General features: G+C 45.0%; 1 protein-coding gene across 1 annotated transcript; it reads right to left on the bottom strand.

Moving 5' to 3' along the window:
• Window positions 1–19,438: 19,438 nt before the first annotated feature.
• Window positions 19,439–112,403, bottom strand: LOC309808926 (forkhead-associated domain-containing protein 1-like; the record flags this gene model as incomplete). The annotated part of the gene is made up of 16 exons (XM_082629493.1): window positions 19,439–19,555; window positions 27,672–27,837; window positions 28,375–28,595; window positions 29,019–29,114; window positions 32,026–32,150; window positions 32,837–32,960; window positions 34,842–34,943; window positions 38,646–38,750; window positions 39,778–39,867; window positions 42,118–42,248; window positions 46,138–46,246; window positions 58,635–58,871; window positions 61,956–62,065; window positions 71,538–71,808; window positions 94,465–94,671; window positions 112,311–112,403. 16 exons carry the CDS (start codon window positions 112,401–112,403, stop codon window positions 19,439–19,441), a joined length of 2,304 nt encoding a protein of 767 aa, XP_082485619.1.
• Between the last annotated feature and the right edge of the window lie 24,462 nt (window positions 112,404–136,865).

Genomic DNA, 136,865 nt, shown 5'->3' with positions numbered 1-136,865 from the left:
CCAAGTAGAGAGGCTCTTTGACACTAGGGTTCTCTGTGAGTGAACTTCTCACATTCAGCTTGCTTTTGGAATTGCCCATCACTAGGTCCAGGCCAGTTTTATCCTTGGATTTGTCCAGCAACCTAAACAGTATAATTGCACAAGGCCAAGGCAGTACTTTTACTCTAGGAAGCCTTCCCAACTCTCTGTTTAGCAGTTCCAAAATTAGGAGGTAGTGTAGCAAACAGTTTCAATAAGGCTCAGTAAGAATTCTTGACCCTAGAATGGGGGCTTTTTAAAAACTGGAACAACCTAATTCATCTCTCTGTGTTTCACTTTCATAAAATTAGACCTCACCAAAGAGCAGGGGATTCTTAATATGTATCAAAGTGTATGTGGAATCTGGATGGGAATATTACATCTTTAATTTCACTAACCTCTAACTGCAATTTAGTATTTAGCATGTCCTTTAAATCTAAATGCAGACAACAAACCACAATAATATTAGGAGTACCTGTGCCTATATCCCCAGCAGATATCACAGACAATTTCCTAAGGCAGTTTTATAGATATCTCAAAGTATCACTACTCTGATGTCACAATCAAATCATCATTACCTTTTTTGTTTTATCTAATAGACTATATCTATTTTAGAATGGTTTTAGATATACAGAAAAATTAAGGGGATAATACAGAGTTCTTATATATCTCATTCCCAATTTCCTCTATTATTGACACCGTACACTAGTGTGGTACCTTTTTTACAATTAATGAGCCAATATTAATAAAATAATATTAACCAGAGTCTGTACTTTATTCAGATTTCCTTGGCTTTTGCCTAGTGTCCTTAATTCCATTTCAGGCTTCCATCCAGGACACCACATTACATTTAGTTATCAAGCCCTCTTAGGCTCCTCTGGGCTGTGGTAGTTTCTCAGGCTGTTCTTGTTTTTGATAACCTTGACACTTTTTTTTTTTTTTTTTTTAAATTTATTTATTTATTTATTTATTTATTTATGGCTGTGTTGGGTGTTCGTTGCTGCGCGCGGGCTTTCTCTAGTTGCGGAGAGCGGGGGTTACTCTTCGTTGCAGTGCACCGGCCTCTGATTGAAGTGGCCTCTCTCGTTGTGGAGCACGGGCTGTAGGTGCCTGGGCCTCCGTAGTTGCAGCACATGGGCTCAGTAGTTGTGGCTCACGGGCTTAGTTGCTCCCTGGCATGTGGGATCTTCCCAGGCCAGTGCTCGAACCCGTGTCCCCTGCATTGGCAGGTGGACTCTCAACCACTGCGCCACCAGGGAAGCCCCAACCTTGACGGTTTTGAGGAGCAGTGATCAAGTGTTTTGTAGCATACCTCACTAATGTAAACTGTCCAATGCTTTTCTCATGGTAAGGCTGGGATTATGGTTTATTGGGAGGACAACCAGATAAAGTGCCTTTTTTATAACATCTTATCAAGGGTCCATGCTATCCACGTGATTTGACTGTTGATGTTGACCTTGATAACCTGGCTGAGGTCGTGTCTCAGATTTCTCCACTGGAAAGTCACTCCTCCACCCCTTCCACACTACACTTGTTGGAAGGAAGTCACTATGTGAAGCACAAACCCAAAGAGTGGAGAGTTATGATCCACCTCCTTGAGGACAGAGTACGTACATAAAGTATTTGGAATTCTTCCACACAGAGTTGTCTATTTCCCCCCAAATATTAATTTATTCAATTATTGATATTTATTTATATCAGTATAGACTCGTGGATATCTATTTTATCCTTTGGGTTATAATCCAATACTACTTTATTTTGTTGTTTGAATTGTTCCAGCTTTGGCCATTGGGAGCTTTTGCTTTTGGCGCCTGTGCTCCTTTGACATACTCCCCTTGGGGTGTGTGAGTTTGTGTGTGTCTGTGTATCTGTGTGTATATGTGTTTAGCATGCATGTGTGTGTGTGTGTTTAACACTTCCTGACTTTCTGGTACCACAAGGTGCTCCAGGCTCATTTTGTGTATTTCCTGCCCCAGTCCTAGAATCAGTCATTTCTCTGAGGAGCCCTGATTCCTTCTATTGGAGAGTAGTAACAGAAACCAAGAGCTGGGCTCTAGATGTGCTGTTGCTAATGGGGTATTATTTGATTAGGCTCTCTTAACTGAGAGAACAAAGAAATAGATATGTATAGTAACCCATGTATATACACATATCAGTAAACATGTCTATATATAACTATCTATATCTGTATTGAGCTGAGTGTATACTGATGTCTGCAACTATAATCCATTAATGCTGAGATTAGTTTAGCTTTCTCCTCGTTTATCTGTAAATTCATACTTCAATATTGAGAAATGTGGCTACCACCATCCACCATCTATTTATTTAATTGTTCAATTTCAGTACACATGTATCAGAATTGTTAACCCATCACCCCAACATCACTATTTTTAAGTATAGTAGTTAGTAGAGTCTCTGTTATAGCTTGCTATTTAATGAGTTTAAATACCCATTCGTTTCTATATCACAAATTTGCTTTTTAAAATATTCTAATGACTGCATTTAAAACATAGTAACTAGTTTCTTTTGAGATTCTATGTATTATATTTTATGAATTTAAAAGTGTTATTTTAAGACTATTTAAATGGGCTACTCCATATTGTCAAAGGATCCACAGTAAAAAGAAGGTGAGGATCTCAACCTCACAAAGATTATTGTCAGTTTATAAGGAGATGATGTGAAATTGTCTGGTGCAAATGTTGGGAGCTCATGCGTGATAGGTGTTAGCTTTGTCCACTTGGGCAGGCTTCTTTCTCCTTTAAAGTTCTAAATACCTTGGAAGAGAGAACATGCTAAACCTTATGGTTAATAATTTATAATGTAGTGGAAGGATTTGCTAGGTATCAGTGTTGGAGGTAAAGGTCCATATAAGGTTGACAGAGGATGAGAAGAAGACAAGGATGACCCTGAAGGTCAGGGGTTTTGTAGTTGAACAGACTGGGGATTGGATCCTTCCATTCACAGCCTGACTTTGTCTCATTTTTGAAATAAGGAGAACAATGGCTATTACATAGGCTTGTCCTTAAGAGTGAAAGTAGAGGTTTAATCTTTTCTTTCAATTTGTTTGAGACAGTGGGGATTAAGTGTGGCGATTTGGGACAGTTACATAACATATTGGATTGTCCTTCCTTGTATAGTTTTCACTCTGTGAAGCCAGACTCACTGGAGGTACAGATAGTTTCTCATGATAATTCAGGCTCCTTCATCCATGAAAGTACTCTTGCCAGGTGCTTTTTACTCATAGAAGACAATCAATGTTGATGGTGCTTGGGATAAAACAAAAATTAAAGATATTAAATGGCAGGAATTAACTGCTTCAGATGCTATACCATGGCGAGAGACATAGGGGAAAGAGAAAGAAAAGAAATGAAATGAGAAATGTCTTACGTCAACATGTACGGTTTGAATCTATCTGCTTGGAACTTGACATACACCAGTATGCCAGATAATTTAATTGAATGAATAGTGGCTAGGGTGAGGTGAAATAGATCAGTTTTTTAATCTATGACTTTTCATTGAAGAACCCTTTTTTAAAAAACAATCTTCGGATCATGACTTTGAGGTCTGCAGTAATTCCTTTCTGATATTCTGGAATTACAGATCAAATGGCCTCATGATATCATGCGTCTCCGCAAAGGACAATATGAAAACCTGAGCCAGAGGCCCTGGGTGCCTGAAGCTGTCAGCATTAGAACCACTCCTTTGGTTTAAGGAGTCCTTCCAGAAAGGACTCATTTAAATGCAAATATACTATCAAGAGGGGTAACCATGTATCCAGTATCTGATTAGCAGCCATTAACAATTTAGCAGAGATTAGCTTCTCAGATTTATTATGGAGAGGAGTTGTCAGGGTGATTTGGCCCAGGCATCTGTCATCCACTGACTGCCAGGTCTCCTGCCCTCTTCACTACATAGGGATCTGCCTAAAGCTGGTAATTTAGTTTACTAGGAAAGAATTGGGCACTCACTGCATGAAAATCAATATTGTTTTACATAATTTTGACTTATGAGAAAGGGTAGGAGGAGAATTTCTATAATAATAGTACCTTTGTGTGTGTGTGTGTGTGTGTGTGTGTGTGTGTGTGTGTGTGGTAGCTGCTCAGCTTAGGTTGATTAATCATACTCTACAGAAATCTTAAAATTTTATGATAATCATCTACCCTTTCAATGAGGCCAGAAATTATATCATGTAAAATATGCACAAATGTAGTCTAGGGATGGCAAAGCTATAGTAATAGAAATAGAATTGCGTTCAAGTAATTATAGCTGGACTAAAAATTTCCTGCATTAATATGAAAGCACGGATACAAGAGTACAAGAAAATGATCATTCATATGAAGATTGATATTTCATATTGAATATCTGTAACAGAAATAGGAAAATGGAAGAAGGGAAATGACTACAAACAGAACAGTAACTGTTTCTTTAGACATCGCTAAGAATTCACCTTGTTTATACTGGCAAGGAGTTCACATATAATACCAGACCTATATAATACAGGTAGTATTCTATAATTGGAAGCCTAGATTTAATTGAGAAATGTATGTGTACTTAAGTGAGATGCTTGGTAAATGGCATATGATACATTCAATAGTGTGGTGTAAGTAATTCTCAAATAAACCCTTTTAAAAATAAATCATCATGTAGAAGTCATGAAATAAAACAATGTACTTAGGCATTGCTCTTTAAATTTTTTAACCTTAAGTTTTTAAAGAATCTAAGAAAACCAAAAAATCCCTTCTGGAGAAAGGTATACTTTGAATAAAACTTTTGCATTGTAATGAATAGATTATTAAATAGTATTTATAAAGAATTATGTCTCTATAATTATTCATTTTTTAATAAAAATGAATATTCAACTTTTCAAATCAAATTTAAGCTTATAAGAAGAGGAAATTGAAATTTGATTAAAAAGTAAGTTTCAATGAACTGTGTTTGGTCATCAGGCAAGTGGATGTTCATCCATTTAGCAGATATTGATGGAGTGTCTAATATGTGCTGCTGTTCTAGGCACTAGAGCAGTAGGCTCTAGGAGTGAACAAATAAATCTCTTCTTTATGGATCTTATGTTCCAGTGGAAGGAGACCACCATAAATACATAAATATAGCATGTTAGTTAGTGGAAGGACCATGAAGGAGCAGCGTAATGATGCAAGGTTTAGGGCAAGTATATAGGGTGGTCAGGGAACATTTGAGCAGAGATTTGAAAGAAGTACGGGAGCAAACCGTATGAATACACTGAAAGAGAGGCTTGGTGTATGCAGGTGGGTGGGCTTATACTTTATGTGTTCCAAAGACTAGGAGGTTAGTTGGTTTGTAGTGAAATGATCAAAGGGGAAATTGTTAGAAGATAAGGTTAGAAAGCTAGGTTAGCGAAAAATCACTTAGGGTCTTTTAGGCGATGGTCAAGAGAGAACTTTAGAGGATTAAGAATTTGTTTTTGGACATACTAAATTTGTGATGGCATGTGTGGACATGTGAAGTAGACAACTGGATATACTAGTCTGAATTTCAGCAGCAAGAGATTATCATGGCTGTAGATGAAAACTGGTAAATCATCATGGTATTTAAAGTCTCTAGATTTAAAGATGAAATCACTTTATAAGTAGGCATAGGCAGAGAATACATGATGTTGAAGGACTGAGCCAGGAGACACTCCATCCTCTAGAGGATTCGGCAAAGGATTTAAGAAGTGAGCAGGGAGATAAGACGAACTGTCTCATGAGCCAAGTGGTAGGTGTTAGAAGGAAGAGGGAGTTATTATTAATCCTACTGGTAGATTAAGATGAGAACTGATCACTTAATATAGGACTTGGCAACATATAATAGATATCACTAATAACCTTAAGAAGAGTAGTTTCTGTGTAGTGGAGAGGACAAAAATAGGTAAGTGGGAGATAAGGAAATGAAACGTTAAGTAGAGCTGTGTTGTTTGAGTCGTTTTGCTCTAAAGAGGAGCAGAGCAATGGGGCAATGGTTAGAATTGGACATGGGAAGAAAGAAAGCATTTTTCCCTTTAAGATGAGAGGTATTAGACCTTTGCATGCTAATGAAAGCATCTGGTAGAGAGCAAATAATGGAAGATACAGGGAAGAGGAGACATAGTAGAAGAGACATCCCTGATTTAGCCAGAAGGGAGGTAAACAGTGCAGAGTAGAGGGTTCGGCCTTAGAACAGAGGACAAACACTTCTTCTGCCAAAGGAAGAAGGAAGGCAGAACACGTGGTTTCAGATAGATCCAGGTAGGATGGTAGACTTGGTGTTTGGAGTTCACGGATATTCTATTTTGATCCCTCCTGTATTCTCAGTGAATTAGGAAGCAGCTGAGAATTTAGAGGAAGACATGTTATAGACGTAAAGAAAGAGGAGTTATGAAATTGTTCTCTAGGACAGAAGAAAAGAGAATTGATTCAGCAATCAGTTTTCTAGTAAGTACTAAGAGTTCACATGGGGTAAAATGATTATGAATTTAAATGAGGCAAATTAGAAAGGTTGCTCGTTTTTTTCTCCAGCCATGTTTAGTTGTTTGGCCCAGATGCTGAATTGGCATAAGTTCTATTTCACTAGGGCTGGCATTTTGCACTGTCAATATGACTAAGAGTGAGGGCCAAGGGACTTCACAGTGTCTCTGCAAAAGAGTGATTCTAATGACAGACCATGGGCTCTAATCAGGGTAAGCAGAGAACTGAGGAATTACGCCTTGAGCGCTACACTTGATTTTAACTGCAGGTTGGAACACAAAACTGAAAATCTTGACTGATAATGGTATGGTAAGGGCAAACACAGCTAGAACCTCCACATTTCACTCTGTTACACAGGAATTCTCCATGTTTCTTTCAGCTGAATTCCTGTCTCTCATTTCTTGATTCTTAATTCAGTGACATTATCTGAGGGGAGGTATGCATTTTTGATAAAGACTTTCAGAAATGCATTTTACAAGACTGCTTTTAATTTTAAAGTTGTTAGACTAGAAATAAGTTTAACAGAGCTTGCAATGTTTTCAAGTGCTTTTCTTTTCTCTAAAGAGACATTTGTTTGACTATTACACCGAGCACCATCCTTCAGGTGTTCTTCCTCTGGCATTGAAAATATGAGTGAAATGTAAAAATTAAACAAACATCTTATCTTCAAACAGATATGGATCACTGTTTTCTTTCTAATATGGGTCAAATCTTGCTACTGACACCATGTCCATTTTTTCCCCAGTGTAACTAGTTGATTACTAGTTTTCCCTTCATTGTGTGTATGAGACATGTTTGCCCCCTCATGGATGAATCTGGAACTGTCACCGTGAACTTTTTCTTGTTTTTATAGGGAAAAATAGACTGAAAGTATAGATATTGTGGTCAATGGGAATTATTTTTGAAGGAAATGTTGAGGCTGACCAAAAGAGGTTGAAATCACTAGATGTTTAACCTTCAATTAGTTTCAGAACTTGGGATTATGTTAAGAACCACACTTTAAGTGAATCTGGAAGAAGATGATAGACAAAAAAGTTTAAATTTTGACATCCTTTAAAAATATGAGAACACAGAATTGTGAAGAAAGCTAGTCTCACTCTTATTTAAATATTAAAATGCTTAATGTTTGTAACTTAACTCAGAAGGATGAGATGGCTTTTCTTAAATTAGTTTAAGATTATATAAATATAAATGAAGGAAAACCTGCCATTGATTAATCTTCACTTGCTACATATAGAATTATACAAGTTATGAGAAAGTCCATTCTTAGGACTGTGGGAACAACAATGAATCTGACTTTCCCTTAAGTGTTTTCCCTAACATTCTAGAAAAAATAACTTCAATGTGCCAATTTACACATTTATGACTTATTTGCTTGTCACTGTTTCCGTTTCTAGGAATAAGACCCAGTTTCTTTCCTCAAAAGAGTTGCAAGTTGATATAGAGCCAAAAATTGCAATAAAGTGTAATCAATTCCACTGCAGAAGTTTGTACTTGATATAAATTAATAGAAGTGCAAGCAATGTATTTTAAGTTCATTCTAGAGGAGTAGTTCAGAATAGCTTCATAGAGGAGAAGACCTGAGCTATCTTGGGAGATGTTTAAACAGATGAGGAGTGGAGCCGGAGTTGGGAAGGCAAAGGCAGTGTAGCCTTAGAATGCAAATGTTCACAGACATGATCTTGTGGCTTATTCACCATTCTTACCGACCTAAGAAGGGCACCTGCTGGTAGCTTCATCATCATCATCATCACCATCATGTTAATAAAGAATGGATATTTTTGTCAGGTAGTCAAACAAGCTCTTTACAGGTAGCACCTAGATGTTTTCTACGATCCACCTTATGAGTTCAATCATTGTAATTATTCTCATTTTTCACATACAAAAATGAAGACTTAGAGAGATTAAGTAATTTGTTCAAATCTTGGTGTGTGCCCTTTCAACTCCATGCTCTGTACCTCTGTGCTTAACAGGCTAGGATGATTTGCCCATATTAAGGGCTCAGATATTGGTTGATAAGTATAATAATCTCATAAAAGGTAAAGTGAAGTAATCTGCTTTGATGTTTATGATGCAGTTTGGTGAATGCACTTAAGTGCCAATAGATGAATAATAAAAGTTAGAAACACACAAAACATAGAGAATAAAAATTCATATATGTATGTCTGTTGGGAACAAAAAATCCTCTTGAATGTCTAACTTCTTAGTAAATATCAGGATATCACATACACATCATTAGGCAGCATCAATGGAGTATCCTCTGTACCCTGCAAGAGGGCACTGTTACAGATGCACAGAAAGAAAATTCATATTTCCTGCACATTATAAATAAGGACATACTATGATCACTCTTTAAGAATGAAGTAATTTGAATTTTTAACTTTTCCTTATCAATTGGTGTATATGAATCATGTTAGGTGAAGAATTATTGGTTGATTGGACATTTTATGTTTTAATTCTTTTCAGAAAACAGTAAACAAATCCCTTTAGGATCAAAATATCACATTCAGCAAATGAGCTATTATACTGAAGAAAGTGATGAATTCAGTAAAGTGTCTGGAATCTAAAATATTATTATATAAGAAGTAATTGAAGGAACTGGGAGTAGATGACATGAAGCAAGACCAGGAGAGAAGTAGGTGGTCGCTCTAAACTATTTTAGGAGTTGTCCTATGAAAAAGGGTTTAGACTGTCCCACACTGAAGATTTTAGACCAAGTAAACAGGTTTAGGTTGATAAAAGGATGAATATTTTGACAAGTAGAACCTTTCATCTCTAAAATGGACCGACTGCATTTTAAACTCAAGAACTCCCTGTTACTGAAGTGCTTTAACAGAGGTTGAAGTTAAGCAGTTGGAAAAGGAAGAGCCTTTACAGTGAGAAAATTCTATGATTCTATGGTTTTCAACTCATAAATTTGTGTAGTTCATCCATTTTATTCATTGTATACACTTAAGTATATTGTTCCTTGAAATGGCCATTCAAAGTTGTTTCCTGTGCCACACACTATGAATGCTAGGGTTGGTCCTGTGTAAATCTTACCCCCATTGAATTAGTATTAACGCTAAACAAGCAGCTTTCTTCCATAAGGAAACAAGAAAAGAGGTTCAGAAATGTCCAAACTAAGTTTTGATAAAACGGTGTTATCGAATCTTATTTATCAAAAAACTTCAAACAGGGGCTTCCCTGGTGGCGCAGTGGTTGAAAGTCCACCTGCCGATGCAGGGGACACGGGTTCGTGCCCCGGTCCGGGAAGATCCCACATGCCGCGTAGCGGCTAGGCCTGTGAGCCATGGCCGCTGAGCCTGCACGTCCGGAGCTTGTGCTCCACAACGGAAGAGGCCACAACAGTGAGAGGCCCGCGTACAGCAAAAAAAAAAAAAAAAAAAAAAGGGAAGATGCAGACCTGTATGCTTCAGGATTTTCTCACCAAAACCCCACACAATTTCTTTACTATTCCAGCCAAGTATGGCCTAGCCCTACCCTCATCCCTGTTTTTTTTGGTTTAGTAATAAAGAAAGAGATGGAAATAAAGAAGAGATATTAGGTAGAAAGATATAAAATAGTGGGGAAAATAATATAAGTGAAGTCATGTACCACCACCATTTACTAGAAGTGAACTTTCAGCACCAACATTAATATTTTTTCCTGTTATATCTGTAAATGATAATAACTAATATGTGCATAACAATTTTCAATTTAATCAAATCTTATTTTTATAACTAACTACTTCGCAACAAGTAACACGCTAAGGCAACATCAATAGATGAAAAAAGGTAGTCCCTGGCCCCAAGGAATGTTTCCCAGGAGAAGACAGATATATGTAAAAAATACAATTATAATACAGTGTAGCGAGTGCAACAACCAGGCATGCAGAAGTGCAAGGGTAGCAAAAAGGAGCGTGTGATCACAACACTCAAAAGAAGACTGCACAAAAGACATAATATGTAAACTGAGGTTTGAAAAATGAAGTGGGTTGCCCAGGTACCCCATACGGAGAAAGGAATTCTTGGAGGAGGGAAAAGCATAAATGAAGACAGTGAATTGTTCATATAATCCAGAAGTGAAGTAGGCAATGGCAGGAGAAATGATTGGACACAGGCGTCATGAATACTTGCAGGTCTGCATTTTAGCAAGTCCATTCTAAAGGAAACTTTGAGGATCAACTCGGGGGTGGGGGCCCGCGGTGGGGACAGAACTAGTCATCCCTGCAAGAAACACTGGAACCAGTTTCTACCAACCCACGAAAAGAACGACTTCAAAGGCAACATGGTATCACAGAAAGGGTTTGTTTTTTTGTTTGTTTGTTTTTAGTTCATTAGGCCTCACTTAAAATTCTGATTCCACAATGCACTTGCTTTGGGATCTTGAACAACACTCATAACCCCTGCAAGTCTCAGTGTAGTAAGTTTATGTGATTACCTTCATCTGTAATATCTCTGCGATGCAATTTTAATGGAAACTCAAGTTCAGATCAAAGACAAGTTTCTCTGTGACTTCTCCTCCGAATTGCTTCAAAAGCCGTCTCTCCCGTCCTCATTTGGCTTCTCTTATGGAATCTCATAAAAACTTCTAAGACCTCTTTGGTTTTTTTTGTTGTTGTTGTCTGTTTGTTTGTTTTTTAATTTAAGTATAGTTGATTTACAATGTTGTGTTACTTTCAGGTGTACAGCACAGTGATTCCTTTTTCACATTCTTTTCCCTTATAAGTTATCACAAAATATTGAGTAGAGTTCCCTGTGCCATAGAGGAGATCCTTGTTGTATCTATTCTATGCCTTCTTTGAATGACCGTAGCACTTGTTGTCTGTATCAGTTTTATGTCTCTGGTTGCTTTGTGACTGAAAATGAAAAATTTCTATTTGTTCATGTCCTGGCCCTTCCTTAAAAATCTGTTCATTTATGTATTTCATATTTATTGACTACGTCTTAGACACCGTGTTAACTGCTGGTTCTAGATGTTAGTAAAATATAGACCTTCCTGCTCAAAAGGTCGCAGTATTTGTGGGAAAACAAAAAAATGAACAACCTATGTCTCAAAGAGCTTTGTACTTCCCAAAGAGAACACACCTAGTAGGTACAATAAATACATGTATCATACATAAATGTATAAATAGTTAATGGGATTAAAAACTAGAGATAACTGCTTTTCGATTCTGAGGAAATGATTATATTTCACCAGGAGCTCAATACCACTCTGAGAATGAGGGCTTAACCCCCGTCCTGACTCACTGCATCGCGTTTCTGTATAAAAACACACAAGTCTGTACATACGCTCTAGAAAAAGGCTTATCTGGCATGAATTTCAGATAGCAAGAAGAAAACTTCAAGAGGTTCAGAGAAGCATCCGGAAGCTCACGTGATTATCTGGCACTAATACAACTTGCTTGACAGGAAAATAGAGCTGTAAATCTCACAAAATTAGATCATCTTTGAAGAATTTCAAAACCTCCTGCTATTAATTGGAAATCCTAGAAGAACCGCTTCTTTTAAAGCATACTGATAATATGCTTTACAGCTTAATATTCAGAAGCCTATGTTTTGGCTAAGTGAGCTTCAGGAAAGAAGGAAGCTTGAGGTTCAGTTCCGTCTACTCTGGAACCTCTGGTCAAGACATCTACTTCTGTGCTCAGCCATCTTATCACCTGTAAAATGGAGGCAACTCTAAGAACACATAGTTACACAGATGCTGCACAGTTTCACGTGTCATTGTCCTCATTTGTTTCAGAAAAACCAGTAACATCTAAGCTACGACTGCAAAGAGTGCAGTGTTCCTTGGGGTCATCTAGTGCAGCTCTGTCAAAGGAAAGAAAAGGAAAGGGGCCTAGAATAACTATAATTTTCCCAAGAGGACACTATTATTTTACGGTAAATCTGAGTCAAGAACGCTGATCTCTTTGATGACATTCCATTGTTCTTTCGTTGGGTTCTGAACAACCCAGAGAAAGAAAGAGAAATAAAACTCCTATGTGCTGTGTCACTGGTACAGGACGTGACAAGATTGGAATTGGAGAACTATATATTAACAGGTATTTGGGAAATTCTTCAAACTAATTAAGATATATACCAGGTCCATAAAAAACAGTATGTTTTCTCAAGATGATTCTGTAGAATGAACAGAACTGGTAACTGAAGGTGTCTGTGTGCTGCAGTTCCAAACAGGATGGGTGAATGCTTGTTTTCTGGCACCTTGAAGACTCCACCCCAACATACACATTAAAATAAAATTAACATTTCACCTGGGTCATATTTAATTCTGCATGTTCTTGTAAGTCAGCAAAATATTTCATATATCATTTAAGTTGTCACTCAGTTTTTTTTTTTTGTGGTACGCAGGCCTCTCAGTGTTGTGGCCTCTCCCGCTGTGGAGCACAGGCTCCGGACATGCAGGCTCAGTGGCCATGGCTCACTGGCCTAGCCGCTCCGTGGCATGTGGGATCTTCCCGGACCGGGGCACGAACCCGTGTCCCCTGCATCGGCAGGCAGACTCTCAACCACTGCGCCACCAGGGAAGCCCCTATCCATTCATCTCTTGATGACACTTAGGTTGCTTCCATATCTGGGTAATTGTAAATAATGACGCTCTGAACATTGGGGTGCATGTATCTTTTCAAATACATGTTTTTGAAAACACGTGTTTTTGTTTTTTTCGGATTTATACCCAGGAGTTGAGTTTCGAGGTCATATGGTAGTTCTATTTTTAGTTTTCTGAGAACCCTCCATACTGTTTTCCACAGTGGCTGTGCCAGTTTACATTCCTACCAACACTGTACCAGGGTTCCATTTTCTCTAAAAATTGTAAACTTTCTTCCTAGGGGTAATTGAGATGGTAGTTCAATAATAACATAAGATCAGGTGATGTCTAAAGAAATTTTAGAAAACCTGGATAAAGTAAGAAAACATCTGTTCGCTGGCATCTGAATGTTAGAGAGACACCAAGACATGTGGGCCAAGTTCTGGAGAGAAGGGAAACACAGACGCAAGCTTGACATTTGGTGCAGCTTTTCTCCTTGGGGCATTTGCAGATTCAAATCTTACAGCCTAGGAGCTGAAAAGCCAAGGAGTTCAAAAGACTCTAACCACAGAAGCTGCTGGCATCCCTTGACTTGTAGGTGCAGCACTCTAGTCCTGCCTCTGTGGTCACTGCCTCCGCCTCTTCTTTGTATATAATCTCCTCCTGTCTCTCACTTATAAGTACACTTACAGATGGCACTTAGGGCGAGGATAGTCTCAACTCAAAATCCTTATATCCGCAAAACTTTACCTTGTAAGGTAACATTCTCAGGTCCCAGGGATTAGAGCCTGAGATCTTTGGGGCCACCAGTCAGCCCACTGTAAGCCCTAAACGTCTTCTCTCCTGAGGAAGGTCTAGGCTGGGCAGTAACCCCGACAGACATCTACCACAGGCCAGATTGAGAGCCCTTTTAGAAGGTCATTTCTCAGCTCATTTGGAACCTTGCTATTGCCCTTTTTTTTTTTTCTTTTCTTTTCGGTACGTGGGTCTCTCACTGTTGCGGCCTCTACCGCTGCGGAGCACAGGCTCTGGACGCACAGGCTCAGCAGCCATGGCTCACGGGCCCAGCCGCTCGGTGGCATGTGGGATCCTCCCGGACTGGAGCACGAACCCGTGTCCCCTGCACTGGCAGGCGGACTCTCAACCACTGCGCCACCAAGGAAGCCCTGCCCTTTCTTTTTTCCTCCTGTTTGTCCTCAACAGGGGGAAGCATTAAGAGTAAATGAGGGGCTTCCCTGGTGGTGCAGTGGTTAAGAATCCGCCTGCCAATGCAGGGGACACAGGCTCGAGCCCTGGTCCAGGAAGATCCCACATGCTGCGGAGCAACTAAGCCCGTGCGCCACAACTACTGAGCCTGCGTTCTTGAGCCTGCGAGCCACAACTACTGAAGCCTCCATGCCTAGAGCCTGTGCTCCGCAACAAGAGAAGGCCATGGAATGAGAAGCCCGCGCAACGCAACAAACAGTAGCCCCTGCTCGACACAACTAGAGAAAGCCCGGGCGCAGCAACGAAGACCCAATGCAGCCATAAATTTAAAAAATAATAATAATAATAATAAAATAAATGCATTAGCAGATTTTGGGTTTCCTCTCATTGTTAGTGTATTGCTTTCATTCCTAAGACGCTAAAAAATTGGAAACCACTCCACTTACCAGGAACACACTTTGCAACACGGATCCAGGGGAAGCTGTTTTCTTCCGTAGACACTTCATGACCCCGGTTTCCACAACAGCAGGCACTGCTGGCTCTGCCAAGTTGCTGGAGAAGGGCACCTTATCTGCAAAGCCACGAATCCAAATGGGCCCCCATTGGCAAGGGTGGAAGGAAGTTGTTTGGCTTAGCTTCTTGGGGGATCAGAAGATTGGGAGTTCTGGTGGGGGGACTGCAGGTACCTTGCTGTCCCTTGGTACAACGTCAGGGGAAAGAAAGGTCGCTGGTAGCTTCTCAGAGCTACCAGTTGGGGCTGTGCAGAGCGTCTTAGTAAATGCCATTTTGGTTGCAAATAACAGAAACTCAAACCGGCTGAAGCAAAAAAGGGGACATCTACGGGGAAGAAAAGATGGCTCCTGCCTGTCCAGACTCCTCAGCTTTGCTTGCCCGTTGATTCTCTAACCTTCCGCATTTCCTTTCAGTAAACTCCTTTTCTGTTTAAGTTAGCCACAGGAGATTTCTGTTGGTTGCAACCAGAGAATCTTGAGTGATACAAAAAGTCCTAGAGGAACCCAAGGGCAGGCATTAGAATGGGCCTTTCCAAGGAAAGAAACCAAGAACCAGAAAGTCATCAGGAATCAGGGCAACTTTCTGCATCAGTTGGAATGCCTTCAGCTTTTTTTTTTTTTTTTCCTTCATGGAGCTCATAATCCATTCATTTATTCAATAAGCAATTATTGAGTGTCTACCCTGTGCCAGGCACCCTGCTAGGTCTTAGAGTTCCATACAGGTGTAAAATATGCCAAGACCCCTGCCCTCAAGTAGCTCACATTCTAGTGAAGATAAGACATGTGAGCACATAGAGTATATTCACAACACAGAATAAGAAGAGCTATGCCATGGACACATATACACCAGCAAACATAAAATAGATAGCTAGTGGGAAGCAGCCGCACAGCACAGGGAGATCAGCTCGGCGCCCCGCGACCACCTAGAGGTTTGGGACAGGGAGGGCGGGAGGGAGGGAGACGCAAGAGGGAAGAGACATGGGAACACATGCACATGCATAACTGATTCACCCTGCCACAAAGCAGAAACCGACACACCATTGTAAAGCAACTACACTCCAACAAAGATGCAAAAAAAAAAAAAAAAAAACAAGAGCTATGCCAGAGGGATGAAGCATGACTATCTTCATAGACCTAGAAAGCACAGATGCAATTATCCTGGTAGAGAGGGCCTGGGCAGAGAATCGCAGGTAGGTGAACCTGTGTGCACAGAGAACATGGTGTGTATGAGAAGCTGCAAGTTTGCAACATCCGTGGAGCAAAAGAGTTCTTGCAAAAGTAGTGGGAGACATGGCTGAAGAAATTGGTTGAGGATGAAGCATAAAAAACCCACTGAAGTGTGATCTTTTTTTCCTGAGGAGGCATGGGGGAGCCATGGAAGACTTTTAAGCTGTTTGAGGACATGGTCCATTCTCTGGGTTTCAGAAAAGTCCCTCTGGAGTCTGGAATGTGGTGAAAGCTGGGCTGGACCTTTCACCACCGGTCATGCTCAGTCGCTCAGGAAAGGTTTTTGCTCTGCCTTGGGAAATTTTTCACGCCGCTCTGGCAGCGGAGCTCGCCCCGCCCACGGCTTCTCCTCACTGGATTGGTTGAACTCAGGGAGGCTACCAGGAGGCCCAGTTGACCTCCCAACTCCACACCCCCGCCCCCGCCCGTTAACGCTCTGGGCGCGCGCTGCCTTCAGCTTTAAATAACAGAAACCTGGATGTGGGTAGATGGTAAAAATTTGGAGCCCCTCCCAAATGAACTCTAGCCATGTGGCTTGCTTTGTCTGATGAGATGTTGGCAAACACATGGCAGGTGGAGACTTGAAAAGTGTGCTTTGGGGCTTTCTCTCTCCTCTTGCTCTTGGAAACCTGTACTCACCACACGTGGCCTGGTCTGGCCTGCTGGGTGATGAGGGACCACACCAGGCAGAATCAGACGTCCCAGATGAGGCCTTTCTAGACCAGGGTTTCTCATTCTCGGTACTATTGACATATTGGATCAAATAAGTCTTGGTTGTGGGCAGCTGTTCTGTGCACTGCAGGATGTTTAGCAGCATCCCTGGCCTCTACCCCGAGATGATAGTATCACCCCCACCCCAGTTTAACAACCAAAGTGTGTCCAGACATTGCCAAATGCCCCCTGGGAGGCAAAATGCCCCCAGTTGAGAACCACTGTCCTAACCCAGCTTGCCTGGCAATGACCAGGCAGGCATGTACGAAGCCACCCTAAACGAGCCCCAGCCAAACCAACCAGACCAGTACAAGTGGCCAGCTTGACGCCTGGAATCATGAGAACTAATAGTCGCCATTTTAAGTCACTAACTTTTGAGTGATTTGCTCCACAGCACAAACAGGTACATCTGACTACAGTGGCTGAAACTGATAGGATTGATTTATTTCTACAACAGGATGTACAGAGGTAGGCAGTTCAGGTACAGTGCAGAGCACAGTGATGCCACTAGGCTCCCACCCAGGCTTTTCATGTCTTTCCACTCCATTGTCCTTTGAGGTGGGCTTTGGTCTCTGGCTTGTTACCTGGTGATCCCCAACATGGCTGCTCCAGCTCCAAGTCCGAGCTCCAGGAGAGGAAAAGGAGACAAGGCAAAGGGACAAAGAGAAAAACTTTCTCCTAGCAAAGCCTTGCCTTTAATTCCAGAAGGGAAGCCCTGCCCAGGGCCTTCACCTGCATGTCACTGGCCAGAACTGAACAACACAGCCAGGTCTAGCTGCAAGGGAGGCTGGGAAATGAGGGCATTTCGCGTGCTGCTTATACAGTAGAGGGAGGCAATGACTAAGGGGCTTGTAGTGTCTGCTGCACTGTCTCACTGGGGGTCGTCTTGGTTTCTTCTTCTTTTTTTTTTTTTTTTGCCACACGGTGTAGCTTATGGGATCCTAGCTCCCTGACCAGGGATTGAGTCCGGGCTCTTGGCAGTGAAAGCGCAGGGTGGACTGCCAGGGAATTCCCTGGGTCTTGGTTTCTTGTCTCTACCTGTTGCTTATCTATCCTGGCCATCTCTTTCTAAGACTGGCTTTGTTTCTCCAAACACAGTGGGAGAAATGGCCACCCCAGCTGGGAACTGCATCAAGACTTTCAGCTCCGGGCCATTAATGACCTGTGTGGTAACTCCATGTCCCACTTCCAAATATCAAGGGCACAGGTGCTGATTGGCCCAGCTTGGGTTAGAAGAGAAACCTGATTGGTCTGGCTTGGGTAGACTATCTACTGATCAGCCAGTCAGGTGTGGCCAAGAGAGCAGCAGTAGGTAGGGTAAAGCTGGTTGGGGAATGTGCATTCTCAGAGAAAGCGGTGTGTGGCTGAGGAGACACCTAAAGAACCATCTAGTTCAAGGAGTGAAGAAAGGACATTGCCATTGTGGGTTGCAATGTTGATATGATAAAGATTAACACGTCCTTTGAAAGACCTCAAATACAGTGGAGCCACATAGGCATTACATTTAACTTATGCAAATTCAAATATTTGTATTCAACCAAAGTGTTTTTTTCCCACACAATTTGGCTTCCAAACATGAGCCAGCTACTTAACTACTGCCTGACCAAGTGATCTTTTCTGGTGCTGGAGATTGCTGTTTTGGATTTGGGGGATATGGTACAGTATAAGTAATATGTTCTTTATGGAAAACTGCTGGGATTTTCAAGATTATTTTTAAGGTCAGGTGATGCTCCCCCTTCTCACTGTGTAAGAAGTACCTTTAGTGGAAGATCATGCCAATCATTTTTCCCATTTCCTTCTAGTTTTAATCAGTATAAAGAATGCATTTGGTTTTAAAATATCAAAATACTTTTATTGTGGCTTTTTAAAAATAAAAAATAAATGATATTCATGGCTTCTGGCTCTTCCTCCTGTTTTGTTTGGTGGTCTCTGGCCGTACAAGAAAGGCAGGGAGAGAACAGATGGCTGGAGAGAAGGCAAAAATGAGGGTCTCTTCAAACACCACGGGAAAGGGGTGTGTCCACCTGGGCAGTGTGTGTTCTTTGATGACTGGGTACTTGGTCTGTCCTGATGGCCTGGGACTTGACCTACTGGGCTGTCTTGGTGCGGCAGAATGGGCAGCGTGAGATGGAGTTAGAAACCTGGGTTCCAGCCCCAATTCTTCAATTTACTAGCTGTGTGACTTTAGACGGGCCATTTAACCTCTCTGGGCCTCAGCTTCCTCATTTGTAAAATGGGGAACATAATGCTATTTACCTCCCAGGGCTTGAGAGAGGATTAGACGAGAAGTGTTTTGAACACCGCAGAGCGCCATATAAACATGACTCACTGTTATGGAAGCGATAAAACTGGTTGCTGTTCACATTTATTATAATCAATTCAGATATAAATGCACTATACCATGGCCCCAACAGCCCTGAGGTTACCATTCTGTCCTGTGGCCCCAGTACACGCCCTGGGTTTTCTCCACTGCGGGCTTCTCAGAGCTCCTTGGAGGTGTGACATTTGGGTTTGTCACTACCCAAACACATAATTGCATCTACCAGGCCTAGGAGTCTGAATTTCAAACTTATTCTTCATATGCCTGTGTATGTTTACATTCATAATATCTGTGAAAAGAACCCCTCTCCTCACACACTCCAAAATACAGTATTGTGCAAAATACCAGTCTAGGAAGCAACACACTAGGGTAGCAAACTTTAATGTCCTAAAAAAGCATCTTAGTAGTTGGACGCAGAAGAGTTACACTGAGTCACGGAGGATCACGCGAGGCCCAGCGGGACGACGTTTCTAGTTCCTTCCACCAGGTTTAGAAAGCAGAAGGCTCTGGCTGGATTTGCTGGACATTTCTCTCTTCAGCATCTCCCTTCCTTGGTCCATCTTTGGGGTGCCTTTTCTGGCTCCAACCTACAACAAGCAAGAGCAACAAATGCCCAAACTCTATAATTGTAGGGAGATCCCCAAATATTTCTCAAATGGCATTTTTTTTTTTTACTGAAAATAAAATCTTTGTTGTAAAAAATATTTATATATACACATAGACGTGAGCAAAACGAAGGTAAAATGATCCACCATTATCACACTACCCACAGGTAACCTTATTCACATTTTGGTGTACACTCTTCCAGATACACAGATAACGTTTTCTTCTGACATTTGCATCTTTTTTTGAACCAGGAGTTTCTGATGATAGGCAATTTCATTGGGATGGACTTTCTCTCGAAAAGCTGTTACTGAACTGAATGCCTTATGTCTCTGATGTCTTAGGAGGGTAAAATGCAGCATACTCTAGGGGGTCTGTCTAACCCTTTTCTGAGCACTACTCCTGGATCCAGGCAGCCATGTGTGTGACTCTGTCCCTGGTCATAGCTGATCGGGCACTTGGCACGGGCTGGGCTTTTAAGATGGTCACTCCCAGGATTTGGGTTATGGGTTCTAAGATGCTACTTGCTTCCTGGGCTGGTCCTTTGAACTGGGGGACCATGAGGTCATTCCTTCCTGTCACATGACTGGAGAGAGCAGAGATCAGGGGAGCCACACAGAGACACAGAGAGGAGATACGGCCTATGTGTGCGTGTGCGCACGCTTGTGTGTGCATAAAAGAGATGATGCCTGAGATCTGATGGCTTACCAGTTCTATTTCGAGGCCAGTCTCTCTTTCAGCTCCCAGTTTTTATGAGGCACTCACCCCTATATCCTTAAAAAAGCCCCCTCCACCCCCTTTTTTTTTTTTGCGGTACACGGGCCTCTCAGTGTTGTGGCCTCTCCCGTTGCGGAGCACAGGCTCGGGACGCGCAGGCTCAGCGGCCATGGCTCACAGGCCCAGCCGCTCCGCGGCATGTGGGATCTTCCCAGACCGGGGCATGAACCCGTGTCCCCTGCATCGGCAGGCGGACTCTCAAACACTGCGCCACCAGGGAAGCCCAAGGCCCACTCTTGGGGATGGAGTCGCCCAAGGTACACTTGGCAAGGAACCTGGAGGAAACCTTTCTGTACTGAGGAGATCCTAGACACCAAACTTCAAGCTCAGGCTGGAGGGCAGGGAGAATGGGAAGCTGGCTCTTTGCTCTTAGCCGAAGCACTATCTGCCCCGCTTCTGTTAAAGCCAGAGGCAGCGTGAAGTTCCAGGGCGTCTCACATCTCAGAGAAGCACAATGTTCCCACAACATCCGGGGCCCATCCCAATATCTCCTCTGCCATTTCACATCCGCAGGTGGTCCTCAGACAAAACCTAGATGTAGGGCAGTTTCTGCCTCCTCCCAGCTCAGTCATATATGTGAGTGAATAAGTAACAAACTTCCAGTCGTTTCCACTTTGCAGGGTGGCAAACGTCTCAGATCAAGTGGGGCCCTCAGGATGCTCTCTATCCTCTTAACATCCTGCTCTGGGGAGTAACCACCTTCTGGTCTTTGCACAAGGATGCTGGTTGAGAAGCTTCTATTTTTCAAATATATCCCTCACCTAGAATATCTTCGTTTCTTCCCATGATAATTTGGTTGCCTCAGCATGACTGTGGCCTTTTATCAAACTTGAATGTCTCCTCTCTCATATTCAACCAAAATGTGTTTGGCTTTCTAGCTTCCTGAGAGCTCGCCTCTACTGTCTGCAAAGTGGGAACGTGGACTGGCTTAATTCCAGTTCCAGGGCTGATTTGTCAATGGCAATGTTTCAACATGTTCAAGATTTCATAGTCTTAATTCTCAACTTTGAAGAGAATTCTAGAGGATGCTTCCTTGAAATTTAAGAGAAATACCACTGGAAATGTATCAGGTTTATTACCTGGAGGTTTCTAACCTAAAGGAGGAAAAGCTAGCACTCACCTGGGTGTCAGATCTGCACTGATTCCCAGCTCTCCTACTGAGCTGTGTGGCTCTGGACAAAGAAAGTCTCTGAGCCTCAGACACCTCATCTGTAAATTGGGTATAATAACAACACCCACCCCATAGGGTTGTTGTGAAGCTTAAAAGAGATGCTGCACGTCGAGTGTTTGGCTCTGTGCCCGGCACATGTCAAATGCTCAATACATAATAGATGTGGGATAACTGTCCACTGGGCTTCCTGCTGACGTTCTAGGGTTTTCTCTCTTCTCTCTTCTGGCTCACCTGGAAATGTGAGTTCTGCATCTTTGAGTTCTTCATCAGCTCTCCAAACATTCGTCTCTTTAACACAGAAAGAATATTGACAAAATTTAGCTTATGTTCTTCTTTGCCTTTTGCATCAGAGAAAAATGGATTTTTCTCAACTTTCAGATGCTACCCATTTGGATGGAATGTTGAGCCTTCCTAGGTGAGGAGGTGAGGATAGAGGTCTGCAGAAGGGGGTGTGGCTTTGGGGCAACGCTACACTGTCCTGCTGCACCTTTTAGGGAATCTCTGTTCCAGATTCCAGCAGAGAAGGAGGTGGTCAACCAAGAAGGCTATGAAGGATACTGTATTCTTCTTGGAGGACAGATCTGCTTTAGCTGGAAGCAGAGCCTCCTAGATCAGTGGAAGAGGCTGTAGATGTCCAGTGGCTTTCCACCCAGTGGAAATGTTGAAAGCCCCAGTGGCTAACCTCCCTGGCAGGGACTACAGGGGCCTGTTGGGAAGCCAGCATCACTGAAAACCTGGAGCTTGCCGCTCCCCTGGGGTTTGATTACTATTGCTGACCCTGATCTGCTCAAGACCCTGCACCTCAGGGGCAGCTCATCAAAGAAAGAGCATCCCCTAGGCACTGGAGACACAAAAGTGAGAGGGAACTGGGGTCTCCCTTGCAGACTGACACTCCGCAGGTGAATGTGCAGTGGTGTCAGGAAGGAGACGTTCTCCTAGAGCCCTGAGCATCCACTGGGGTCGCCAACCTGATTCCTACAGCGGCCAGGAAAGGAAAAGAAGTGGGTGAAGTGAGCTGGGGTGGTGGTGGACAGCAGCAAACACACGAGCCCAGGGCCTTTCTAAGGGGCCTGGAAGATGGAGGCTTGTGATGGTGGCTTGTGGGTCTGTGGGCCTAGGGTCGCCAGATCTTCCAAGTTTCCCAGAGAAGCTGGAAATCCAGAGTATTCCAGGAAACTGCCCTATTTTGAAATGTAACTTAAAAAAAAATCCCATGAGCCAAATGGAATATATCTGTGGGCTGCCATCTTGCGACACCTGCTTCAGAACCTCCCTGCTTGGTGTCTAGTTGGTGCTCAGTAAATGTTGGAGGGGTTGCCAGATAAAATACAGGATGCCCAGTTAAATCTGAATTTCAGAATGAAGCCAACAAATTTGTGAGTGTGAATATGCCCCGTGTAATAGTTAGGACATTTATACTGAATAGCTTTTGTTGTTTATCTGAAATTAAAATTTAACTGGGCATCGTGTTTTTGGTTTGTTTGTTTTCCCCTAAATCTGGCAACCCTACCGGGTAGTCACAAAACTCAGGGAGGAAATAAGGCTGTCTTTTGGGACAGGGCATAGGTGCTTACAAGACTCTTCCATTCTCCCAGAAGGATGCTAACTCTACCCTCAGAGGACTGTCTGTGAAGGCTGATGGGCCCGTATTGAACTGACAGTTGCCCTCCAGGCATTTTCCGTGGAGAAGGCCTCGAGCCTGCAGCCACTTAGTATTTATCACAAACTCAGTTGAGACAATCACTATCCAAATTCCCAGATATTATAAAGCAGGGGTTAGTTTTAAACCAACAGCCTTCTTCTCTCCCACCCCATTCCCCGCCTTTTTTTTGGCAGAACCGTATATCCAAGCAAAATCCCATGAGGAACTTGGGGTATAAGATAATGGAGAGCTTCTCTGGCGGGAGAAAGGTGTGTGTGCTTTGAGAGTCACACCTTTCCATGGCACCCAAAGGCTCCAGGGAACCCCAGTTTGAACATTGCTGCAAAATTCCTTCCTGGATTAAGTTCCGTCAGTGGGCAACTGGGCACTGAAGGGCAGAGCCTGGCCCCTGTGCACCTGCTTTTCATGAACTTTACTGAACACACTGGGATGTGATGAAGGGGGTGCGGGAGGGTCTTTTTCTTTAGCCTTCTTCTATCCGTATGCTGCATAGGCCTGGCCACATGGTTCTACTTCATCATTGTGGGCGGAAGAGTACCACCCCAAGCCCCTCCCATCCCACGCTCCTCCTACACAACATCTACCAATTGTGGGGCTTCCCTGGTGGCGCAGAGGTTGAGAGTCCGCCTGCCGACGCAGGGCACACGGGTTCGTGTCCCGGTCAAGGAGGATCCCACATGCCGCGGAGCGGCTGGGCCCGTGAGCCATGGCCGCTGAGCCTGCGCGTCTGGAGCCTGTGCTCCGCAACGGGAGAGGCCACAAGAGTGAGAGGCCTGCGTACCGCAAAAACAAACAAACAAACAAAACACACAAGTGGCACGGAGGAAGCCAGAATCTTGAGAATACCTGGGCCCAAGGAAATCTTGGAAGATAGTGAGTTAAAGAGAATAGTGAGGGTAATGACGATGGTAGGAGAGGGTGAATGCTTTGTGGTCCTATGTGCTAAGGCTTTTGTATACAAGCTCCCATTGGGAAGGCTACGAGCTAGGTGCCATTTTTATTCTCATCTTAAAGAAGAGGGATCTGAGCTAATTAAGCAGAGGGAAGGTTAGGGGCTTTTCCTGGCTGAGACCACAAGGCAAAGCGGTGGTCACGCCCCCTAGCCAGGACTTGATTGGCTGGAGATTTGATTGGCAGGAGAGCTGAGCGGCTTCTCCTGCCAGAAGCAGCCGGTGCCCTTCAGCCTTTCTTACACTTCAAGCCCTAAGAAAGGGCTTGCGTGCTTCCCAAGTGGCAACTTCTGTGCATTTAAAAATTTCCTCTTGAAAATCCCAGCCTTAGCCCATTCACAAAAGGTATCTGGGTCCTTTCTTGGCCGTGGCCTAGTCGTATTCACCAAAGAGAAGAGCGCGTCCCATAAGAGCTGGCGGCTTTGGGAGGACCGGGGAAGGCGTCAGCTGGCAGGAAGCTCCCTGAAAGAAATAGAGGAATCCCCACCCATCCATGAGCTGCCTATTCTTCACCCTTAGAAACGGGGCTTGTGATGTGCCAGGCACTGCAGGCATTTTGCCATTTAACCCTCCTGCTGCCCCACGGAGTAGGCCCCTTGCTAACAGTTTTGGTTGCTTTTGTTGAGGAACCTGGGATACAGAGGTCAAGCCACTTACTCAGGGTCATTCGGGGCAGCGGTGGGGCTTGACCCCTATTTGTTTGACTCCAAATCTGGCCTCTGAACTCTGAGAGACACTGCCGGCTTCTTGAGTGATGTGGGAAGTGGATTCGAGTGAGCACGGCCTGGGCAGCGGTTCCCGTCCCTCTGCCACATGGACAGAGCCACAGACCCAGTTCGCTGTGAAGGCCCAGCATCTTATACCAAGTCTCATTTTCACAGCCAGAGATATTAGTGTGGAAATAGGACTTTTGATTCTTGAAAGGTCTGCTTGGTGAAGAGATGGTCAAAAATTAAAACTACAAACTCCATTTTTTTTGGGGGGGTGGGCAATTCTGAGGCTAAAGATGTGTAATTTCATCTCAGTGCTTCAACACTGCCACCTCTGTGAACGGGTGAAGAGTTTCAAAGTTTCATACAGGAGGCTAAAAAACTAAGGCTCCTTGTGAAAATACTAAGTGTAAAACTTAGAAAAGAGGAATTCTACTTTCTGTTCATTTCTGCTTAAAGACAACGAAGATATACTCCCTGGAAGGAACGGATGCCAAGACAGATATATACAAGTGCCCTTTAGGATCCAGCAAAACTTTAAGATGTATTATTGTTTTCTTCCTGACAAACAGGCTGGCCTGTCCCTTGCACTGTGTATGAATGAGGCAGCCCATGAATAATGCATGTGAAGCCTGATTATGTAAATCCTCAGGTTTTCAGTACATGACAATGGCTTTTTTTGGGCCCTTCTCTGTCCCATTCTGTGGTCTGGTGTCTCTGCTTTGGGACCTAGTCTGCCAAGCCCTGGGGGCGGGGGCGGCATTTCGGGGAGGGGTGAGCTCTCCAGAGGGCACATCAAAGGGAAAGTCACAACTCTGTCACTGGCCCAGCTCTCCCTGGCATTGCTTGGTGTGAAAGGAAACTGTCCTCTGCCTGAGGCAGCTCGATGACACATGCAGACTAAGGCCTGTGATGTTTAATTCACAGCAGTGAGCACTGGAAACACCGCATCCAGGCTCCCTCAGAGCAGGACAGCCACTTTTCATTTCTGGGGCTCTAAGCCAGAGAGCCTGCTGTCTGGAAACCTATTGCCTAGAAGGTTCTCAGGATGGAGGGCAGGCTTCTGCAAGGAACTATCTGACCATCACCTCCTGGTTGAGGAGAAGGGCACCCTTCTATGACCTTGGCCTCCTTAGAGCTCATGCAGGCAACAAACACACACATGCAAATACACACACATGCAAACACACAGCACATACTCACATGTACACACATACACGCAAGCATGCGTGTACAAATACACAGCCCCAAGTCAGAAAGACTGGAGTACTATTCTGGCTACTCAGAATAGCAAACCCAAATCTTTATTCTCAGAGAGCTTATTCCTCGGTGTATCCCTGGCACCTGGCAGAACAATGAAAATCAGAAGCGCCGCCTTTAAAAACACTCGGGCTGTTCACTCAACTGATTGTGGTCATCATTTCAGGAGGCAGGGAAGTCAGATCATGATGCTGGACACCCTTAAGCTCAGTACAGTGCTGTGTGTCAATTATGTCTCAATAAAACTGGTAGAAAAAATAGTTATCTGGATAGAAAAAACAAGATAAAATACACGAATTATCAAAAGTTAAAAAAATACAGACGAGCTAGACTATGAGTCTCAGAAAGCACTGTTCACAACAGCCAGGACATGGAAGCAGCCTAAATGTCGATGGAGGAGTGGATAAAGAAGATGTGGTACAAATATACAGTGGAATACTACTCAGCCATAAAAAAGAATGAAGTAATGCCATTTGCAGCAACATGGATGGACCTAGAGACTATCATACTATGTGAAGTAAGTCAGACAAAGACAAATATCATATTATATCACTTATATGTGGAATCTAAAAAAAATGATACAAATGAGCTTAGTTACAAAACAGAAAGAGACTCACAGACTTTGAAAACAAACTTATGGTTACCAAAGTGGAAATGTGGTGGGGAGGGATAAATTAAGAGTTTGGGATTAACATATACACACTATTATATATAAAATATATAATCAACAAGGACCTACTGTATAGCACAGGGAACTCTACTCAATATTCTGTAATAACTTATATGGGAAAAGAATCTGAAAAAGAATAGATATATGTGTATGTATAACTGAATCACTTTGCTATACACCTGAAACTAACACAACTCTGTAAATCAACTATACTCCAATATAAAATAAAAATTAAATTAAAAAAAAAGAAAGTTAAAAAAAATAGAGGCAAGCTAGACTGAGTCTCAGAGAGGTTAAGCTAACACATATATATGGAATCTAAAAAAAAAAAAAAAAAAGAAGGTTCTGATGAACCTAGGGGCAGCCCGGAATAAAGACACAGATGTAGAGAATGGACTTGAGGAAATGGGGAGGGGGAAGGGTAAGCTGTGATGAAGTGAGAGAGTGGCATGGACATATATACACTACCAAATGTAAAATAGAAAGCTAGTGGGAAGCAGCTGCATAGCACAGGGAGATCAGCTCATTGCTTTGCGACCACCTAGAGGGGTGGGATAAGGAGGGTGGGAGGGAGACGCAAGAGGGAGGGATCTGAGGATATACATATGCATATAGCTGATTCACTTTGTTACACAGCAGAAATGAACACAACACTGTAAAGCAATTATACTCCAATAAAGATGTTAAAAAAATAAAAAGCTGCCTGAAGTCACACAGTAAATGGCAGAACAAGAGTCTAAACCTATGTCTGCCTAATGCTAAAGCTATTCTGCCACCTTCCTTTGCAATGAGCGAATGCATTCTGTGCTGCCTGGATCCCACTGGGACCTCAGTTGGCTGTTTCTAAAGGGAGCTGAGGGGCAGCCTCAGAGGCTCTGCTCCGAGCAGGGACCTCTCACCTTCTGCTGCCTGATCGCCCTGGTGACCCTCTTCTCCTGGTGCAGCCGCTCTTCCATGTGCGCCAGGGCCTCCTTCAGCAACGCCTTTTCTTCGGCCTCTTTGCAGATGTCGTCCTTCAGCTTTGCCACCTGTGACTGGTACATCTGAACCGACACTTTGCTCTGCCTGAGCACAGAGGAGAGACAAAGTCTCTTTTCTCCTCAGCTTTCTCACTCACCACCAATGCTCCCGACCTGGGAGATCCTCAGAACACTTCCATATATGCCTGGCTTCGCGGTTTCCTTACAAGTGGGGGGAAGGCTGAAGATGTGGGGACTAGAGGGAAGAATAAATAGCCCATTGGCTGTGGACGTGCAGCATGAAGGGGGCAACGGTTATGCTACCAGCCCCTCCCAATTTTCCAGAGAGGGTGGGGGAACGGATACTACTGAAAATAGGATGGAATTATGAAAAGCACACACATGGTGAAACATCAGACACATTTATAAAAGGTGCACCTTATTCCTTAATAGTAGGGTACTTTAACTGCTGCTTTCTTGCCCAGAGACTTGGGTCCATCAGGCCCTGAGTCACCATCCCGCCTGCCCCCCTCCACACCCAGGCCTCTGTCCTCTTGTCCTGGTCCCTACGGGTCTGCAGCTGCACCGAGGTTTAGCCTGGAGAATGGAGGCCTGGGCCTTTTGCCGGAGACATGAGCCATATTTGAGCTGTTCAATGTCCTTCTCGTATCGTCTCAAAAGCTCCTCTTTTCTCTGCAGCTGGTTCTTGAGTAGGGTGATCTTATCAAACACCAGGTACAGGTCTCTTTGTCGAAGCTGGTAGACTCTCTCCCTCTCTTTTGGGGAGAGGTGTTTCATGGACACGTGACCTGACATACCTTTGATGTTCATCAAAGTCCCGAGGGTTTTGCTCATGTCCATGTACTACGAGAAAGCGTTTCACAGGTAAGAGGCCTGGCCCAAGACCGCTGGTGGCCCCTTTGAGGAGGCAAACGTCTAATTCTGTTTCATTCATTTTCTGCAGTTGCAGAGAAGAAACACATGCTTTGCAAATGAGTGCATTTGGGGCTTTTAGTACGACTTTCTTTTTCCCCCGCATCCATTTACACTATGCCTTTTTGAGAATTGGGGGGAGGGGTGGAGGGGGAATGACAACAGACATAAACATTCATTCTTACTACCCAGTCTCCCAAGGAATTGGGCTCTGCAATTTCCAGCCCATGCTGGGATAGGAGATGGGTCTCGTGGAGCTACTGTAACAACTAAACATGTATGTGGCGTTGGTTTTAAACTATCTGCAGGGCACGCAGGTTTGGACAGGAGGGGACTGATGCTGGGTATACCTACCAGCTTTTCACTAAGATCTAAAGCCTCAGCCACATCCGTTTTCCCTATCTTCTCAGAGACCATGATGGACCCTGGGCTGGAAAGGCCATTTTGAGGCTGAAATTAAAAAAAAGAAGAAAAACTCTCTTGGCATTCCATTATGATTTTCTACATCCAGAAGAATAACCCAAAGAATAATGGAAGAACTGGAAAGAATAATTCGAGAGAGTTGATTTTTTATATTATCTTTATTGGAGTATAATTGCTATACAATGGTGTATGTTCGTTTCTGCTGTATCAAAAAGTGAATCAGCTATACGTATCCATATATCCCCATATCCCCTGCCTCTTGCGTCTCCCTCCCACCCTCCCTATCCCACCCCTCTAGGTAGACACACAGCACCGACCTGCTCTCCCTGTGCGATGCAGCTGCTTCCCACGAGCTATCTATTTTACCTTTGGTAGCGTGTGTGTGTATATATGTCCACGCCAAGAGAGTTGGTTTTAAATCCATTCTGACTCTGTGAACTGCTTTCTTTATGACTGTGTTCCTACCCCTTCAGAGCACGACTGCCTTTGAAATGATGCATCACTTGTGCCGTCCTTTGGCCACCGTCTCGTCTGTCTTCCCTTTAGGCCAGTGGTTCTCAACCGGGGGTGACTCTGGCCACCATACCCCCTCCAGGACATTTAGCAATGCCTGGGCACATTTGTGGTTGTCATAATTGCTGCTGGCATCTAGTGGGTAGAGGACAAGGATGCTGCTAGACACCCCACGATGCATAGGGCAGTCTCCTAAACAAAGAGTTACCTGGCTCAAAAAATCAGTACCGCTGATGTTGAGAAGACAAGCTCCAGAAAAATGGGGACCATGCGGCTTTTGCTCACTATCTCCCTCCTTGTGCCCAGCATGGCACCTGGCACCGAGTGGTGCATAGTGGGCATGTTTCTGGAATGAAGGAATGAAGGTTAAGTGGAAAATAGCCTCCCTCCTTTTTATTAAAGGAATCTCATTTCTGTGCAGCAGAAACCATACCCTCACAAAATTTGGCCCAACCTTCTCCTAGCTCTGGAACCTGGTGGGTGGGCATCACTTCAGACCCTTTCGGGAGACAATGCAGATAGTGTTTGCAGCTGCATCTCCCTAAGACCCCAACCAGCCAGCTGGCTGCTGGAAACCCAAATGACTGCATGGAATGGCCACCAGTCTGAATAGGTTACCCGATCTGAACGACTACAAATAACCCTAATAAGCCTCCTTAAAAAATAAATTGGCTTTTAATGCTTGCCATGAGCATCTCTTAGCCCTAGCATTTGTTGGCACTACCCTGAAAACCTCTGAGCTTAAAAACAAAACAACTAAAAAACTATAATGGCCCCCAAAGTGACTGTGATAGATAAGAGTGGACATATTTGTCTATGTATCTATGGAGATGAGAATAAAAGAGGGTATCTGAAGATGACAATAAACCGGGCAGATCTGCTGCAAAAAGAACCTGAGATGCTGCTCAGTGTCTTCAGCTACCCTGAGCTGCATCCTCTGTACCTCTCCAGACGCCCCCTCTTTTCCTGAGGGGAGGGTCACTAAGGAAGAGCCTGGGCTACAGGATCCAAGCACACAGTCCCCACCCGGTCTCTGCAGGCTAGCAGACACACCACCAGGGACACACCCCTGGTGTGTCTTCAATCATTATTCTGTGACCTTGGGTGAGTTACTTGACCTCCTGAAGCCTTAACTTTTCTTATCTGTTAAATGGGGACAATAATAGTAACTATGACACAAGGCTGCTACGATCGTTCAATGACATAAGGCATGGAGCCGGCTGAGCTCAACGCCTGGCACACACTAAGCAGTTCATAGATGTCAGCTATTCTTCCTCCTGCTCTTTCATTTAATTACTGCCAACCTTGGAGGATTGAGAGTTAGGAGGTTTCCTGCTCTGTGGTGTCAGTGGTGGGATGAGGGCTTGTTGCCAAGGAGAAGGTCTTGGAAGCAGGACCATCAGGACGTGAGATCCAGCTGAGCTCCCCACCTGGAGATGGTCACTCTACTCCCAACCTCAGAGAAGGAAGGTTCGATTTTATCATGAAGACCAACAAGTTTCTGAAGACTCACATCTCTAGACGTGTGAGCAAATGTCTAGAAAAATTGTAGGAGAAAATGCTGGTACAGAGAGGATGGCTTTATTATGTTTTCCAAAAGCTGGTTTAGACCAGCTGCCGCAGCAAGCCACGCTGGCCTGAGCTGTCCATTGTCATGTGTCAGTCAAACACCCGATCAAACATCCATTTAGGATACAGGGCACTTTCAACCTAACAATCAAAGTACTTCTGAAAATCCTGGAAAACACAAACTATGCTCCCTAAGAAAGGAAGGTTTTCTTGGATAATACTCTTTAAATACTGTTTGACAATAATAACTATCATCTATTAAAGTGCTCGCTATGAACTAGGCACTGGGATAAGCACTTTACATAATGATCTCCTTTAATTTTTCCATCATCATTTTACGGCTGGGAAATTGAAGTCCCAGAAAGGTTAGGAGCCTGCCCAAGGTCACAGAGCTTGCAGAGCTGGGATTAGGACACAGGTCTCTGATTCTAGAACTTGTGTCTTCTTAATCATCATGGCTCCCTTCTGCTGCCCTTTATGTGTTCATGTTTTTCAGTTTATAGCAAAAAGCAAATGTTAGGCAAGCTCATGGCATAATGTTGTACATTAGCTTGTTGAATCTTTTCTGCAGAATACAACATGTGATGTGAAAAGGAGGGCCCAGAGATTGTCCGGGCCAGCATCAGTGCAATGTTATATCATGCTGTACACGATGGGAAGCCGCCTTTCTATTCAAACATTGGATCACTGGTACGGCCAGGCACCAACCAGTCCATACAGGTGTTAGCCCATCAGGGAGGACCTGGCCTCGAACCAATGATGTATACAGTGGTGCCAGGGCACACGGCTCGTGTCTGTCCTCATGCCCACCCTCCCCACGTGTCAGTCAATGCAGATACAAAGTTTCTTTGGTTACCGTTCGGATCTCTACTCTTGAAAAAGTTGGCAAGTCAGGTTTTGCATCCAATATTTTCCGAACATTTTTTTCCATCCCGAGGGTCTTTAAGTCTAGAAATGATTCATCCATGTGGTCCTTGTGATCTATAAAAGAAATAATTTACACTCAAAACAAAGGCTCAGGAAGAAGTTACTGCATGTAAAAGTCACAGCTGCTATTTACTGGACACTTACCACAGGCCAGTACTAATTAGCTCACCATCCTCCCTTGGCAGGTGAGGCATCGAGGCCCAGAGAGGTGACATGACTTGTCCAAGGCCACACAGCTCATATGAGGCTGCAGCCTCCCAGGGCGGGGGCACTGAGGGGGAACCTTCGGCCACAGGTGTGAGGATGGACTTGAACCCAGGCTTCTGTGTCCTAGCCCAGGGCTCCACCCAGCAGCAAGCTTGGTTTCTTGAAAGCCCTATTCCCTCTAAACAGGGTATTTATCCTGGGAAGTTCCCCAAGGTTGGTCCTTGCACAGCATGCGTCTATGAAAAAGTTTCCACTGGGCCACAGTGAAATAAGAAAAAGAAGGACAAGGTTCTGAGTTTTTCATGAAATCCTGTTTATTTAATATCAAGGCCTGCTCTTGACTCTGAGCTCATGCCTACACATCTATTTTTTTTCCTGCCCATCTTTTTTTTATAACTATGTTTTTTTAGTTATGAAATGATGGGGATAGAAGATGGTGGTCCTGGCAAATTGGTTAGTCCCTAAAGTGAACCCTCAAGTCTGGGGCCCATGGTTCTCAGCACAGAGGGGTGACTAGGCAGGAGGAAACTTACTTGACAAGCTGGCCTTCTCAAGTTCTTTAATTCGCGCACGAAGCTCAGATAAGGCCTTTTTCTGACACTGAATGACTTCCTCATGTCGGGACCCTTTGCACTTGGCTCCTAGATCACTGAAGGACTGCTCCTGTGGCCAGAATGGTGAGGACAGCAGCTTTATCAGTGATCACAACTCCCTCTCTTGTATTTGAAGAAACATGAACAAATCATGGATTAGCAGAAACCCTGTCACTTACTTAGTACCTTGGAAAATATCATTACAGGGCTTCAGCAGAGAAGGAATTTAAAAATTTCATTTCGAATACAAAGTCACATCTAGGAAGATTTCCAACTTTCCTACCTACTTAGCATCATTATAAATAAGAGATCCCCCCTATGTTCCCTCCCCATGTTTTATTTCTTTTTTTCTTCTAATGTTCTTCTAAGCTTGGGTTTCCACTTGTTGTCATTCTGGTCTCATCTCTGAATAATCACACCAAATTTGGTCCTGGAGGGGCTTTTTTTTTTTTTGCCTGCACCATGCGGCATGCGGGATCTTAGTTCCCTGACCGGGGATCGAAACCGCGCCCCCTGCAGCGGAAGCACAGAGTCTTAACAACTGGAACACCAGGGAAGTCCCTGGAGGGGCTTTTATTTATTTATTTTTTTTCTGCGTTACGTGGGCCTCTCACTCTTGTGGCCTCTCCGGTTGAGGAGCACAGGCTCCGGACACGCAGGCTCAGTGGCCATGGCTCACGGGCCCAGCCGCTCCGTGGCATGTGGGATCTTCCCAGACCAGGGCACGAACCCGTGTCCCCTGTATCGGCAGGCAGACTGTCAACCACTGCGCCACCAGGGAAGCCCCAGGTGGTTCTTATCGGCCAACTTGGGGAAAACCTTCTTCTAAGACTTTGTGGCTGAAAATGTAGTCTGCAGAGCTGTGCTATCGGTACCAGCTGGGAGCTGTTCAGAAATGCAGAATCCCAGGCTCCCCCCACCCGAGACCTGCTGAGTCACAATCTGCATTTCAACAACATCCCCATATGATCCGTGGACACCTTTGAGTTGAGAGGTGCCACTGTAAAGTATCCTCTAATTGGCTGGTTTCTGGAAAAGTAAGTAGCAGTTTGGGCCATGTGTTTCCCCTGATATGCATGAAGAGAAAGACTGAAATACTATTGGTTGGTCTTGCACTCACTGAGACACAAACCAGGACCCGCAGTAACGACTGGGATTTGTATCAATAAAATCAGCTGCGGTATATAAACAAAGTACCATTTCTAGACATTTCAATAACCTTGCCTCTTCAAGTTGATCTTCAAGTTGATCTCTGAGTTTTAGGATTCAAGCTTCATGTTAATTCCTCCTACATCATTCACCCTCTTTAATTAATTTAGTTCCCAACAAGGAGTTGCTGAGATTCCTCCATCTAAGTACGTGCCCTCTGTTTCTCATAGGAAAGCCCATTTCATCAGTTTCCAGTAGTAAAGAGAAGGACGGGGACCACCTTACCGATTTCTCTGCCATTAGCCGCTTGACTCTGGCTTTCAGCTTCTCCTCTTGCTGTAGCCTTTCCTCGGTTAGCTTCTCCTTCTCTGCCAGATGCTGCCGTAACTCTTCTTGCAGCAAACACTGCTGAGATTCCCGAGAACTGTTGATCTTCATCTGAAATGAGGGGAAGGGGAACTGCAGCTGATGGGGGACAGGACTAACACAGGAGTCATTTCCACTACCTTTGGGGGCGGGACAAAGGTTCACGAAACTTTCTTCAAAACACAGAAAAATGATGCTTAGCTTAGTAACTAATAGCGAAGTAGTAGAGCATCGTGGTTAAGAGCTCAGGCTCTAGATCTAGATAGAATCTCAGCTCTAGTTCTTTCTAGACACTTCTTCGTATAGAAAATAAGCGGGTGAACTAAGGCAGGCCGTCTTCCTCCTCATTCATCCCTGCCGGCCGCTTGGGTGTGGGATTCCGTGGAGAGCACGGGCCCGTGAAGGGGCTCTGCAGCACGCCTACCTGACCTACTGCCCTTTCCAAATTGGCTTTAATGAGGTTTGCTCTGTTCCTCATTTCTTGCAGCTGAAGCAATTTCCTTCTGGAATCCTCCCGAAGCTTCTCTTCAACCTGAAAGGATGATGAAACCGAGGGCTTGCTGCTAATGTGATCATCATGCCCTCTGGGGAAACCCTTCTGGGGGGGCTAATGGCAGTGGGGGAGTCCCTGAGGGGTAGGGACAGCTGCAGCCCAGCAGCAGGGGTCACAGGCATGCACAGGGTGGAGGCAAACTCACAGGGAGTTGCCCCCTACGGGAAAGGGCCGAGCTCTGCACCCGGGGCTCAACTATGTTCTACCGCACACTCCCATCCCAGCTCGGTCCCTAACAAGCCGTACGACACTCGGAAAGTTACTTCACTGCTCCGTGACTCAGTGTCCTCATCTGTCCAATGGGGATGATGATACTAGTATCACTGCATAGAGTCATTGTGGGGATTCGATGTTTGGAATAGTGCTTAAGGGCTCTGTGAGAGGGTTAAGTACTGTTGTAACCTATGAAAGGGGGACGGGAATGTCCGCCGTACAGTCTCGTTCTAATAACTCGTGATGGGTACTTGAAAATGTTATGATTGGGTTTATTATCATAAATGTTTGTCGTTACCACTTTGAGCACACTCACTGGTGGTAACCTCTCTGGAGGCTTGCCAAAGCAATGTCTATTAAGAATTGCAGCCTGCCAAGGAAGGCATTTAAAGTGGAGAAGCTTGCCTACTTTTTCCCCCTTGCTTGGGTAACAGTCAACACACGGTAAGCTTGGGCGTGCTCCACGCTACCCTTGGCTGGCCAGTGTAGGCCTCACAGCTGCTCAGTTCTTGGATGCACCTGCTGAGCCCTGGGCCCTGGCACTAACAGGAAATGAGGCAAACTCTCGTAAATAAATGGAAAGTTTTTGTGCTGAAACAAATTCACAGGCTGTGTTTTTAGGGATCTGAAGAGGGGGATCACAGGGATGTAATAAAAGACCCAGAAAAGCCCTTAAGAGCTTTCTTCTGAGTAGTGTGGTCCAGTGGAAGAGCCTCTACCCAGCTCCGTTACCTTGGAAAAGTCATCTAAGCTCTCTGGGCCTTAGTTTTCTCCCAGGTCTAAACATGCTCTGACTTCTATGTCAGCAGCCTTTTTCATGTGCTGCAAAAGCCAAGTCCAGCCTTGGACTCTGCCCTTATCTGTGTTCTGCATGAACAGCCCCCGTTCCCGTCCCCAAGCCTCAGAGTCACCTTCAGCGGCCGCCCTGCTCCCTCTCTCACACTCGGGGGTCTCATGCCTGTCCTCCAACCCCTCTCACATTCTAGCTGGACTGTGACAAGTGGCCTCCTCGCCTCGAGTTTAGTTTCTTCCAGTGCAATCTTAACGGTACTGTGAGAGTTACCCAGCTGTAAGGCAGCTCTGCACAACAGAACTATCTGCAACGATACATGTACTCTGAGCGAGGCTGTGTTGTCTAATACGGCAGCCACCAGGCACATCTGGGGATCGAGCACTCGAAATGGGGATGGTGTGACAGAGGAACTGAACTAAAAATTTTAGTTAATTTTCATTAATTTCAGTGTAAACAGTAGCATGTGGCTGTTTGCTACGCCAGGGTCACTGAAGTCAGCCGAACCTGGAGTCAGACAAAACCGACTGTGCCATTGGGCTAGTTACTTTACTAGTAACTAGTAGCCTTGACTTTCTCATCTGTAAAATGGAGAGGATGATTTCTAGATCACAGCGCTGTTGTGAAGATGAAGAGATGAAATGTTCAAGGTAACTCCTAGTACGTGAGAAATTGTAACTATCATTTTCACCCTGATTACTGTCCACGAATGTCATTGCATCAGTCACTTGTTCAGAAGCCTTAGTAGCTCCCCACTGCCTGTGTGGTACAGAGCCCAAGCACCTGAACTAAGGCAAAACACCAAGCCAGGGATTCAAGAAGCCCCTACGAACTCTGAACAAGGTAAATAAAACTGAATCCACACCTAGATAAACCATAATAAAACTGCTGGAAACCAAGGGAAAAGACAATCTTAAAAGCAACTGGAGAAAAAGAAATAATAGGAGCCACAAGACAATAGTGACATATCTAATGCTGTATCTAATGTGCTGAAAGAAAAGAATTGCCATTGTAGAATTCAATACGCAGTCAAATGTGTTTTAAGAATGAAGGTTAAATATACATCTCCAGACAGACACACAGGCACATTTGAGAATTTGTCATCAGCAGAGCCACAATGAGGGAAAACATTAAAGGCTATTCTTCAGACACAAGAAAAATGAACCCAGGTGGGTGATCAGAGATGCAGAAAAGACAAGCAACAGTAAGGGTAATGTGTGGATATGATACTGACTATATAAAAACACTAATAATGTCTTGTGGGGTTTTAACTATCAAGAGGAGTTTAGAAAATGACAGCAATGGCTTATAAATCTGGAGGGGGTAAGTGAAGTTAAGGTGTTTGAAACTCATTGCACTGTCAAGGAGAAGGGCATCATTATCAACTACTATTGCCTCTTGGTAAGTTAAGAATGCAGGGCTTCCCTGGTGGCGCAGTGGTTGAGAGTCCGCCTGCTGATGCAGGGGACATGGGTTCGTGTTCCAGTCCGGGAGGATCCCACATGCCACGGAGCGGCTGGGCCCGTGAGCCATGGCCGCTGAGCCTGTGCATCCAGAGCCTGTGCTCCACTACGGGAGAGGCCACAACAGTGAGAGGCCCGTGTACCGCAAAAAAAAAAAAAAAAAAAAAAAAAAAAAAAGAATGCATATTGTAGTCTTCAGGATGACTACTAAGAGAATAGTAGAAGAGTGAAAAACTTAATTAATGTGTGATTTTGGTGAGTCAAGGATGAATGCTATTGTCTTACTATTACTAAAAGAATAGTAAAAAAGTGAAATATTTCCAAGCTAATAGAGGGGGAAAGTGGAATAAGAGAAAACCATCCACTCAGAAGGAGGCAAGAAAGGAGAGAAAAAGGAACATACCACAGATGGTACAAGTGGTATTGAGCAAGAAGGTAGATTTAAACCCCAGGACACGAGTCATTACATGATATAAATGGACTAAAAGTCAAGATTGTCAAACTGGATTTTGTAAAAATGATACGCTATTTGAAGGCATATGTCTAAACCTTAAGACAAAAATTGACAGAGAACATATGAAAAAGATATGGTATGAAAACTCTAACCAACAGAAAGCCAGTGATGAAGCTAAAAGACAAAGGAGACGTTAAGGGAGAAACACTACTAGAGATGAAAAGGGACATTTCATGATGATCTAAAGTTTTGCTCTACAGGAAGTGTTAGGATTCTAAATTTATATGCACCTAGTAACACAGCCTCAAAATATATAAAGCAAAAATCGTTCATATTAAAAGAAGAAACACACAAATGACAAACATGTTGAGATTTTTAAAAACATTCTCAATGATGGAACAAAAAGACAAAAAAAATCAATATGAGAATTTAAGTTGGATCAACATCATTGGCAAACTTGATTTAATGGATCAATTCTTTCTTAGATAATTTCACAATTAAGATCTGAAGGCAGTCTAGGGTTGTGGTTACACACAGGAGCTTTGGAGTCAGGCAGACCTGGATTCAAGTTCTGCCACAACTACTTTATGCAAGTGAACTTGGATAACTTCCTTCACCTCTGTGAGCCTCAGTTTTCCCGACTGTAAAGTGGGGTTAATACCAGTACAGACCGCATGGGGTCATTGTGAGGATGAACAGAGATGATGCAGGTGGAGTGCTGGCCCCAGAGTGGTTCCCAGGCCGACCTGTCCCTGCCATACCTTGTTCTTTTCCCGCAGCGTCATAGAGATCAGGCTCTGCTCGGTACTGCTCCTTTTCAGCTCCACCCTGAGCTTCCTCATTTCTTTTTCCATGTCATGGATTTGCTGAAAGAGTTCCAACAACAGGGAAGTCAACTTCACAACTCATTTCATCTGGTTCATTAAGGCAGAAACCTAGTCTGGGATTCGCTTCATTCCTTCCCTTGGGGGACAATTCCACATCTTTGAGGCAAAGTAGACTTTCTTTCAACGGATGCAATGAAAGTGCTGGGCGAGGGAAAATTTGAGTTTCTTTTGAAGATCAGCATGGATCCTGGATTAAACAGTACAAGATACCTATCCACTCATTAGAGTCTCTTTCCTTGGGGCACATTTTTGAGTTCAATCTAAATAAGGGCTGTTTGGAAGACACAATGGGCACAGTTTGGAAGAAAAGAACAATGACATTTTTCTTTTTTCTCATTTGAGGCAGAGAAGTGTGCTCCTGACAGAGAGAAGAACACATGTCTCCTGCCCCCGTCCCAGGCACCGTCCTTCCCAACGGATGGAAAACGTATGCCTGGTGATGTGCACGAGGGTTCGGGCCGGTACAGGGGGTGAACATTTACATTGAGTGGTCATCTTTTCATTGTATTCATTTTTATGTTCACCTTCCATACAAGGCCAGTGATACATTTGCTTTCTATTTTGTTTTTATGAATTGTTGTAAAATTGAATGTATTTAAGCAAAAATACTTCAAGAAGAGTTGTGTTAATAACAGTGTTCATGGCCGTGATAAAACTTGTGACAGTGGATCATGAAAGTCTGGGCATCACAAGTCCAGGGGTAGGGACCACGGTGAATTTCTAGCAGCATACGGTGGCCACCTCCCATCCCTTTCCCCAGGGGAAACCTGATGAGGGGCCTTGAGCCAACTGCCCAGAAAATCTGGGGAGAGTGTGTTTTCCATGGTCTTTTCACCCATCTCTTTGAGGCCAGCAAATCAAAGAATTAGGAGACTACATTAACAGACAAACACCCAGAAAGCCCCAGAGCTTGTGCTAGCTAATGGGCCAAGGAACCCCTCCAAAACGCTCAAGGCCACAATCTACGCTTTCAGTGGACACCTAGGGGTCAGGAGGTTCAACGCACGGTTTTGCAGAGTTTTAACTCTTTCTCTTGGGCTTCCCACTTCTCCTCCTGGGCATCTTCCTTCTGTAACTCTTCTTTCAGCACTGAGCACTGTGGAGAAAAAGGACAAGGCCACGGGGGCTTGGCTGGGGGTCCCAAGTACCTGTGTTCACGCCCAGGAGTGTTTCCTGCTGTATAACCCAATCACACCTCTGAATTCTGAGAGGCGAGACCATTTGTGTGATGGGAGCACGGGATCCTGCAGTCCTTCCCAGTTCACCCCTCTCCTGAGTTCTGAGGAATAGAGCATCTAAGTTCCTCTTCAAAAGCCAGCAAACTTCACTGCAGGGGAAATCCAGCTTTGTAGACTCTGGGTACTTAGGGTGCAGGAATTGGGATGTTTTCACGCTGTGAACGGTGAGGGTGGAGGGGGCCGAGCCAGTGAGCTGGGGTCCATCTTAGGGCTTTTGTGCAGGTTGCATCTCAAAGACACAACTGCCCCGACTGGTGTGGAGGGGTAAACGGAGCTGTCTTGCCCGAGGGCGGCTTGGCAACAGGCATTAAGGGCATAAGGATGGATGTGCCTTCTTTTGACCCAGCAATTCCCACTTTAGGAATGTACCTTAAGGACAATGACTGGAGAAATAAGTAAATCTGTAGTTTCAAGGATGCTCTTCACAGAATTGTCAGTAACAGTGGAAGAAAAAAAAAAAGAGGAAACAACCCAAGTGTTGTTTACAACAGCAGACCACTTTATAACACTGGGTACATCCAGGAGAAAGTATGTAGCTTTTAAGACGAATGATAAGAGCGTTGATTTATTAGCACGGGAAAATAGTAAGCATTTAAAAATTTAAAAAATGTGCATAGTATAAATTAACTATAAAATGATTGATTGATTGATTTCTAGGCAATATATAGAAACAAGACTGGAAAAACAGACATGAACATATTAACACTGATTTCTCAAGGTAGCATTTCCTCTCCTCTCTTTTTATTTTTTCTTCTCAATGTCATCTACTTATTTTTCTAAAATTAACACACATGATGTATGTCATTAAAAAAAAAGGCATCTCAAATGTTCACAAGAGCAGTACCCTTGGTGGTGACGAGCCCTTGTGCTATTGGCCAGCACAGTGTAGAGGAGAAGGGACCTCATTCTGAGGTCAACGAGGAAGGGGAAAAGGGGACATAAATCATCCAAATGCACTTCAGGAGGTAGAAGAGCCAAGCAGGTGCTGTCTTTGCAGATTCCTTCTACTTAGCACCAGCTCTGCATCCCCTTCCCGTCCCCAACACACACACACACACACACACACACGCACACACACCACATTAAACAGCTATAGCACATGCCTGGGAAGACACTCTGCTTGGGAGAAACGAATGCAGAGGGCTTGGCCAGGCAGCCAACCCAGGGCAGAGGCAGAAGAGCACAACGAAAACCAGCCTCCCACTTCTCGGAAAACGATTTTGTCATCCCCATTTCACAGATGGGGAAATGGAGGCCAAATAAGTTACAATAAAAGAAAGCTCTGGGATGGGACCCTGGTCTGTCTGATCCCAAAGCTCGTGCAGTGCCTTTCACCAGCTCCAAACTGGGTATGGTACTACGTACCAGGTATTACTTATTGTGCCTTTTCCTTGGAACCTCAAGATCTGTTCTCACCCCACCCCCATGCAGACCTCGCTATCGGGTAGCCTCTGGGAATCTCTGAGTTGCCACCTGAGATGAAAGCTTTGAGGTTTTACCTTGACTCACAGAAACAGGCACATCATGCAAATACTGAGAAATCTTATCCTATAGGGGCAGGATTCTAAAGTTAGCATTGAAGGCAAGATTTGCAAAGAGTCAAAGTTACATGTAAAAAGCTCTTTGCTTGCCTACCACGTTCATCTTCCATTGAGACATTCTACACACTAGAGTCTAAGGAAGAAATGAGTGTCTGCGTGTTTGCATCTGGATCTTCAGACGTTCTGCTGTGAAGACAGTTATGAGAACCAGCGGTGCTGGGACCACGATGCAGCCGTGTGGTCATCCGTGCTCACAGAGAGATCGTATTCTGCTTAATGTTAAACTTTGCAATGGCAGTATATGCTCATAGGTGTGTTTGTTGCTGGGATTAAACAAACTCATTTATAATAGGGGTTAGAAAATGTTTGCTGGATTTGAAAATCTATTATGCTTCTTCTGAGCCACATACACACTGTCCTTTGAAAGGCTTCAGAGAAGTTGGCCACCTGCCCAGCAGCTACCCTCCCTGTGTCCTTGGGCACTGGCCTCATCTCACCACCGTGTGTCATGTGACTCCACTGTGTCTGCTTTTCGCAGCTACAATTTGCTGATGACCCGACACTCACTCTGGAGCTGAGGGCTTCGAGCTGGTGATCCTTTTCTTTGTTCTCACTTTTCAGTTGATTCACCTCCTGTTGTAGTTGTTGAACTTGACCATCCTTTACTAACACGTCTCTTTGCAAAGATGACACCATCTCTGTAAAAGAACCAAACCAAACCAAAACAAAAGACTCATGGAGGTGAAAGAGGCAGGAAGGATTATTGGCAACACCATGGCTGTCAGCCAACGTTTGGACAAGACTTTCCAAGCCCGGGCCACCACCGGTGCCCTCCTAGGACTGGGGAGGCTTTTTCCAAGGGTACCAGAGCAGGAATGGGAATGAGAGCAAAGTCCACAGAACAGGGTTTGAGGCTTCAGTGAGAATGAGGGGCAGTCAGCACCAGCGAGAGGAGAAGCCTTTGGGGGCCCCTTGTGGGCACAGGCCAGCCAAACCTGGGAGGAGAGGCCACACCATGGACCTGGGGAACAAAGTCCCAGCACAGGGAAGGTCTAGGACTTCTTCTCCAGAGGCCAGGAGACGGGCGTGTGGCAGAGGGCACTGCTGGACACTATTGATGGGGTGGTTGGTTTCACAGTCCTCTGAGTTTGGACCCCTCTCTACCACTTATTAGCTTGGTGGTCTTGGACAAGCTATTTCACCTCCCACTGTCTGTCCCACACAGAGTTATTGTAAGGGTCAAATGATGCAATATGTCCCAAGAACACAAAGTGGCTAAATTATGTTTGTTACAGGGCGCCTATTATTTTTCTCGGCAGCCAGCTTCCAAAATGGCCCCAATGATCCCTACCACCTAGAATTCATGCCTTGTGTAGCCCCTCCCAACCTGAATAGGGCTGTCATGGGTCACCAATATGATACTGTGGAAATGACGGACTGTTTCCTCTCAGGCTGGGTCATAAAAGACACTGTGGCCTCCTCTTTGCTCTCTCTCGAATTACTCACTCTGGGGGAAGCCAATTGCTGTGTTGGGGAAACTCAAGCAGCCCTGGAGAGAAGCATGTGTGCTGAGGGACTAAGGCCTCCAGCCAATAGCCATATGAGCAGCCATTCTGAAGGGGGATCCTCCGGCTCCCCCTGAGGCTTTAGATGACATGACTGATGCCCCAGCCGACATCTTGACTGCAACTCATGAGAACTAAGTCACCCCCCTCTCAAATTCCTGAACTACAGATACTGGGGGAGATCATAAATATTAGTTGGGGATTTATCCATTACATTTTGGGGTAACTTGTTATGCAGCAATAGATAACTACTCCATTACTGTAGTATCATTTTTTTTAAACATCTTTATTGGAGTATAATTGCTTTACAATGGTGTGTTAGTTTCTGCTTTATAACCAAGTGAATCAGTTATGCATATATATATCTCCCCATATCTCTTCCCTCTTGCATTGTAGTATCATTTTGAATAAAAGTGGGAAGAAGGGTGCATAAATGCAGTGGTATTGGGTTATCTCCTACGGTTCTTTTCTTAAAAGAACATCAGGCCCAGTTTTAGTGGTAGGTTTCAATCAAGAATGTCTATGAAATAAAGCACAAAATGCTCCAGAATTTCATTTTAAAAATGAGCTTTGCCTCCAGGACACAGTTCAGTTACTTGGAAATCCCTCTGGGGCTTGCCACACTTTGAGTGGGTCCAGCCCATCTCAAGCATTATCCCAACCCAGGTCTGTCCGACTCCCTGATCGGAGAAGGTGGGATCTGAGACAGGCTTGATGCTTGGATGAGGTTTCACTGGCCGACATACGGGAGGAAGGTGAGGACCAGCGAGTTCATCCTTCCATTCCTGGTGCCCAGAACAGCACCTAGCCTGGGGGAGGTGCTCAGAAAATATCTGAGGACATCCCAAGTGAGGGAGGAGAATAAGCAGAGACCTGGGGGCAGCAGGGGGTGGGGCTGGGTGTGATTAAGTTGCAGAGTGAGGCAGAAGAAAAGCACAGATTCATACAGAGATGGGGATTCACGTGCGACTCAATGCTATGCCTGGCTTCTACAGCTGTGGGCATGTTTCCTGCTACGCGCTGGCTGCCTTCAGAGTGATGTGCCCCTCCGAGGCTCACTGCCTCCTCCCTGTCACCTGCTTCTCTCCCTCCCCTCGTCTATGAGTGGTCCCATCATCTTCAGGTCTCTAGGCATGTCAGTTTCGGCTTAAAAAACTCCACTGGATTCCCAACACCCTTGGAATAAAAACCCAGACCCCCCGACCCTGCCCAGCCCCACAATCCCCTGTTCACTCCACGCAGCCTCGCTTGCCCTTGGCTTGTCCTTGCCCACCTGAAACAGGTCCTCTCTAAAAGAAGGACATAGCCGTGGAGGATACAGCATAAACTGGTTAGAATCGGCTAGGTCCAAGGGGGCGTAAGATTCGAATTCCAGGGGGAACTGGAGCCCCATTACAGGCTCATTGTAACACATGAGCGAAATGACACACGCACCAGCACCAGGACTGTTCCGAGGCTGACCATAAAGGTCAAAAAGTGGGTGGTGGGGCTTCCCTGGTGGCGCGGTGGTTGAGAGTCTGCCTGCCGATGCAGGGGACATGGGTTCGTGCCCCGGTCCGGGAAGATCCCACAGACCGTGGAGCGGATGGGCCCGTGAGCCATGGCCACTGAGCCTGCGCGTCCAGAGCCTGTGCTCCGCAACGGGAGAGGCCACAACAGTGAGAGGCCCGCGTACAGAAAAAAAAAAAAAAAAAAAGTGGGTGGTGGCCCAATGCCTCGAAATCCCCGCCCCTTCCCCAAAATATTAGAGTTGTCCCAATCCTCCCACTCATTAGCCTATAAAATTACCCAGCCCATAAAAACTAACCGCCCCATATTTGGGGGCCTCTAGCCTTCTGAGATGGCCCACACTCTGTCTGTGGAGTGTGTTTCTCTCTAAAGAAATCCACTTCTTTGTCTCTCACTGAATTCTTTCTGCATGAGACATAAAGAACCTGAGCTTTATTAAGTCCCGAGACCAGATGCGTGATCTCGATTAAAAGATAGTGGGTTCTGGGCCTCCCTGGTGGCGCAGTGGTTGAGAGTCCGCCTGCCGATGCAGGGGATACGGGTTCGTGCCCCGGTCTGGGAGGATCCCATATGCCGCGGAGCGGCTGGGCCCGTGAGCCATGGCTGCTGGGCCTGCGCGTCCGGAGCCTGTGCTCCGCAACGGGAGAGGCCACAACAGTGAGAGGCCCGCATACCGCAAAAAGAAAAAAAAAAAAAAAAAAAAGATAGTGGGTTCTGACTGGGTTCGAGTCCCAGCCCACGGGTTCAAGTCCCACCTGAGTTCCATGGTTGCACACCCACTAAGCTGGTCCCCCTTGGCCTCCCCCCTTGAAGCGCTGGCCACCACGACACACAGTTTATTTTCTCCACAGCACCACTGCTCTCTGAAGTGGGCTTGTTTATTCATCCGTTTACTTTTATTGTCTGTCAACCCCTCCCAAATCTGTGAGTACAGGAATCTGACTGTCTTGCTTGGCTCTCCCTCCCCGGAGCCTGGAACGGGGCCTGACACCTAGAAGGAGCTCAAGAAACATGTTGAAGCAATGAAGGAATCCAGGGAATCAAAGCTCAGTCACAGCTGTGCGTTGGCTGCCCCTCTCCCAACCCAAGCCCTTTATCAGGGAACCACCTCTGATCAAATTAGAAAATGGCTTCCTTTGGGCCCAAGTGCACTCGGCTGAAATGGGTGAGACCATGGGTGCCTTAAAGGAGTGACCCCATTTTGTCCACGCTCTAGTTTGCACTCAGGCTGCTTTGTGGAACCACCCAAGCCACAAGGCGACCTGTGTTCTCCCTGGTGGGGCCAGTGCTCAGGAGACCTTGTAGCCAAGAGATACCATTCTCTCAAATATTTACCAGGCCCTGCCCTCGGAACTGGGTGGCAAGAAACCTCCACTGAGGGAGAACTCTAATGCACCGACACGGGTGATCCCTGAGGCTGCACCCATGTCACGGGCACAGGTGCGCTGGTTGACTGGTGATGTCTGCAGCGGGAGGGCAGAAGCTCTGGGGCCTGAATGCAGAAGGGCCTCACCTGACGTGATGGCGGCGTCCTTCCTTAAGTTCTCGGCCTCGTGCTTCAGGGAGGTGATATCCAGGGTCTGGCTCAGCACCTGGTTGTAGCCTTGTTGTAGGGCACTGATCTGTGGAAGGAGGCAACACACAGTCAGAGGGGGCCAGCCAGGCCTGCAGGACACGCTGGTACTTCTCCAACATTGGGCAAAGAGTCGGGCTGATCTTGGATCGGGGTGTTGGGGAAACCAAGGTTTTCAGTTGTCACCAGTGGAAGGGGCAGGAGGGGCCTGTTCCTTCAGTGACCACCATGTCATTGGTCCTCAAGACACGAACCTTATCTTTGTGGCCACCCAGGGGCTCCGGTGCTGCTGTCTTCCTATGACCTGTGGGTTTTCAGCCATAAATAGACCAGCTGTTGGTTCCAGATCATCCAGCACTGACTGGATGCACAGCAAAGTTCAAGAGCCGGGAGCAGGTTATGAAATGAATTCCCTCTAATGAGAATAGAGGGTAGTTTATACCTCACAGAACACTCCAGAGTTTACAGAGCCCGTTCACACATGCTACACTGATACTCGTCACAGCGTTGCTGAAGGCTGACGTTCCCATTAATGTGCCCATTTTGCAAGGGAGCCAGGTTGAGACTCAGAGAGGCGAGGCCCCCTGCTCGGGATCACGCGTCTGGTCAGACGTGGAGTCTGATTCAAACCCAGTCTTTAGTTGCCTGGTTCCTCCTTCCCAGGTGGCTCTAGGAATGAGCGTGAGAAGTTGGAGGCTGTAAAGCATGGCATGGACTAGGGAGCCGGACTGTGGCCTTCAAGTCCTGTCTCTGCCAGTTAACGGGCTTTGTGAACACAAGGAGGACACCATATTCTGTTTCCTTTTGTTCAGTCTGCACGCGGGGTGATGGTAGTCCCAACCTGATAGGATTGTTAGAAGTATTTTAATAAGTAAGCATGTGTACAAGTGCTCAGATCAAGCCTGGCACACGGCACAGGGGGAAGAGCTATTGACGGTCCTCTCCTCTGACTACCCACGGGGTGTTTTTTTTCTTTTGTTTTGGGTTTATTTTGGTTTTTTTTTGCGGTACGCGGGCCTCTCACTGTTGTGGCCTCTCCCATTGTGGAGCACAGGCTCCGGTCGCGCAGGCTCAGCGACCATGGCTCAGGGGCCCAGCCACTCCGCAGCATGTGGTATCTTTCCAGACCGGGGCACGAATCCGTGTCCCCTGCATCGGCAGGTGGACTCTCAACCACCGCGCCACCAGGGAAGCCCTCACGGTGTGTTTTAGCTTCAACTTCCCTCGTCCGTCTCTGGGGAAGGTAGTTGGTAATCTTTATGTGTGCATTTGTAAGCCTTGCCAGGCTCACTTAAACGCCAGTGTGGTTGTTATTAAGAGGAAATACAGGGGCTTCCCTGGTGACGAGGTGGGTGACAGTCCGCCTGCCGATGCAGGGGACGCGGGTTCGTGACCCAGTCCGGGAAGATCCCACATGCCGCGGTGCGGCTGGGTCTGTGGGCCATGGCCGCCGGGCCTGCGCATCCGGAGCCTGTGCTCCGCAATGGGAGAGGCCACAACAGTGAGAGGCATGTGTACCACAAAAAAATAATAATAATAAAAAAATAAAGGAAATACAGGAATCGTGGGTGGGAGCACCACAGGCCAGCTCTATCTATGGCTGCTGTGAGCACCCTCTAAGTCCATGGCTCAGAGCCCCCTCAAGGGCGGGCCCCCCTCCAGGGGTCTAGGTCTACACGTGGGGTGCGGAAGGCTCTCCATCAAATGCAACGTTGGTAAGGGCCCGAAAGTAGCTGCCAGGCCTCGGCCTCCACAGAGCAGGTACCCGAGAGGCTGGGAAAGAGAGCTGGGCCAGGAACCCCCTCCCTCTCGGTCTGATGTGGCCAGACTGCTTGTTCTGAGTGGCCCAGACATTCCCACCTCAAGGTGCACTGTGGGCCTTTGCCCTGTGATTTTTCAGATGTCAGGCCTCAGTACTCCCACAGGGACACGTTTATTGGGGCATAAATGTCAACCAATCCGTAGACAGGACAAGAGCTAGCTTGTTTTTTTTTTTTTTTTTTCGCTGTACGCGGGCTTCTCACTGTTGTGGCCTCTCCCGTTGTGGAGCACAGGCTCCGGATGTGCAGGCTCAGTGGCCATGGCCCACGGGCCCAGCCACTCTGCGGCATGTGGGATCTTCCCGAACCGGGGCACGAACCTGTGTCCCCTGCATCGGCAGGCGGACTGTCAACCACTGCACCACCAGGGAAGCCCCACTAGCTTGTTTTGATAGATCAAAACGGAAGTGACAAGGAGAAGGATGCAATTTCTTTTCTTTTTTTAAAAATAAATTTTATTTATTTATTTTTGGCTGCGTTGGGTCTTTGTTGCGGTGCATAGGCTTATTGTGGCGCCTTCTCTTGTTGCAGAGCCTGGGCTCTAAGCACACTGGCTTCAGTAGTTGTGGCACGAGGGCTCAGTAGCTGTGGCGCACAGGCTTACATGCTCCACGGCATGTGGGATCTTCCCGGACCAGGGCTCGATCCCGTGTCCCCTGCACTGGCAGGCGGATTCCTAACCACTGTCCCACCAGGGAAGTCCTGGGTGCAATTTCTTTGTTCTCCTAAGGTAAGGTTGCCAGATTTAGGGGAGGAAAAAAGGATGTTCACTTAAAATAGGATTTCAGATAACGAATAATATTTTAGTGCAAATGTGTCCCATGCAATATTTGGGACACACGCTAAAACGAAATTCTAAAATTCAAATTTAACTGGGTGTCCTTACTTTATCTGGCAACCCCACCCGAAGAGAGTTCCTAAACTTCAGTCATTCATATACCACTTTCACCATTTTTCCCATGTCTCTTGGCTAGCCCCACTATAATTTCTTAGCATTTTTCGTAGAAGCAGCTCCCTTTTTAAACTTAAAAACGTGCATTAAATTAAAAATAACTGTTATAAGAGTAAATAGAGACTCAGTGTCTTAAATAAAAATAATCCCTCCAAAAGAAGAAATACAGGAATTTCCCTGTTTACCATCAGACCAGGTTGCGGGCATCACACTAAAAAAAAAAAAAAAAAGATTGGGGGGAGGTGGTGGGCATGCCCAGGTAATGGAGTTCGGGCGTGCTGATATGGCCACCAGATGGCGCTCACAGCCTTTGGTCTTGGTTTGTGTCCTTGGAAATCTTGTCATTATTACTCTGGTAGAATTAACAGATACGTCAAGGTCTCACAAGTTTTCTGACTCGTTTCATGCACCATCATGGTTCAGAGTCTAGGACATTTGGGGCAGTTACACTTACTTTTTCCCTGGGGCACCTGAGACATTATTGGGGGGGGTCTATGCTAGAAGTTGCGGGGACACAGGCCACTCTGACCCCCACTCTCCCCAAGGCTATACTTTTGCATGTTTGTGCTTTGGAAACTTTGAGTGAAAAAATTCTTTCACATCTTACTTTTCTCTGTTGGGGGGAAATACAACTTTTCCATAAAAGGTCCTTGGAACACTGAAAGTGTTTGTAAGCTCTTCTCAGCTTAATGCTTGTATTTGCATGATACCAGAGATAGAACACACAGAGACAAACTTCCAGAAGGGAAAACATACGTTCCCCTCTAAGACTCCAGTGGTTTTGACAGATTGAAAATATTTCAATCTGAGTGTCAGAGTTTTAGGATTTCGGATTGCTGGAAAACTCCAAAGAGTCTTCAAACCTCTTTGATACTTTTACTATCAAAGTAAATATCCATATTGTTTGTAATGGCATAAATTCCAAGATGTTTAATGTCTGTTAAGCTGTGTAATAAAATGGGCACTGAATCATAAGAAAGTTAAGAGTGCTAGGAGGAGTGATTGTTTCAGGATGATAATTTGGCTTCTAATTAGCACAGGCGTATAAGAGCACATGGAGGTAAGAATTTTCTAGTGATACTGTAGCAGGTCAAAGATCTCTGAGAGCAAATCATTATGCACACACCTTCGGGGACCAGGGAAAACACATAAAGTAATCAGAACCATAAATCAACCTGCCATGTGGCTTACACTTCTGGTGGAATGCTCTGCAGGCAGTAGAATACTTAAGAAACTAAAATGTCAGTGGATGAAACTCGATTTGAGTTCAAACCGATGGAGCCTCTGGTTCATATATGCCTTGCTATAAAATATTCTTCTTCAGTTATAAGTGAAGCTCCAGGGGTAGGGGAGGCAAGAGCATGATGCATCAGTGTAATTATTTCTAGATAATTTCTTTGTACAAAAACATTTTTTCCCCCAGATATCGGCAGCCACTTTAAATAATACTCAAATTGGGACCGGCTGATATTCAAAGATATGTGGAAATTATATAATATTCTATGTCAAATATATTTCAATTATTTAAAAAAAGGTATGTGGGGAATTCCCTGGCAGTCCAGTGGTTAGGACTCTGTGCTTCCACTGCTGGAGGCCTGGGTTTGATCCCTGGTCAGGGAACTAAGATCCTGCAAGCCGCGTGGTATGGCCAAAAATAAAAAAGGTATGTGGGAATAATTCAGCCTCATCCATGTACCTGAAAAAGACATGTCATTTTCTCAGGAAAGCTCTGAAATGGGAGAATAACTGAAAGGAATATTTCAGCAAAATTGTGTTCAGTTCAAGAAAAAGATGCTCATTAATGTGTCAGCTACCTGTCAAGGTAGCTGTTTGCACTAATAATTCCTACAGGACCTGTTACTTTCATTGTTTTTTCAAAACCAGGTTTGAAGGAGAGTCATTAGTTCATTTAAATATTAGAGCATGTATTTGTTGACTTGTTTTTTGTCTCCCTCACTAGAGCATAACAGGGGGAAGGATCATGTCTGTCTTGTTCTCTGCTGAATTCTCAGAGCCTGGAAGAGGGCATGGCACGGGATAGGCCCCCCAAAATATTTCTTTGGATTAATGGACGGATGGATGGATGGATGAATAAAGAACAAACAAACAGCCACGGTCCTAACAGAGTTCTAGAAGGTTACTGGGCCCAACCTTTGCCTTCATGGAGCTTACAGTTTCCTGCTAGAATCTCCTAGGTTCACCATACACAATCTGTGTCCTTTCTAGAGCACCATTTCTAGGATTGAAACTGTGTACCTAGAATCGGTTACAGAGGGAAAGACAGTAAACAGAGAACAAGAGAACAAGGGCCCCCAAGCACTGACTACGTTTTTTTTTGCTCTCTCTTTTTTAAAAATGTTTATTTATTTATTTATATTTTTCTTATTAGTCACCCATTTTATACACATCAGTGTATACATGTAAATCCCAATCTCTCAATTCATCATACCACCATCCCCACCCCCTGCCGCTTTCCCCCCTTGGTGTCCATACGTTTGTTCTCTACATGTGTGTCTCCATTTCTGCTCTGCAAACCGGTTCATCTTTACCATTTTTCTAGGTTCCACATATATGCGTTAATATAGGATATTTGTTCTTCTCTTTCTGACTTACTTCACTCTGTATGGCAGTCTCTAGATGCATCCACGTCTCTACAAATGACCCAATTTTGTTCCTTTTTATGGCTGAGTAATATTCCATTGTATATATGTACCACTTCCTCTTTAACCATTCGTCCGTCGATGGGCATTTAGGTTGCTTCCATGATCTGGCTATTGTAAATAGTACTGCAATGAACGTTGGGGTGCATGTGGCTTTTTGAATTATGGTTTTCTCTGGGTATATGCCCAGTAGTGGGATTGCTGGGTCCTATGGTAATTCTATTTTTAGTTTTGTAAGGAACCTCCATACTGTTCTCCATAGTGGCTGTATCAATTTACATTCCCACCAACAGTGCAAGACGGTCCCCTTTTCTCCACACCGTCTCCAGCATTTGTTGTTTGTAGATTTTCTGATGATGCCCATTCTAACTGGTGTGAGGTGATACCTCATTGCAGTTTTGATTTGCATTTCTCTAATAATTAATGATGTTGAGCAGCTTTTCATGTGCTTCTTGGCCAGCGGTATATCTTCTTTGGAGAAACGTCTATTTAGGTCTTCTGCCCATTTTTGGATTGGGTTGTTTGTTTTTTTAATATTGAGCTGCATGAGCTCTTTATATATTTTGGATATTAATCATTTGTCAGTTGCTTCCTTTGCAAATATTTTCCCCCAGTCTGAGGGTTGTCTTTTCATCCTGTTTATGGTTTCCTTTGCTGTGCAAAAGCTTTGAAGTTTCATTAGGTCCCATTTGTTTATTTTGGTATTTATTTCCATTACTCTAGGAAGTGGATCAAAAAATATCTTGCTGTGATTTATGTCAAAGCGTGTTCTTCCTATGTTTTCCTCTAAGAATTTTAGAGTGTCTGGTCTTACATTTAGGTCTCTAATCCGTTTTGAGTTTATTTTTGTGAATGGCGTTAGGGAGTGTTCTAATTTCATTCTTTTACATGTAGCTGTCCAGTTTTCCCATCACCACTTATTGAAGAGACTGTCTTTTCTCCACTGTATATCCTTGACTCCTTTGTCATAGATTAGTTGACCATAGGTGTGTGGGTTTATCTCTGGGCTTTCTATTCTGTTCCATTGACCTATATTTCTGTTTTTGTGCCAGTACCATATTGTCTTGATTACTGTGGCTTTGTAGTATAGGCTGAAGTTAGGGAGTCTGATTCCTCCAGCTCCGTTTTTTTCCCTCAAGACTGCTTTGGCTATTCGGGGTCTTTTGTGTCTCCACACAAATTTTAAGCTTTTCTGTTCTAGTTTTCTAAAAAATGCCATTGGTAATTTGATAGGGATTGCATTGAATCTGTAGATTGCTTTGGGTAGTAGAGTCATTTTCACAATATTGATGCTTCCAATCCAAGAACATGGTATATCTCTCCATCTGTTGCTATCATCTTTAATTGCTTTCATCAGTGTCTTACAGTTTTCTGCATACAGGTCTTTGTCTCCCTAGGTAGGTTTATTCCTAGGTATTGTATTTTTTGGTTGCAGTCGTACCTGAGAGTGTTTCCTTAATTTCTCTTTCAGATTTTTCATCATTAGTGTATAGGAATGCAAGAGATTTCTGTGCATTCATTTTGTGTCCTGCAACTTGACCAAGTTCATTGATTAGCTCTAGTAGATTTCTGGTGGCATCTTTAGGATTCTCTCTGTAGAGTATCCTGTCATCTGCAAACAGTGACAGTTTTACTTCTTCTTTTTCAATTTGGATACCTTTTATTGCTTTTTCTTCACTGATTGCTGTGGCTAGGACTTCCAAATCTATGTTGAAGAATGGTAATGAGAGTGGACATCCTTGTCTTGTTCCTGATCTTAGAGGAAATGCTTTCAGTTTTTCACCATTGAGAATGATGTTTGCTGTGGCTTTGTCATATATGGCCTTTACTATGGTGAAGTAGGTTCCCTCTATGCCCACTTTCTGGAGAGTTTTTATCATAAATCAGAGTTGAATTTTGTCAAAAGCTTTTTCTGCATCCATTGAGCTGATCATATGGTTTTTCTTTTTCAATTTGTTAATATGGTGTATCACATTGATTGATTTGCATATATTGAAGAATCCTTGCCTCTTTGGGATAAATCCCACTTGATCATGGTGTATGATCCTTTTAATGTGTTGCTGGATTCTGTTTGCTAGTATTTTGTTGAGGATTTTTGCATCTATATTCATCAGTGATATTGGTCTGTAATTTTCTTTTTTTGTAGTATCTTTGTCTGGTTTTGGTATCAGGGTGATGGTGGCCTCAGAGAATGAGTTTGGGAGTGTTCCTTCCTCTGCAATTTTTTGGAAGAGTTTGAGAAAGATGGGTGTTAGCTCGTCTCTAAATGTTTGATAGCATTCACCTGTGAAGCCTTCTGGTCCTGGACTTCTGTTTGTTGGAAGATTTTTAATCACAGTTTCAATTTCATTACTTGTGATTGGTCTGTTCATATTTTCTATTTCTTCCTGGTTCAGACTTGAAAGCTTATAACTTTCTAAGAATTTGTTCATGTCTTCCAGGTTGTCCATTTTATTGGCATAGAGTTGCTTGTAGTTGTCTCTTAGGATGCTTTGTATTTCTGCGGTGTCTGTTGTAACTTCTTTTTCCTTTCTAATTTTATTGATTTGAGTCCTCTCCCTCTTTTTCTTGATGAGTCTGGCTAATGGTTTATCAATTTTGTTTAACATCTCAAAGAACCAGCTTTTAGTTTTATTGATCTTTGCTATTGTTTTCTTTGTTTCTATTTCATTTATTTCTGCTCTGATCTTTATGATTTCTTGCCTTCTGCTCACTTTGGGTTTTGTTTGTTCTTCTTTCTCTAGTTCCTTTAGGTGTAACGTTAGATTGTTTATTTGAGATTTTTCTTGTTTCTTGAGGTAGGCTTGTATAGCTATGAACTTCCCTCTTAGAACTATGGGATGCTTTTGCTGCATCCCATAGGTTTTGGATCGTCGTGTTTTCATTGTCATTTGTCTCAAGGTATTTTTTGATTTCCTCTTTGATTTCTTCAGTGATCTCTTGGTTATTTAGTAACGTACTGTTTAGCCTCTATGTGTTTGTGTTTTTTACAGGTTTTTCCCTGTAATTTATTTCTAATCTCATAGCGTTGTGGTCAGAAAAGATGCTTGATATGATTTTAATTTTCTTAAATTTCCTGAGGCTTGATTTGTGACCCAAAACGTGATCTATCCTGGAAAATGTTCCGTGGGCACCTGAGAAGAAAGTGTAATCTGCTGTTTTAGGATGGAATGTCCTACAAATATCAATTAAATCTATCTGGTCTATTGTGTCATTTAAAGCTTGTGTTTCCTTATTAATTTTCTCTTTGGATGATCTGTCCATTGGTGTAAGTGAGGTGTTCAAGTCCCCCACTATTATTGTGTTACTGTTGATTTCCTCTTTTAGAGCTGTTAGCGATTGCCTTTTGTATTGAGGTGTTCCTATGTTGGGTGCATATATATTTATTTTTTTTTTATTTATTTTTTTTTTTTTATTTTTTTTTGCTGTACGCGGGCCTCTCACTGCTGTGGCCTCTCCCGTTGCGGAGCACAGGCTCCGGACACACAGGCTCCGCGGCCATGGCTCGCGGGCCCAGCCGCTCCGCGGCATGTGGGATCTTCCGGGATCGGGGCACGAACCCGTGTCCCCTGCATCGGCAGGCGGACTCTCAACCACTGCGCCACCAGGGAAGCCCCCTGCATATATATTTATAATTGTTATATCTTCCTCTTGGATTGATCCCTTGATCATTACGTAGTGTCCTTCCTTGTCTCTTGTAACATTCTTTATTTTAAAGTGTATTTTACCTGATATGAGTATTGCTACTCCAGCTTTCCTTTGATTTCCATTTGCATGGAATATCTTTTTCCATCCCCTCACTTTCAGTCTGTATGTGTCCCTAGGTCTGAAGTGGGTCGCCTGGAGACAGCATATAGATGGGTCTTGTTTTTGTATCCTTTCAGCAACCCTGTGTCTTTTGGTTGGAGCATTTGATCCATTCACGTTTAAGGTAATTATCGATATGTATGTTTCTATGACCATTTTCTTAATTGTTTTGGGTGTGTTTTTGTAGGTCCTTTTCTTCTCTTGTGTTTCCCACTTAGAGAAGTTCCTTTAACATTTGTTGTAGAGCTGGTTTGGTGGTGCTCAATTCTCTTAGCTTTTGCTTGTCTGTCAAGCTTTTGATTTCTCCATCGAATCTCAATGAGATCCTTGCTGGGTAGAGTAATCTTGGTTGTAGGTTCTTCCCTTTCATCACTTTAAGTATATCATGCCACTCCCTTCTGGTTGGTAGAGTTTCTGCTGAGAAATCAGCTGTTAACCTTCTGGGAGTTCCCTTGTATGTTATTTGTCATTTTTCCCTTGCTGCTGTCAATAATTTTTCTTTAATTTTTGCCAAGTTGATTACTATGTGTCTCGGTGTGTTTCTCCTTGGGTTTCTCCTGTATGGGACTCTCTGTGCTTCCTGGACTTGGGTGGCTATTTCCTTTCCGATGTTAGGGAAGTTTTTGACTATAATCTCTTCAATATCTTCTCGGGTCCTTTCTCTCTCTCTTCTCCTTCTGGGACCCGTATAATGTGAACGTTGTTGTGTTTAATGTTGGCCCAGAGGTCTCTTAAGCTGTCTTCATTTCTTTTCATTCTTTTATCTTTATTCTGTTCCGCAGCAGTGAATTCCACCATTCTGTCTTCCAGGTCACTTATCCGTTCTTTTGCCTCAGTTATTCTATTGATTCCTTCTAGTGTGTTTTTTTTTTTCAGTTATTGTATTGTTCATCTCTGTTTGTTTGTTCTTGAATTCTTCTAGATCTTTGTTAAACATTTCTTGCATCTTCTCGATCTTTGCCTCCATTCTTTTTCTGAGGTCCAGGATCATCTTCACTATCATTATTCTGAATTCTTTTTCTGGAAGGTTGCCTATCTCCATTTCATTTAGTTGTTTTCTGGGGTTTTACGTTGTTCCTTCATCTGTTACATAGCCCTCTGCCTTTTCATCTTTTCTGTCTTTCTGTGAATATGGTTTTTGTTCCACAAGCTGCAGGATTGTAGTTCTTCTTGTTGCTGCTGTCTGCCCTCTGGTGGATGAGGCTATCTAAGAGGCTTGTGGAAGTTTCCTGATAGGAGGGACTGGTGGTGGGTAGAGCTGGCTGTGGCATTGGTAGGCAGAGCTCAGTAAAACTTTAATCTGCTTGTCTGCTGATGGGTGGGTCTGGGTTCCCTCCCTGTTAGTTGTTTGGCCTGAAGTGACCCAACACTGGAGCCTACCCAGGCTCTTTGGTGGAGCTAATGGCAGACTCTGGGAGGGCTCATGCCAAGGAATACTTCCCAGAACTTCTGCTGCCAGTGTCCTTGTCCCTTGGTGAGCCACAGCTGCCTCCCGCCTCTGCAGGAGACCCTCCAACACTAGCAGGTAGGTCTGGTTCAGTCTCCTATGGGGGTCACTGCTCCTTCCCCTGGGTCCCAATGCACACACTACTTTGTGTGTGCCCTCCAAGAGTGGAATCGTTCTTTCCCCCAGTCCTGCCAAAGTCCTGCAATGAAATCCCACTAGCCTTCAAAGTCTGAGTCTCTAGGAATTCCTCCTCCCATTGCTGGACCCCCAGGTTGGGAAGCCTGACGTGGGGCTCAGAACCTTCACTCCAGTTGGTGGACTTCTGTGGTATAAGTGTTCTCCAGTTTGTGAGTCACCCACCCAGCAGGGATGGGATTTGATTTTATTGGGATTGCGCCCCTCCTACTGTCTCAGTGCGCCTTCTCCTTTGTCTTTGCATGTGGGGTATCTTTTTTGGTGAGTTCCAGTGTCTTCCTGTCGATGATTGTTCAGCAGTTAGTTGTGATTCCAGTGTTCTCGAAAGAGGGAGTGACAGCATGTCCTTCTACTCCGTCATGTTGAACCAAATCTGACTAGGGTTTTAAGCAGAATTATGCACTGAGGCCAAAATTCATCAATTTCCAATTGCTTTTTTATCAACGTTGTTGAGATATAATTTATGTACAAGATCAGTGGCCAATTTTAAAGCAGTTCTTTAAAACTTAAAAAAAATTTTTTTTTTCTTTTGCATTTAGTTTCAGGAGGAATGAAGTTGACTGGTAAATCCAGACATTCTGGGTGGAGATTTTTTGGTGAAATTCCCTATAAATGAACCAGCAGCTGCCTTCAGGGTTTGATAAAGGCCTCAGTGTTTGGAACACTGTGGGGTTCCTTCTCCCCATCTCCAGCTCTTTCTGGCTGGGTCCGGGTGGGTGTGAGAAGTGGTCACTGAAGCGACAGGAGTTGGGTGGAAATGCAAAGTGGGTGTGAAAGCATGAGGTGTACAAGGTGGCAGAGCTGAGCCCAAATCACATCACTGTCTCTCACTTGCTGTGCAAGCTGTAACAAGCTCCTGGGCATCGCTGAGCGTGCCTCAGTCTCCTCATCTGTAGAATGGCATGTGTCAGGAGACTGAGGTTTAAATAGCTAATGAGGGGACTTCCCTCATGGTGCAGTGGTTAAGAATCCCCCTGCCAATGCAGGGGACAGGAGTTCGAGCCCTGGTCCAGGAAGATCCCACATGCTGTGGAGAAACTATGCCCGTGGGCCACAACTACTGAGCCTGCACTCTAGAGTCCGCGAGCCACAGCTACTGAAGCCCTCATGCTGCAACTACTGAAGCCCACGTGCCTAGAGCCCATGGTCTGCAGCAAGAGAAGCCACTGCAATGAGAAGCCCATGCACCACAGTGAAGAGTAGACCCTGCTCACTGCAACTAGAGAAAGCCCGTGCACAGCAACGAAGACCCAATGCAGCCATAAATAAATAAATTAAATAAATAAATTAAATAAGTAAGTAAATAAATAAATAAGCTAATGCACCCAAAGCACCTGCACCGGGGCCTGAACATGGTAGGCACTTAATCAAATCTAATATTGTTCTTACAAGGCTAGAAACTTGCCAACCCTGCACTCCCTGGAACTGTACTCCTCACCATGCTGTGCTCACTGCCCATTTCTAACTACCCGGGTGGCTCCCCCCAGGCTCTACCTGAGAGCTGTCACCCTGTGTTGTGACCGCAAGGCCCCGAACCATTTGTCTCTGAGCCCTACCTGGTTTTTCAAGCTCTGGATCTCTCTCTGTTGGGCATCGTCCTCTTCATGCAGAACCTGAAACTTGGGCGGGATCACCCTCTCCTTCTGCCTGGAGGTGGCTGTTTCCAACAGCTTCTGCCTCAGGTTGGCCACTTGGTTCTGCAGGCTTGCTATCACGGTGTCTTTGTATTTAGATTCAAGTTCAAAATCGGAGAGACGGCTGACTTCTTTTCCCAGCAGCAGAATTATTTCATCCTGGGTGGAGGACAGATGGGAAATTTACTAGGTGTGGGTCTGGGTGTAAGGCTGAGCCCATTTAAAGAAATACAGGAAAAATATGGTATCATTCTTTGGGAAGGTGAGGGCAGGCAGGGAGGGAAAAAGCAGACTTTCAAGGCTATCTCTGTCACTTCGAAAATCTCATAGAGACAAGAATTGGGTTAAAATGAGGTAATTGTATATAGACTCCTGTAATGGATGTCTATACCTCACAGGTACAGAAACTTTCCTTTCCCCGAGAATTAGACTTTCATATTAAGAACAACTATCCCACTTGGGAACTTTTGTTGCTAGAAAGTTTACTTAGAGTGTTTTCATTTATAATATTCAGCCTAGCACACTGGGGACCTAGGAAAGGTACTTAGGAAAACAACATTCTGTTTGACCACATTCTGCCTATAATGAGGGTTATTTGTTTTAACTTAAAACATTCTGAACTATTTGTTTTCCCTTTCCTCTCTTCTAATATTTCCTGCCTCTTTTGGCTATTCATGTATGAATTTTTTCCAGGTAACTCAATCTGGAAAGTAAATGAGACAGGAATACTGATTTATTTGCATGGGCTCATGTAAACTTTCGGCTGGAAAAACAAAATTGCTGGTAGACTGTACCCACAGGTATAATTAACCCTGTCCTCCATCTCTCCAGTGATAAAGCTCTGCAGCCAAAGAATTGGTTAGGTTTTCCAAAAAAGGAAAAAAAAATTCCCCCAAACTTCTCACCAGACGTTATCAATAAAATGTCAGAAATACTGAAGAAGAAGAAGAAGAAAAAATTCCCCAGAGGCCTTTTCCAAAGCAGTCACGGGAGGAGGTAAACGGGCAATTTCTGGGCCAGCTCATTCCCAGGAGAGCTGTCCAGTCAGCCTCACGACCTGCTAGCTCCGTGACCTGGGGAAGGACAGGGTCTCGCTCATGAGAAAGCCTGTCTGACATTGCCAGCTGCTGCCAGGGGCCTTCCTTTGGGTCCTTGTGAAAGTTGGTGGCAAAACTTCAAGAGAGAGCATCAGACATATTCCCTACTCCTGGGCAGTTTCCCCTGTTTCACCCTGTTATGATCAGCCAGGTGCTTATTCATTTCTCATGCAACAAACATTCATCGGGCAGCAACTAAGTGCCAGGCCCCGTGCCAGTGCTGGAATATAAGAAGTTTGCAGAGGGCAGTGGACAGCTGTGGGTTCTGCTTTCCTGCTGAGGGTCCCCTTGCCCTTCTTGGAGGGAGTGTTCCTCCTTCCATTTGGTCTGGGTAGGACTGTCAGTCATGTGCCCTGATCCTTCCTGTCCCACCTCCCCATGTGCATGTGGCCCAAGCTGGTCAATCAGAGATTTCACACATCGATTACAGAGGGAGAGGATCTTGCCTTCTTTTGGATCATGTAGGCTTGTTTGCCTGAGTTTGTCTTTTCTAACACACAAAGCCAGCCTTATGAAGAAAGCCAGACACTGAGGGAAACAGAGGGGAGAAGTTGGTAGTGGGGAGGTGTTCTGATGACATTATTCAAGCTCCTGGATCTAGCCATACCTGAAGCTAGTGGCCCTTTAAATTTTCCAATAAGATGAGCTAATCAATGCTCCCCCTCAAGCTAATTTGTTTATTGTCACTTGAAGGAGTCCTGGCAAGTCAGGGTATAAACGACTTATAAAGAGAAAGAATTATTTCTATTATAAATAGAAAAAATGATAAATGGCTTATAACAATTTTCTATAAATAGAAAAAATTATAGTGGTTGCACTATATTTCCGAGTTAAAATTGAGGCAGGTTGAAAAATGGCTACAAATACTTTGCAGTTTTGCCATCCAGTCTATTTCCCCACCCTCTAGTCTGGGCTGGCCCCGTGACTAGCTTTAACCAATGGAATGGAGTGGAAGTGATGCTGCATGATCTCCAGGCAAGTTCTTACAGGCTGTGCAGCTTCTGCTCTGGCCCCCTGGGAACCCTGAGACCACCGTGCTGTGATGAAAAACCACATGCACAAAGGGGCGCACCAGTCCAGGCGTCCTGGCTGAGGCCCTAGATGTGGGAAGGAGGCCAATGGAGACCGACCACCAAAATGGCCAAGCCAGCGGCTTACTGAGGCCGCATGAGTGAGGCCAGGGGACACGAGCAAAGGAACCTTCCAGGTCAACCCATAGATTCTGGGGAATAATGAATTGCTGTTTGAAGCCGCTAAGTTTTGGGATGGCTTGTTACACAGCGATAAATACAGAATCTGAGTGTGGCTTCTCGCCTTTCTGCAACATTTTTCAGAGTCTGGTCCCAGGATGCCTGGGTTGGAACCCCCTGCCTCCTGAAGGTTTGGATTTCCGTGTCTGACAAGAACCCCAGGTAGGTCTGCTCCTCACAAACTCTGAGAATTGCTGCAGGAGCAGGCCCTGGCCCTGAAGGAAAGCGAGATATTATAGACTGCTTCTTTTAGAGTAACTTTCGAGTCGTGTCTAAGTGGGGAGAAATTGACCTGGGCCCTTCCCAGGATGGCTTGAATCCACCTGTTCTGCTCGCATCCCTGCTTTAAACCTCTCTGGTTCTTTAACGAGTCTCTCGGCCCACGCCTCCCTGACTTCAGGGCTCACGTCCTCCTGCAAGGAACGTGTTTTTGCGTCACTGTTCCATCCCTGAAGGTTGACCAAGTGATTACTGTGTGGGAGTTAGAAGTGCCCGCTGAGAAGCTAACCAGACCTCGCTTTGAATCCTAACACTGCTCCTTGCATTGGACAGCCTTGAACACATCACTGAACCTCTCTGAGCTTCAGTTTCCTAATCTGCGAAGTGAGGCTGATAAAATCTAGTTTGAAGATGGTGAAGATTAACAAGCTAATAAATGTCAAGTGCACAGGACATGGCCCAGCACACAGTAGGTGCTCAGTACCTTGTAGTTGTAGATGTTATTTGGGATAAAATGAGCAGTGGCCAAACCTGGCTGAATGTCTTGGGAGGAAGAGGTGGTTTCTTGGAAGTAGGAAAAAGGGACAGTCCTTGAGACACAGAGAACAAGAGGCAGTGGCAATCTCTCCATGGTCCCTCTTGCTGCTGTAGCTCTGTGCTTCCCCGAGACCCCTCACCTTATCATACTGGGCCAGGTCCTGGTCCACAAAAATTTCTCTGTAGGGCTCTGCCCCAGGAATTTCCTCGGCCACTGATTGTTCCGACAGTTCCGCCGCGTTGGTCCACACTAACACACAAGGTCAACAGAGAATGCAGAGGAGACAGTGAGTTTCCCCAAAGTCTTAAAGAATATTTTCAGATTAACCTTCACGTTCATGAGACTTATGCACTGAGAGCATTACAGGAGGACAGGAAAGGGTAAGAGCGGCCTCATTTCTCTTCCCCAGCGTTAACTGCACTGATGCACTGTGGTGTGTCTCTTTCCAGACTTTTTTCTATGCTGCATAAGAGCTGAGGACCTTGGGCAAGTCATTTGCTCTCTCTAAGCCTTAGTTTCCACATACATAATTCAGGATCCCTGATAGTCTCTGTTATAAAGGGCTATCTGGAGATTAAATAGAATAATGATATAGAGCAGGGGTTGGCAAACTATGGCCCTGCGGCCAAATCTGGAATTCTGCCTATGTTTGTAAATAAAGTTTTATTGCAACATAGCCACAGTGATCATTTACATATTACTTATGGCTGCTTCCCAGCTACAAAGGCAGAGCTGACTAGTTGCAGCACAGACCATGTGACCCACAAATCCTAAAGTATTTACTATCTGGCTCTTTACAGGAAAAGTTTGCTGACCCCTCAAGTAGAGCATTTAGCACTAAACATTAGCTATATATTTTTTTATTGCAGTCAAATCTTTTCAAAAAACAAAAATGCATTTACATGTCAGAGATTCTTATCCAGCTTACTTTTCAGCTAACAATATCAAAAACATCTTCCCATGTCAGTATTTGAGGCTGTACTTGGTTCTTTTCCAGGGTAGCATTGTGGTCCATTGTCCAAGTGTGCCAAACGTGTTTAACTAGGATCCACTTGATGGACATTTAAGCTTTCCTATACTTTTTCTTATTTACCCCAGTATTACGAGGCCTTTTTATATGACTTTCAGGGATTATGGCATTGTGTTTGGGGACCCCACTCTGTATCACATCAGACATCTCGCAATTCACTCACATCAACACTGAATACATTTCTTTTTATTGGTGTAGAAACGTTTGTAAAGATTTCTATAATTCTACGTGTGAGATCACTTGGGCCCAAGCAGCATATTTTAAATTTCCAAGTGACTATGGTTTCTGGACAGTCACTGCACATTCTTATCTTCTTGTGAAGTGAGAAACTGAACAAATTGTTTTCAGTGGTGATGAAACTTTAATGAGTATTAACATTAATGATGAATGAAGCACGCACTGTCATGTTTGTGGACATTCATCATTTATTCATTTTCCTTCTGTATTTTTTATTTATGCATTTTAGAGTCAAAGATTCCTGCCCCCCAGCCAGGTCTCAAACCTCTTTGTGGACCCCAGAACCTCTAGTGGACATAGCTGATGGCCTGTGGTGCCCAGAGAATGCACAGCCTTGCGTGTTGAATGAGCAGCCCTGGCCACACTGGTTCCTGGGGCGCGAGGAACAGAAGGGCCTGGAACTTCAGCAGCTGCCCATTTTCTCTCCCTCCACCTCCCCAACTAGGTCCATGATTAGAAAACTTTTATTTGAAGCTCACTGCCCCCATCTGACTCTCTTGGATCCTGAGCAGCAAAGTCCTAACTGACTAGAGCAGCAGTGCCTGATAGAGAAATAAGGGGAGCTACAGAATGCAATTTTCAATTTTCTAGTAGTCACGTTAAAAAGGTAAAAAGAAGAGAGGAATTTTTTAATGATCAATTTTATTTAACCCAATACATTAAAAAGAATCATTTCAACACGTAATCGACAAAAAATATGGAGATATTTTATATTCTTTTTCTGCGAGGCATGAAGCCTTTGAAATCTGGGGTTTATTTGACACTGACTGCGCATCTCAATTTGGAAACTGAGTTTTCAGGAGGAAGATTTCATCTGTTCTCAGATTCCTCAAGAAATCGGCTCCCACTGGAGGAAGGTACTGCCTGGCCTGTGTCCCCAGGGAGGGCCTCGGGGTCTGACCCTAACTGGGCCCCTGTCAGGTCTCAGCTTAGAGTTCTGGCATCTGATGCCATCTCTAGGGGTGACTCCGGCTGCCTCTGCGACCCTGTCGTGGCTGTCTTGAGGGACGCTTCCCTGCAAGATGATGGCCGGAGGGGGGACTTCATAAAACTTACAGAACAGGCTGATCGATGGGGTCCCTTTACTGGGGAAGGTGTGTTTACTCAAAGTCTTTGTGGGGCTAGAATTTGCTCTGAGACTTGCTTTCCTTACACCCAGGCAGGGAGGTGCTGGAGCAGTTACCCCTCACCTGCCCCAAACTTCTTTACCGGCTACTGTTATTTATCAAAAAGAACCTAAGGGCCATGTATGACCAAACCGGCTTAACTCTAGATGCTGGATCCTTCGGAGGTCCCAGTGGGGAGAAGCCCCAGGGAGAGTCGGGAGGGCTGGGGCGGTGGGACGGCGGATATGGGGACGCAGGCACTTTAAGAATTTTCGTGCATGATCTGTTGGCCAAATGGCAGGGGAGTTACTTTAATATTTTAACAACCCCCAGCTGTCCTGGTGCGCTCCAATAATCACCAGTCTGCAGCAGGGGCAGTATGTGTGCACCTTAACTGTGTCTTTCAGACATTGTAAGTTGTAAATAAAAGTTAAATAACAGGGCTTCCCTGGTGGCGCAGTGGTTGAGAGTCCGCCTGCCGATGCAGGGGACACGGGTTCGTGCCCCGGTCCGGGAAGATCCCACATGCCGCGGAGCGGCTGGGCCCGTGAGCCATGGCCGCTGAGCCTGCGCGTCCGGAGCCTGTGCTCCGCAACGGGAGAGGCCACAACAGTGAGAGGCCCACATACACCAAAAAGAAAAAAAAAAGAAAAAAAAGTTAAATAACAATCATGGTTAGGTAATAACTTAATTTTTAAATTTTAATATTTAAAATTTAAATATTAAAATTTTAAAATATTTAAATTATTAAGATTGTAAAATTTAAAATTTAAATAATAAAATATTAAATATTTTAATATTTACTGAATGTTCGCTATGCACCAGGCGCTGTGCTCAGCACTTACACGCAGGATACGATTTCGTCTTCATAACAACCCAGTGAGATAGGCATTATTATTCCCATCTCCATTTTATACGTGAGAGATATGAGGCACAGAGACGGCAAGTCACCTGCTCAAGGACACACAGCTGGTAAGTGGTAGAGTCAAGGGATGAGCCTAAGTTTGTTGGATTCAGAGCCTATGCTTTTAACCACTATGTAGTCAATGTATTGAAGTGGGAAGATGTTTATGACATATTATTGAATTTTAAAAATCAGGTAGGGAATTCCTTGGCAGTCCAGTGATTAGGATTCTGTGCTTCCACTGCAGGGGGCACAGGTTCCATCCCTGGCTGGGGAAGAAAGATCCTGCAAGCTGAGCGGCACGGCCAAAAAAAGAAAAAAAAAAGGTTACCTATGTTAGGTTCATATGATCCCATTATTGGGAAAAAAATATATATATATATGAATCAAGGTGCTATTTTAATAAGTCACTCCACATATTTTCTTTTCTCAGTAATTCTTCCCCACCTCCCATGAGCTCTTGCCATTAAGATTTGGCCTTGGAGCTGACGTTTTATTGCCTTGTGGTACAGGAAGGATGAGTATTAACTAGAACAGGGTGAGTTTCCCCCAGGCAAAATGACGTTTTCATTTTTGACAACGTCTGGAGACATTTTTGAGAACCACAGTTAGGGGTGGTGGTGGTGGTGTTGCTACTGGTATCTCTGGTGGGTAGGAGTCAGGGATGCTGCTAAACACTCTACAGTGGACAGGACAGATCCTTCAACAAGGAGTTATGCGACCCACCTGTCACTGTGCCAAGATTGAGAAACCCTGACCTGATCTGCAGTAAATAAATCCTTGGCTTTGGGTTTTCAAATAGAATTTTTCAAGTCTAAAGCAAGGTGACAGTCTAACAGTAAACCAATTTAATTGGAAGAGCCCAGCTTTGCTAAGAGAGGAAAGAGCTTTCTCGGAACCCTTAAAAAGAGGTGTTTTCTGTCAAGAGACAGCATGGAGGACTGGAGCACAGAGTTTTCTCTAAAGCGTGCAGTAGAGAGGCCCAGACAGAAAGGAACTCCCCATGACACGGGAAGATGAAAGTCCTTTTCTGAGGATGGCGAGAGTGTCAGGGGAACGAGGGCAAACGTTTGGAAACATGAGACCTGGCTGAGAGGCTGAGGAGATAGAGCCCAGGTAGATGTGAGGGACTCTAAGCCATACGACTCATCCTTCATTTCTCCAGGGGGAATCCAAGTCCTTCAGAGAAGCCCCAAGTTCAGCATGGCACTGGAGAAACCGGTGATTACAGTGGAAAAATTTAAATGGCGGAGTGAAAAAAAGAAAAGAAACAGCCCATGTGCCATGTGTCCAAAGGACGCATTAAAAAAACAACCCCCAAAACCCTGTATATATGTTCATAAAACAGAACATGCTCCATACAACAAAATGAATGAATCTCAGAAATACTATGCTGAGTGAAAAAAGCCTTCCACAAAGGAACATGTACTACATGGTTCTGTGTACTTGAGATTCTAGAACAGGAATATCTAATCCATGGCGGGAAAAGAATTCAGAAGAGTGGGTGCCTCTGGGGCCTGGGGCTGGGAATTGACTGGGGAGGGACATGAGGGAACTTTCTGGGGTGATGGTAATGTTCTATATCTTGATAGGAATTTGGGTTACATAGTTGTGCACGACTGGCAAAACTCAGTGAGCACATTCAAGATCTACACCTTTCAGGGTGTGGTAGGCAGTCTCCAAGATGGCCCCACTGATTCTTGTCTCCTGGTATTCAGACCCTTGCATCATCCTCTCCAATACTGGATGGACTTTATATTAGTTAGCTGGGGCTGCCATAACAAAACACCACAGGAGGTCTTAACAAAAGAAATTCATTTTCTCACAGTTCTGGAGGCTGGAAGTCCAAGATCAAGGTGTGGGCAGGGTTAGGCCTCTCTCCTTGGCTTGCAGACGGCCACCTTCCTGCTGTGTCCTCACATGCCCTTTTCTCTGTGCACGTGCATCCCTGGCGTCTCTCTCTCTCTTCTTACAAGGACACCAGCCCTTGGATTAGGGCCCACCCAATCATCTCATTTGAACTTACTCATCTATTTCAATACACTATCTCCAAATATGGTCACATTCTGTGATATTGGGATTGAGGCCTCAGCATATGAATTTTGGGGGAATGCAATTCAGTCCGTAACAAAGCTTCTCTATGTAACCAAGGATATTGCAGAAATGACACAGTTTGATTCCTGAGGTTAGATCATAAAAGACATTGCAGCTTCTGCCTCACTCGCTAAGACCACTTGTCTGGAGGAGCTGGCAGCTTGAGGATGCTCAAGCAACGTATGGAGAGGTGCACTTAGTGAAGAACTGAGGCCTCTTACCAAAAGCCATGGGAGTGACCCATCCTGGAGGTGGGTCCTCCAGCCCCAGACAAGCCCCCAGAGGACCACAGCCCAGCCACCACCATTACTGCCACCTCATGGACAAGCCTGAGCAAGAATCCCCCAGCTAAGCCATTCCCAACTTCCTGCCTCAGAGAAGCTATGAGATAATAAATGTTCACTGTTGTTTTAGGCCATTACATCCTGCAGTAATTTGTTATGCAACAATAAGTAGCAAATACAGGTTTGGGCACCAGGAGTGGTGCAAAATTTAACAAAAACCCTACGATGTGGAGTGGTTTGGGATGGAACAGTGGCCAGAAGCTGGAGGACTTTGGCCAAGAGTCTTTGAGAAAGCCTGAATAGTCTTAGTAGAAGCCCGATGGCCTTTGAGGAGGCAGTGAGGGAAGGGTTCCAGGAAAGTGAGGAAAATGTTACTGGGGTTAAGGGATCCTTGTTAGGTGGTGGCAGAAGGTTTCCTAACACGTTGCCTGTGGTCATGAGGAAGGTAGAAAATGTTTGTGATGAGGCTAAGTGGTCAAGCTAAAGAGAGTCCCAGACAGAGTCTTGGAAGGTGCTGCCTGGTTACTTCTTGCTACTTATAGTGAAATGTGAGGGGGAGAGACAGTTAAAGGAAGGGCTGTTAAATCAGGGCAATGTTCTGGGCTTGAAAATTCCCTGCCTCTCCAGGTGGCAAATGAAATGTAAGAAACAGGTTCTGGGCAAAGATCAAATCAACGGCACTCTCAAGAAAACACAGTCCAGAGAAGAAGCTGAGGGTGTGGTTGTAAAATCCTTTGTTAAGAATACAGATCCAGGGCAGTGTCCAAGAGAACCCTTCGGTCAAAGAACTGGGCTTCTAAGAAGCTTCTGCCTTTGTCAGTCTTTGCAGAAGCCCATGGTGGAAGGGCTTGTGACAAAAAAGTCTGTGGGCGTGGTTTTTGCCTGATAGGATGAACCCCAATAAGAAGCACTGCCAACTCAGACTGACAGAGACCCACAAAAGTCAAAGAAGCGTCTGGACCCCCAAGCTTCTACAGGCAGGAAGCAGGCTATAAAACTATGCAGCCACATCCATGGGACACCTTTCATAGGAAAGGGAGGACGACTCAGAAGGCGGAACTCACGGACCAGGGGCAGAGCCAAGAGCCCTGGAGAGTCATGTCTGGGCAAGAGTTGGACTGAAGCCCAGTCAAGGAACTGCCGATATTTTCCCAGCTGGACTTCAGAACTGCTTTGGGCCAGGGACTCCTGTGTGTTTCCTGTTTTTCTTCTTTTGGAACAAGAGGAGTGTATGTAGCAGTGATGCTATGTCTGTCCCACCAATATGTGCTGGGTGTGTGAGGGACAGACCCTTTGTTCAGAGGTCTTCAGATTTCTGGAAGTAGTACTTGATGAGCTGAACGTAACGTACTACACCCATGAGCCCCATCTGTACCTGGACTTGATTTAGACGAGATTCTGGAATTTGAGCCGATGCTGTTACTGGGGTGAGATTTTGGGGGGCCTCGGGAGAGAGGAGGAGGAGTGTGAATCATTGAGGACCCGAGGGCAGGCTGTGGTAGCCGGCCTCCAAGATGACTGCTGATAATCCCCGCTTCCTGGTCTTCAGGCCCGTGTGTAGTCTTCTCCCACACTGGAGGGTGACGCCCTGGGTAACCAGCAGGATATTGCAACAATGACAGAGCATGACTTCTGAGGCTTAGTCACAAGAGATGTTGCCATTTCCATCTTGTCCTCCAGGATCACTTGCTCAGGAGGAGCAGCTGCCGTGTCATGAGAACGCTCGAGCCACTCTCTGTGGAGGCCCATGTGGTGAGGAACTGGGGCCTCCTGCTGACACCCATGTGAGCAGCCGTGTTCGAAGTGGATCCTCTGGCCCAGGTCAAGCCTTCAGATGACTGCAGCCTTACGAGGGACCCTGAGCCACAGCCGTCCTGCTAAGCTGCTGCCAAATTCCTGACCCCACAGAAACCGTATAGATGATAACACATGTTTGATTTTGCTTTAGGCTGCTACGTTTGGGGAGAATTCGTTATGCAATCATGATAACTAATACACATTCTGTGTTCATTTTACATGAAGGAGACAAAACATGTTGAGTTCTAGTTAATGGTATATGTGCTAAAACATTTAGGGGGAGGACTACAGATGTGTGCTATTTATTTTGAAATGCATCCAAAAAATAAGATGGATTAATGCAGGACAAGAAGGATGGGTAGACAGAAATGTAATAAAGAGTACAGCAAAGTGTTAGCGGTAGAATTAGGAGGAGAGCTGTCTCTGTAAAATTCTTTTTGCTTTGCTGTATGTTTGAAAGTTTTCACATTAAAATGCTGGGGGGGGGGCTTCCCTGGTGGCGCAGTGTTTGAGAGTCTGCCTGCCAATGCAGGGGACACAGGTTCGAACCCTGGTCTGGGAAGATCCCACATGCCACAGAGCAGCTGGACCCGTGAGCCACAACTACTGAGCCTGCGCGGCTGGAACTTGTGCTCCGCAACAAGAGAGGCCGCGGTGGTTAGAGGCCCGTGCACCACGATGAAGAGTGGCCCCTGCTCGCCGCAGCTGGAGAAAGCCCTCGCACAGAAGTGAAGACCCAACACAGCCATAAAGAAATAAATAAAATAAAATTAAAAAAAAATGCTGGGGGGAAATGGCTGAGTAATTTCTTAACTTGGGTGGTTGGTACATGAGCGTTCCTTAGATGATGATGATGATGATGTAAACTGCAGAGATACCTTTCATTTGCTCTTAGTGTGTTTATTTCAGAATAATAACTATTATTTGAATGGCTGAGGGAAGTGACTAGGTGAGTGGTCCTGAGTGAGACCAGCGAAGGGTGTGGAGGCATCGAGAGACCTGGGGACTCCGAGGGGTCTGGGGCTGGGACACAGAAAACAGAGAATGGGACCTTCACACCAGTGGCCACAGAAGAAACCTGGGAATCATGCCAGGGACTAAGTCGACCCAGCTACTCTGCCAGTAAGCCTGGCAAGACCAAGAGGATGGTGACAGACAGGAAGTCTCCTCCCCAAGTGCCATGAGGCCTTCTGGGGGGGGAGGGGGGGAGAAGGAAACCCTGATGGCTGTGTGTCCCCAAAGTGACCAGGCTGTGAGTGACAGTCACTGAGATAACCAGCCTTAAATTTGACTGAAAAGAGTTAGATTAGATTAGATTGAATACATAACCTCCGGAGAAGTAATTTTCTCCATAAGCCTCAGTCTCCTCTTACCTGTAAAATGGTAATAAAATATTTAAAAACCTCCTAAGGCAAGAGGGATTTCAGTTACCAATATGTCTGTACGTCTGAGTTGAAGTATATAAATTTAGATTCTGATACAAATTCATATATATTCATATATATGTACACACACACACACACACACACACACACACACACTCACCACAGAGGTACTGACGTGTGCAGATGGGCAGAGCACAGTCTTGGAGGAGTTTGTACCAAAAAGTCAACAGGGAGAATTCTGGTGATAAGGGTGACAGCTTATCTTTTACTGTTTTCTAACTTTCTGCCTATCCCAATTTTTTCACATTTGATTATGTTCTACTTCAGAACCAGAGAACATAAGCAAAAGCCAGAGAAAGACAAATATCATATCATATTGCTTATATGTGGAATCTAAAAAAAGGTACAAATGAACTTATCTACAAAACAAAAACTTATCTACAAAATATCATATCATATTGCTTATATGTGGAATCTAAAAAAAGGTACAAATGAACTTATCTACAAAACAGAGATAGAGTTACAGATGTAGAAAATAAAATTATGGTTACTGGGAATAAGAGGGGGGAGGGATAAATTGGAAGAGAGGGATTGACATACACAATACTATACATAAAAGAGATAACTAAGAAGGACCTACTGGATAGCACAGGGAACTCTCCTCAATACTCTGTAATGGTCTATATGGGAAAAGAATCTAAAAAAGAGTGGATACATGTATATGTTTAACAGATTCAGTGTGCTGCATAACTGAAACTAACACAACACTGTAAATCAACTGCACCTCAATAAAAATTTTTTAAAAAAGGGGAAAGCAGAAACTGAGACCCATCCTCCTAGCAAAAGCCCCTCCCTTAAGCCGCCAAGGAAGCACCCATGAGTACCTTGCCTGATGATGGGAACGCTGTGGGCGGCTCTGTCCACCTCGAAGGAGAACATCTTCTCGCTGGCACTCACGGGCCGCCTGTGGGAGGCTGGTGGGACCATGGGGGGCTCGGGGGACCCCTGCGACCAGCTCCTCTGCACTGGCGCTGTCCAGATGCCCGGGTAGAAGGGGGTCTGTGGTGGTGAGGGTGACTGGTTCAGTTGCTGGGTGGCCCAAGGTGGCTGTGGCCTTGGCCAAGGTGCTGGGCCCCTCACCCATGGGAAGGAGACCTGCAGGGGCAGACAAGAGGGTCAGGGGAGGTTACGAGCAGCTGGGGTGGTCTTCACCTTTCTGTCCCGGCGACATAATTGCTGCCCTACATTTCGGCGTATAAGTCACTCCTCCCAAGAATCCCTCCCACACTCTCCCCAAATTCGGGATGGCGGTCCCCACCATGGGTCACCTTGCACACTATCACACCACCATTTATTGGGTGCAGCCTTCGTGCCAGGCACCCAGTCAAGAGATTCACATGCATTACCTCATTTAATACCCCTGATGCTCTGTGATGAGCCCGAGGCTGAGCAAGACCTAGTGACTTTCCCAGGACCACAGATTTGGCAGTGAGCGTCTGAGCTGGTACAATGCCACCTCTGAGCTCTGAGAGGCTGACAGCTTTTTGTCTACCTTGCTCAGCACCGTATCCTCAGCTCCTAGAATAAACCCTTGGCACATACACAGTAGGTCCTTAAATATTGGTTGAAAGAATGAATGAACACATCTCCGAGATTCAAGCCCAGCTCTCCAGGACACACACATCCACACTGTGTGTCTCCCTGGCACTCCCATTCCACCTGTTCCCCGAAGCCGAGAGCTCTGGGGTGGCAGGCACCCCAACTGGCTCGAAACCCAGCTGGCTCATTAGCCTGTGATCCTCAACATCTGCCACATCTGATTCTTGCCAGACGCTCCATAAATATCTATCGAGGGAACCTTTTTTCATCTGACCCGGCGGAAGATGTCTGTAGCTACTTTCATTAGAGAGCACATCAAAATCCATCTACACCGGGAGAAGCAAATGCTGAGAGGTGCTGACACCTGGCTTTGTCTTGGTTAATGCTGTTGTGGCCGTCCCTCCCCGAGCCTAGTGGTTAAACCGTGACATCGTGAATGCTACCATTTACTGTAATTACTCACCGATTTCTCGCGATAGCCCTGAAGGGGAGGAGCTCTCCTTATTCCTAGCTTACAAATGAGGCTTGGAGAGGTTAAGGACTTCACCAAGCTCAGGTGGTGGTGGAGAGGGTGGTGGGACTGGGGTTCTGGAAAGCTCTTTCCCTCTCTGTCTCTCTCTCCCTTCTCTGCCCCAACCCCACCCCCAGTCGCTTGGCAGAAAAAAACACACTTTTCAAGGAAGAAGCTAAGTTCAAAGGTTTGCCGCCTGTGGCGGTCACGTTTCTCTTTCTGCAGACTGCAGACACATAATGAGAAACAGGACAGAATGCTTCCGAAATAGGAGCACTGGCAGACAGAACTTCCTATAGCTCCAGCTGGATTGTATTCAAGAGGAAGGTTCTCCACTCACTCAGGTTCCCAAACCAGTCTTTTAGCTACAGTCTTTCCCAGCCAAGTCAAGAATCCGGTGAATTCCCCTGAAGACTTTTTTGGAGTCAGGGAGAACACTGTTCGGGAAAATCAAACTCCAATTGCCTGGCGACACCTGGCCCAGCATTTATGATGACACTGGCCCCGTTGAAACCTGTTTCAGGAACGGACTTGGCAGTGTTCCAGAACTCTGTTACCTTATGTGAAGATTCGAATTTCTCTCCACTGTGGGCACCTCGGTCTCCACCTAAGCTTTCTTCCTTTCTCTCCTTTCAGAAGCTGAGGTGTCCTGCTCCTGCCTTGCACTCACTTCTCCATCCATCCGATCCCTTCCCATCCTCTCCTCTGGGGCTGTCTTGCCTCAATCATTCCTACAACCTTTCCTCATCGATTTAATAAAGATTTATCGAATGAAAGGACTGAAGGTGGGAAGGGGGAAATTTGAATATGTTTTACCCCCGCCTGATAGAAAACAAATCGAGAGACCACGGGTAGTGTGGAGGAATTCCCTTTTGTGCTGGGATGCTCAGGTAGATGTGCCTCACTGCCCACTAACTGCCAGGGTGCTAAAGGGAGTGCTCATATCTCATGCCTCAAGTGGTTCACTGCCGTAGTGGACAGGCCGCAACCCACCTGGCTCTTCTGGAAATTCCAGGAATCTCCCTCCCAATCTGTCGGCCCATTGCTGTGGGTGGGGCTAAGCAATCAACCAATCACACTCCCTGGACATACTGATTGGTTCAGTGGTGGGACAAGTGATCCAATCAGAGCCAAGGAGACCCGAGAAGACTTGGCTGGACACCAGGATCTGGAGTGACCTGGTGGGACTTCACAATGCAGCCAGCATGAGGGAGTGGAGCCCAGACATGGAGAGAGGGAAGCTGTTTATTTATTTTTCAAATTGTGGTAAATAACCTGCAACATAAAATTTATCATCTTAGCCATTTTAAAGTATACAGTTCAGTGGTGTTATGTATAGTCACATTTCTGTGAGATGGATCTCCAGAACTTTTTCGTCTTGCAAAACGTAAACTCTATTAACCATTAGACAACAACTCCCCATTCCCTCCGCCACCCAGCCCGTGGTGACCAACATTCTGTCTCTATGAATCGGACTACTCTAAGTACCAAGTACCTCAAATAAGTGAAATCACATGGTACCTGTCTTTTTGTGACTGGCATATTTCACTTAGCATAATGCCCTCAAGGTTCATCCATGTTGTAACATGTCAGAATTTCCTTCTTTTATTTTATTATTTTTTTGTGTGTGTGGTAGGCGGGCCTCTCACTGCTGTGGCCTCTCTCGTTGTGGAGCACAGGCTCCGGACGCGCAGGCTCAGCGGCCATGGCTCACGGGCCCGGCCGCTCCGCGGCATGCGGGATCCTCCCGGACTGGGGCATGAACCCGTGTCCCCTGCATCGGCAGGCGGACTCTCAACCACTGCGCCACCAGGGAAGCCCTTCCTTCATTTTTAAGGCTAAATAATATTCCACCATACAGTTTAGACTGTATTTTTTTTATCCATTAAGCGTCATGGGCACTTGGGTGGTTTCTACCTCATGGCTATTATAACTATGCTGCTGTGAACATGGTGGGGAAAATAAGGAAGCTGGTTTTGAGCACTGGCTGGGGTGGTACCCTGAAGTGCTCCATCCCTGAGGCTGGCTAGAGCTGGTTTCTGTTGCTTGCAGCACACAGAGCCCGAACGATAGGGCCCCTAGTGGGAAGGAGCCAAAGATGTATAAACGCAGCAGAGACTCCCAGCTCTTCGGGTTTAAAAATTTAAAAATAAAGGTTTTTTTTTTTTTTTTTTCTCTGAAGCATGTTGGTTGAGGGTAGCTTTAGTTGGATGGTTAAAGTAGGTTTTCTCTAGTTTCCCGGCTTGCTTTATCAAAGGGAAGGTCAAGGTTTTCTCAGAAATTGCTGCTGGCAACTACAACGATACAGGCAGGGAGAAAAGCAAACATAAGAAGAAGACTCACATTAAAAGCTAGCTCTGGGCTGTACAGGAAGCATGGGGTCAAGGTCAGTTATCAACAAGTTTGTTTTTATTATTTATTTATTTTAGATTTAATTCTATTTATTTTTGTCTGTGTTGGGTTTTCGTTGCTACGTGCAGGCTTTCTTTAGTTGCGGCGAGCGGGGGGCTACTCTTGTTGTGATGCGCAGGCTTCTCCTTGTGGTGGCTTCTCTTGTTTCGGAGTGCGGGCTCTAGGCGCATGGGCTGCAGTAGCTGGGGCACATGGGCTCAGCAGTTGTGGCACGTGGGCTCTAGAGCGCAGGCTCAGTAGTTGTGGCGCATGGGCTTAGTTCCTCCACGACATATGGGATCTTCCCAGACCAGGGCTCGAACCTGTGTCCCCTGCACTGGCAGGTGGATTCTTATCCACTGTGTCACCAGGGAAGTCTTCAAGTCTGTTTTTAGAAACTTTAGTTGTAAAATACACGCTAATGCCTTTTCTCTTTCTTTGTGTCTGTTCTCTGACCATATGGTATGTTGCCATGGTTGGGTTTTTTGTTTTGTTTTTGAGGTAGCATATGTGATACTCCTGATTTCTTTTCCAAACTACCTTTAAAATAGCAGGTTGGGGCTTCCCTGGTGGTGCAGTGGTTGAGAGTCCACCTGCCGATGTAGGGAACACGGGTTCGTGCCCCGGTCCGGGAAGATCCCACATGCCACAGAGCGGCTGGGCCCGTGAGACATGGCCGCTGAACCTGCGCGTCTGGAGCCTGTGCTCCGCAACGGGAGAGGCCACAACAGTGAGAGGCCCGTGTACCGAAAAAAAAAAAAAAAGCAGGTTGTCAACCACCTGGATTAATCATGACCACATCCACGGCTGAATTTATATTAGCTTTAATAAACACAGGTCAATGATTTACTCAAGAAATCACTATCTATTTTTTTTCAAATTATCTACTTGTTCTTTGTGTTATTTCTCCAATATCTGCTTCTAACCCTGTAAAGAGTATAAGTTGAACGGGACACCCTAAAAAAAATTCGAAGTAGTTTGCACATCGAGTGCCTACAGTACACATGAATTCTGCCAGGAAGCCCTGGAGCCTGCAGAGAAGGTGGAAACTTAGACCTTGCCCTTGGAGAGCTTGTTATGTGCTCTGCCATTTGTAAGTAATTGTGGACAATACAACGGCTATGAGCCACTGTGTAGAGAAGCCACAGATGTGCCACAGACTGTGCTGGGCACTTAATGCATGTGGTCTCATCTGATCTCCAGAATAATCTTGCAGGAGGCATTTTACCCCTCATTGTGTGGATTAAGAAACTGAAGCTCAGAGAGGTTAAATGACTTGCCCAACGTCTCACGGCCAGGAAGTGGTGACACAATTTGACTCCAATACCTGTGCTCTTAGGACTTCTAGGTTACTCGAAGTCATGATTTATTACCTGCTTTCCATACTCACAAACGGATCTTAGACGACTGGTTAGTGAATGATAGGATATTTTCCAAGTTAAAAAAAGGAAATGAACATTAGATGGTGTGAAAAAACACAAGACATCGCATGGGCTACTTAGAAATGGGATTTTCTAGGAACACTGACAACTGTCTTATGGAAGTGTTATTCATCTGGTACATGCCACGCCCTGGAAGCAGCTCAGAGGACCCCAGCCTCCATCTGGGAAGACCTGTGGTATGTTCACTGCTGTACCAGAGGAGTGCTGGGGCCAGCTGGTACCCGCCCACGAGAACTGATTGTTAAATGTCCAGGAATTTTGCGAACTGGTTGATAAACACAGCCATTAATAAGAATTAACTTACATAAATTTACAATTAAATTATATCAGAAACAATTGGTATACAAACTTAAAAGTCACCCCTTCCTAATTATTTTACTCTATTTTATTATTACCTATGCTCTTGAGGTTATTTCACTCTACTATATGTTTCTGTTGGAAATGTTACATAGTAATGTGTTACCACACCTCTCTTTCCTTCTCTGTATTCAGGGATGTGTCATTGGGAGCTGGAAATTGACCGTGGAGTGCGTATTACACCATAGAAATCAGGAAATGTTATAAATGAGGGCTTGGTTTTTAAAAAGTTTTATAAATAGGTTTAATAATGGTGGTTCATGTAGAACTTGATTTTGTTTGTTTGTTTGTTTTGTTGATTGCCTAGACTTAAGACGGTAATGGAGAAAATGTTAACAATGCAGATTATACAAAAGCATGTTGTGTCTTAGCCGTTATGTTATGAATAGAGCAAAAAATTGGGGAAACGTTCTTCCAGTATTTAAAAATTATTATCTGATGCAGCAACAAAGTCACTCATGTCACTGATGAACATGTGAAGTTCTAACGTCTTTCGTTTTTCACTTGTATTATTCATAAATCCAAAATATCCAAAAATACCCACGAGTGCTCAGGTTGGGAACTCTCTCATTCGTCAACTGCAATGAGAAATTGGCTATGGATACAAGAGTTCACCTAAAGTCAATGAAAGCATTCTGTGAGACTCAGCTGGCTATATAGAATTTACAAGAAAGAGTACTGTATATTTTGTTACATGGATAGACTGTGCTACACATTCTTTATATCAGTAAACCTTATTCTATGCATCCATGTACTTTACTTTTTCCAGAGAGCTGGTCATTAAATATTTACCAGCCAATTGCTGGCTGTGCTGGCACCCAGCAGAGTGCCTGCTACTCATGGTAGGTGTTCGCTGACTGAGCTGAACAGTTGGCAAATGGAGTGTAAATAAAAAGCACTTTGATTCTGGGGCTGGGATGGGGAAAACACATGCTAAGCCTGGTGCATCTTGTAACAGCAGAGAGTAAGCAAGTGTCCAAAACGAAAAGGTGGGAAGATGCTCAAGGACACAGCAAGCAATCTGAAAGAGCTCCCAGTGGCCAAGGCTGGAAGAATTTGAGCGAAGAAATATTTAATGAGTATTGGATTATATTTCAAGGTGTAAAATCAGTATACATGGATCCATACTGACATAGATACATTAGTGAGTAAATACATAAAGGAGGGAGAAGAGACCGGCTTCCTTACAGAAGAATTTAACATACATAGATGTGGAGCTTAATTCCCATGGTCTGGAAGGGCCTGGGGGGTAGGGGTGATGGTGGCGAGCAAGCACACTGACCGCAGCATGGAGGAGCCATGGACCTGGAAAGACAGAATGGAGACTAGAAAACATGGCCAGTAGATCTCAGAAGCCAGGAGAGGGGGCTACTTGGTGCCAGGACAAATGGCCTTTATCTCAACAGCTACCGGGGTGTCACCGTAACTCAGAGATGGGTAATAATTCTATGTCCCCAAGAAAAGGGTAAATCACGTACGGGGCTTCAGTGTGAGAAATCAGGGTTATACATTTAGAACACAGAACCGCCAAGTTATACATTATTTTTAGGTTTTGGAACTTAAAAGAATTAAGTCCCTTTGAGCTGTTCAGAAAAGCCATTCGTTTGGGTTTTTCCCAGCTGTGTTAAAGGAGATCTGGCCCATCTAATTTTCCCATTTTCTTGTAAATCTTCAATCTTACGGTTTTTCCTTTCCTTTCAAGTTCTAATCAGCTTCCTGGTCAGTCCATAAAATGGGAAATAGAATCTAATGAGAAAACAGCCGGATTTTTGCAAATAGCTTTTGCTACCCCTAGACTTGGCCTGCTTCAATTGGGTCTTGCCAGATAGAGAGACGGAATGAATGAATGAATGAATGATCATCAACTAAGTTCAGAGAAGGAGCAACGTGGTTCTGATTTGGTAACAAAGGGTGTGGTCTGCCAGAGGAAGCAGGACGCGGCCCGGTTCCTGGCCGAGTCTGGGTTCTGTCTCAGCAGGATGCTAAGGGTTCAGCCCGCGCTCCCGTCTCCACCTCCCCCGATGTCATCTGCATCGCCTGTAGACATCTGGTGACAACACAGCCTCAGGGGTCCTTTTGTGTGAGTTTCTGCTGCAGAGGCCGAGCCTGAGGCTGTCTGCTGCCCCGTGCCCTCCACTTCACTGGTCTCGGGAAATCGCCTTTGATATAAAACACCCAGCCTCAGGAGTTCTCATCACATCAGTAAGTCCCCACGGGACCTGTAAGAGCACAGGGTAGAGGAAATCCTACAAGGTCAGGTAGGAGATGACAAAGCTTGACCAGAAAGAGGCTTTGTTCTGAAGGGCACCATACTCTCTGGTCATTCACTCAGTTGCCGGCTTCTCAACCCCCGGTACAGTAAAGCCACATCCTCCTCAACAACGGGCCCTATTCAGAGGTCCCAGGAACGTGGAAACACCACCCTTCTTGGGGATGGACAACTAAGGCCCCGACTCTGAGCTTCTCATCACACCAGTCACCACAGGAGAGAAATGAGCAACTCTGCTTCCTTGGAGACTGGCCTGGGACTTTTCCAATGGAAAAGTGGATTATTCATCATTTTCCTCCCCCCAGATCCCTAGTGGCAAATCCCGTTAGGAAGGCTCCACTTAGGCAATAGGAATGCTTCCTAATGTCATGGACATCTTCTTTGTTTTTGCCTCCCCCGCATCCATTTCTTCCATCTTCTGGATGGGCACCTTAATTTTTTTTCAGGGAAGACACCCTTTCCCTGACAATCCTGAGTCCATAGAACTCTGACTCTTCCACCCCAGGGGTGAGACCATAACCCAGGCCTGGCCAATCAGAGCATTCCTGGCCCCTGGCCTCAGTGATTGGTTCAGGGGAAGCCATGTGATCCAAGCCACTGTCAATGAAGATGCTGGCTCTATCCCTGGAACTGCTACTTTGTAGGGTGCTGGGGCTGCTGGTGGCCACTTTCCTACAGGTGAGGCAAGAGTCTGTCTGAGATTGGGAAGCTAACAGGGAAGAAAGAGTCAGATTCCTGACCATGATTTGGGCGCCTGGATCCAGCTGGGCCTAAGCTGCAGCTTTTGGCCTTTTCAGTTCCATGAGCTTTTTTTTTTTTTTTTGCCTAGGCTAGTTTTAGTTGGTTTTCTGACACTTGCAAACAATCAAATTTCCTGGACAGTATGCTTACTGAGACTTTAGCATAAGCATCACTATGTACTCAGAGTGAAAGTTGTTTTAAAGGTTATGACATGCTCAAATAAAACCCACCAGACTGTCATCATGCACCAAATTTACCTTTCAACTTACAAAAGAAAAGCAGCATCTCCAGGGAAGAATGATTTAAGACCAAGGAACCAATCATAAGACAAGTAGTAAAACGCTGCTTAGAGAAACTTTGATAGATAAATAGTTCTCTAGCTACAGCAGGCTTCAGACTACAAACCCCAAATTTCTGCTTCAAAAGTGACTCAGGGAAGACATTCCATAGTTTCATTTATTTCGTTTTTTGGCCTCGCTGTGCACTTGTGGGATCTTAGTTACCTGACCGGGAATTGAACCCAGGCCCTCAGCAGTGAGAGCACTGAGAGCACTGAGTCCTAACCACTGGACCACCAGGGAATTCCCAACAGTCCACAGTTTTAAAAGAAAACTTTCCAGTTGAAGAAACAGGTAAAATTTATAATATGCATCTGTTGTATATATAATATGTTAATGTCTAGTACATTTATCAGATCCATGTCAATGTAATTATATTATTACTATATTTGCAAATGCATATATATGTGTATGTATATTTAGAACCACATATTTCCAGCTCTTTTTTAAAGAGGTATTGAAAAGACTGTTCAAAATTTAGTTTTCCAGCTTGTCTGTTTTTTCTTATTCCTCAGTAAACTTAAGCAATTAACCAGCACATTTCCTGGCACACAGTAAGGCTCAATCTGAGTGAGTTCTTTCTCCCCAGCTCCCCCCTCTATTTTAAGTTCTTCTTTTAGAAACCAAGTCAAATGAAAGAGGCAGGACTGCATAGTGTTACAGGCAGAGGCTGGTCAACGTTTTCTGTAGAGCCAGACAGTAAGCATTTCCAGCCCTGTGGGCCACAGGATCTGCCCAGCTTACTCTGCCCTTGTAGCCGACAACACAGGCAATACTGAAATGAATGGGATGGCTGTGTTCCCAGGAAACTTTACAGAAACAGGCGATGGCCCGCACTTGGCCCTGGGCCATAACGTGCCGACCTCGGGTTAAGACCTTGGGATCCGGCGTCACACAGACTCTGGTCCGGTTCCCGGCTCTGCTCCGTCTCTGGGACCCTGACGAGTGTGTCATTTCTGTGCCTCGTCTGTAAGACACAGGGATACCAACAGCCATTTCTTAGTCTGTGAGAAGTGGGTGAGATAGTGCACGTGAAATGCTGGGAACACTTCCTGGTCCATAATAAATGAGCATAAAACATTAGCCACCAGGTGTGATCACCATCGTCAAAAAAGGAGAAGAAAGGGCACAACTGAATTTGTCCAGGAACGGCAGCAATATCCCTGGTAAAGAGTTAGTGGGACTTCCGGTAAGATGGCGGAAGAGTAAGACGCGGAGATCACCTTCCTCCCCACGGATACACCAGAAATACAGCTACACGTGGAACAACTCCTACAGAACACCTACTGAACGCTGGCAGAAGACCCCAGACCTCCCAAAAGGCAAGAAACTCCCCACATACCTGGGTAGGGCAAAGCGGAGAGATCCGCACACAGAGGATCGGTGCCGAGCGGCACTCACCAGCCCGAAAGGCTTGTCTGCTCGCCCGCCGGGGCGCGCAGCGCTGGAAGCTGAGGCTTGGGCTTCGGTCAGAGCGCAGGGAGAGGACTGGGGCTGGCGGCGAGAACTCAGCCTGAAGGGGGCTAATGTGCCACAGCTAGCCGGGAGGGAGTCCGGGAAAACTCTGGAGCTGCCGAAGAGGCAAGAGACTTTTTCTCCCCTCTTGGTTTCCTGGTGCGCGAGGAGAGGGGATTAAGAGCGCTGCTTAAAGGGGCTCCACGGACGGGCGCGAGTCGCGACTGAAAGCGCGGAGCCCAGTGACAGGCGTGGGACGCTGGGGCTGCTGCTGCCGCCGCCAAGAAGCCTGTGTGCGAGCGCAGGTCACTGCCCACACCGCCCTTCCGGGAGCCTGTGCAGCCCGCCACTACCGGGGTCCCGGGATCCAGGGGCGGCATCCCTGGGAGAACGCACGGCGCGCCTCGGGCTGGTGCAACGTCACGCCGACCTCTGCCGCTGCAGGCTTGCCCCGCACTCCGTGCCCCTCCCTCCCGCCCGGCCTGAGTGAGCCAGAGTCCCCGAAGAGGATGCTCCTTTAACCCTGTCCTGTCTGAGCGAAGAACAGACGCCCTCCGGCGACTTACACGCAGAGGCGGGGCCAAATCCAAAGCTGAGACCCAGGAGCTGTGAGAACAAAGAAGAGAAAGGGAAACCTCTCCCAGCAGCCTCAGAAGCAGCGGATTAAAGCTCCACAATCAACTTGATGTACCCTGCATCTGCGGAATACATGAATAGACAACACATCATCCCAAATTGAGGAGCCCGGAGTCAGTGCTGTGCCTCTGAGGTGGGAGAGCCAACTTCAGGACACTGGTCCACAAGAGACCTCCCAGCTCCACATAATATCAAACGGCGAAAATCTTCCAGAGATCTCCATCTCAACACCAGCACCCAGCTTCACTCAACGACCAGCAGGCTACAGTGCTGGACACCCTGAGCCAAACAACTAGCAAGACAGGAACACAACGCCACCCATTAGCAGAGAGGTGGCCTAAAATCATAAAAAGTCCACAGACACCCCAAAACACACCACCAGACGTGGACCTGCCCACCAGAAAGACAAGATCCAGCCTCATCCACCAGAACACAGGCACTAGTCCCCTCCACCAGGAAGCCTACACAACCCACTAAACCAACCTTAGCCACTGGGGACAGACACCAAAAACAACAGGAACTACGAACCTGCAGCCTGCAAAAAGGAGACCCCAAACACAGTAACATAAGCAAAATGAGAAGACAGAAAAACACACAGCAGGAGAAGGAGCAAGATAAAAACCCACCAGACCTAACAAATGAAGAGGTAATAGGCAGTCTACCTGAAAAAGAATTCAGAATAATGATGGTAAAGATGATCCAAGATTCTATTTCCCAGATCCAAAATCTTGGAAATAGAATAGACAAAATGCAAGAAACAGTTAACAAGGACCTAGAAGAACTAAAGATGAATCAAACATCGATTAAAAACACAATACATGAAATAAAAAATACTCTAGATGGGATCAATAGCAGAATAACTGAGGCAGAAGAACGGATAAGTGAGGTGGAAGATAAAATAGTGGAAATAACTGCTGCAGAGCAAAATAAAGAAAAAAGAATGAAAAGAACAGAGGACAGTCTCAGAGACCTCTGGGACAACATTAAACGCACCAACATTCGAATTATAGGGGTTCCAGAAGAAGAAGAGAAAAAGAAAGGGACTGAGAAAATATTTGAAGAGATTATAGTTGAAAACTTCCCTAATATGGGAAAAGAAATAGTTAATCAAGTCCAGGAGGCACAGAGAGTCCCATACAGAATAAATCCAAGGAGAAATACGCCAAGACACATATTAATCAAACTGTCAAAAATTAAACACAAAGAAATCATATTAAAAGCAGCAAGGCAAAAACAACAAATAACACACAAGGGAATCCCCATCAGGATAACAGCTGATCTCTCAGCAGAAACTCTACAAGCCAGAAGGGAGTGGCAGGACATACTTAAAGTGATGAAGGAGAAAAACCTGCAACCAAGATTACTCTACCCAGCAAGGATCTCATTCAGATTTGATGGAGAAATTAAAACGTTTACAGACAAGCAAAAGCTGAGAGAGTTCAGCACCACCAAACCAGCTTTACAACAAATGCTAAAGGAACTTCTCTAGGCAAGAAACACAACAGAAGTAAAAGACCTACAATAATGAACCCAAAACAATTAAGAAAATGGGAATAGGAACATACATATCGATAATTACCTTAAATGTAAATGGACTAAATGCTCCCACCAAAAGACACAGAGTGGCTGAATGGATACAAAAACAAGACCCATCTATATGCTGTCTACAAGAGACCCACTTCAGACCTAGAGACACATACAGACTGAAAGTAAGGGGATGGAAAAAGATATTCCATGCAAATGGAAACCAAAAGAAAGCTGGAGTAGCAATTCTCATATCAGACAAAATAGACTTTAAAATAAGGACTACTAGAAGAGACAAAGAAGGACACTACATAATGATCAAGGGATCGATCCAAGAAGAAGATATAACAATTGTAAATATTTATGCACCAAACATAGGAGCACCTCAATACATAAGGCAAATACTAACAGCCATAAAAGGAGAAATCGACAGTAACACAATCATAGTAGGGGACTTTAACACCCCACTTTCACCAATGGACAGATCATCCAAAATGAAAATAAATAAGGAAACACAAGCTTTAAATGATACATTAAACAAGATGGACTTAATTGATATTTATAGGACATTCCATCCAAAAACAACAGAATACACATTTTTCTCAAGTGCTCATGGAACATTCTCCAGGATAGATCATATCTTGGGTCACAAAGCAAGCCTTGGTAAATTTAAGAAAATTGAAATTGTATCAAGTATCTTTTCCGACCACAATGCTATGAGACTAGATATCAATTACAGGAAAAGAGCTGTAAAAAATACAAACACATGGAGGCTAAACAATACACTACTTAATAACGAAGTGATCACTGAAGAAATCAAAGAGGAAATTAAAAAATACCTAGAAACAAATGACAATGGAGACACGACGACCCAAAACCTATGGGATGCAGCAAAAGCAGTTCTAAGAGGGAAGTTTATAGCAATACAATCCCACCTTAAGAAACAGGAAACATCTCGAATAAACAACCTAACCTTACACCTAAAGCAATTAGAGAAAGAAGAACAAAAACATCCCAAAGTTAGCAGAAGGAAAGAAATCATAAAAATCAGATCAGAAATAAATGAAAAAGAAATGAAGGAAACGATAGCAAAGATCAATAAAACTAAAAGCTGGTTCTTTGAGAAGATAAACAAAATTGATAAACCATTAGCCAGACTCATCAAGAAAAAAAGGGAGAAGACTCAAATCAATAGAATTAGAAATGAAAAAGGAGAAGTAACAACTGACACTGCAGAAATACAAAAGATCATGAGAGATTACTATAAGCAACTCTATGCCAACAAAATGGACAACCTGGAAGAAATGGACAAATTCTTAGAAATGCACAACCTGCCGAGACTGAATCAGGAAGAAATAGAAAATATGAACAGACCAATCACAAGCACTGAAATTGAAACTGTGATAAAAAATCTTCCAACAAACAAAAGCCCAGGACCAGATGGCTTCACAGGCGAATTCTATCAAGCATTTAGAGAAGAGCTAACACCTATCCTTCTGAAACTCTTCCAAAATATAGCAGAGGGAGGAACACTCCCAAACTCATTCTACGAGGCCACCATCACCTTGATACCAAAACCAGGCAAGGATGTCACAAAGAAAGAAAACTACAGGCCAATATCACTGATGAACATAGATGCAAAAATCCTCAACAAAATACTAGCAAACAGAATCCAACAGCACATTAAAAGGATCATACACCATGATCAAGTGGGGTTTATTCCAGGAATGCAAGGATTCTTCAATATACGCAAATCAATCAACGTGATACACCATATTAACAAATTGAAGGAGAAAAACCATATGATCATCTCAATAGATGCAGAGAAAGCTTTCGACAAAATTCAACACCCATTTATGATAAAAACCCTGCAGAAAGTAGGCATAGAGGGAACTTTCCTCAACATAATAAAGGCCATATATGACAAACCCACAGCCAGCATCGTCCTCAATGGTGAAAAACTGAAACCATTTCCACTAAGATCAGGAACAAGACAAGGTTGCCCACTCTCACCACTCTTATTCAACCTAGTTTTGGAAGTTTTAGCCACAGCAATCAGAGAAGAAAAGGAAATAAAAGGAATCCAAATTGGAAAAGAAGAAGTAAAGCTGTCACTGTTTGCAGATGACATGATACTATACATAGAGAATCCTAAAGATGCTACCAGAAAACTACTAGAGTTAATCAATGAATTTGGTAAAGTTGCAGGATACAAAATTAATGCACAGAAATCTCTGACATTCCTATATACTGATGATGAAAAATCTGAAAGTGAAATCAAGGAAACACTCCCATTTACCATTGCAACAAAAAGAATAAAATATCTAGGAATAAACCTACCTAAGGAGACAAAAGACCTGTATGCAGAAAATTATAAGACACTGATGAAAGAAATTAAAGATGATACAAATAGATGGAGAGATGTACCATGTTCTTGGATTGGAAGAATCAACATTGTGAAAATGACTCTACTACCCAAAGCAATCTACAGGTTCAATGCAATCCCTATCAAACTACCACTGGCATTTTTCACAGAACTAGAACAAAAAATTTCACAATTTGTATGGAAACACAAAAGACCCCGAATAGCCAAAGCAATCTTGAGAACGAAAAATGGAGCTGGAGGAATCAGGCTCCCTGACTTCAGACTATACTACAAAGCTACAGTAATCAAGACAGTATGGTACTGGCACAAAAACAGAAAGATAGATCAATGGAACAGGATAGAAAGCCCAGAGTTAAACCCACGGACATATGGTCACCTTATCTTTGATAAAGGAGGCAGGAATGTACAGTGGAGAAAGGACAGTCTCTTCAATAAGTGGTGCTGGGAAAACTGGTTAGGGACATGTAAAAGTATGAGATTAGATCACTCCCTAACACCATACACAAAAATAACCTCAAAATGGATTAAAGACCTAAATGTAAGGCCAGACACTATCAAACTCTTAGAGGAAAACATAGGCAGAACACTCTATGACATAAATCACAGCAAGATCCTTTTTGACCCACCTCCTAGAGAAATGGAAATAAAGACAAAAATAAACACATGGGACCTAATGAAACTTAAAAGCTTTTGCACAGCAAAGGAAACCATAAACAAGACCAAAAGACAACCCTCAGAATGGGAGAAAATATTTGCAAATGAAGCAACTGACAAAGGATTAATCTCCAAAATTTATAAGCAGCTCATGCAGCTCAATAACAAAAAAACAAACAACCCAATCCAAAAATGGGCAGAAGACCTAAATAGACATTTCTCCACAGAAGATATACAGACTGCCAACAAACACATGAAAGGATGCTCAACATCTTTACTCATTAGAGAAATGCAAATCAAAACTACAATGAGATATCATCTCACACCAGTCAGAATGGCCATCATCAAAAAATCTAGAAACAATAAATGCTGGAGAGGGTGTGGAAAAAAGGGAACACTCTTGCACTGCTGGTGGGAATGTGAATTGGTACAGCCGCTATGGAGAACGGTATGGAGGTTCCTTAAAAAACTACAAATAGAACTACCATATGACCCAGCAATACCACTACTGGGCATATACCCTGAGAAAACCATAATTCAAAAAGAGACATGTACCAAAATGTTCATAGCAGCCCTATTTACAATAGCCCGGAGATGGAAACAACCTAAGTGTCCATCATCGGATGAATGGATAAAGAAGATGTGGCACATATATACAATGGAATATTACTCAGCCATAAAAAGAAACGAAATTGAGCTATTTGTAATGAGGTGGATAGACCTAGAGTCTGTCATACAGAGTGAAGTAAGTCAGAAAGAGAAAGACAAATACTGTATGCTAACACATATATATGGAATTTAAGAAAAAAAAATGTCATGAAGAACATAGGGGTAAGACAGGAATAAAGACACAGACCTACTAGAGAATGGACTTGAGGATATGGGGAGGGGGAAGGGTAAGCTGTGACAAAGTGAAAGAGCGGCATGGACATATATACACTACCAAACGTGAGGTAGATAGCTAGTGGGAAGCAGCCGCATAGCACAGGGAGATCAGCTCGGTACTTTGTGACCGCCTGGAGGGGTGGGATAGGGAGGGTGGGAGGGAGACGCAAAAGGGAGGGGATATGGAAACATATGTATATGTATAACTGATTAAATTTGTTATAAAGCAAAAAAATAAAATAAGTTAAAAAAAAAAAAAAAGAGTTAGTGGGTGGACTTCCCTGGGGGCGCAGTGGTTAAGAATCCGCCTGCCAATGCAGGGGACAGGGATTCGAGCCCTGGTCCAGGAAGATCCCACATGCCACGGAGCAACTAAGCCCATGGGCCACAACTACTGAGCCTGTGCTCTAGAGCCCGTGAGCCACAACTACTGAGCCCGCGTGCCACAACCACTGAAGCCCACGCACCTAGAGCCGATGCTCCGCAACAAGAGAAGCCACCGCAAAGAGAAACTCGCGCACTGCAAAGAAGGCTAGCCCCCGCTCGCCGCAACTAGAGAAAGCCCGTGCGCATCAACGAAGACCCAACGCAGCCAAAAATAAATAAATAAAATAAAGAAAATAATTAAAGAAAAAAAGTTAGTGGAGCCAGGGACTTCCCTGGACGTCCAGTGGTTAAGACTCCATGCTTCCAATGCAGGGGGTGCAGGTTTGATCCCCGGTTGAGGAACTAAGATCCTGCATTGGTGTAGCCAAAAAAAAAGTTAGTGGAGCCAAACAAGCAAGGAAGCCAGATAACTGAAAATGCAGTTTCTCCTATTATCAGTGGCTTTCGTTTTTACCCACATAATGAATCATCCCCTGTCAGCGTGTGAAATTGCAGGTTGGACTGGGAATTGCAAGACCTTCCTTAACCGCTGGGCAGTGAAGGACCTGCCTGGGCTCTCACGGCCCCACGATGCTTCGTGCTATTAGGGAAAGGCTCCAAGGGACTCAGGAGAGCCGGCTTTTAATCCTGTCTCTGGATCTATATGACTGATGCCTAACCTTGGGGAAGTCACTGAAACTCTCTGAGCCTCAGTTTATGCCATGATAGGGGTGGTCCCAGGGACCTCTATAAAAACAACTGAAGGGGGAAAGGGGACCTGGGATTAATGAGTAGCTCCTTGGCAGAAATTGGAAATTGAAGCTCAGAAAGGTAAAGCCAGTTGCAGCTGGCATTTCAACTTGGGTCCATCCAACTCCAAAGCCCTTGCTTTCTCGATTGTGTTCTGCAGAGCTTCCCCATTAAAGCAGCAAGGAATATTGGCCGACAGAGGGCGCTCTTCTCGCAAGACAGGACGTCATGACATTGCAGGGACAGAAGACAGTATCCAGGAGCCACGGGGGAGAGTCTGGCTGGACTGGGAACAGGGCAGAGCAGGCTACAGGGAAGGCCAGACACAGGCAGTCATGGGGATGGGGGCTGCCGATAAGGAGCTGTCAACCCCCTCATGGAACAACTCGGCACGTCATTTGTGGCGCCTGGCTTCCTTTTTCATTCTGGCCATTTCCATCCGTTTTGCCGTATTTCAGAATAGAGAAAGACATGATGGATACATATGGGTGACGTGGGTTTCCTTACTCAGCTGCCTTGTAAGAACGGCGCCCCTGTGACTAGCACAGCTTGTTTCCACACCCCTTTTCCCAGAGCTCAGAAAGCATGAGTAAAGGCAACAACAAACAAAACCCACAACACGGCGGCACACCTGACTCTGGGACCTCAATTTCCCACGCCTGGTGCCAAGACTCTATGGGATTAATCAACGGTTGCTTCAGGGCATTGAAGATGGCCCTGCGGGTTATGTCCTGCACAGCTTCAGTGGGCGCCATCCACGTGGACTACGTTGTGAATGGTGAACCTGGAGTTGTGCAATATGGCAGCCCTAGGTAATACTTTGATGAGAGAGCTATAATTTACAAAGTATGGTCCTGGGGGCTTCCTTGGTGGCACAGTGGTTGAGAGTCCACCTGCCGATGCAGGGGACACGGGTTTGTGCCCCGGTCCGGGAAGATTCCACATGCCGCGGAGCGGCTGGGCCAGTGAGCCATGGCCGCTGAGCCTGCACGTCCGGAGCCTGTGCTCTGCAACGGGAGAGGCCACAACAGTGAGAGGCACGCGACCGCAAAAAAAAAAAAAGGATGGTCCTGGGCACAACCTGGCTGCCAATGCACTTTGTCAAACAAGAGTTTTTCTTTATATTTTTCCATCTTGTATGTTATTCTATGGGTAATTTATCTGCAAATATATTTATCTGCAAGCGGGGGCAGGTCTTGGGAGGCTTCCCTGTCCAAAAGGACATTTACAAAGGAGGCATCTTGGCTGCTCCATGCTGGTTTGCTTGACTCTAAAGCTGAGGGTTATCATGTGCTTATTAGGTGCCAGACGCTGGACTAAGCAATTTACGCACTTTGCCCACTTAATACCACAGTCACTCAAGGTGGTAGGAACTATTGTTACAGGAGTGGGGACCGAGGCCCTGAGAGGTAGATGATTTGTGCACGTCCAGTATAAAAGCCGGTCAAGAGCAGGGCTGGGACGGCGCTGGAGTCAGCCTGACCTCAGGGCACGTGCTCTAACCACTGTGACACCTGCAAACACATCTGGATTCCTAAGCGCCCCGCACCTCACCCCCCTCCCCCAGTAAAATGCTGTCACACCCTCCTCTATTGGTTAGGGTCACCACAAAACCTGAACTAAATGCTTTCATTTGGGAACTCTTTGTCGGGAGAAGAACAGTTCTCATCATACTTAATCTGTATGATATCAGGGCAGTCCTCCGTGGAAACTCCATCCAAGGAGGAAACACAGCGCCCTCACCAGGGACCCCAAAATCAATTGGAAACAAGAATATGCCGGAAGCAAGACAGCCACGAATTTTTTAGAAAAACTGGGCTTCAAAATATTTGATGAGAGATGCTCTTCAATACCTCTCCCTTTTCCCCTCTTCCTTTCTCTTCTTTTAAATAGCCAGCAGGTTGGGGTCATCAGGAAGTGGAAGTTGTAGGAAGGTGTCAGTCAGTCCACAGGCTGCCCTCACACGGACGCTGCAAAGGACCCCTCCATGAATATGAGCATCATGGATGGAAGCTTCTCAAGCTGGGGACGCCCCGGCAGAGAGCACTTTTGAGAAGATGGGGCTGTGGAGAGTCCTGCAAAGTGCCCTGGGCACAGGCCGGGGGAACACTTGTGCAGCTGCCTGTAGTCAACCGAGGAATGAAGCAAGGTGCAAGTGCGTGTAGGAATAAGAATTGAAAAAATCCGTGCATATTCGAGTGACCGTGAGAGTATGCTTTCCTCGGTGTGAAAACCAGTCAAGGCTACTGCTCCAGCTAGCATCAGACTAAATGGTTTTCTCCCCTCCTTTTTCCACAAGTGGGGATAGTGTTTAATTTGCACTGACAAGCTGTGTGGCCCTGGGGAGATTACTTAACCTCTCTGAGTTTCGGATACCTTGTCTGTAAAATGGGGATCATGGGAGAACCCATCTCATAGGTTGCTGTGAGCGTGAAATAAGGGAGAGCAGGTGAATTGCTTAGCACAGTGCTGTTCACGTCAGTGATTCCTCCTGCTGCTCTCCTGGTTTCTCTTCTTACAAAGCATCTTCTTCCGTCTTATCTACTCAAGGTTAGAGGTCGTCATCACTTTTCCCCACAATTATATAAGAAGCACCTTGTAAAATAAAGTCCCCATTCCATAGTTGTACACCCGTGTGCATAACAAACTTACTCAAAATGGCCAAAAGGTGGAAGCAACCCAAGTGGCCATGGATGGATGAACAGGTAAACAAAATGTGGTGAATCCATACAATGAAATATTCAACTGGAATGAACCATGAGGATATCATACTAAGTGAAATAAGATGGTCACAAAAGGACAAACAATGTAAGATACCATTTATATGAGGAACCTAGAATAGTCCAATTCACAGACACAGAAAGCATGGTGGGAGGGGAGGAAGGAAGCAGGGGGTTTGATGTGATGGGCATAGAGTTTCAGTTTGGGAAGATGAACAAAGTTCTGAAGATGGATGGGGGTGATGGCTGCACAACAGTGTGAATAGATTTAATGCCACTGTGAACTGTGCACTTAAACATGGTTAAGATGGTAAATTTTATGTGTATTTTACCATAATTTTGAAAATTAAAAGTTAAAAACAAACCCCAAAATGAAATACCTCCAAGGTTTCTCCGAGGTTTGGGGTGATAGAAATGGAGGAAAATGTTCTGAGAGCAGGTTGTGGTGATGGCTGCACAACTCCATCAATATATTCAAATTGATTGAATTGGACACTTAAAATGGGTGAAGTTTCTGTTATGTAAATTGTACTTCAGTGAAGCTGTTAAGAGCAAGCAAGCAAACAAACACATGCTGTGATCCGGAGGAAACTTTGGAGGATGAAGGAGCTGTTCACTGTCTTGATTGTGGCTATGGTTTCACAGGTGTACCCATATGTCAAAGCCCATCCACTTACAGACTTTAAACATGTGACGTTTATGGCATGTCAATTATATCTCAAGAAAGCTGTATTTTAAAAAGGCAGAAGAGTATTCCATATATAAATGAACTCCTTATAGTATATTAAACTCCTTATAATATATTAAACAATATAATATATTAAACAATGCCCCCTTTGGATGGAAATAGTTTTCAAATTTTATGCCCCTATAAATAATATTTCAATAAATATCTTTGTAGGAAAAAAGAAGAAAAAAATGCAGATATTGTTTGCTGCTCCCCCTCTTCTTCTCCCCACGGGCAAGCCACAAAGTCAGAATTTCCCAGGGAGGGGGCCTGAGAACCTGTAATTTTACTGAACATTCCTGAAAAATTCTTGGAATCAGACATGTTGGGGCACATTGAATCAAACTTCATGAACTTGGATTTTCAGGCTTGGGAGTGTGAAATCCCCTTTTCTTTGATCCCTAAAAAATTCTGTAAGTGTTCCATACAAATGATTCTAAATTCCCAGGCCCTACTCCCAGGGAGGATGTGTATGGTTGCCAGATTTCGCATAAATAAAGAAATGAATAAATCAATATATAATAAACTATAGGGTGTCCGTTAAATCTGAATTTCAGATAAACACCAAATAATTTTTTTAGCATAAGGGGTTCCTTGCAATAGTTGGGCCACACCTGTACATAACAATTATTTGTTGCTTCTCTGAAATTCAGATTTAACTGCGTGTCCTGTATTTCATCTGGGAATCCTAAGTATGAGTCCTCAGGCCTTGGGTGAAGCCCAGATCTGCACTGTGGGTCTGCTCCCCACGTGCTTCTGACGAGGGGGATCCTTAGAACCCATGTTGAGAACCCCTGATCAGGTCAACACCTTCTGGGTCAGGAGCCCCTCCTCAGGGCGGCCAGTGGATCCCAGTGCATCCCACAAGTGAGCACACTTTAATGTCGGTCCAAGGAGGAAAAGGGGGCTGAGAAGCAGCAGGAGAAAACTGCCCCAGATTTTCAAAGCCAAACGTGGTGGATGCGGTGTCATGGGCCCTGCAGCCGGAGGGACGGTGCTGATCTTCTCTGAGTGAGTATTTAGGGCTGCCTAGGGGACCGACACCACAGGATTCTGTCTAGATTCTCTAAACTTTATTTATTTATAACCAGCCTCGTCCCAGAAAGGACTTTAAGCCTCAGAAGTCTCAGTCCATGCAGCGTTCTTGGTGCTGGGGAGTGAGGTTAACACGCCGTCTCTCTGGGACACACACGACAGGTATTGTGTGCTTACCACGAATGGGCATTATTCTGGGAGATTTACAATTAGAACCATCTCATTTAGCCCTCGAGATAAGCCTGCAAGGTCATTGCTGTCGTTGGCCCCATTTTGTAGATGAGGAAACCGAGGTTCCGAGGGGTCCAATGGCTTGTGCAAGAGTGCACCGAGTAGGCCAGTGGCAGAGCTGGGGTTCTGACCCAGGACTGTGTTGCTAACCAGCCCCCATCCTGCCTCCCTACTGAACCAGATACTTCTGGTGACTGAGCTTTGCTGGGCGAATTTTGCGTTACGTTCCGCTTAACCTGGGGCCATACTTTAGGTCCTGATCCCGGGAACATTTCTGATCCGGTGTGATAACAGCTGGCAGGCCTTGAGTGTCTACTCCGGCCAGAGACTTTGACTTTTTATACATAGATACTCTCTCAACGCCCTGCAGCGCTGAGAAGACCCAGACCCAGGCACGCAGAGAACCCTGGCCGAGGTCGCAAAGCTAGGAAGTTGCAGAGCACTGATCTGTCTAAAAAGGAAGCATCCATCTCTGCATCTTCAAAAGCACACACTTGCTTTCCACCTCCCCTCGCCAAGCTTCACTTTTCAGGAAAACGCTCTCGCTCCGGGCTGGTCGCTAGGCAACCCTTGCATGTAATTCCACGAAATGCCCAGAAGAGGGCGCGAGGACTCGCTCTCCCCGGGCACCCACGCGATGGGGCTGAACTTCGCAGACTCGCGAAAGGAAGAGTGACGCGCTCCAGACGAACTCCACCTGTGGCCGTACCCGAGCCCTAGGCTGCACGGAAGGTGACACAACACGGCACCTCTGCACCCCAACCCACCCCACCCCCGCAGGGGCCTGGACTCACCGAGGCTGGGTTTTCGATGACCAGTTCGTAGGTCAGCCCTCTGGACCCAAACCTCAGGATGTCTCCGGGTAGGAGCTTCACAGCCACGTTCTGAATGTGGCACTCATTGACGAACGTGCCGTTGCAGGAATTGAAGTCGTGGAGAACAAAGCTGCTTTCGGCCTCATTATATTCAATGAGTGCGTGATGGTTGTCGACGTCTGCAGACTGAAATGCAGAAGGGGGACAGTCAGAGCCAGGAATATCAGGAATAACAAGGAATAACTAGTGCCACTGACACTGGGGGCCCCAATGTGCTAACCACTTCATCTGGCTGGACAGTCACTGCAATCCTCATTTTAAGAGGAGGATGCTGAGGGTCAGAGAGGTTAAGTGACTTGCCTAAGGCCACACAGCTAGTGAGTGGAGGGTCACCAGACCCTGACAGCAGACCCAGAATAGATGCCCAGTTTTGGGGTAGGGCGTCAGGCAACACAGAGGCAAGAGGGAACTCGGGGGAAATTGGCCAGGAATTGGCCACTTGATAGTTCTCTGATCCCATGCAAGTATCCTTTTGGTTGTCCCAAGTGGCAAGACAGCAGAAATGGCCCAACACAAACCAGAAAGGTCAGTTGGCAAGTGACAACTGTCCATTTACTGCAAGTGTTAAAGTTCAGGGGAGGTTTTGTAATAATTGTTGTTTGTTCTATTCATTTTTAAAATAACATGTTTTTTGTAATAATGCAGAAAATGAGAACTAGAGAAAAACACAAAGAAGACATTAAAATCACTTAGACTCCTGTCCCCCAGAGGCAGGCACCGAGAACACGGTGGTTCACATCCTTCCAGTCTTTTCTCTATGCTTACAATCTTTTTAAAAAGTTTAAACACAATTGAGCTCATACCACAAAACATAGTTTTATAACTACCTTTTAAAAGCCTTGGTGTACAATGAAGGTTTTTCCCCTGTGCTTAATTATTACTGTTGCTTCTTAAAGCTAATCAGAATTTATCTAAGCAAAGATGATCTATTTTTCAATAGGGGCCCTCGTGTGACCACATTTCCCACAAAAGAGAGAGACCCCAGACAGTGAATTGTCAGTGGGGTCAGAAACCTCCTGTATAACCACTTTAATAAGAAGAATGAGCAAAACTCGGCACCAAGGAGGAAATATCACATCCCCCCTGGCCCTGGCGCCCTGGACTATGGGCTGCAGGGCACGTGCGAAGTCTTCTGTCTTCTCAGGACACTGCCTATGAGCCATCCACTCCAGCCTGAGACTTTGCAACTATTTTCTAAGTCACTCTTCTCAGAGCGCCTCATCCAACTTTCATAGAGAGTACTTGGACTTAGAAATCTATACTAATGTCCCACAATATAATTATAACCAATAGCTTATATTAATAATAGCTTATAGTATATGAATAGATAATAATATAACTGCATATATTAGTAGAATATATTAATGACACATTATGTGTAATTACACAAATGCCAGGAAATTTGCTAAGTGCTTTACTGCATTATCCCATTTCATCTTCACAATAATTCAAAGGGATACTTCCTCATTTCAAAAAAATTTAATTTTTTATTTAAGTCTAGTTGATTTACAATGTTGTGTTAGTTTCAGGTGTACAGAAAAGTGATTCAGTTATACATATATATAATATCTATTCTTTTTCAGATTCTTTTCCATCACAGGTTACTGCAAGATATTGAATATAGTTCCCTGTGCTGTACAGTAGGTCTGATAATTACTCATTTTTTAGATGAGGAAACTGAGGCATAGAACGATTACATGTGCCCACAGTCAGTCACTTTGACTCGCCTGGCTTGTTCCCAGGTTTGCCTGATTCAAATGACTGTGCCTTTACCCACTTTTCAAATTCCTATGACACACTTTGGCACTTAAAATACTGGAACACAAGAAGAAAGCAGGAGTAGCTCTATTAATTTTAGGCAGAGCCAACTTCAGAGGAAGGAAAGTTATCAGGGATAAAGAGAGGCAATACATAGTGATAAAGGGGTAGATTCTCCAAGCAGACATAACAGTCCTTCATTGTATGTACCCAACAATAGAGCATCAAAGTATGGAAGGCAAAAACTGATAGAACTGCAAGGAGAAGCAGATGAATCCATCATGGTAGCTGGAGACCTCAACAGCCCTCTGTCAGTGATGGGCAGACCCACCAGGCAGAAAATTAGGAAGAATGAAGTTGAACTGAACAGCACTACCATCATCTGGATCTAACTGGCAACCACACAGCTTCATCCCACAGCAACAAAACACACATCCTTCTCAAGCTCCCATGGAACATTCACCAAGCAGACCACATTCCAGGCCACGAAATATACCTCAACAAATGTAAAAGAATAGAAATTATGCAAAGTACGTTTTCAGAACACAATGGAATTAGGCTAGAAACCAATACCAGAAAGACAGCTGGAAAATCCCCAAATATTTGGAGATTAAACAACACACCTCTAAATAACAGATGGGTCAAGGAGGAAGTCTCATGGGAAATAAAAATTTATCTTGAGCTAAATGAAAATGAAAATACAACCTATGAAAATTTGCAAGATGCAGTGAAAGCAGTGCTTGGAGGGAAGTTTATGGCATTGAAGGCATACATTTGAAAAGATCTAAGCTTCCACCTTATGAAACTAGAGAAAGAAGAGCAATATAAGCCTACCACAAGCACAAGACAAGAAGCAATGAATGAAATAAAAAGCAGGAAAACAATAGAGAAAAGTCAGCAAAATAAAGAGCTGTTTGGTTTTTTTTTTTTTTGTAAAGATCAATAAAATTGACAAACCTCTAGCAGGATAACCAAGAAAAAAAGAGAGAAGATACAAATTACTCAAATCAGAAATGAAAGCGATGGCATCACTACTGATCTCATGGACACTGAAGGGATAATAAAGGAATATTATGAATAATTCTATGCCCACAGATTTTATAAGTTAATGAAGTGGACCATTTCCTTGAAAGACACAATCTACTGAAACTCACACAAGGAGAAATAAATACTCTGAAAAGACTCATATCTAGTAAAGAATTTGAATCAATAATGAATAACCTTCCAAAATGGAAAGCACCAGGCCTGGATGGGTTCACTGGTCAATTCTATCAAACATTAAGGAAAGAATGATACCAGTTCTCAATAATCTCTTCCAGAAAATAGAAGAAGAGAGAACACTTCCCAGCTCATTCTGTGAGGCCAAACTTATTCTAATAGCAAAACCAGATAAAGATATTACAAAACAGGAAAATTGCAGACCAATACCTGTCATGAATATAGATGCAAAATCCTCAACAAATTATTAGCAAATTGAATCCAGTGATGTATAAAAAGAGTTCTACACCACAGTCAAGTGGGATTTATTCCAGGTATGCAAGGCTGGTTCAACATTTGGAAATCAATTAATGTAATCCATCACATCAACAGCGTAGAGAAGAGAAATCGCATTATCATAACAGCAGATGCAAAAAGAGCATCTGACAAAATTACACACCCATCCATGATAAACTAACAAACCACCAAACCACCACAACAACTCTTGGCAAATTAAGGATGGAGGGGAACTTCCTCAACCTGATAAAGTACCTCTATAAAAACCCTAAAGCTAACATCATATTTAATGGTGAGAAACTAGAAACTTTCCAATTAAGATCAGGAATAAGGTGAAGATGTCCCCTTTCACCACACATTTTCAACATTGTACTGTATCTCCTAGCTAATGCAACAAGGCAAGAAAAGAGAATAAAAGCAGATTGGGAAGGAAAAAAAAATTCTTCTTTGGTGAGGTGTTTGTTCAGATCTTTTGCCCATTTTGCAGATGGCATGATTGTCTATGCAGAAAATCCCAAAGAACCGACAAAAAGCCCTCCTGGAACTAATGAGCAATTATAGCCAGGTTGCAGGATACATGATTAACATACAAAAGTCAATTGCTTTCCTATATACGAACAATGAACAAGTGGAATTTGAAATTAAAAACACAACACCATTTACATTAGCACCAAAAAAAAAAAAATGAAGTACTTAGGAATAAATCTAACAAAATACTGAGCTATATGAAGAGGTATATGAAGAAAACTACAAAATGTTGATGAAAGAAATCAAAGTAGTCTAAATAAATGAAGAGATATTTCATGTTTATTTGAAATTCCTTAATGATGTATGCTGTTTAACATCTTTTCATATGCTGATTTGACATCTGTAGATTTTCTTTTGTGAGGTGTCTGTTCAGCTCTGTTGTCCATTTTTAAGTTGGGTTGGTTGGTTTCTTATTGTTGACTTTTAAGACTCATTTATATTGTTTATTTATTTATTTTATTGAAGTGTAGTTGATTTACAATGTTTTATTAATTTCTGCTGTACAGCAAAGTGATTCAGTTATACATATATATACATTCTTTTAAAAATATTCTTTTCCATTATGCTTTATCACAGGATATTGAATATAGTTCCCTGTGCTATACAGGGAACAAAAAGCATTTGACAAAATGCAACACTCTTTCTTGATAAAAGCACTCAACAAGCAGGTAATAAAGGGAAATTACCTCAACATAATAAAGGTCAAATATGAAAAGCCCACAGGTAGCATCATACTCAAAGGTGAAAGACTGAAAGCTTTTCCTCTAAGATCAAGAAGAAGATAAGGATACCTGCTTTTGACAATTCTATTCAACAAAGTACTGGAAGTCCTAGCCAGAGCAATTAGGCAAGAAAAAGAAATAAAGGCAATCCAAATTCGAAAGGAAGAAGTAAAATTATCTCTGTTCACAGGCAACATGATCTTACATGTACAAAATCCTAAAGAGTCCATGAAAAACCACAACCCTCTTAGAACTAATAAACAACATTCAGAAGCAAAATCGTAGGATACAAAATCAACAACAAACATCAGTTGTGTTTCTATATGCTCTCAATGAACAATCTGAAAAGGAAGTTAAGAAAATAATTTCATTTATGATAGCATCAAAAACAATAACATACTTTGGGATAAATTTAACCAAGGTGGTAAAAGATGTGTACACTGAAAACTACAAAGTGCTGCTGAAAGAAATTAAAGACACAAATAAATGGAAAGACACCCTGTATTCGTGGGTTGGAAGACTTAATATTGTTAAGATGTCATTACTACACAGCAGGATCTACAGATTCAAAATCCCAACAGCAGTTTTGGCAGAAATAGAAAAATTCATCCTAAAATTCATATGGAATCTCAGTGGACCCCAAATAGCCAAAATAATCTTGAAAAAGAAAAGCAAAGCTGGAGGTCTCACACTTCCTGATTTCAAAACTTACTGCATACAAAGATACAGTAATCAAAACAGTGTGATACTGACATAAGGTCAGGCACATAGGCCAATAGAATAGAAGAGAGAGCACAGAAATAAAACTTTGCATATATGGTCCAATGATTTTTGACAAGGGTGCCAAGATTATTCAATGGGGAAGGAACAGTATTTTCAACAAATGATGCTGGGAAAGACTGCAAAAGAATTAAGTTGAACTCTTACCTTACACCATGTATAAAAATTAACTCAAAGTGGATCAAAGACTTAAACGTAGTCTAAAACTATAAAACTTTTAGAGGAAAACACAGGAGGAAAGCTTTATGACACTGGATTTGGCAATGCTTTTTTGGATATGATACCAAAAGCATAGGCAGCAAAAGTAAAAATAGATAAATTCAACTATGTCAAAATTTAAAACTTCTGTGAATCAAAGGACACAATAAACAGGGTGAAAGGCCATCTAGAGAATGGGAGAAAATAGTTGCAAATCACAAATCTGAAAAAGGGTTAATATGAAGAATATATAGAGAACTATAACTCAACAACAACAACAAGAAAAAAAAACCCAAATAACCTGATCAAATATGGGCAAAGAACTGGAATAAACATTTCTCCAAAGAAGATATACAAATGTCCAACAAGCATATAAAAAGATGCTCAACATTACTAGTCATTAGGGAAATGCAAATCAAAACCACAGTGAGATACCACCTCATACCCATTAGGATGGCTACTATCAAAAACAAACAAACAGCAACAGAAAATAACAAGTGTTGGCAAGGATGTAGAGTAGGGGAACACTAATGCACTGCTGAGAATGTAAAATGGTGCAGCTGATAGGAAAAACAGTAGAGCGGCTTCTCAAACAATTTAGAATAAAATTATCATATGATCCAGCAAGTCCACTTCCGGGTATATACCCCAAAGAATTGAAAGCAGGAACTTAAAGAGATATTTGTACACTCATGTTTATAGTAGCATTATTCACAATTGCCAAAAGGTGGAAGCCACCCAAGTGCCCACTGACCGATGATTGGATAAGCAAAATGTGGTCCATCCATACAGTGGAATATTATTCAGTGTAGGAGGAAGGAAATTCTGACACATGCTACAACATGGATGAACCGTGAGGACATGATGTGAAATAAGTGTCACAAAAAGGCAAATTTTGTATGATTCCACTTATGTGAGGTACATAGAGTAGTCAAGCTCATAGAAACAAAATAGAATAGGGGTTGCCAGGGGCTGGGGAAGGGGGAAACGGGGAGTTGTTGTTTAATGGGTACAGTTTCAGTTTTGCAAGATGAAAAATTCTGAGGCTGGTTGCACAACAATGTGAATAACTTACAACTACTGATCTGTACACTTAAAAGTGGTTAAGACGGTAAACTTTATATGTATTTTACCACGATTCAAAAAATGGCTAAGATGAAGGGACTCACTCAACCTCAGGATGCTGGCACAGGGCAATGTCAGGGTTTGAACCCAAGTCTAATTCCAAAACCTGTACCTTTGATTTGTACCCTGTGATTTTCAGAGTAGAGAGTGATTTAATAATGAGAGAGGAGACAGGCAGGACCTAATAGAGAAAACAAGTGCATTTCTTAAAGGCTCCTGCATTTTAAATGTTTAAAAATTATATAGTGAGTCCATAAAATATTGAGACGTTTAAACATCTCTTAACAATGACCATCTGCTCTGATGACTCCTGTGCTTTGAGGAAGCCTCCTCGGGAAGCCGACTTAGTTATGATGTTGCCCTGAGGTTCGCTGACGTTGTCGCTGAGGTTCGACGTGTACCTGGAACCGTCCTTTGAGCTAGGTTTCAACCTTGCATCACCTGGAACTGGGAAGCCCCATCTCAGACCATAACTTCCCGCTCCCAGCCTTCCTTATCCTCTGTCTCGTCCTCTCCTTGAGTCACGTAGCCTTTGCTCCCCGTCCCCTCCCTATGCGTAATGCCCTACGCTCACCCAGCCTGGGCCCTGCTCGAGCTCACCAGCTCCTTCAAGTCCATCCTGGCCCCCAAACCCTCCTGCCACCCTCAAACTTCTGTCCTGAGGCTGTCCCAGTGCCCTCTGGGCCCCCCAGCCAGCAGGTTCCTGGTCTTAGGCTTTTAATTCTACTTTGACAACAGCCTCCTAGGTCTTCACCTCCTGCACCTGCCTGCATCCTCCGTCTGCTTCTCCAGACCCTCCTCCATCCCCTTCCACAGCGCCCTCTGCCCAGCAGGCCCACCTGTGCAGCTACATCCATGGGCTGATGGGCTCCTTGACTCTGGTTTCTGGTTGGGTTTGGCCAAATGTGGGGGTTAGAGATCAGAGCAGGGAGGAGAGAGGTTGGGGTACTTACTCCCCTGGCTTCCTTTCTCTGGGGCCACACAGCTTCCCTCAGAGGGACTCTACCCAGCCCTCGGGGTCTCCGGGTCCCAGGAAATGCCCCTGCCCCTCACCCCTCAGCTCTGGGGGTGGGAACAGTCCTCACTCATACTAGCTCTGGGCCCTGCACTATCCTTTGTGGTTTCTCTGAGCCCTGCCCACTCCCTGTGGAGTCCCTTCAGGAAACTCCCCTCCATCACTCCACACCCCTGTGAATGTGCCTTCAGCTCCCTGCCAGGACCTGGACTTCCCAGGCAGGGAGAAGGTCATAGATGGAAACTTCAAGGCTTCTTTTAGCTGCCAAGGGCCTCCGGGTGGTCCTGTCTTCATCTCACCCTTGTCTGGTCCCTCTCCTCAACCATCTCCTCTTCTGCATCCTCACCTTGACAGTGTAACTTCCGTCTAACCTGTGAACGTGCTCACCACCCCCTCGGCCTGGAAACACCGCCCCTTCCCCCTTCCTTTCCTTTATTGTCAAATGGCTTCAAGAGGTTCCTCTCCCGCTGGGTCCTCAACCCACTGCCATTGCCCTCGGGGGCCTCCTCGGGCTCTCGGCCTCCCTGTGACATGTGACACAGTTGTCAGAGAGAGGCACGTGGCCTGGTGGTTCAGGGGTTGGGGGAGCAGGGCAACGTGGTGGTTACTAGACTGGGCTCGAGCCCAGCTCTCCTACTTCCTAGCAGGGTGACCTTGGGCAAGTGATACCTCAGCTTCCTCATCTGTAAGGTAACAAAAGGACAGTCTTATAAGTTACTGGTGACGTATAAATGATATAATACATACTAAAGCACTTAGAAGAGAACATAGGGCAAATGGGAAATGTTCTCTATTATGAGCAAGAGGATGGGCTCTGGAGTTAGAAAGCCTTGAGTTCAAGTCCCACCTCTGCTACCTTCCAGCTGTGCAGCCTGGGGCATGGTTCTTTGCTTCCCTTTGGTTGCTCCCTGAGCAGCAAAAATGAGTTTGATAAGCTGGGCTTTGTAGGATTGACAAAAGGTACTGCTTGGTGACTTGTTCAAAGGAGTGGGATAACATTTTTGAAATTAACTTGTGTGTGTGTGTGTGTGTGTGTGTGTGTGTGTGTTTTATCTATTTCTCTTAACCTTTTGGTTCTAGGCTATCCCATCCCCCAGCCCTATCCCCCCACTGCCTCAGGAAAGGGATGTAGTACAGAAATAGTAAAAAAAAAAAAATGGGGTTTTCAAAAGAATAAGGATATGAGGAAACGGCCAGGCGCTGGTGAGACGACGAGTCTGGGAGTGGAAGGAAAGAAGAAGCTTCTCTGCTTCCCCGTCAGCTGGATCCTTCCTCCCCGGTCTCCCTGGGAGAGCCCTGTGGACCGGCAAGTCCTCAGGAGAGGCTGCTCCTGAAATCAGACTGCCCGAGCGTGGTGCCCAGTGCCCCAGCCTCCCTCTGTGACCTCAGGCAGGATACTCAGCCTATCTGTGCCTCAACGCCCTCATCTGTAATGTGGGGCAAACAACACTAACCTCCTAAGGATGAAATGAGTTAATACACTCGAGAGTGAAAAGAACAGTACCTGGCACAAAGCAAGCTGTCTCTGTGATGAATACCCTCAGCCTGGCAGCAGCTCTCTGGCTCCCTCACCTCTCTGACTGCTTCCAGGTCTCCACGCCGGGCTCCTCTCCCCTCAGATGTCCGTTTCCTCTGCACTCTGTCCATGGGCTGGGGCCACTGTGCCACCCCCTCGATTCGCAGGTGTGTATTTCCAACCCCTGGTTCATCTCCAGGCCCCAAACTGCCTGGCTGCTTCCGGGATGTTGAGGTGCTCACTCAACCCGTCCTGCTTCCTGCCCTCTTGGTAACGGGATTATCACCTGCCAGCTCATCCAGCCATCTTTCTCCATGGCCTGTGGCATTGATCCTACTGATACTTCCAGAAAGCTCTCAGACCAGTCCCAAAGCAACAGTCCAGTCAGGTGGTAGTATTAATGTGGTGGGCAGAATGGTCTCCCAAAGATGCCCATGCCCTGATCCCCAGAACCTGGGAATATGCTCCATGAGGTGGCCAAAGGGACTGTGCCGATGTCAAGGTTACTAGTCAGTGCTCTTAAAAGAGGGAGACTAAGGACTTCCCTGGTGTTGCAGTGGTTAAGAATCCGCCTGCCAATGCAGGGGACACGGGTTCGAGCCCTGGTCCGGGAAGATCCCACATGCCATGGAGCAACGAAGCCCGCGTGCCACAACTACTGAGCTTGTGCTCCAGAGCCCACGAGCCACAACTACTGAGCCCACGTGCAACAACTACTGAATCTGCATGCCTAGAGCCCGTGCTCCACAACAAGAGAAGCTACTGCAATGAGAAGCCCGTGCACCGCAACAAAGAGTAACCCTCGCTCGCTGCAACTAGAGAAAGCCTGTGCTCAGCAACGAAGACCAAACCCAGCCAAAAACTTTTTAAAAAATTTTTAAAAAGTGGGAGACTATCCTGGGTTATCCAGGTTGGACTAATTGAACTCCACCAGTCCTTATAAGCAGAGAACTTACTCTGGCTGGATTGGAGAGATAAGTGGTGTTTCTTGCTGGGCCCCCACTTAACAGCCCCAATGCTCCTCTTCCTGGGAAAGCACCAGGTCAACGTTTCCTCTTTACCCAAATCCCCCCCAGATGGCACCACCTCAGTCTGTTGCATGAATGAGGATCACGAGAACATTGATCTCACATTTCACTGACAACCCCCATTCTCCATTCCACAGGGTGGAATTTCCCTAGCTTAGTCAATTATCTTGTTATCTCAGTTAACTGAGAATTTCCAATTTAGATATTAGATGTTCCCAAAGCTAAATTTACACTCAAAAAGTGAAGCTTCTGTTTTTAGAAGCTTGAGTCAGCTCAGTCTGAAACTCAGCCCCACCTCCCCCGACTAGCTGTGTGATTTGGGCCAGTTCCTTAACCTTTCTGAGTCCCATGTCCATGTCATCAAATGCGGATAATAATGATAATAGTAGTTCTCACCCGCACAGGATTAGTTTTGTGGATATAATGCTATAAATATATATACAGAACATACATAGATGATGTATAAAGCCATGCGAGATACAGTAAGTAGTCCATAAATGTATGCTGTAGCTGTTTGCATTATGTATGCTATTCAAAAGATTATGATCTTTCTTTCATCTCACATCCATCAGAATGGCTACTTTAAAAAAAAAAAGGGAAATAACAAGTGTTGGTGAGGACGCAGGGAAAGTGGAACCCTTGTGCCCTGTTGTGAGAATGTAACTTGGTGCAGCCACTATGGAAAACAGCATGGCAGTTCCTCAAACAATTAAAAATAAAATTATCATATGATCCAGCAAGTCTACTTTTGGGTATATATCCCAAAGAACTGAAAGCAGGGCCTTGAAGAGATATTTATACACCCATGTTCATAGCATTGTTTGCAACAGCCAAAAGGTGGAAACAACCCAAGTGTCCATCAGTAGATGAATGAATAAACAAAATGTGGTGAATCCACACAATGGAATATTATTCAGCCTTAAAAAAGGAAGGAAATTCGGACACATGCTACAGCCTGGATGAACATGGACATTATACTCAGTGAAAGGATATTATACTCAGTGAAAGAAGCCAGTCATGAAAAGACAAATACTGTTATGATTCTACTTATATGAGATACCCAGAGTAGCCAAGGTCATAGAGACAGAAAGCAGAATGGTGGTTGCTGGGGGCTGGGATGGGGGGACAAGGGGAGTTGTTGTTTCATGGGTGCAGTTTCAGTTCTGCAAGATTCAAAGAGTTCTGGAGATGGATGGGGGTGATGGCTGCACAACAGTGTGAATATATTTAATGCCACTGAACTGCACACTTAATAAAAGTGGTTAAGATGGTAAATTTTATGTTATGCATATCTTACCACAATTAAAAAAAAAAAAGAAAAATGAGATCACGATCTAGCCCTTTCCTCTGAACTTTTTCCTCTTGGAAGCCCTCCATCTGCTGGTGAGAAACTAGTCCCATCAATTGCTCTGCTGGGTACTGACCAATGAAATCAGCCGCCAGTTCCCAAACAGGGGACAAAACATTCCCTGAGGACTGGTGAGACCTAACAGGTGAACCCCCAGAGCAAGGAGCACTTGGGGAGAAGCCAGGGGTGAGGTGGGGGGGAGGGGGGAGGAGGGGAGCATGACCCAGGCAGGAGGACAAGCGCGATGCAGATGGGGAGCCAGCAAGTGCACCCTCCCAGGCCTGTTTCATTCCGTGGATTTCCCCACAGAGAGTCCACCTGTCACCTTATGTCTCAAAATGCAGGTGTTCGCTTAGAATAAGAGAAATGTGAATAAAAATGACACTGGTACCATACTTCACCCCGTAGATCAGTGAAGATCCAATGGGGGGTCAGCACCCTAGGCTGGGGAGGGAGTGGGAGACGGGCGTCCACTGCTGGCAGGACACCACGTCTGGAAACCTCTGGTGGGAAATTTGGCCATGCCCATCAGAGCTACAGCTGTGTGTGTCCTTTGACAGAGCAGACATATCTGCATGTCCGTGAAATTATGCAAATAATAGGAGAATCCCAGCAGCCTTGTTTAATAATAATAAACAAGATTATGGTGTAGGCTCTGGTTCTTTCCTGAGAGGCAGCCCAGAACTGACAGGGGCCAGAAAAAGGGACGAGAGTCATCCGGCTGGATGGGATCTGGGGTATGTGTATGAGATCAGTCTGGCTTCACGACCCTCAGATCCCACGCGAGAAGGGCTGACACAGGCTGGAGAGATGGCTAAACCCATGAGAAAGGAGATGCCTGGCAGGACACTGACCACCGAGGGTGAGGGGTGGACACCAGCATTTCATCCCCCTGTCATGTCTGTTCTTTCTTTTTCTCTTCCATCTCCACCTTCCTAGCTGCAGCCCTGCACTGACTTGGGCTGTCCTAGAGCTCAGTCTTCTAGGGATCCTGGAACCTCACTAGGGTGGGACTGGGGGAGTCCCTGGGGAGGGGGTAGGGTCAGTCAGCCCTTCATTGTTTACCCTTCGCTTCTCTTTTCCTCAAAACAAAGTTTATTGAAAGAATACACACACACACACACACACACACACACACAAAGCAGGAGCTCTGCTGATCAAGAACGGAGAGGGAGGGAGCACTGATGTTGGGGTTCTCAAAGTGTGGTCCTGGAACCAACTCCAGGGACTCCATTCCCCCCACCTGAACCTGGGGAGCATATAAATGTGAAGATTCCTGGGCCTTACCCCAAACCCACTGGGTCAGAATGCCTAGGAGTTCATGTTGAACAACCACTCTTAAACATGCGGAAAATCCAACAACCACTGGCTTTGGTGTTTCTTCATTCTGGAAGAACTGAGTCCCTTTCTCAGCAGAGATTAAATAACAGCCATATCCAACTCTAAAAAATACACTTTACAAGGCACATCAAATCATATAAATTATAACTTGCAAGGTTTAGCTGTGAAATGAGCAAGGCTGAGGCTTTTGAGCCATGTAAAATGGGAGAGGGGAGATTGTGAATAGAGCTCCTGATGGCTCGTCTGCACACAGCAGCCGGGATTTTCACTGGTAGGTCTCCCCCTTGTTTACAATCCTTCAAGCCTTCTTCCCACTACTTTCAGATAAAGATCAAAACCCTTATGGTGACATGAAGGAGGCCGACTTGTCCCTTAGCCCTCCTCCTTCCCACTCTGACTTCTGGACGCCCTGGTTTTCTCTCAGTCCCTTGGGTTCACAATATGCTCTTCCACCCCAGGGCCCTTGCACATGCCATTCCCTTCTCCTATTGTCTAGTTAAGTCCTCCTTGTCTTCCATATTCCTTTCCTTTACAGCCCCAATGTTGGAATGGAATTAGTCACACCTTTGTGGGATCATTTGACTTATTTCTCTCTCTCCTGGCAGCTTCCTGATGGCAGGGACCATGTCCAGTTCTGCCATCACTGTACCCCTAGACTTGGCTCGGTGCTGAGGCTCTGGGTAAATACTGTGCAATGAATGAGTGATAGCAAACGTTATCACTGTTGACTAGAAACAGTTCTCACTAGCCTGGCTATAAACAGGCTTCCTACTGCCTTAGGGAACCAAACTCCTTACAGGATATAGAAAAAAGTCTGGAGGGTAAAACCCTGCAAATATCAATATTGATTTTTCCCTGAGCCAAATGATTACAAGTGACTTTTATTTTCTTCCTTATATTTTCCTTTCTCCCAATTTTTAAAAACAAGAAGCATGTAACTACCTTCCATTATCGGAAAGAGTAAATGATGTCGAAATACTACGATACCAATAGTCCAAACAACATGTCAGCCTTGCTGATGAGTAGAAATCTTTAGAAGCATAACTGCGTATTCTTTAGGATTGATCCAGGCAAATAAAACAAACAATCTTTTTTATTTGCTAGATGTAACCTCTGGGTAATTGCAAGGATGATTTTTAGTAATATAAATCCCTGACATTTTTGTTTTGTTTTGTTTTGTTTTGTTTTTTGCGGTACACGGGCCTCTCACGGTTGTGGCCTCTCCTGTTGCGGAGCTCAGGCTCCGGACACACTGGCTCAGCGGCCATGGCTCATGGGCCCAGCCGCTCCGCGGCATGTGGGATATTCCCAGACCGGGGCACGAACCCGTGTCCCTTGTATCGGCAGGCGGACTCTCAACCACTTCGCCACCAGGGAAGCCTAGTGACGTATTTCTTAAGCTAAGTCCGAGGAGCAGTAAGCAGTCAATTATTTATATACAATGAATGCAACTCAATTTCTGTCTAGTTAATAACTGTCCTCATTAGTTCCCTTTTCCAAATGGCTTATTAATGTCAGTGGATCCTCATCTCAACCCTGTGCACCTCTGAGGATTCTTCTCAGTCTCTGTTTTAGGAGACCATAATAATGATCATTGTGACATTCACTGAGCACCACATGCCAGGCTCTTTATATGCATTTCTCACTTAATCCTCAGAATACCCTGTGAGGTAAGAGGTTTACAGACAGGGAAAAGGAGCTCAGAGTGATTAAGTAATTTGGTTGAAGTCACTCAGCCACAAAGTAGCCTAATGAGATTCAAACCCAGCTCTGTCTATCTCCAAAGCCTGTGCTTTTAAAAATTACTACAGTTTTCTAATGTCATAGTCAGGTTCAAAACAGAGATCTCTGTCTCTACTTTAGCCAGACAGGAAATAAAACTACCCCAAATCTATGCCTTGTTAGGATAAAGAAGAAACTACAGTTCTTCTTCTTCTTCTTTTTCCTCCCACTTTGCACACTGAACAGATGTTCTGTGTCCTTGAAGGGAGACCATATCATGGAGGAGAATCTCACGGGGACGTTCATGGAGTTATCTTTAAATCTGTTGCGTTTACAATAAACACTCTCAGAAAACTAGGAATAAATGGGGAAATTTCTCACTTGGTAAGAACATGTATAAAAACCCTACAGCTAACCTCCTACTTAATGGTGAAAGAGTAACTGCTTTCCCCTAAGGTCAGGAACAAGCAAATATAAGGATTTATACACTGCTCTTGTTCAGCAGAGTCCTGGAAGTCTTAACCAGGGAAATAAAGCAAGGAAAAGAAGATTAAAAGCATTCAGATCTCCTTTTCTGAAAGAAGAAATAAAATTGTTCTTATTTGCAGATGACATGATTGTTTATGTATAAAATCCCAAGAAATCTACAAAAGCCCTTATATAAGAAAGTGCAGTTAAGGTTGCAAGATACCAAGAAGCATACAAAAATCAACTGTATTTCTATATACTGTCAATGAACATGTGGACACCAAAATTAAAAATATAATACCATTTACAATCACTCAAAAAAAACAAAAAGAGAGACATAGTTAAGTGTAAATCTAACAAAACATGTACAGGACTCGTATGCTGAAAACTACAAAACACTCAAGAGAGACACCGAATAAATGGAGAAATATACAATGTTCATGAATTGGAAGACAATGTAGGAGTATATCAATTATTCTCACATTGATATATAGGATAAAACACAATTCCAATCAAAATTACAGCATGATATTTTGTGTATACAGACAGGCTTACACTAAAATGTAAATGGAAAGGCAAAGGAACTAGAATAGGTTAAAAAATTTCTTTAAAGAAAAGTGGGAGGAATCACACTACCTGATTTAAGACTTACATAGCGACAGTAATCAAGGCTATCTCATAATGGTAGATCCATTATGACAAATAGATCCATGAAACATAATAGGGAACTAAGAAGTAGCCCCCATAGAAAGTATGGCCAGATTATTTTTGACAAACTTGCAAAAGCAATTCAATGGAGAAAGGATAGTCTTTTCAACAAATGGTTCTGGAACAACTAAATATCCACATGCAAGAAAAATGAACTTTGACCTAAATCTCACATCATTAACGACAGTGAACCCAAAATGGTTCATAGATTTAAAAATTTCTTTCTTAGAAGAAAACATAAGAGAAAATCCTCAGGGTCAGGGACCTTGTGGCATGTTCTTAGACATGACACTAAAAGCATGATCTATAAAAGAAAAACTAACTACCTGGACTTCATCAAGAGTTAAAGCTTTTGCTCTGTGAAATACTCTGCTAAGAGAATGAGAAGACAAGCTACGGATGGGAGAAAATATTTGCAAACCATCTATCTGACAAGGGACTCATATCTAAAATACATAAAGAATTCTCAAAACTCAATGGTAAAAAACTAAACAATTCGATTACAGACACTTAAAAGATATGAAGAGATATTTCACTGAAGAGGATATGCAGAAGGCAAGCATGTACATGAAAAGACATTTAACATCACTATCGATTTGGAAAATGCAAGTTAAGACTATGATGAGATACCACTACACACTTACTAAAACAGCTAAAATGAAAAACCGTGTTTAGGCTAATTGCTGGTGAGGATGTGTCTCATACATTGCTGGTGGAAATGAAAAATGGTATAGCAACGCTGGATAAGACTGGCAGTTTCTTTACAAACCGAATCTATATAAACACATATGTTAATCCATGCAATCATACTCCTGAGCATTTATCACAGAGAAATAAAAACTTATGTTCACACAAAAACCTGTACACAAATGTTTATAGTACATTTATTTGTAATAGCCCCAAATGGAAACAAAATGTCCTTCAAAAAGTGAATGGTTAAACATAGGTGATACGTCCATACCGTGGACTATTACTCAGCAATAAAAGAACAAGCTAATAACCTAAATGGATGTCAAGGGCACTACACTGACTAAAAAAAAAAAAAATCAATCACAAAGGTCATACATACATGATGAAAATTATAGAGACGGAGAACAGATTAGTGGTTTTCGGAGCGTGGGGACGATGGTGGGAGGAGGAATTGTGACTATAAAAGGAGCATCACAAGGGACATCTCTGATGATGGAATACTCCTATATCCTGAGGGCCACACCCAAATCCACACGTGGTAAAATGGCACAGGACTCCACACATGCTTCGTGCCATTCTCTCTACTATTTGTGCATCTATAATTATTTCAAAATAAAGTTTAAAAAAATCTGTTGAGGGAAGTCTGAGAGTGGTCTGCCTTTCACAGTCCTAAAGGGATTCCATTGCATTTCTCTTTCTGCTTCAATATTTTAATCCCTTTCAAAATGTTAAAAGGCTCAAAGCCACTGTTTTTATAATTCCTTACTTACAATTTCTTCCAACTTCCTTGGCTGTCAATGAGCTGGGACTGTGGACCAAGCCACAGCTAATTCAGAGAATGGAATGAAATGAAGTGAGAGAGCACTGAGGCCATGCCCAGGGCTTACCCTGATTTACTACTTGGAGGTACGGGGGCGGGGGAGGGCTCTGAGGGGCCCGTAGTCTCCAGAAGCTCTGGAAAGGGCGAGAGGCCATTGCTCAAGCTGGGCACTTCAGGTGGCCGTGGCTGCCAGACGCGGAGCAGGTGAAGGTCAAGCATCAGCTCTACGCCCACCTTCCAAACCGCGCCATCAGGGTGGGACACTGCACACACAGTCAGCAAAGGACACAGGGCCCATCGCACTTTGCACTGTGCTCATTCTCACCACATGTGCCAGGGAGACCCAGCACATGCCGGGATTGGTTATTGGTGGCACACCGAGGAAGGCTGGGACTGTTAGCCAGAGGCTGTGCTTTACAAGAGACTGGAGTCCACAGAACAGTAAGGACTTTTGGTGGTGTGAGGGGTAGGGAGGGTCGGGGACTGGCTAGGAAGAGGTCTTACCTCTAAAACAAGGTCTGAATTTTCATGCCTTCCAATCGTAGTGCTTTTATTCAGGACAAAATAGCCTTCTGCACTCTTTAGATAGGCTTTCATATTCTCTGCTTTCCCTATAAAAGGTTTTCAGAAAACAATTTTGTTAGAAAAATACAGTCCTCTAATTATTCAATGTCATATTTAGAATGAATGGAATACACCATAATGTCCACAGGAGAAGTCAGCAGAGGTAGGAGTGGATAGCTGGATTTAACAATGATCACAATGATAATTCCGCACATTTTTAAGACTGTCCTTTTAACAGTGATAGCCGGCATAGATGAGCTTGCTTCTGATCACAAGAGGACATCCTTTATGTAACTCAGAGCACAAACAAGCAATAGTAAAAAAAAAAAACCCAAACAAATCTGAATTCCACTGATAACCGCTCTCCACCTCCCATTAAGCTTAGTTTGGGGTTAGTTATCTGACAGAATCAAATACTCATTGTTACTAACCCACCACTTACTAGCTCTGTGACTCTGAGTGAGTTACTTATTCTCTCTCTATGCCTCTGTTTCCTCATCTGTAAAATGGGGCTAATAATACTCTGTATCCCAAAGAGTTTTGTGAGGATTAAATGTGAAGCATCTAGAATGGTGACTGCTACACTAAACACCCATTTGTCCTACTGTGATTGTGACTGTTATTAATCTTGGGCTTCTGAACTTTGACTCAAGAAACCCCAACTTCTACAGAGCTTCTTAAAGTGTGGAAGAGTCAGTCATCGAGGAAATGGGCATTAGAAGATACTTTCTTTTTAAGTCACTGCATTCCTTCATATATTTAGGTTGAAAAAAAAATGATTTCCAAAGACAAAATATCAAGATTATAGCTTGGCTGTACGGTCAAGACTCTGTACGTATCTTTTGCTGGCATTTTATTACGAAAGTGTCAAACACACAGAAAAGTTGAAAGAAGTGGATGGTGAACTTCTATAGAACCACCACCCAGATTCTACAATCAACATTTTGTTCTATTTGCTTTATCACATATCTACCCATCTATACATTTTATATTTTAATGCATTTCAAAGTAAATCCTATACATGTTTTTAAATTTTATTTATTTATTTTTGGCTGTGTTGGGTCTTCGTTTCTGTGCGAGGGCTTTCTCTAGTTGTGGCAAGTGGGGGCCACTCTTCATCACGGTGCACGGGCCTCTCACTATCACGGCGTCTCATGTTGTGGAGCACAGGCTCCAGATGCGCAGGCTCAGTAGTTGTGGCTCACGGGCCTAGTTGCTCCGCAGCACATGGGATCTTCCCAGACCAGGGCTCGAACCCATGTCCCCTGTATTAGAAGGCAGATTCTCAACCACTGTGCCACCAGGGAAGCCCTATACATGTTTTTTATTTTTTTTATTTTTATTTATTTATTATTATTATTATTTTTTTAGCGGTACTCGGGCCTCTCACTGTTTTGGCCTCTCCCGTTGCGGAGCACAGGCTCCGGATGCACAGGCTCAGAGGCCATGGCTTACGGGCCCAGCCGCTCCGTGGCATGTGGGAAACTCCTGGACCAGGGCACGAACCTGTGTCCCCTGCATCGGCAGGTGGACTCTCAACCACTGTGCCACCAGGGAAGCCCATATATACATGTGTTTTAAAACATAAAAATTTCAGTGACTTCAGCTGGTTCCAAGATGTTGATGATAATTCACATGATATTTGAATTCTGATCCATCTCAGTGCCATGTCAAAGATAGCCTCTTTTCTTTTTTTCCTTTTTTTTTTTTTGGCTGTGTTGGGTCTTCGTTGCTGCATGCGGGCTTTCTCTAGTTGCGGCGAGCGGAGGCTACTCTTCCTCACGGTGCGCAGGCTTCTCACTGCGGTGGCTTCTCCTGTTGCGGAGCATGGGCTCCTGGTGTGCAGGCTTCAGTAGTTGAAGCACGTGGGCTCAGTAGTTGCGGCACTAGGGCCCTAGCTGTGGCTCGCAGGCTCTAGAGTGCAGGCTCAGTAGTTGTGGTGCACTGGCTTAGTTGCTCCGAGGCATGTGGGATCTTCCTGGACCAGGGCTCGAACCCGTGTCCCCTGCATTGGCAGGCGGATTCTTAACCGCTGAGCCACCAAGAAAGTCCCCAAAGTCTCTTTTCAACTGAAAGGTCACTGAAGTGTGAAGTTGTTAGACTGTGGATAAAAACAAAAATCATCTAGGTCTGACCGTAGAGGGTCTCCGGTCTGGCTCTGCTTTCCATCAACATCTCCATCATCATTCCATCACTGAATCCCTACTAAGTGCCAGGCACTGGGCTATCCTTTTACACACATGGCCTCTTTTCATCCTCAGAACCACCCTGCGAGGCAGGTGTCAGTATTGTCCCGCTTTACAAATGAGGAAACTGAGACTCAGAGAAGTTAAGGTCACACAATAGTAAGTGTGTGAGAACTCTGAGCCTTTGCATGTAACCAGTGTACAAACCTCCATTGCTGCTGGTGGGGCAGAGTAGGGGTGGGGGAATTGCACTGTCTGCTGACACTTGGGACATGTAGTAAAAGAAAGTCCTTGAAACCAGCATTCTATCCTCTGAAAGGAAGACGAGACCCTACCTGGGGGTAAGAGAAATAAAAATAAGCAGCATAGTTTATATTTGTAAACTTTGAGGCCTGTGGATGTCCCACAAATATTGATGCTTTCAGATAATGAGAAATACATTTGATTAAGTTCGCTGTCATGTATACAGGGGAAAAGACATTTCCTCTTCCCAAAGAACCATGCTCTGCTGCCTTCAGTTATTAATCTTCAATTGCAGAGGACCATGTTAGCACGCAACACATTCAAGTCTAATTAAGCTAGAATGGAAACTTCCAAGAAATGTCTCTTCTGCAGGAAAACCACAGGAAACGCCACTAATCTAAAACTTAAACTTGGATCATGTGCATATTTGTTTTTTAGCTCTCACCCCAGACGTCCCCAAGGCTGGGGTCTTCTCTCTGCTCAGACGTCCCCCCTCGGGGCAACCACCTGACTGACCACTCTGGCTAAAGGCACCCTCAGTCATGTTATTCCCCTGCTAGTTTTCCCCTGCTGTGTTTCCTTCCTTGTACTTATCATTCTCTGACATGTTCTTATTCCTTTCTTTAGTTATGCTTGCTGTTGGTTTCTCTTTCACTAACATATATGTTCCTGGAAAACCAGGACTGTGTTCATTTTGTTCAGAAGCAATTCTTCATGGGTATTTTGTGTTTGTACCCATCTTCAGAGCAAAGGCATTGAAAGATTTTGTCCTGCACTCACTTTCTGAGGATGCTTGTATGGCAAACAGCCTGGGAGGATAGAGGTAATGTTTCTAATAAAGATAACGGCTCCTTCTGGGGCAAAAGTTGGGCAAGTTTGCTTGCAGCCCCTTTCAAAGATTGCAGTTTCCTGAGTTTGGAGTTCCTTACCTGGGACACAGACCCACTGTGCGCACAGCATCCACACTGGCTGCTCTGCACCACCCCGAGGGACTTTCAGGGCAACAGGAACCAATGTGCATATGCAGCTCTGCTGCCTGTTATGTGGGCTGTGCTGTGAGTAATCAAGTTCTTTGTTTCTGGCCCAGGAGTCTCTTGTCTTCTGCCAGGAACTATAAGCTGGGCAGGCTAACTTACTAACTTTCAAACAGGGTCAAATGTCAGACCCTTTGCAGTTCCTGCCAGTTCTGTGCATTACCCCTTCTCCAGGGCAGGGGGCGGCGGGGGGGCAGAACCTGACACATAGTAGGTGCTTGGGAAACACTTGCTGAGTGAATGAAAATACAAAGGACACCTCAAAGCAAGTCAGTACAGCCAGCTGGCTAGGAAGCTTTGATAGTAACTACCTTTCATTTTTCCTGTCAGTATCTAGCTTAGATGACTCCTTGGAAAACCTAAATTCTATCTCTTTAGCTTTTGGATTGGACAATATTTCTCCACCTTAATTTTGCCCTGTGCATCACTTCCTTGCATGAAAACACTGTCAAAGTAATTTGAATGTGTGGAGCTCTGTGAATTCGTTCTTACTCAGCGCCATGGAGCACCATCCACAGGAAAGAGCAAAAGGGCTTCAGTCATCTGCGTTCCCCCGACCACTTTGGATGGCTCAGAATTGGGCTATAGGAACAAACTTTCTTTTGAGGTTTACAGTGGCCTCAAAGTTCCTTAAAGAAGGGGAGTTCAGGTAAGGGGCGGGTGTGTGTGTGTGTGTGTGTCTGACCATTGGGTGGGTGTTCTCCATAAATCATGGGAAACAGGGGTTCCTCTCTTAATCCCAGCTATACCCACAGGACATCCAAGAGCTGGTGCCCAGGAGAGGCTTAAAGCTCCCGTGCCGCCTCCCTTGGGGGGCGAGGTAGGGGCTGCACTTAGGAAGGAACGGCTGGTGTTGGGGCACTTTTTCTGGGGTGCTCCTGGCGACCCGAGCCTGAATCAGAGAGTTCGGACTCGGCTGGCGCCGGGTCCCCTGCCTACCCCAACGCCCTTGACCTCGCAGGGCTGGCCTCCTCCGGCCCAGGTTTCCGCCCGCCGCCTCCTCGCGCGCCGCTCTCACCTGGCCAGAGGAAGAAGCCCACGCCTCGTCCTCCGCCGAGAGCCCTGACCTCCGCCCTGCCGCCCTCCCGCGGAGTCTCCGGGCGAAGGCCCGCAGCCCGCGCGCCCGCCCGGCCTTTTTACAAACGTCGCCACGGCAACGCCATTCTGACGGCCGAGCTGGGAAGGGGCGTGGTGTGCGCGGCGCCCGAGGATGAGGGGGAGGTGCGCTGGGAGCACCCGGCCAATTACAGCCCGCTGCAGCGCTGCGAGCCCTCCCAGACCTGCCCGCTAGAGGATGGAGAAACAGGCTCATTGTTCACAGAAGTAGCTCCAAGTCTTACAGCGGGGAAGGAGCAGACTCAAGAATCCTTCCTACTGACCTTAGCTGTAGGTTCGGTGCGTTGAGGAGGGGGTGGTCAGGCGTGGGAGGGTAATGGAGCTGAGCCACGAGAAGCTTGGAGTTTAGTACCCCCCCGTCCCACCCGAAACTCTATTTCGCTCTGTTGTGGAGGAGAAAATAGAGTAAGCTGGGGGGGACCATCACTTCTGGGGGTGGGGGTGGAGATGGGAGATGGGTGGGGTGGAAGGAACACTTCTGAAAGAATGGAAGATTCTCCCACGTGCTAGGAAAAGGGTATTTACAAGCCCACAGCCTTACTGTTCCTGTCCTTCCCTGTCAAAACTCGCGTTTATTCATTCATGTGTTCTTTACTTCTACAAACATCACCTGAGTCCCTACAAGGTCAGACGGTGGCCCCAGTGTTGACCTGGATCAGATCCTTAAGAAACCCCCCCGCACTCCCCATGGGCACGGGGCTGGGGGGATGGAGCGTGTGGAGAAGACATGCAAATGCCAACTATCTCCCCTCACCCCATGACACCTTTTTCAAATCAGCCCCTTCTGTCTGGGAGCAGAACAGCCCTGCTGACTACCTACAGAATGCCTCATTTCCCTGCCAGGAAATGACGGACAAGGTGCCCCAAGACAAACTCAAAATATTCATCTGAGAAAGATGAAAGATGGCAGACTCCACTCTAGTCAATTAGAAGAAGATATAAGAGAGAAAAATCATGGAAATCGATATGGGATGGACTATATGGTAAAGATGCTCCCACATGCCTAGAGGCTATTGGAAATGCACATTCCCTGGCACAGACCTCAGAGATTCTGATTAAGCAGCTCTGGAGCATGGTCCAGGAATGAATTTGTTGCATTCTTGCAAATTCCTTGTGCATTTGTTAAAAGCTTGGCAAAACCTCAGGACTTATTCAAACCTGCAGTTGAATCGCAGAGCCCTCCCAGCACTTGTGCCTAGAAATATTTTCCAGGCCCTCAGTCAGCCTGGAAGGTTCTGCCTGGGTTAGTTCCCTTCGACCAGAAAGACCTTAGGAATGTATGAGGAGTGACCACAGAGGCCGGGGCCCTGAGTGGTAACTTCAGAGGAACAGAGAGGGTCAGGCTCAACTCTCCAGGCACATTTCTGCCTCAGGGCCTTTGCAGTTAATGTTTCTTCTCCCTACAGGGCAATTCCCCCAGGGATCTCCTTCAGCTCCTTTAGATTTTTACTCAAATATCACCCTATTTAAAAGGGTCTTGGAATTCCCTGGCGGTCCAGTGTTTAGGACTCGGTGCTTTCACTGCCCGGTTCGATCCCTGGTCGATCCTGCAAGCCCCATGATGCCACCCAAAAAAACAAAACAAAACAAAAAACACCCCCCAAAAAACATGAAGAACAAAACAAACACCTCACTCTATTGCTCTTCCCTTCATCTTACCACTCCTCTAACATGCTATTTATTTAGTTTCCTTCTCTTATTTTTTGTCAGTCTCCTCACTCCCAACTCCCCCCTGCCCCCCAACTTAAGCTCCATGAGGGCAGGGATTTCTTTTCTCTTTTGTTCACTGCTGTATCACCAGTACCTAGAACAGTGCCTGAATGAACGAATGAGTGAATGAACAGGGGCAACCCTTGCCACCCGCCCACAGCCTTGCCTCCTACTCTTGAGCTGCTGAGCTGAACTGTCCTTACCCCAGGACCTAGGCTTCTGTAGCCTTGACCCTCCCCAGCCCCACCCCCATCTCCATGCTTGTCTTCAGTGTCATCAACATGAGCACAGAATGCAACCCTGCTCACTGCCAGTCAGACCCTATGGAGCCCATCCAGGCCAGCCTGGAGCCGGAGCTGCCCATGGCCCCCTGATAGGCTTGGGAGAGCATCTGTTACCATTAGTCCATCTCTCGATGAGGAAATACTAAATGGCGAACAAAACTGACATTCAGGCTCACTGGAGCAGAAATTGCCAAATCTTGATTGGATCCTGCCGCTCCCCACAGGATGCCACAGTCATCTCAAAGGGTGTGTGAAAGTCTTAAAACCCAGTTCCATGTCATCCACTTAAATTTCAAAAACAGAAACTAAAATACCCCAATAACTCATGGCTTTATCATAGCATGTCCTGGGCTGAGTGAGAGTTGTACTTTGCGATGATGGGGTGTTCAAAATACTGCACCTGGGGAATTCCCTGGTGGTCCACTGGTTAGGACTTGGTGCTTTCACTGCCGTGGCCCGAGTTCAATCCCTGGTGGGGAAATTAAGATCCCGCAAGCCACATGGCATGGCCAAAAAAAAAAAAAAGAGATTTCTAGCTTATATGGGCTCCTTGGTGATGCCTGTAATCAATCAATCTTATTGAGCTCTGGGTGGCTACCAAGGCTGTACCGTATCTCCATCAACATCAGGATACTGGTGTCTGAAAGGCCTGGGTGCAGGTCCCAGCTTTGTCATTCCCAGCTGTCCTCATAATACTGGAGCGAGTAATGTTAACTCCGGGCTTTCCACCCGCAGGGCTCTGTCCCAGTCTTTCCTGTGGATCATCTCATTTAATCCTCAGCATAACCTGGGGCAGTAGGTGTGTGTGAAACACCTGGAACAGGGAGCTCTGCAGAGAAACGCTCAAAAATGTCGTGACAGGTATTATTTCTATCACATCACTCCCACTTGAACAGGAAAATAAGGCTCAAGAGACATGGAGGTATGTGACCAAGGTGACACAGCCAGAAAAGGATTTGAATCTAGATGACTGTGATGGGAAGGTATTTTCCCCGGGGACCACAGGTGACAGGTGTCACAGCCACGAGACACCCATGCTCACCACCTGCTTTCCCTCAGCCCTGAACAATCTGGGCTTCTGGCTGTCCTGAAGTTTGGGCAGTGCCTGCAGCAAGAGGGGGAGGGATCTGAGGCCAGGAGCCGGTAGCTGGGGCTTGCCAGGGACCTCTCCTGCCACCCTCTGCGCTTCTTTCCTGCAGGACCTCTGCCCCATAAAATCTCATTGGGCCGCAGTTACCTTCCCTGGGCTGTCCTTGACTGGGAGAGCCCATCCACTGTGCCCCCTCCCCAGATCTGCTTGTTGTCACCTGCATTCCAACAAGAAATGAATGCTGGCCTCCCGCCTGGAAGAGGTAGGGAGCTTGCCCAGCCTTTAAGGGGTAAGAGAGCCAGGGAAAGAGCTGGAAAAGGAGAAAGGGAGAGTAAAAGAGAGAGAGAGCGCTCGAAGATCAGGAAGTAGCTAAGCTGTTGAGTAGGTGACAGATGGGAGAGCAAAGGGCCACTGGAGGCTCCACAGTCCATTACTAACCTGGTGCGATGGGCTAAGGAAATGCAGGTTTTTATACACACACACAGGTTCACAAAAATAAATTCAAACCACAAAATCACAGCTGGTCACTGAGGCCTTCTGCGGCTGTGCTCACCCCCTTCCCCTGTCAGAAAATGAGAAGTCACCCAGGTGTTTTCTCAGATAGAGAAAAGGCTGGTTGGGACGTTCATCTCTTGCAAATCAGAGCTCTGCCAGCGAGCTTCCCTGGTGGCGCAGTGGTTGGGAGTCTGCCTGCCAATGCAGGGGACGTGGGTTCGAGCCCTTGTCCGGGAGGATCCCACATGCCGCGGAGCAACTAGGCCCGTGAGCCACAACTACTGAGCCTGCGCGTCTGGAGCTTGTGCTCTGCAACAAGAGAGGCCGCGATAGAGAGAGGCCTGTGCACCGCGATGAAGAGTGACCCCCGCTTGCCACACCTGGAGAAAGCCCTCGCACAGAAACGAAGACACAACACAGCCAAAAATTAATTAATTAATTAATTTTTAAAAATTAAAATAAAAACAGAAAACACTGTCTCTAAAAAAAAAAAAAAACAGAAAAAAAAGCTTTGCCAGGGAGGTCAGTCTGTATGTTCTGTTTGAAAACTGCAGATGAAGGGTGCTGATCCCACCTCTGATCGGCCTGGTTTCGTTTGTTTGTTTGTTTTATTCTGTCTGTACCTCACTTCTCTCACCTGTAAAATGGAGGTAATAACAGCATTGACTGTAAAGACCAAATGGGTTTATACGTGTGAAGTAGTAAACTGTGCCCGGTACCACAGACTCCTTCTGTGAATGTCCGCGTTGCTGTCTGTCTCTTTGCTTGTTTTTGTTGCTTTCTTGATGATGTGGGAGGACAGCACCATCTCAACCCGATCACAGCCATCCTGGGGAGAGCTTTGATTTGCATCGTCTCAGTCCCAACCCAGAGCAAACTTGACCTCTGAACACTCGCATATCATCTTGCTTGTTGCCCAGGGACCTTTCTGGGTGTGGGTGTCAGAGGCAGGCTGAGCTCCCCCGATCGCTGCTAGAGGGATTCTGAGAATCCAGCTGGTCTCTGTGGGGTGGCACCTGCAGGACAACTCCATAAATTCGACTTGCAGGCATCCAGGCAAATCAACCTCCACTACTTCTTTTTTTTTGAGATTAACAATGAACCATTATGAATGAGGTGAACCAAACTAGCTAATATTTATTGAGGCTTGTTAGGTACCAGCTGCTATGCCATGCACTGTTTTATTTAATTCTTAGCCCAACCCATTTTACAGAAGCGGGCTCAGAAAAGTCAAGTAACTTGAGCAGTTACAAATCTTGTAAGTGATAGGTCCAAGATTCGAACCCTGGCTGTTTGACTCCAGCATATTGTCATTTTTGTAAACTTTTGTTTTCAAAACATAATCTACATCTCGAAAAGAGCACAACTGATAAGTGTACGCTTGAAGAATTTTCACAAAGTGTATGCACCCACCCTAACCAGAACCCAGAACAAGAAGCAGAACATTACCACCCGCCCCCACCCCTCCGAGAAGACTCCCTGTGCTCACTTCTGGTTAGCCCCTCCCGCTTGTCTGACTTCCAATCATAGATTAGTTCTGCTTGTTTTTGAACTTCATGGAAATGGAATCTTACAGATTCCATTTGCTGCCTGGTTTCTTTCACTCAACTATGTGAGGTTCGACCATGTTGTCTGATGTAGCTGTGGTTCATTCATTCTCACTGCTGCATTGCTTTACACTCTGTTATCTATTCCTGCAGAACAAATTATGGCAAACTTAACGGATCCAAAAAACACACACTTATGTCACAGTTTGTGTGGGTCAGGAATCCGGGCACTGCTTAGCTGGGTTCTCTGCTCAGGGGCTCTCCCAGGCTGCAATGAGGGAGGTGGCCAGGGCTGGGGTCTCATCTGAGGCTCAGCTGGGGAAGGATCCTCTTTCCAGTTCATGTGGTGGTTGGCAGGATACAGTTTCCTGAGGGTTGTTAGTTAGTCTGAGGGCCTCACCTCCTTGCTGGCTGTTAGCCAGAGATCCTGCACTGTTTCTTGCCATGTGGGCCTCTCCATAAGGTGGCTTGCTTCATCAAAGCCAGTGAGAGTCCTTAGAGAGAGTCTCCAGGCAAGATGGAAGTTACAATCTTCTGTAACATAATCACAGTAATGACATGCCCATCACCTTTGCAGCATCTACTGATTAGAAATAAGGTACAGTCCTGCCTACTCGCAAGGGGAGGGGACACAGAGGTGTGAACACCAGGGATAATTGGGGGCCGTTGTGTATGCCTTTTGGTCTGCACATGTGCACATATCTCTTGGGTATATATCTAGGAGTAGAATTTCTGGGTCCCACATACGTCCCGCTTTACGAGATTCTGCCAAACATTTTTCCAAAGTGCAAGTACCCTCTACACTCCCTCAGCAGGCTATGAGCTTCCCAGTTAGAGCACATGCTTTCAATACACTCCTCCCCTCTCTCCTTACAGAAGGGGTGTTTGAGCTGGGGCTCTTCGGGACGACAGGTCCTAATTCTGGGCCCATGTCAGAATCACTGAATTCCCGGGCCGCTTCGCCAGACATTCTGATCATTTGAGGGCTCAGATACAAACTGGAAGGTCCACTCCATAAGGCGAGGATCCCTGTACCCTTGGTGCCCGGAGCAGTACCTGGCAGCAGTACCTGGCAGGTACCAGGGAGCTGGCACTCAATAAATGTTTTTTTGATTAAGTGAATGAGTTTAGGAACTATTATTCAAGAGATGGGCCCCAGGGCGGGTATAAGCTGCTTAAACGGGAAGGAAACTTTGTTGTGACTGAGGCTGTGTTCATTTTTCTGGGAAGAGGGCTCAGGACCTCAACCAGGTATGTCCCCAACAAAGGTTAAAGGCCGCTGTGATTGGATACTGTCCGGCTTAGTTATTTTATCACATGAAGAAAGAATTGGTCTCGGGGTAGGTGGCATGGGAACTGTGGACAAGGTCCCATGGTCCTTAGAAGTAAAAAGCGAGACAGTGCTTGCCTGGGGTGGCTCATAAACTGAGACCTTGCTTGTTTTGACCTTTGACCCATGGTAGCTCTTTTGGTACATCTAGCCACTGCCTGGCCTCTTGGGACCCTCCCTGTGTCTGTCTGTTGAACAGAAAATTCCAGAAGGCCTCGGTGCCCTGAGTTTCCATCAGGGGCAAGCCAACATGAGCCCTAGCTTTTGAAAAACCCCTTTCAATCCATAGAAAGCCTCCCAGTTTATCTGGTTTGAGATGACCTCATCCTTTGTCACCTTCTCTCTTGTTTTCTGGAGGTTGCTCAGCGTCTTGCTGCTCTCTGCATTCTTTTCTCACGTGAACAGTGCACCTATTTTGGGCATTTTGTCGTTGTTGTTTTGGGTCATTCCCATCACACATTTTTTGTATTCCTTTCCAGTCAGATCAACCTCATGCCTCTCTAGACATTTCTTCTCAGGTTTCCTCTGAATCATTTCGTTCGGTCTAAATATGTCCAGTGTTTCCTCCTTCCTCACTGCACTCCACATAGACCCTCTCTTTTCCCCGGAATAACTGTTCTTTTCTTTCGAATCCCTGACCCAAATCCTCATCTTTCACCATGTTATCTGACTTCTCCTAAGAACTGATTGTTTTTTGAAACTTAAGCCTCAAATATCATCCCTTCTAATCTGCGTCTGAATTTGGATCACGGTCAAGAAGCAGGCGAGACAGGAATGTGGCTGGGTAATTAGGATCCTCAGCAGAAGGGCTGAGTGTTCATCGTGGGGTCAGAGGGGCCTGGGGATGGAGGGAGAGGTATCTTCTTCTGCCTCGGGTAGGGCTTAGGGTGGGGTGGTCAGGAAAGCGCTAAGAAAAAAGGACCCATTTGACTTGAGTTCTGAAGGAAGAGTAGGATTTCCGGAGGTAGAGCAGGGAGAGCAGAGGATAGTCCAGGGAAGGAGCAGTGGGAATGGAGGCTAGAAGATGAGTCATCAGAGATGCTAGGGACAGGAGTACAGAAGGAGAGGGGTGGCCAGGTGCTGAGACCGCACACTGAAGGTCCATGGTCAGCCTTCAGATATGTTTGTCTGGCTTTCCCAACGTGTTAAAAGACTTTTAATTAGTTGCTGAAGGAATAGGCCTCCTTCTGTGGAGTGACAGAGAAACCTATTCAAATTGTTTTTAGCATGAATGCAAATTCACTGGTTACCAAAAATGAAAATTCTAGAGGGAACCTCTGGGTTGAGGCTCAGATGATTTCATGAGGCCTTGGCCTCTCTCCAGCTCTCAGGGATTCTTTGTACCATGTGGACCCAACCTTAGACAGAATCTCTGTATAATGGTCACAAAAAGGCGGCCGAAGCTCCAACCCTTACATCTTCTCAGCTTTAAATTCCATAGGGAAGTATAGGAGTCTTTTTCCTAAGCTTCCCCCAATGGCCTCACTGCTTCTCATTTTCTCTGGGTGGGTCACAAGCCCATTGCTGAGCCAATTATTGTGGCCCAGGAGACTGCTCTGATTGGCTGAGCTTGAGCCAACATGCCCATCCCTGCAGCCAGAGGTGGAATCAACAGCGTCTCTGAGAAACTGGACTGAGACTAGGAGAAAGGTGTTGTCCCCAAAGGAGGATCAAAACGCCATAATATTTTAGAAGAGGTGAATTGTTATTAGGTGACGAAAACCAGATGTCTACCACAGTAGCCAACATGTACAGATCATTAACATCTGGATTTATGCCTTTTTTTGTGAAAATGGGAATATCTGGCAATACCTGGACTCTCTTCTTGTATATAGATCAACAATCTGCTGGGGATGAGTAGAGGCTCCCTCTTTAGATACAGCCTATGTTCTGCCTGCCCAATGCACTGCTCATATTTCCTCTCTGGCTCCTGGAAGCACTTGAATTTTTATTGCCAGCATAATTTGATTCTGTAAAGAAATCTGTTTTTCCCACCAGAATGGAAGAGGCAAATGTACAGGGGTCAAATAGCTCTCCTGGGCTCCCACAAACTCCTGAGGACAAATGCCTGGCCATTTTTAATAGTCTCATTCCTTGCTCATTTTAAAAGCCTTCTTTAAAAAAAATATTGAATACATAGTGATTTTAGAATCTGTTATCTGATAATTCCAACATCTGAAGTCTTTGGGTGGGAGTGGCAGAGGGGTGGTGTCTCAATGTCTTGTTTGTTGTGTCTGCTTACTCTGGCTCATACTGACTTATTGCTTGGATGTTTAGTAATTTGACTGTGATCTCATTCTTGATTGAACTTAATCTGTGGGAATCCTGAGGGGTCTGATTCCTGGCTGCTTTTCTCTCGGAAGTCTTTTTTGTTTGTTTCAGCTGGATGCCGGGGATGCTAATAACCTCTGAACACTGACATTTATTTCCTCAACTTGGAGTTTTCCCACTGAATACATGGAGTGTAAACTTGAGCCCCAGACCCACGTGGTTACAAACCTTCAGGGTGATCATCATCATCACCAGTATTGTGGCCATTATTAGTTTTCCCCTCCAGAGCCACATTGAAAACTACAGGTTTTCATAGGCTCTCCTTTCTGAAAGTCCAGAAAAAAAATTTTTTTAAGCCCTCCTCTTGCCAGGGTGTGGAGCATCTTTGAGGGTGCCAGCTTAATACAGGCATCTTAGACTTGGTTAGCTCATCTTGCAAAGGCCCAAGGCTTAATCTCCCTTTTCCTGCACTTACTAAAGGCAAATGGCTTCCTCATTTGCTTATGCTTTGGTTGTAGCTCACTCTGTTTGTGTGTGTGTCTGTATGTTCCTTTGAGATTGCCTACATAAAAATTGTTTTTTATTCTGGGATTTTGGAAACACACACAAAACTAGAGAAGCCTGCGATTAACTCCATGTATTCATCATCCAGCTTCAACATTTTCCCAGTGTTCTCTCATTCTTTTTTCTTCCTTTTTGAGTTTTTTTCTAGGTTAATTTAAAGCAAGTTGTGTCATTTCACCCATAAAGACATCCTAACTGAAAGGACTTTTTGTTCCTTTACATTATCCCCGCCTGGACATTATCACAGCTAAAAATACTTATAATCATTCCTGAATATCATCTAATATTCAGTCCATGCTCACATTTCCTTGATTCTCTCAGAGATATCTTTTTTACTTTTATCTTTGTTAGAATCAGGATCCAGACAAGGTCCACACATTACACTTGGTTGTTATGTCTCTGAAATGTCTTTAATTCTGTAACAGCAACACCCCGCCCCTGACCTTTGTTATCCCCCAGCCACTGATTTGTTGGAGAAACTGGGTCTTTTGTCCTGGAGAACATTCACATCCTGGATTTGGCTGATCACTTCTTCTTGGTTTCAGTTAACTTGTTCCTCTTTTCCCCATGTTTCCTGTAAACAAATAGTTAGATCTAGAGGTCTGAGGAGATCAAAGTCTTTTTGTTGTCCAGACGCCTTCATAGGCGGTACTGTGTGATCCATCCTGCATCACACAGTGAGCACATAATGTCTGGTCATCCTGTTTTTAACGATATTGAGATTGAATGGTAGGTCCAGTGCTAACAGACTGAGCCATCCATTACAAAGTCCCCAACGGCTTTTTTTCCCCCAATAATTAACATTTTTAATTATTCATTATGGTAAAATATACATAATATAACATTTACCATCTTAACCATTTAAAAATATACAGTTCGGGCTTCCCTGGTGGCACAGTGTTTGAGAGTCCGCTTGCCGATGCAGGGGACGCGTGTTCGTGCCCCGGTCCGGGAAGATGCCACATGCCGCAGAGCGGCTGGGCCCGTGAGACATGGCCGCTGAGCCTGCGCGTCCGGAGCCTGTGCTCCACAATGGGAGAGGCCACAAGAGTGAGAGGCCTGCGTACCGCAAAAACAAACAAACAAACAAAACACACAAGTGGCACAGAGGAAGCCAGAATCTTGAGAATACCTGGGCCCAAGGAAATCTTGGAAGATAGTGAGTTAAAGAGAATAGTGAGGATAATGACGATGGTAGGAGAGCATGTATGCTTTGTGGTCCTATGTACTAAGGGTTTTGTATACAAGCTCCCATTGGGAAGGCTACGAGCTAGGTGCCATTTTTATTCTCATCTTAAAGAAGAGGGATCTGAGCTAATTAAGCAGAGGGAAGGTTAGGGGCTTTTCCTGGCTGAGACCACAAGACAAAGCGGTGGTCACGCGTCCTAGCCAGGACTTGATTGGCTGGAGATTTGATTGGCAGGAGAGCTGAGCGGCTTCTCCTGCCAGAAGCAGCCGGTGCCCTTCAGCCTTTCTTCCACTTCAAGCCCTGAGAAAGGGCTTGCGTGCTTCCCAAGTGGCAACTTCTGTGCATTTAAAAATTTCCTCTTGAAAGTCCCAGCCTTAGCCCATTCACAAAAGGTATCTGGGTCCTTTCTTGGCCGTGGCCTAGTCGTATTCACCAAAGAGAAGAGCGCGTCCCATAAGAGCTGGCGGCTTTGGGAGGACCGGGGAAGGCGTCAGCTGGCAGGAAGCTCCCTGAAAGAAATAGAGGAATCCCCACCCATCCATGAGCTGCCTATTCTTCCCCCTTAGAAACGGGGCTTGTGATATGCCAGGCACTGCAGGCATTTTGCCATTTAACCCTCCTGCTGCCCCACGGAGTAGGCCCCTTGCTAACAGTTTTGGTTGCTTTTGTTGAGGAACCTGGGATACAGAGGTCAAGCCACTTACTCAGGGTCATTCGGGGCAGTGGTGGGGCTTGACCCCTATTTGTTTGACTCCAAATCTGGCCTCTGAACTCTGAGAGACACTGCCGGCTTCTCGAGTGATGTGGGAAGTGGATTCGAGTGAGCACGGCCTGGGCAGCGGTTCCCGTCCCTCTGCCACATGGACAGAGCCACAGACCCAGTTCGCTGTGAAGGCCCAGCATCTTATACCAAGTCTCATTTTCACAGCCAGAGATATTAGTGTGGAAATAGGACTTTTGATTCTTGAAAGGTCTGCTTGGTGAAGAGATGGTCAAACATTAAAACTACAAACTCCATTTTTTTTGGGGGGGGCAATTCTGAAGCTTAAGATGTGTAATTTCATCTCAGTGCTTCAACCTTGCCACCTCTGTGAACGGGTGAAGAGTTTCAAAGTTTCATACAGGAGGCTAAAAAACTAAGGCTCCTTGTGAAAATACTAAGTGTAAAACTTAGGAAAGAGGAATTCTACTTTCTGTTCTTTTCTGCTTAAAGACAACGAAGATATACTCCCTGGAAGGAACGGATGCCAAGACAGATGTATACAAGTGCCCTTTAGGATCCAGCAAAACTTTCAAATGTATTATTGTTTTCTTCCCGACAAACAGGGATTTCTGACGACATATTAACAACAAGCCTGAAATGCAAACCTGAGTCCTGGAGTGAAACCCCCAGGAGCAATGGTGCGATGTATCCAAGGGGGCCACCCTGGTAAGGGAGACACAGAAGGAGGGGGTGTGGAAAAGTGAACATGGGCGGGGGAGGGCAGCAGGTGGGGAGGGAATCCTGTTTCTGCCACTTAGTAGCCAGGGAACGGTACCCTCTGTCAACTCACCTTTCCCCTCTCTCTAAGGGGCTGACACTTGCCAGCATCCCTTGAGGGTTGATGGGAGAGATGAAGCATGTGCAGTGTGGAGCAGGTGCCTGTCCCTTGGTAAGTCTTTCCCCCAGTTGTGAACTCCACGAATTTGAAAGCTTCTAGCTGTAGCTCTTCTGGGGACCCTGACACAGGTTCAGCTTGGCCATTTCAGACCCTTCTCGGCTGAGGGATGTCCAGCGCCAAACAGGCTGGCATGTCCCTTGCGTTGTGTGTGAATGATGCAGCCCAGGAATAATGCATGTGAAACCTCATTATGTAAATCCTCAGGTTTTCAGTACATGACAATGGCTTTTTTGGGGCCCTTCTCTGTCCCATTCTGTGGTCTGGTGTCTCTGCTTTGGGACCTAGTCTGCCAAGCCCTGGGGGCGGGGGTGGGCACCTTGGGGAGGGGTGAGCTCTCCAGAGGGCACATCAAAGGGAAAGTCACAACTCTGTCACTGGCCCAGCTCTCCCTGGCATTGCTTGGTGTGAAAGGAAACTGTCCTCTGCCTGAGGCAGCCCCATGTCACACACAGACTAAGGCCTGTGATGTTTAATTCAGAGCAGTGAGCACTGGAAACACTGCATCCAGGCTCCCTCAGAGCAGGACAGCCACTTTTCATTTCTGGGGCTCTAAGCCAGAGAGCCTGCTGTCTGGAAACCTATTGCCTGGAAGGTTCGCAGGATGGAGGGCAGGCTTCTGCAAAGAACTATCTGACCATCACCTCCTGGTTGAGGAGAAGGGCACCCTTCTATGACCTTGGCCTCCTTAGAGCTCATGCAGGCAACAAACACACACATACAAATACACACACATGCAAACACACAGCACATACTCACATGTACACACATACACACAAGCATGCGTATACAAATACACAGCCCCAAGTCAGAAAGACTGGCGTACTATTCTGGCTACTCAGAAGAGGAAACCCAAATCTTTATTCTCAGAGAGCTTATTCCTCGGTGTATCCCTGGCACCTGGCAGAACAATGAAAATCAGAAGCGCCGCCTTTAAAAACACTCGGGCTGTTCACTCAACTAATTGTGGTCATCTTTTCAGGAGGCAGGGAAGTCAGATCATGATGCTGGACACCCTTAAGCTCAGTACAGTGCTGTGTGTCAATTATGTCCAAATAAAACTGGTAGAAGAAATAGTTATCTGGATAGAAAGAACAAGATAAAATACACGAATTATCAAAAGTTAAAAAAATACAGACGAGCTAGACTATGAGTCTCACAAAGCACTGTTCACAACAGCCAGGACATGGAAGCAGCCTAAATGTCGATGGAGGAGTGGATAAAGAAGATGTGGTACAAATATACAGTGGAATACTACTCAGCCATAAAAAAGAATGAAGTAATGCCATTTGCAGCAACATGGATGGACCTAGAGACTATCATACGATGTGAAGTAAGTCAGACAAAGACAAGTATCATATGATATCACTTATATGTGGAATCTAAAAAAAAATGATACAAATGAGCTTATTTACAAAACAGAAACAGACTCACAGACTTTGAAAACAAACTTATGGTTACCAAAGTGGAAATGTGGTGGGGAGGGATAAATTAGGAGTTTGGGATTAACATATACACACTATTATATATAAAATATGTAATCAACAAGGACCTACTGTATAGCACAGGGAACTGTACTCAATATTCTGTAATAACTTATATGGGAAAAGAATCTGATAAAGAATAGATATATGTGTATGTATAACTGAATCACTTTGCTGTACACCTGAAACTAACACAACACTGTAAATCAACTATACTCCAATATAAAATAAAAATTAACTTAAAAAAAAAGAAAGTTTAAAAAAATAGAGGCAAGCTAGACTATGAGTCTCAGAGAGGTTAAGGTGACATATATATATAGAATCTAAAAAAAAAAAAATGTTCTGATGAACCTAGGGGCAGGCCAGGAATAAAGACACAGATGTAGAGAATGGACTTGAGGACATGGGGAGGGGGAAGGGTAAGCTGGGACGAAGTGAGAGAGTGGCATGGACATATATACACTACCAAATGTAAAACAGATAGCTAGTGGGAAGCAGCTGCATGGCACAGGGAGATCAGCTCAGTGCTTTGCGACCATCTAGAGGGGTGGGATAAGGAGGGTGTGAGGGAGACACAAGAGGGAGGGATGTGAGGATATACATATGCATATAGCTGATTCACTTTGTTATACAGCAGAAACGAACACCACACTGTAAAGCAATTATACTCCAATAAAGATGTTAAAAAAAAAAGCTGCCTGAAGCCACACAGTAAATGGCAGAACAAGAGTCTAAACCTAAGTCTGCCTAACGCTAAAGCTATTCTGCCACCTTCCTTTGCAATGAGCGAATGCATTCTGTGCTGCCTGGATCCCACTGGGACCTCAGTTGGCTGTTTCTAAAGGGAGCTGAGGGGCAGCCTCAGAGGCTCTGCTCCGAGCAGGGACCTCTCACCTTCTGCTGCCTGATCGCCCTGGTGACCCTCTTCTCCTGGTGCAGCCGCTCTTCCATGTGCGCCAGGGCCTCCTTCAGCGGCGCCTTTTCTTCGGCCTCTCTGAAGATGTCCTTCAGCTTTGCCACCTGTGACTGGTACATCTGAACCGACACTTTGCTCTGCCTGAACACACAGGAGAGACAAAGTCTCTTTTCTCCTCAGCTTTCTCACTCACCACCAATGCTCCCGACCTGGGAGATCCTCAGAACACTTCCATATATGCTTGGCTTCGCGGTTTCCTTACAAGTTGGGCGAAGGCTGAAGATGTGGGGACTAGAGGGCAGAATAAATAGCCCATTGGCTGTGGACGTGCAGCATGAAGGGGGCACAGGTTATGCTACCAGCCCCTCCCAATTTCCCAGAGAGGGTGGGGGAACGGATACCACTGAAAATAGGATGGAATTACGAAAAGCACACACATGGTGAAACATCAGACACATTTATAAAAGGTGCACCTTATTCCTTAACAGTAGGGTACTTTAACTGCTGCTTTCTTGCCCAGAGACTTGGGTCCATCAGGCCCTGAGTCACCATCCCGCCTCCCCACTCCACACCCAGGCCTCTGTCCTCTTGTCCTGGTCCCTACGGGTCTGCAGCTGCACCGAGGTTTAGCCTGGAGAATGGAGGCCTGGGCCTTTTGCCGGGGACACGGGCCATACTTGAGCTGTTCAATGTCCTTCTCGTATCGTCTCAAAAGCTCTTCTTTTCTCTGCAGCTGGTTCTTGAGTAGGGTGATCTTATCAAACACCAGGTACAGGTCTCTTTGTCGAAGCTGGTGGACTCTCTCCCTCTCTTTTGGGGAGAGGTGTTTCATGGACACGTGACCTGACATATCTTTGATGTTCATCAGAGTCCCGAGGGTTTTGCTCATATCCAAGTACTACGAGAAAGCGTTTCACAGGTAAGAGGCCTGGCCCAAGACCGCTGGTGGCCACTTTGAGGAGGCAAACGTCTAATTCTGTTTCATTCATTTTCTGCAGTTGCAGAGAAGAAACACATGCTTTGCAAATGAGTGCATTTGGGGCTTTTAGTACGACTTTCATTTTCCCCCGCATCCATTTACACTATGCCTTTTTGAGAATTGGGGGGAAGTGGGGAGGGGGAATGACAACAGACATAAACATTCATTCTTACTACCCAGTCTTGCAAGGAATTGGGCTCTGCAATTTCCAGCCCATGCTGGGATAGGAGATGGGTCTCGTGGAGCTACTGTAACAACTAAAATGTATGTGGAGTTGATGTTTAAACTACCTGCAGGGCACGCAGGTTTGGACAGGAGGGGACTGATGCTGGGTATACCTACCAGCTTTTCACTAAGATCTAAAGCGTCAGCCACATCCGTTTTCCTTAACTTCTCAGAGACCATGATGGACCCTGGGCTGGAAAGGCCATTTTGAGGCTGAAATAAAACAAAAGAAAAAAACTCACTTGGCATTCCATTATGATTTTCTACATCCAGAAGAATAACCCAAAGAATAATGCAAGAACTGGAAAGAATAATTTGAGAGAGTTGATTTTTTATATCATCTTTATTGGAGTATAATTGCTATACAATGGTGTATGTTCGTTTCTGCTGTATCAAAAAGTGAATCACCTATACGTATCCATATATCCCCATATCCCCTGCCTCTTGCGTCTCCCTCCCACCCTCCCTATCCCACCCCTCTAGGTAGACACACAGCACCGACCTGCTCTCCCTGTGTGATGCAGCTGCTTCCCACTAGCTATCTATTTTACCTTTGGTAGCGTGTGTGTGTATATATGTCCAAGCCAAGAGAGTTGGTTTTAAATCCAGTCTGACTCTGTGAACTGCTTTCTTTATGACTGTGTTCCTACCCCTTCAGAGCACGACTGCCTTTGAAATGATGCATCACTTATGCCATTCTTTGGCCACCGTCTCGCCTGTCTTCCCTTTAGGCCAGTGGTTCTCAACCGGGGGTGACTCTGTCCACCCTACCCCCTCCAGGACATTTAGCAATGCCTGGGCACATTTGTGGTTGTCATAATTGCTGCTGGCGTCTAGTGGGTAGAGGACAAGGATGCTGCTAAACACCCCACGATGCATAGGGCAGTCTCCCAAACAAAGAGTTACCTGGCTCAAAAAATCAGTACCGCTGATGTTGAGAAGACAAGCTCCAGAAAAATGGGGACCATGCGGCTTTTGCTCACTATCTCCCTCCTTGTGCCCAGCATGGCACCTGGCAATGAGTGGTGCATAGTGGGCATGTTTGTTGAATGAACGAATGAAGGTTAAGTGGAAAATAGCCTCCCTCCTTTTTATTAAAGGAATCTCATTTCTGTGCAGCAGAAACCATACCCTCACAAAATTTGGCCCAACCTTCTCCTAGCTCTGGAACCTGGTGGGTGGGCATCCCTTCAGAACCTTTCCAGAGACAATGCAGATAGTGTTTGCAGCTGCATCTCCCTAAGACCCCAACCAGCCAGCTGGCTGTTGGAAGCCCAACTGACTGCATGGAAAGGCCACCAGACTGAATAGGGGACCTGATCTGAACGACCACAAATAACCATAATAAGACTCCTTAAAAAATAAATTGGCTTTTAATGCTTGCCATGAGCCTCTCTTAGCCCTAGCATTTGTTGGCACTACCCTGAAAACCTCTGAGATTTAAAAAAAAACAACTACAAAAATATAAAGGCCCCCAAGTGACTGTGATAGACAAGAGTGGACATATTTGTCTATGTATCTATGGAGATGAGAATAAAAGAGGGTATCTGAAGATGACAATAAACCGGGCAGATCTGCTGCAAAAAGAACCTGAGATGCTGCTCAGTGTCTTCAGCTACCCTGAGCTGCATCCTCTGTACCTCTCCAGACGCCCCCTCTTTTCCTGAGGGGAGGGTCACTAAGGAAGAGCCTGGGCTACAGGATCCAAGCACGCAGTCCTCACCCGGTCTCTGCAGGCTAGCAGACACACCACCAGGGACACACCCCTGGTGTGTCTTCAATCATTATTCTGTGACCTTGGGTGAGGTACTTGACCTCCTGAAGCCTTACTTTTTCTTATCTGTTAAATGGGGACAATAATAGTAACTATGACACAAGGCTGCTACGATGGTTCAATGACATAAGGCATGGAGCCGGCTGAGCTCAACGCCTGGCACACAGTAAGCAGTTCACAGATGTCAGCTATTCTTCCTCCTGCTCTTTCGTTTAATTACTGCCAACCTTGGAGGATTGAGAGTTGGGAGGTTTCCTGCTCTGTGGTGTCAGTGGTGGGATGAGGGCTTGTTGCCAAGGGGAAGGTCAATCTTGGAAGCAGGACCATCAGGACATGAGATCCAGCTGAGCTCCCCACATGGAGACGGTCCCTCCACTCCCAGCCTCAGAGAAGGAAGGTTCGATTTTATCAGGAAAACCAACACATTTCTGAAGACTCACATCTCTAGACGTGTGAGCAAATGTCTAGAAAAATTGTAGGAGAAAATGCTGGTACAGAGAGGATGGCTTTATTATGTTTTCCAAAAGCTGGTTTAGACCAGCTGCCGCAGCAAGCCACGCTGATCAGAGCTGTCCATTGTCATGTGTCAATCAAACACCCGATCAAACATCCATTTAGGATACAGGGCACCTTCAACCTAACAATCAAATTACTTCTGAAAATCCTGGAAAACACAAACTATGCTCCCTAAGAAAGGAAGGTTTTCTTGGATAATACTCTTTAAAAACTGTTTGACAAGAATAACTATCATCTATTAAAGTGCTCGCTATGAGCTAGGCACTGGGATAAGCACTTTACATAATGATCTCCTTTAATTTTTCCATCATCATTTTACAGCTGGGAAATTGAAGTCCCAGAAAGGTTAGGAGCCTGCCCAAGGTCACAGAGCTTGCAGAGCTGGGATTAGGACACAGGTCTCTGATTCTAGAACTTGTGTCTTCTTAATCATCATGGCTCCCTTCTGCTGCCCTTTATGTGTTCATGTTTTTCAGTTTATAGCAAAAAGCAAATGTTAGGCAAGCTCATGGCATAATGTTGTACATTAGCTTGTTGAATCTTTTCTGCAGAATATAACATGTGATGTGAAAAGGAGGGCCCAGAGATTGTCCGGGCCAGCATCAGTGCAATGTTATATCATGCTGTACATGATGGGAAGCCACCTTTCTATTCAAACATTGGATCACTGGTATGGCCAGGCACCAACCAGTCCATACAGGTGTTAGCCCATCAGGGAGGACCTGGCCTCGAACCAATGATGTATACAGTGGTGCCAGGGCACACGGCTCGTGTCTGTCCTCATGCCCACCCTCCCCACGTGTCAGTCAATGCAGATACAAAGTTTCTTTGGTTACCGTTTGGATCTCTACTCTTGAAAAAGTTGGCAAGTCAGGTTTTGCATCCAATATTTTCCGAACATTTTTTTCCATCCCGAGGGTCTTTAAGTCTAGAAATGATTCATCCATGTGGTCCTTGTGATCTATAAAAGAAATAATTTACACTCAAAAGAAAGGCTCAGGAAGAAGTTACTGCATGTAAAAGTCACAGCTGCTATTTACTGGACACTTACCACAGGCCAGTACTAATTAGCTCACCATCCTCCCTTGGCAGGTGAGGCATCGAGGCCCAGAGAGGTGAAATGACTTGTCCAAGGCCACACAGCTCATATGAGGCTGCAGCCTCCCAGGGCGGGGGCACTGAGGGGGAGCCTTCGGCCACAGGTGTGAGGATGGACTTGAACCCAGGCTTCTGTGTCCTAGCCCAGGGCTCCACCCAGCAGCAAGCTTGGTTTCTTGAAAGCCCTATTCCCTCTAAACAGGGTATTTATCCTGGGAAGTTCCCCAAGGTTGGTCCTTGCACAGCATGCGTCTATGAAAAAGTTTCCACTGGGCCACAGTGAAATAAGAAAAAGAAGGACAAGGTTCTGAGTTTTTCATGAAATCCTGTTTATTTAATATCAAGGCCTGCTCTTGACTCTGAGCTCATGCCTACCCATCTATTTTTTTTCCTGCCCATCTTTTTTTTATAACTATGTTCTTTTAGTTATGAAATGATGGGGATAGAAGATGGTGGTCCTGGCAAATTGGTTAGTCCCTAAAGTGAACCCTCAAGTCTGGGGCCCATGGTTCTCAGCACAGAGGGATGACTAGGCAGGAGGAAACTTACTTGACAAGCTGGCCTTCTCAAGTTCTTTAATTCGCGCACGAAGCTCAGATAAGGCCTTTTTCTGACACTGAATGACTTCCTCATGTCGGGACCCTTTGCACTTGGCTCCTAGATCACTGAAGGACTGCTCCTGTGGCCAGAATGGTGAGGACAGCAGCTTTATCAGTGATCACAATCTCACTCTCTTGTATTTGAAGAAACATGAACAAATCATGGATTAGCAGAAACCCTGTCACT

Source organism: Mesoplodon mirus, assembly GCF_964341445.2.
Source record: "Mesoplodon mirus genome assembly, chromosome: 7".
In the NCBI taxonomy this organism is placed as follows: Eukaryota; Metazoa; Chordata; class Mammalia; order Artiodactyla; family Ziphiidae; genus Mesoplodon; species Mesoplodon mirus.
Note: the sequence above shows the minus strand (reverse complement) of the source record. Positions and strands in the feature narration are given on the sequence as shown.